Consider the following 144,179-nt stretch of genomic DNA (forward strand, 5'->3'; position numbering starts at 1 on the left):
ATTAAAGCACACTAGGGAACTTTTAGTGCACAACAGCAGGGTCCACACAGATACGTGCTTGGCAGCAGGCTAGCTCAGGGTAGATTTACATCCCAATTTGCCATGAACTAAGTGTTTGGTAGATAAACCCTGAATCTTGTCACATGGTGCCCACCCACAATTGTGGAGGTATTGGGGAAACACATCCTCCAGAAGATTGGGCCTATCATTAGCAGGACATGCTTTGCAACCGTTACATGTTCCATGTCCATTCATCTCCCTGATCACTCCTCATTTGTGAAGGCTCTTGTGCACTTAAGGAATGAAATAGCCATTCTCCCTTAAACAGCCTATATTTCTAACTGTGCTGGGCAGTAGAATCTAATCTGGGGCTTTTGCTAAACTGCACCATTTTGAGGAATTCATTGATTTGCCGCCCCCCCCCCCATCCAGCTGATGCATCTGGAAAACAGAAATGTCATTTTCTTACTACAGCTCAGAAAAACCCTCCCCTCTGGTGTCTGTCTTGTACTCCTGAGTTCCTAGCATACCACATCATTGCAAAGACCATGTTTACTTTATATCAAATGTGCTGGAGTGCTTTCAAGGTTGTAAATCACTTTAGGAGCTGTGCTGGCATCTGAGAGCACCATGGGAGGAGTGTGTCAATGTCAGGGAGAATCCAAGGTGACTTTGTGCCTTCTTGTTATTTCAGGGACCACTATTTATATAGCTAGGGCTAAACTGCATCTTTAAGTCACTACATGCATTAAAGGTAGTGGCTGTACTCAGGCAGCAGCAGCATCCAGGGGAATTTTAGCAGAGGTAGACACAATGCCTCCTGAATGCTGGGACAATGTGCAAAATAATGGCATCTCTTACGCCCTTTAACAGGGTGCGCTGTGTACTTTTCCTGCCCTGACCCAGTTCTGCTGGCCAGTGTGATATGCCCGTGGGACCACGTTTCTGCCTTTTATTCCACCCGCCCCCAACCCGTAAGTGGTTTTTAATGCCACTCTTAGTGCCCACCGGTGGTGTAAGGACCAAGACCGTATCTGGCTTCTGTGGCACTTCTGCACCTGTGCAGAGCTAAACACAATCCAGCTCCCCTAACATGACCTTCAGAGATATTAAACCTGATTCACTTACTTTGAAATATTTCATTCAAAAAAAAGCATTGACTTAGGCCAAGCATTCAGTGTGTGCTCTCTGAGGAAACATGTTCAGTTCCTTAGCTATGGTGTATGTATGACACCCCTTTGCTTTCATGAATTCTTGCTCAGAGAAATCTTTCTCTTGCCCTGATGTTGCCTTGAAAAATGGGAGGAAGCTGAAATTGCTTCAGTATTCTTTTGTTAATGCTGGAGACCTGCTGTGTGAGATCAGTGAAAGGGTATTTCTGATTCCGTATCTTTGTTTGCTTCTTGAGATAACTATAACCTCTACAATGAATCCATTATGTTTGAATTAGTGAGAGGGCAAGATACTGATATTTCCATTACAACTTCTAAAAGTCCTGGCTCAGGCCCTATTTCCATACATCTTTGTAACCTAGGTGTTTTTTATTCTTTGTTTTTAAAGGGGGAACTTAAACACTAAAGATCTTTGTTTCTTCTAGACAAATATAGAATGAGACAACTGAAATGTTTTCAAAGGAGCAATAAACTAGGTTACCAATTAAATGAAAATTGATGTCAGTTTGAAGTCATTTCCTCATAAAAAAAGAAAATATGGACTATGTGAATTGCCTACTGTAGCATGGTGGGCACTCACCACCACAGCACCTCCTGCTGGTCAGTCCAGGAATTAGTTCATCCAGCCTCAGAGTGCCTCCTGCTGGCTGGTGTCTCCCTACCAGTACCTGCTTTTTCCTGATCTCCACCACTGCACTTTACCTTGGAGTGCTGCCCCACAGCAGTGTCCCCACACTCTGGGTCTCCCCTTCCAGGGGAACCCCTGCCCCCTATGCCCACCTTGCCTCTATGGCTACTGCCAGTCATCATCTAGCCCCTTTTCTCTGGGGCAAACTGCATTCTGTATGGCCACTCATCATTGGCAAGGGGGTTGGACCTGCTGCCTTTCTAGCCCCAGCTGTCTCCCTGATTGGGTCCAGTCAAAATTGAAATGTTTCCATTTCATTTTTAACCTTTTTTAGTACAAACTAAGTTAAATTTCAAAATGAAAAGTCGTTTCAAAGAAAAAAAATGAAAACTTTTCATTTTGAAAATGTTCAATTGTCCCATTTTGATAATTTCAAAAGTGGGTTCTCTCCCCACCCCAACATTTTTGCAAGTCAGGAAATTTATCAAACCCAACTGGGATGTTTCTCAGGGCACCCAGGGCTGTGAGTCACCTTGTTTCCACTTGCCTCCAGCATGAGGGAGTGTTGTCTGTGCCAGCTAAGTGTTAGCCCCCCCCCAACACAACTAGCCTGCCAACATGTCCAGGACTCTCCTCTGGGCTATACTAGCCCTGCCTTTGCCATGCAGGTTGACAAAAAACACACCCCAGCCCCTGTGTGGCTTCAAAGTGACCCTCTGTGGTGTCCAGCCTCAATCACTGGATACCCACAGAAATCCCAGCTCCTCTCCCCAAAGAAACAGTGTATCCGTGTCTCTCACACAGCACTTAAAAGGTAATAATTGGATATATACCAATCTCCTAGAACTGGAAGGGACCTTGAAAGGTCATTGAGTCCAGCCCCCCTGCCTTCACTAGCAGGACCAATTTTTGCCCCAGATCCCTAAGTGGCTTCCTCAAGGATTGAGCTCACAACCGTGGGTTTAGCAGGCCAATGCTCAAATCACTGAGCTAGATTATAGGAGAAGAAAATGAAATTTATTTTAAAAAGAACAGAGATCCAACAAGAAACAAGTGGGAGTGATGGAAACAAATGGTTATATATAAAACAAAATTATAACACGCTCGCTAGAGCCTAAACTTAACTCACAAGGTATGCTCCCATCTAAAGAAGTTTATCTTACCCAAAGTTCTTTCCAGCATTTTCAGCCAAGCCTGGCTAAGATCCCTTTTTCATGAAGCAAAATCCACTGTCATTTTATTTCCTCAAGGAGAGATGCTTGGTGTTCAGCTGTACCCCAGATAGAGTTTCCAAAGTTCATTGGCTTTTCTCCTGAAATGAGCCCTGCTGTTTTAGATTTTTTTCTGCAGCCACCGCAATCTGTTGATTAGCATTTTGCTCAGACTGTAAACGGTCAACTATTGTGAACTATACAATACTTAATTTGCACATGACCTGCCAGAGAGAGATAAGTGTCCCTTTCTCCTGCCTGACACCAGTATATGTTTCACCACCTTTTGGTGACCTGCCTTAACTCTCAGATCTGAAGAACATTATATTATATAAATATATATGGACACACACACACACACACACACACAAGAGTCACTCCTTACTCATTATCTTCACATACATTTCACAATGATTGTGATAACCAGTGTGACACAGGCTTTCATTAGAGAGCATACATGACCTTTGGTGAAACTACTCTGTAGATCCCAGACTCGGAGGATCTCTGTAACCTTTATTCACCCCTGTGCCCTCTGCCGGTTGGCACAAAGAGGTCCCTGGGTCACACTGACCCTTTCTCACAAAGTTTCAGTTTTGAAGACTCTGCATTTTTCCATGAAAAAAAAAAAAGTTTAATTGAGAAATTCCCCACCAGCTTTAGCTGCTTTGCTTCCTCTGTGACATTCCATCATTCACCTTGGTGCGATTTCAGTGCTAACATAGAACTCCAGCCCCACCAGACCCTGGCAACCATCTGTTGAGGGATAGGAGAAAGTGGAGAGGTCAGGTCAATGACACTTTTTTGGATCAATATTTGCATTCCTTTATTTAAAGAAGTTAAATAACCCAACAGGATAGTACAAAACAATACTCTACTTCACATAGCATTGTACACGACTAGTACTGCATAACTAACAAAATAAACTCTTGTGTAGGAACATCACAAAACCTAGTAATTCTACTTGTGCTGTAAAACTAAAGCAAGAAGTACAAATCTAGAGAGAAGTATGCCTCACTAAAGATTTGCATAATTATTTCTTTGATCATTGACCTTTCTACTTATGAGTGAAGTGACACTTTCCTGTTAGTACATGGTGTAGTTTTGAAAAGTGGTTGTGCATTAGTTTACATTCTAACTTGCTGCATCATTTGCTATATTGTCTCCTGAATGTTTTGTCACCACAATTAATATTTTTTCTGTCACGTATTTGTGCATTTTGTTCAAAGTGGTGGTGACATCAGATTATTTTGAAATCAAGAAAAAGGGGCAAGATATCCCTCTCTGGATATCTTGAATCCAGCTACCCTGGCAGCATTCATGTACAAGTTATATAGCAGCATCTTTTGAACAAACAATGTCCATTGTACATTCATCATTGTGTCTTTACATGACAGATCCCCGTCTTCAGTCTCTACAAAATGAGGTGGGGCACCATTAAATTGCTGCAGTTGGAATATTAATTGTTGTAGTTGGAGTCTTACAAAGGCATTGCATTGTAAGAGAAGTGCAGATAGTCTGACTTCCTCTGATTAGTATCTAAACCCAGTGGTGAGCTCCAGCCGGTTTGCACCAGTTTGCAAGAACTGGTTGTTAAATTTAGAAGCCTTTTTAGAACCGGTTGTTCCAGGACAACCGGTTCTAAAAAGCTTTTAAATTTAACAAAGGCTTGGGAAGCTATCCACCCGGCCCCCGACCCCAGCTCACCTCCCGCTCTCCCCTGAATGCTCCGCCCTCCTTCTCCTCCCCTTCTCCTGCTTCCTGCGAATCAAATGTTTGTGGGAAGCCTGAAACAAGCAACAGGCAGGTAAGCCGGGCGCGCGCGCGGGCGTGGGACAGCGCGCGCGCGCGGCCCAGTCCAGCTCCACCTGAGCGGCTCCCCCAGTCCTCGGCCGAGCGCCCCAGCCCAGTCCCAGCCAAGCACCCCCGGCTCGGGCTGGTCCTGGCTGAGTGGCTCCGACCTGGCCCAGCTCGGGACCCGCGGCTCTGGCCCCGGTGCCAGCTGAGCGGCTCTGGCCCCGGTGCCAGCTGAGCGGCTCTGGCCCGGCCTCGGGATTCGGGCCCTGCGGCTCCGGCCCCGGTGCCCACCGAGCGGCTCCAGCCCGGCCCGGGGATTCGGGCCCCGCGGCTCCGGTCCGGCCTGGGGATTCGGGCCCTGCGGCTCCGGCCCCGGTGCCGGCCGAGCGGCTCCGGCCCGGCCCAGCCCGGCCCGGGGAGTCGGGCCCCATGGCGCCAGTCGCGGTGCTGGCCCAGCGGGCCCGGTCCCGGCCCCAGGCAGTGTGGTAAGGGGGCAGGGAGCAGGGAGGGGGTGTTCAGTGGGTTGTGGGGGGGGGTGGATAGGGGTCAGGGTGGTCAGAGGGCAGGGAACAGGGGGATTGAATGGGGGCAAGGGTCCCGGGGGGCAATCAGGAAGGAGCAGGGGTTGGATGAGGTGGTGGGGGCAGTCAGGGACAGAGAGAAGGAGGGGTTGGAGGGGGCGGCAAGGGGCAGTCAGGGGACAGGGAAGGGGGGGATGGGTCAGGGGTCCCGGGGGGGGGTGTCAAGGAACATGGGGGGTTGGTGGGGCACGACCCCCCGGGGGGGGGCACAACCCCCTTGTGAGGTGAGGAGGAGGGAACCTGTTGTTAATATTTTGGCAGCTCATCACTGTCTAAACCCAACGAGTAAGTTATTGGTCAAGTTAGCCATACAATCAATTTATTATAAAGAGTTGTTTTTGTACACAGGCAGAAAATGGGAAACTGCTAGATAGCAAGGTAAAGTCTAAGATGATTATAGGAACTCTACAGGGAATTTATTTGAAATATTTTGTTTAAAAAAAGTCCCTAAAGACAAAGGGGTTATACACTGTTGAAAAATGGCAAGGCTACCGAGCCTTGGCCACATCCAACAGGGCCGTTGCTGCAGTGCTACAACATGCAGGGAACCCCTTTATGCCAGGGAGATTTGCTTTTTTCAGTGTTCAGAATCGCGTAAAGGGGCCAGGGCAGAATGGAAAGTTGCCCCCCTCCCGTTTGGTGGACAGAATATTGCACTATGGATAAAATAGTGCTAGAGAGCTAATCAGATGTCTAAAGCAATGAGTTCCAGTACAGTGAAGGATTAGAGTTGGTAGGCCAGGCCGCAGCCTGGAAGATGTGAGCTTTGAGGAGGAAGAAGGTGCTCATTTGGCACATGAGATCAAAGAGGCTGTAAAGAAACAGAATTACATTTATTAAGTATTTTCTTCTGATCAGTTTTCTACTGTCATTGTATCCACTGCTATGGTCGATCTTTTGTGACAACAGGCTCTGATGGCTGTGGAAGGTGGGAAGCAGGGAATGCAGTAAAAGGTTTTCATCAACACACCCAGCTGTGCCCCTTTGGAGGTTCACCCAGATCAGTAAGAGGTCATGTCACCACCTGCTCTGTAACCCTGGGTGCTTCTGTGCTGTGCTGCTTTGGCTCAGAGCTCTGACACCAGCAGTCTGCTACAGTGCAATGGCTTCACCCTGGCATTCACCAGTCTGGTTACTCCTTGCAGGGTGACACCAACAGCCCTTCCAGTCCTGAGTTTCTTCAAAATCATCTCCCCTGCAGTGTCCAGTCCCTCGCACTCTAGCACTCACAACACCATCTCAAGTGGGCTGCTCCTTTAAAGGGACAATACGCATCACCAGCCCATTAGTTTGGCTGAGGATTGTTCTCTTCAGTTTGGAACGCTGCACTGAGATGGGTGTGTAATAAAACAAGGTTAATTTTTTTAACAAAGAGCAGCTATTTAAATGATACCAAGCAGATGGAATTGGGATAGAAATGGTTACACACAAACAAAAGTAACAATATGCTTCTAAGACTGAAACCTAACTTCACACAGTAGGACTTTTTGTTCAGAGTGCTTGTCTCACTACAGTCGTTCTTCCACCAGGGCTCGCCAGGTCCTGACCAGGATCCAACACAGAGCCCAAAGTGCTTGGTTTCTTTTTCTCCTCAGGTGAAGGACTCCGAAGTGACTTCCTCTCTCTGCTTATAACCTCAAAGCGTTCCTTTGTTTTCAAAGTCAGGAAGCCCTCCTGGGAGCTGTCTCCACCAGGGAGCTGATCTCATGCTAGTTTTTGCAGTTTCCTCCCCCATTGTGATAGTTAACTAGCTGTCTCTCCCATTCACTAGTTTGATGGCTTGGTTTATCTTTTATATAAATATACTTCCATTTTCTCTCCTTATATTGGAGAAACATTCAACCAGGTGGAACCACACTCCTTTATCTAGGGAAGGGTGATTTAAGCCTTTGTGCCAAACACATTTTAGCAATATATTTTCAGCACACATTTATACCTTTTCCTATATCATCCATATATACATCACACAATAATATTAGTGACTAGTGTGTTACCAGTTAACATAAGAATGGCCATACTGGGACAGACTAATGGTCTATCTAGCCCAGTTTCATGTCTTCCAACAGTGGCCAGTGCAAGAGGCTTCAGAGGGAATGAACAGAACAGGGCAACTGTTGAATGATCCATCCTCCATCATTCAGTCCCTGCTTCTGACAGCTAGAGATTTAGGACACCTGGAGCATGGGATTGCGTCCCTGATCATCTTGGCTAATAGCCATGGATGGGTCTATCCTCCATGAACTTATCTAATTCTTCTTTGAACCCATTTATACTTTTAGCCTTCATAACATCCCCTGGCAGTGAGTTCCACAGATGGACTGTGTGTCGTGTGAAGTATTTCCTTGTCTTTGTTTTAAACCTGCTGCCTATTCATTTCATTGGGTGACCCCTGGTTCTTGTGTTATGTGAAAAGGTAAATAATACTTCTTTAGTCACTTTCTCAACATCATTCATGACTTTACAGCCGTCTATCATATCCCCCCTTCGCCTTCTCTTTTCTTCAGTCTTGTTAATCTCTCCTTATATGGAAACGGTTCCATACCTGTAATCATTTTTGTTGCCCTTCTCTGAACTTTTCCCCGTTCTAATCAGGGTCATATTTACACCTTATGCACCCCTAGGCACAGCATCTTCAGTGACCCCTTCCCCCCCCACCTACAGCCGACCCCCCACTTCCCTGCCCTACTGGCTGAGACTGGCCCAGGTTCTGCACTTGGGGCTCCAGAAAAGGTGCCAGAAGTGGGAAAAGCAGCTGCCTTTTGCCCCCCTAAAGGGGTGGGGGGAAGGGAAAAGAAAGGGCAGGGGAAAGAAAGTCCACCCCCACTGCCCCTTGCTCCCCACCTGGCAGGGCAGTTTATGTAGGGAAATCTGCAGCTCCCCCCAAGGCAGGCTCCATGGGGAGGTCCGCCAGCTTCAGTCACAGGGAAGGGAGCCCTCCCAGCTCCACCTGGCCCCAGACAAATTACTAGCCACTTTGCTCAAAGTGCTGCTTGCTGAGCCACCCCAGGCTTCACAGTCCTGTCAGCAGGCAGAGCTGGTACCTGGTACGCAGAGCAGGGGCAAGCTGTCCTGCCAAGACTTCGGGTGACGCTGGCTCTCGAGAGTCCAGCTCTGACTCCTGCCGCTGGGACAGAAATTCCCCCAGCCCTGTTCCCTTCCCAGCAGCTGCAAGTGGCATGAGCCAGCAGGTCAGAGCCTGGCAAAACAGAACAGACTGGGGAGACCGCTCCTCCCCCCCCGCCATGCCCCAGGTTTTCCCCCAGGGCCGGCAGACCCAGAGCAGCTCCCGTTCCCAAAGCCCCTTCACAATCCAACTCCTGTCCCCAGCCTGAGAGGCGCTGGGGCAAGTGGGGCTCAGCATCTGACCTTGCAGGGGGCAATGGAAGCTCTGGCTGGGGACCCCCCCAGCTAGGGTGACCAGATGTCCCGATTATATAGAGACAGTCCCGATTTTTGGGGCTTTTTCTTATATAGGCTCCTATTACCCCCACCCCCTGTCCCAATTTTTTACACTTGCTGTCTAGTCACCCTACCCCCCACGCACCCAGCTCTGGGCATTCCCCAGGTGTAAACACATTTGTGATAGATGCATAGACAATATTCCTAACTTCAGATACCAGAATGATACATGCATGCAAGTAGGATAATCATAGTCAGTAAATCATAACCTTTTCAATGATATCTCACATGCCTTAGCTTGTCCAAAATACATCATAATTATGCCATACTCATATCATGATAATATTACTATGAAGAATATGGAGTGTAATGCCACAGTGAGTAGTCCTGACAGGCTACAGCAGCACAGCAGTGTAAAGGACACCCCAGATTGGAAGGCAGGGGTTGCACAGCTACTCACCAGTCTAGATTGTACCCTGGGTATGTCACAATCAGAATTTCTCAGGTGATGGAAATTTCAGATTTTGACGAGCTCTTTTATGTTTATTTATGTATTTACAAGTTTTTATTTCCTACTTCCCTCTTCTCGTTGCTAAGGAATGTAACTGTTATCTGATGGTTTGCACTGTAGGAAAGAGCCAGGAAACTTGAGACACCAAGATAAAAATAGAAAATGTCAACAAAAAGCAGGATAAAATGTACACGGTTTCAAAATAGAAACTAGCAGGATTTCCCGGGCATAGAAATGTAGGGACACCCTGGGGGTAAATTCTGGATGCCATACCCAGAGATTTAACTGCATGTATCCCATTCATTCTAAATGCTGCATGGAAAATTTACCCCTTAAGTTCTGATACCTAGTGAAACCATTCCTTAATGATATATGGTTTGTAACAATAATTAATGGGACCAGATACTCAGCTGCTGGAAATTGGTGTAGCTCCCTTATTAACAGTAATGAGAGAAAAAGAAAACAAATTGCAATTATTTAAACAAAACAGAGCAAGTTAAGAGTGGAATTTCAGCTTAGCTCTGAGTGTATTATCATAAGAATAGACATACTGGGTCAGACATGCATCCGACGAAGTGGGTATTCACCCATGAAAGCTCATGTTCCAATACATCTGTTAGTCTATAAGGTGCCACAGGACTCTTTGCTGCTTTTACAGATCCAGACTAACACGGCTACCCCTCTGATACTTGGGTCAGACCAGTGATCCATCTAGCCCAGTATCCTGTCTTCCAACAGTGGCCAATGCCAGATGCTTCAGAGGGAATGAACAGAACAGGTCATCATCAAGTGATCCATCTCCTGTCATCGGCTCCCAGCTTCTGGGAGTCAGAGGCTAGGGACACCCAGAGCATGGGGTTGCATCCCTGACCATGTTGGTTAATAGCCATTGATGGACCTATCCTCCATGAACTTATCTAACTAATTTTTGAAGCCAGTTATACTTTCGGCCTTCACAACATCCGTTGACAACAAGTTGCACAAGTTGGTTGTGTGTTGTATGAAGAAGTACAGTACTTCCTTTAATTTGTTTTAAACCTGCTGCCTATTTATATCTTTGGGTGACCCCTGGTTCTTAAATTATGTGAAGGAGTAAATAACACTTCCTTGTTCACTGTCCCCACACAATCATGATTTTATAGACCTCTATCATATCCCCCCCAGTTGTCTTTTTTCCAAGCTGAAAAGTGTCAGTCTTTTTAATCTTTCCTCATACAGAATCATTTTTATTTCCCTTCTCTGTATCTTTTCCAATTCTAATATATTTTTTTGAGATGGGGTGACCAGAAAGACAGGCAGTATTCAAGGTGTGGGCATACCATGGATTTATATAATGGCATTATGATATTTTCTGTATTATTATCTATCCCTTTCCTAATGGTTCCTAACATCCTATTGGCTTTTTTGACTGCCACTGCACACTGAGCAGATGTTTCCAGAGAACTATCCACGATTACTTCAAGATCTCTTTCTTGAGATCTTGGTTAACAGCTAACTTAAATCCCACCATTTTGTATGTACAGTTGGGATTATGTTTTCCAGTGTGCATTACTTTGCATTTATCAATATTGAATTTCATCTGCCATTTTGTTGCCCAGTCACCCAGTTTTGTGAGATCCCTTTGTAACTCTTCACAGTCTGCTTTGGATGTAGCTATCCTGAGTAATTTTGTGTCATTTGCAAAGTTTGCCACCTCACTGTTTACCCTTTTTTACAGATCATTTATGAATGTGTCAAACAGCACTGAACCCAGTACAGATTCCTGGAGGACATCACTATTTATTGCTCTCCATTCTGAAAACTGACCATTTATTCCTACCTTTTGTTTCCTATTTTACAACCCATTACTGATCAATGAGAGGTCCTTCCCTCTTACCCAAAAGTGCCTACGTTTCTTGAGAGCCTTTGGTGAGGGACCTTTGCAAAGGCTTTCTGAAAGTCCAAGTAAACTATATGCATTGGACCACCCTGTCCACATATTTGTTGGCCCTCCTCAAAGAATTCTGATAGATTGGGAAGGCGTGATTTCCTTTACAAATGCTGTGTTGACTCTTCCCCAGCAAATCAAGTTCATCTATGTGTCTGATAATTCTGTTTTTTACTATAGTTTCCACCATTTTGTCTGGTACTGAAATTAGGCTTACTGACCTTTCATTGCCAGCATTGCCTCTTTGAAAATAAGCATTACATTAGCTATCCTCCAGTCATTACTCCTGGCGAATTCTATGCCAAAAATTTAAAAATTCTGCACACAATATTTTAAAATTCTGCCTATTTTATTTGTCAAACTAACACAATACAATCATCCTGGTTTCAATTATTTTGGTAATTTATTTAAACTACAATACAATGGATGGAGAATGGGAGTGGGCAGCATTAGAGGAAATCCCCAAACCTCATTTATCAAATAGTAATGTAGGTAAGTTTGACCCTTTATTTCAAGTTATTAATCAACAAATATATGCAGCCATATACTCAGTGTTACATCATAGGCACCTGAAGAGCAAGTGAGGGCTGATGAATCAAACTCACAATTTATATTGGCTACTTACCGTCTCCAGAAAGCTCAGTAGCAAACAGTTCATGGAGCATATTTTCATAGGAAATGTTTTCAGTCCAAACATTTAGACCAGTTCTAATCACTAAAGCACCATAAGCCATACTGTCCTTACAATAAGACTCCTTTACACTACTCTGGCAATGTAAAGGAGCCTTAACATTTTTACACCTGTTTTATATTCCTGGGTAATTCACAAAGAGAATGGGAACAATTCACTAAGAACAATTCACTAAGCAGGCAGGCTGCTACATTCTGCTGTCTGAGGGGACAGAGCCTTCCCCACGCCTACCTGCTCAGAAACCCCCCGAAGCCCTGCCTCTCCATGCCAAGCATGTCACAATAGCATGCGAGAGGGACAGAATGTCTTTCTCTCTCAGATGCATGACTGCCCAGCACCCTACCTCCCCCCCGACGGTGATTTACATCTTTACTGGCTGCTCCAGGCACCCAAACTGACCTGCCTGAGCTGCTGGGGAGGGGCATGTGACCGGTCTTAAGGCTTCCCTTTGCTTCTCTGTCAGAAGTCATTTTTCTGCAGGGAAGCAAAGAAATCTGTGGGGGACATGAATTCTGTGCATGCACAGTGACACAGAATTCCCCCAGGAGTAAGTCATTTGGCACAGAGGCTGATTTAAGCAATAGGTTACATACCACAGTTAGTAGTTCTGCAATTTCATATTTGAGTTCCTTCAGAGCTCTTGGGTGAATACCATCTGGTCCTGGGGACTTATTACTATTTAATTTGTCAATTTGTTCCCAAACTTCCTCTATTGACACCTCAGTTAGGGCCAGTTCCTCAGAATTTCACCTAAAAAGAATGGCTCAGGTGTGGAAACCTTCTTCATATTCTCTGCAGTGAAGACTGATGCAAAGGATTCATTTAGCTTCTCTGCAATGGCCTTATCTTCCTTGAGTGCTCCTTTAACGCCTCAATTGTCTTTCTTTTATTAGTTTATAGAGAGACTTTTAAAACATGAATATACTTTTTTGAAATTTGATGCATTAAATGAGATTTACTGTGTATGAATTCAGTCTGGTAAACATGGCACAGAACCTCTTCCTAGATCTGGGCCCAATAAAATGTCTGTAGGTGTTGAGGGGGCAGAATTTTCCTCTGCCCCCAGTGTGGAGTTTGACTAGCAGATATACATAGTTGCGTACGCATCGGATTCTGCTCCTCATTATACCTACATTAGCCTCCCACTGGATCTTTTGTTAGCTGGGGTAAAGGACATGTCATGAAGAACAGCCCTGTGGCTCACCATATTGAGGACCCTTTTCTGGGCTTCATGAATTTTACCACCACCCACAGTGCATTAGAACTTCACTGTTTCTGTTCAGTTTGAGAGGGAGGGAAAACATTTTCCCCTTTATGATGACGTCAAGCATGTTTTTCTCTGCATATAAGTGGGTCCATTCAAGTCCTGATCATTTTACTCCTGTAGTATCATGGAGGTGCTGCAAACATTTGAGTTCTTGACCTTACCTTGCATGAACTGCTGGAGGGAATCAAAATCTCAGCTTGGATTCTCTAGTGTTTGCCAAAAGCAAATTTCAAATTGCATATTCGGTTATAGAATTCTCAGCTTTGTGTAGAGCTGCTGTGTGTAATTCACACTCTGTGGTTATCTACTGCCAGTTGGGAGAGAAAAGCAATACTGTGTGATTTCTGGAAGCCAGCAATATAGCACAAATTGCTAACATTCATGATGTGTGAATTATCTGCAACCCAAGAGTTATTAGCAGAAATGCAATTAGTGAATTTACTTGAATTACAAGAAAATCACAGTCTGTTTATGTACATTTCACACACACACACACACACACACACACACACACACACACACACACACACACACACACACACACACACACCCACATAAATGACAAAATTTGATGAATTGAAAAAATTATTCATTCCAGATTCTTTGCTCTGCTCTAGTGGGTCATATTAGCCGTGGAAGAAAGTTGGGGATTATCAGCATTTATAGGGGCACAAGTTGCCTTGCCCTTTAAATATTCAGGACTGGGTCCTCAACTGGTGTAAAATATCAATAGATCAATAGACTTTTAGTAATACAATAGATACATTTAAAAATACATGTTCATGTGTCTGTTCCTCTTTCCACACTTACAGACATCCCCAGGAATAACAATGGGAGTTACTGTACTTGCGTATATGAAAAGAAAGGCCCTAATTATGTAGGATACTGTACACAGACAGGGATGAGAGAGGCGGGCTGGTTCTCTTGTTGGTAGATAACCAAGGGGATAGTTGCCCCCATAACTTTAAAATTTTCATTATCTTAATTTAAAAATGCTGGGTTGTGTATAACTGCTGGAGGGCAGGCCCAGGCAGCCGTTGGGTACCCCCGGAGTTCAGGTCACTCTCATCACATAAGAACCTCATATGAATGAATGATGAAAACCAATGCCAGTCCTTTTAGGGTGTGCACACTCAAGGGCAGAATATTTGATTTTCTTGAAGATGGAGGGAAATTTGGGTGTAAAATAAGGGATGATCTCGGTGCTGAGAAATAACACAGAGTCAGTAGAAAGGCATGTGCATCAGTATAGAGCTGCTGTGTGTATTCATGGACACTACCAACAACAAAATCTCTTGGACTGAGAGGACTCTGAATCTAAATAAGTTGGCAGCATCCAGGGGAATTTTAGTCATTTAGAAACTGCTGAAAATTCCATTGGCTTTCTTCCAGCACTTGTGGTTAGGTTATGTATGTAGGTTTGCTGCTGTAATGCTACAGGGGATTATTTACATAATAGAGCTGATAGCTTATAAAAACTACTGGACTAACCTGTGATATGAAATTGGTTGAGTGGTCTGGAAGTCAGTTAAAGCAGGAAGTAGCACTGATACTGAATCCGGGGACAGACGTCGTCTCACAGAAAGGAATTCTTAAGGCTGAGACTGTAAAATCACATTGAGTTACCGTGGTGCCAACATTTTCCAGTTAGCCCTCCCAACCTGATAGCAAACACTTGGTTTTTGCTGGGAGTATGAGGAAAATGAAGCGTGCCTGCTGCCAATTCTTTCGAAGGAGCAAGCTGCAGAGAGCATCTTCTGGTGAAAATACATCAATGCTTCCCAAAGAGGCTCAAAAGGAGAAAGGTGAACAGAAATCAAAGAAGACAGAGAGAGTGAAACATATGGCAAGCAAATTGTTGAAGAATTTGTCCTCTGTGAAGGAGGAAGCTGAAGAGAAGCCTGTGGACAAAGATTCTGGTGGGAGGCAGTATCTCTCAGGTACTCTCTGCTAGTCTGTCCTCCCCACCCGCCTCCTCTGTTTCTTCTCACCATGGAGACTGTTTTCATCAGCTCCTGCCATTTGGAATAGGCTTCCTATCTCTCTCCTCCTCCTGGATTCACCTCTCGTTTCAAATCCTTTCTGAAATGTATATTTCTCCTTGCCTATGTTTTTTGATTTTACTCCCCGTTCTGTTGCTCATTTGTATTTCACTTTGCAACTGTATTATCCATCCCTGCAAAGCGCCTTGGGTTAGTTTGTAAGAAATATGTGATACAAAGCAGAGTTTGGTTGTAAGAGTGTTCATATGGTGGTCTAGTCTTCCAGTAATGTGCAGGGGAGCATGTGTAGGTAACCTATGCCAACATAGCTCCCTCTCCACACTACATCTATTGGCAGGTGCTGGGTCCTTAAATGTCGATAGCAAAGAAATCTGTTGCCACAGGCAATTGATATTTAGTGATTGTTGCAAGAATCAGAGAGTTAAAAGCACACTTTTTAACTAGGAAGCTGGATTCTGGGAAATATTTTCCTATGTGAATCCCCTCCTGCAATGCCCTCCTAGATCCCGACTCTAATGACAAACAGTAAAGTTATAGACACAGTTACAGGACAAGCTGGGCTTTAGACCCCTTTTAAGGTGTGTCTACAATGCCCTCAAGCTCAGGTTTGTGGGACCTGTGCTTGGAGACTCGGTGTTTCCAAACCCATGCTTGCACGTCCACAAACTGCATTGTAAACCTGGGTTTCACAGCCTTGCTAACACGTCCATACTGCACTATGCAGACCTTTTGTCACAGGTCTGCAGCTTTACCTGCGTCCATGCTGCAAAATGACAGGGCTTGGACCTGAGTCACAGCGGGTCTCAGGCTCTGACCCATCCCCAAGCAAGGTCCTAGGATTCTGGTCCTAAGTGATTGCTGACCTGAGTCAGACTGATTTGTGTGTGGATGGAAGGGGGTCTTGGGCTCAAACCTGAGTCAGTGCCCGGGCTTAGTGTGCAGTGTAGACACACCCTTAATCCATCTCGAGTGCACCCCTCAGGTGACAGACCTGGCTGCCTAAACCACTTCCAAGGTTGGAACCATGTGGCTGTACCACCCTTACACTAAATCTCAGGATGCAGCCCTCTGGCTAACCTGACAGACCCAACTGGGTTTGGCACTTGTAGGTCCTTTTCCTCTGGGACCCTGTGACAAAATGGATTTGCAGAGACACAGAAACAGCTTCTTCAAAACAAAGCATTGGTTATTCACCCAAAGGTACAAAGCATGCAGAGCAAAGGTACCCAGCAAAAATGCCTGTGTGCATATTCCCCCTAGCCTACACCTTAAGCTTTCCTTGCAAACTTTGATAAACTCCACTCAACACAGTTAATCCCATCTCTGGTCAGAAGAGTGACACTGCATTCTGCAGCATGCTCTGTGACTCCCTCTCCCAATGTGTGTGTCTGTCCCCATCATGACAACCCACTCAACTCCCTTCTTTCCTAGGCCAACATCTTTAAGGTTTTAGCATCCCCTTTGATCCCGGTTTAGGTCTGGGAAGAGTGCACCTTGCCATAGTAGCTGGATCCAGGTATTGAGTGTTCCCCAATCAATGGCTCCTTGTTTGTCTCCTTAGAGAGCTTTGTATTCTATGGAATGTACCTTATCTTTGCCATTGTTTCATTTCCTGTTGGATTCTGCCTTCACTCTATGTAATCAGGCACAAGCAGGGTCCGCTTTAGGAAGTGCAAGGCCCAGTTCAAACATTTTTGGCGGGGCCCCAGCAGGGATGACTAACAAAAAAAAAAAAGTAAAAAAAAGCCCTTCATTTCTTCCATGTATTATTTACTTTCCATAACTATATAAACAATAACATTATATATCATGTACATTGCATCATATATGCTGTTGATCGATTATTAATGAGCTCCATTTCACATGTGTGGGTCCCCACCACTCCCTGGGGGTGTGCTAGGGTGACCAGATGTCCCGATTTTATAGGGACAGTCCCAATTTTGGGGTCTTTTTCTTATATAGGGTCCTATTACCTCCCACTCCCGTCCCGATTTTTCACACTTGCTGTCTGGTCACCCTAGTGGTGTGCACATGTGTGGGTCCCAGCTGCTCCCTGCCCCCCCTGCTTCTACCGTCCCGGCCCTTTAAATAGCCGCAGGAGCCCTGGCGAAGCGGCTGGGCTCCAGTGGCTATTTAAAGGGCCAGGGTGGTAGAGGCAGGGAGCCCCGGACTTTTTAAATAGCCCCCAGAGACCTGCAGCCCTACCCCCAGGGCTCCAGCAGTGGGGCTCTGGTGGCAATTTAAAGGGCCTGGGGCTCCAGCCCCTTCTGGGACCCCCAGGCCCTTTAAATTGCCCCCTGGGGAAGCCAGGCCACCCCGGTACAGCGCACTGGCTCTTGCCGGTACGCTGTACCAGGGCTTGGGCGTGGGGCCCTCTTAGGTGCAGGGCCCAATTCAGGGGAATTGGTTGAATTGGCCTAAAGCCAGCCCTGCACAAGTATACTGAGGTGCACATGATATGTATAGAAATAATACACAGCTCCCTCATTCTTCACAGATGTATTTGAAATTTGTTTCCAGGGTGTGACCAATCACCAATCACACTAGCCTGTTCAACATTGGCGCCCATGAGAGCCAGGTTCCCTTCCTGGCTCTGCTGTAGCTAGGTTTTGAAGATTAGATTTTTATTGGTAAATGTCAGCAAACGTTGTTTTCCCTGTGTGCACAGTAACTGACAAAAAATATTTCCATCACTAATAATAAAAATTTACAGATAGGCAGAGTAAGAAAACTGCTGCTTGAGAACTTATTAGAGTTTGATTTAAGGCTATTCACTTTGTATATTTTGACTTGTGATGTTGACAATTGTGTTTTAAGGGTTATAAAGCTTTCATAGAATCATAGAATCATAGAATCTCAGGGTTGGAAGGGACCTCAGGAGGTCATCTAGTCCAACCCCCTGCTCAAAGCAGGACCAAACCCAACTAAATCATCCCAGCCAGGGCTTTGTCAAGCCTGACCTTAAAAACCTCTAAGGAAGGAGATTCCACTACCTCCCTAGGTAACCCATTCCAGTTCTTCACCACCCTACTAGTGAAAAAGGTTTTCCTAATATCCAACCTAAACCTCCCCCTCTGCAACTTGAGACCATTACTCCGTGTTCTGTCATCTTCTACCACTGAGAACAGTCTAGATCCATCCTCTTTGGAACCCCCTTTCAGGTAGTTGAAAGCAGCTCTCAAATCCCCCCTCATTCTTCTCTTCTGCAGACTAAACAATCCCAGTTCCCTCAGCCTCTCCTCATAAGTCATGTGCTCCAGCCCCCTAATCATTTTTGTTGCCCTCTGCTGGACTCTCTCCAATTTATCAACATCCTTTTTGTAGTGTGGGGCCCAAAACTGGACACAGTACTCCAAATGAGGCCTCACCAGTGCTGAGTAGAGGGGAATGATCACATCCCTTGATCTGCTGGAAATGCCCCTACTTATACAACCCAAAATGCCATTAGCCTTCTTGGCAACAAGGGCACACTGTTGACTCATATTCAGCTTTTCGTCCACTGTAACCCCTAGGTCCTTTTCTGCAGAACTGCTGCCCAGCCATTCGGTCCCTAGTCTGTAGCAGTGCATGGGATTCTTCCGTCCTAAGTGCAGGACTCTGCACTTGTCCTTGTTGAACCTCATCATATTTCTTTTGGCCCAATCCTCTAATTTGTCTAGGTCCCTCTGTATCCTATCCCTACCCTCCAGTGTATCAACCACTCCTCCCAGTTTAGTGTCATCTGCAAACTTGCTAAGGGTGCAGTCCACACCATCCTCCAGATCGTTAATGAAGATATTGAATAAAACTTTTTGAATTGCAGCATCTACTGCCATTAAATAATTATTGTCTGACTCATTCCATTTCCCAGAACTGAGAAAGTTGAAATCAATAAAAATTTTTTAAAAAGATTAAACCCCATAATTTTGTGCAACTGTGAAAATGTAAATGGATAACAGTGTTGAAAAGTGTTGAAAAAAACCCATCAATACTATTTGTCAAACTTATATATATAAAGATATAATTCTGCCAAGCCTAACTATAGATGACTGTGGGAAACTCACTTAACCGCACCTGGCCTCAGTCTACCCACCTGTAAAATGGGAATGATACCCTACCTCACAAGGCTGTTATGAGAAAACATTCTTATTATCTGTGAGTTGCTCAGTAATTACTATGATGATTGCCATCGAAAAGTCTATAGATAAGTCAATAAACTTCTGGTTATGTTTTTACTGTTTCAGATAAAGCCATTTGTGAATTGATAGATCAAGCAAAATTTCTTGAAGCTTGTAATCACATTTATGATCTGGAACAATCTGAGCATAAGAGTGAAATAAATATTGACTCACTTTACAAAAAAGTAGCAGAAAGAATGTGGTTAGTTGTGCAAGAAGAAATCAGTGGAGATGATAGTATGTTACTGGAGCCACTGAAATCAGTAGGTGCATCACTGAAGTGGGAGAAAGAGAAAGAAAAAGAATGGTTTGACAGTGTCAAAGACATGGAATCTGTTTCAACCTGGAGCCCAAAATACTGGAATAAAGATCTGGAGAAACTGCTAATGGAGTGCATGGCAACACAGATTCCCTCCTTTGTGTCTGCTAGCAACACAGACGAGTCTGCATTAAAAGATCATCTGAGTCAGTTGGAAACCACAATTTTTCCCAACCTGAGATGTAAAAGAGATGTCTTCAAAGAAGCAGGATTGCTCACTACCTATACAAAATGTTGTAATGCCTGTTTGTCTTCTCACCTTTCCACACTTACAGACGGTGATATGAGCTTCAGCAAATGTCTTCTCATTTATGAATGGGGCTTTAATATGTACAGAAGGTATGTTCCGCGTATTTCCTCTTTTTCTTTATACCTTTCAGTTTCCCTCTTAGTTCTGAGCACGGTCCTTCCTGAGCTTCAAGGCAGTGATGCTGAAGGAACATAAAGGGAAAGGTTAGCCAATATTCAGGCCCTTGTGGGTTAGGAGGAGAAATTGATGATAGGTATTTCTTTGGTGCAATCCTGTTTATTTACAAAGAATGGACACAAAGTCCTGTTTCCATAAGCGCAGTAGGAACCAAACAACAGGAGGCATTTTCTTTGCTCACAGTTCCAAGCTCTTTTCCAGTCAGCACACTGCCCCAAAAGCTCTCTCTTCTGGCTTTCTCTCATGGTCTCACTACCAGCACTTCTCTTACTGTCTCCTTGGATTTCTTGCTGCTTTCCGTCTGCTTCTGACTTCTTCTGGCTCACAGGGTATGTCTACGCTACCCGCCGGATCGGTGAGTAGCGATCGATTTATTGGGGATCAATATATCGCGTCTCATCTAGACGTGATATATCAATCTCCGAACGTGCTCCCGTCGACTCCGGAACTCCACCAGGGCGAGCGGCGGTAGCGGAGTCGACGGGGGAGCTGCGGCTGTCCATCCCATGCCGTGAGGACGGGAGGTAATCGAAATAAGATACGTCGACTTCAGCTACACTATTCCCATAGCTGAAGTTGCGTATCTTACATCGCCCCCCGCCGCACAGTGTAGTCCAGGCCACAGACATGCTCAGCTCTACCAGACAATGCCCCACCTCCTTGCATTTGTATTCAGGCCCCAGGAAAAATTCCTTAGACCACATGGCTCAACTCCTACTCCAGCCTTGCCATGCTGGTCTGTTATTTTGGGTGGTGGCTTCTACTCATGAAAGGGGCATTTAACTGCTCCCTCATTTAGCTTAATCTAATGAAAGGCAGCTATCAAGCCTACCAGCACTGCCCATAGGCCAAAGACACACTTCATGGGAGCCACCCAGCTTCCTGCATAACAATGTCTTTTCTATGAGTTTGATTTTGCTTGTTCTTAGTGAATGGATTTCCTTTCCAGACCTAGGCCATGTCTACACTACAGACCTATATCAGAATAACTACGTCGCTCAAGGGTGTGAAAAAATCCACATCCCTGAGCAACGTAGTTATACCGACCTAACCCCCCGTGTAGACAGTGCTATGTCGGCGTAGGAGCATCTTCACTAAAGCGCTACAGCAGCGCAACTGTACATGAAGACAGCTGTATATGAAGACAAGCCCCTAGATACCTACCAATTTATAAGTGGTATCGTGATAGCTGAATCTCTGACCATCTAGGGCTCTGTCTAACTTCACCCAGAACTGACGAGAGAGACAGTCTAAAGAATAGGCATTATGGGGCAGATTGACTTCCCTGTTCTGCTCACTTTGTGCTACATAGATTGGAAATCGCCTGCATCTCACCTAGGAATTCCCCTGGTGTTGGGGAGTTCCCAGTGCTGTTAGGGATAGCACAGTTGACTCCTGCATTAGCCCTGCGGCAGCCCTGGCTCAGAGCACAGGGAAGAGGTGTGGCTGGATTGTATAGTGCTCTATCTGTCTTTAACCAGCAGATGGTACTTTAACCATGTTAGGGAAGAGCCGGACAAAGAATTGGGGTGCTGTAACCAGCCCTCCGGCAGCGGGACAGAAGAGAGGGAATCAGAAAGGGGAGGATGTAATTGGAGAATGGGGCCACAAAATGGGCCCAAAAGAGAAGAATCAAAAAAGGATGGGGCTGGGGAGGATCGAGAAAATATTTTACCTAGTCGCAGTTGTTCCTTAGATGAGAGCTGAATGCTGCTTTATGCATGCAATTAGCCAGGTGAGCTACACGTCACAAATATGGCCATAGCCAAGCACAGACTCTCAGTACTGGGATTGGAAGAGCCACAAAACTACTGGAAAGCTGCCGCTCTTACTGCGATTTTGTTTTCTGTGTGCAATGACAGTGAGAAGCTGCTGATGCCCCACTGGACTCCACAGCAGAGGCTCTTAGCTGATGCATATGTTCTCAAGTGGATTTTTTCAAATGTGGAGGAAAAGCTGCTCACAGTCACCCAGGTAAGAACATGGAGTTTTAGTAAACCTGGTTGTCGCCCCAAATTATTCTCTTTTTAACAGTACATTTCCTTGTTATTTTGGCTCATGCACAGAAAAGGTCAAATATTCCTGCCCAACTGGCTACTCCCCGACTCTCTAGACTGGAAGACTCTATGGTGACTGGAGAACTAGCAACATCAGAATAGCTAAACATGAAAGTTTAGCTACTAAGAGAGAGAAGGATTTTTCATCAGACTGTTTATTTGGTTTTGGTTAAAATGTTTGAACGACTGTGTAATAATGAATTAATACTTTGTTAAAGATTCAGCACTCTCATCCTTTCAATCAAGTTAAGGGCCCAGGTCTGCCCACAAAAACCAGGGATGGCCAGATATTGCATTCTTGATATTTCTAAGCAAAACAAACAAACAAACAAACAAAAAAACTGCCCACAATCTAAAAACATAAAAAATGCTAAACAATGTTAGGTCTTCTCTGTTCATCAAAAGAAGCAAAAAAAGGCACAAGCCCAATTTATATAAAAAAATTCCTTTGCTGTTCACATTTAAGCAATGAACTTTTTCTCTACAGTGTCAGGTTTGTTTTCAGTTTTTGTGTTTATGGTGTATCCAAAAGTCCTTGGCCAGCTTCCCATAGGGCAGCTGCATGATGTCTGCTTGGGTTAAACAGGACTGGACTATGAGCATAACACAAAGGTAGAAGATCTTCAAATGCACAGGTGCAGGGTGAGATAGGGAAGCCTAACAGATTACAAATTGGATCGTATTGTAAATGTTTGTATTTTAACTTTGTTATATTCAGAAGGAAGTGAGAGAAGTGCTCAGACAAGCAGTTACTGCGGGGGAAAAACCCTATACAGACACTACAATCATTCAGGTAAACCACAGCTGATGTTCTTTGTAGCATGCAAGTCATTAAATGCAAGATCCTCAGCATTTGCTAATATGCTCTAATTTTACAGATCTAGGCTCAAGTCTTTTGTATTGCACACCTGCAATCCTATGGACTTCAGCTATAGCTGTGTCACTGAGAGCAGAGGTTTTCCTCTTTTGTATAAAAGAAAAATAATGAACTTTCCCATGTTTCTCTATATCTTCAGCAATAGCCTGCTCCTGCTCCCACTGAAGTCGGTGGGAGTTTTGCCATTAACTTCATTGTGGGCAGGTTCATGCTTGAAGTGCTGCATGCATGTTCGTATGAAACTTTAATATGTCTACAGTGGTGGTGTAGAGGCATTGGTCCAGATTTTCCTAACATGACCAAGGACAGGATAGGCCCATTACTCAATGCAGGGCGGAGGGGGAGAGATAATAACAGAAAACATGGAAATGTCCGAAGTGCTAAATGCCTTTTTTATTTCCGTTTTCACCAAAAAGGTTAGTAGTGATTAGATATCTACCGTAGTGAATGCCAGTGAAAATGAGGTAGGATCTGAGGCTAAAACAGGGAAAGAACAAGTTCAAAATTACTTAGACAAGTTAGTTGTCTTCAAGTCGGCAGGGCCTGATGAAATGCATCCTAGAATATTCAGGGAGCTGACTGAGGAGGTACGGAGCCATTAGTGATTATCTTTGAAAACTCATGAAAGATGGGAGAGATTCCAGAGGACTGGAAAAGAGCAAAGGCAGTGCCAATCTATAAAAAAGGGAAATTAGGAAAACCTGGAGAATTACAGTCCAGTCATCTTAACTTCAGTACCAGGAAAGATAATGGAGCAAATAATCAAGCAATCAATTTGCAAACACCCAGAAGACAATAAGTTGCTAAGTAATAGTCCACATGGATTTGTCAAGAAAAAAATCATGTCAAACCGACCTAGGAATGTGCAAGTGATAGTTTGCAAAAATAGCTAATAAAGGAAATTTGTATGGGCACATACAGAGGCCAAGTTGAGGATCCTTTGAAATTTGGCCCGCCAAGGTTTCCTGTGTGGCCTGCCAATTAAGCTCTGTCTAAGCAGCTGGAGAAGAGTGACTGCTGGCCGGGTGCCCAGCTCTAAAGGCAGCACTGCCATCAGCAGCAGCGCAGAAGTAAGGGTGGCAATATACACCATACCATATCACCCTTACTTCTCCACTGCTGCTGCTGGTGGCTCTGCCTTCAGAGCTGGGTGCCTGTCCAGCAGCTGCCGCTATTCGGCTTCCCAGCCAGTGCTTAATTTGTGCTGGGCTGAGCTCCGGCATCTCTTTCATTACAAATTAAGCACTGCAGGTGGTAATGTTGATTTATAAACCTTGTTAAAAGATAGAAACACTAACACTTATGTTCCAATCAAGGTCTTTATTTATTGGGAGCTGAAGTTTTTTTTCTTTTCTTTTGTCAGTCTTCTGCACAAATGGCCTGCCTCTTGTCATAAAATACTCAAATTGGCCTGCTGGCAGATCTAACTGAGTATAACAGCATTGGAGTTTGGATTTGATGGGACTGAAATGACAAGTTATTGGGCTCAGTGCAGGGGGGTAACTGGGTGAAATGTACTGGCCTGGGATCTACAGACAGTCAGATTAGATGAGCTAATGGTCCCTTCTGGCCTTAAACTCTATGAATCTATGAAATCTCTCAAGGTGTTCTAATGAGATTTCCACCAGCAGGGGCTGCATCCAGAACCAGTCCCAGAGGGGCAGTGAGACAGGGTGAAACATCCAAGAAAGGATTAAGAGCTGCCTGCCTGTCGCATGACTGTGCAGGGGATTTAAGGAGAGGCAGGGGAAACACCTCTGGGGATTGCAGTCTGCTTTGGTCAGGGAAATCACTTTGTTTTGTTAACTTCCTGAGTTTGTGTCTGTGAAAGTGTGCCGTGATCACGGGCGGCGGGTGAAACTTCCCCTCGGGGAGGCTAGCCCTCTGCTCTGCCTCTTCTGGCCAAGGCTGGGTGGGGCCATCCCCTGCTCGCTGCTCTCAGCCCCCCTGCGGCCCCGGGTGGGGGGGGCAGCTGAGAGCTTGGTCGGGTCACGGGGAGGTGGGGTTGGCTTAGAGCTCAGCCCTGGCTGGAGTCGAGCTCTCAACCCCAGCTGGGACCACGGCAGAGCTCTTGGCCCTTGCTGGAGCTCCGAGCCAGGAGCCCGTCCCCTGTTCCGCCCTTTTCGCCCGCAGCCCCATCCATGGCCCCACCCCATTCCGCCCCTTCCCCCGCAGCCCTGCCCATGTTCCTTCCCCACTCGGCCTCTTCCCCTGAGGCCCTGCCCTCTGCTTGCTTGCTCCTTTCACACACACCCCGCTGGGGCCCTGAGATCGGAAAAGCTCTGCAGCTGGGAGAGAGACCCTCTGGGGCCCTGGTGGGGGCAGATTTTTCTGGGCCCCCCAGATTGGCCAAGGCCCCTGGGCATGGCATAATCCTGGTTCTTCCCTGGGCCAGTGAGAAAGCCACCTGCTTATAGGAAGGTTCAGACCCAATTATTCAAATCAACCTTGTCTCCCAAATCTGATTGTGGATTCAGACTGGAGGTTCCAATTCAGGCCCATCTCTACATGAAATAAATATTTAGGCACAAATCTTCAGACGGTGGCCTCAATTTCTCTTCAGGCACAAATTATGTCTGAAATTTGATCAGATGTTTAAGTACTTGCTTTGTGGCTCCATCAGGTATTTAGCCGTCCAAACCAGTGTGGCCACAAATGAATGCACAGGCCTGGTTAAGGCAAGGCGGAAAATGTTGTCTTTAACATGGCACACAGGCATATTAGATTAGCTATCTATATCTATCTATACTGTCTCTAACAGGGGTAGGCAACCTATGGCACACGTGCCGAAGGCGGCACGCGAGCTGATTTTCACGGCGGCACTCACACTGCTCAGGTCCTGGCCACCGGTCCGGGGGGCTCTGCATTTTAATTGAATTTTAAGTGAAGTTTCTTAAACATTTAAAAACCTTGCACTTTACAGACAATAATAGTTTAGTTATATATTATAGACTTATAGAAAAAGACCTTCTAAAAACATTAAAATGTATGACTGGCACGCAAAACCTTAAATTAGAGTGAATAAATGAAGACTCGGCACAGCACTTCTGAAAGGTTGCCGACCCCTAGTCTATAATATCTATACTGGCAAAGCCTCCTAATGAGACACAGCTTATACTGGCCAAAGAGTTATTTTGCTAGTATATTTTATACCAGTTCCCCAAACGAAATAAGCCATACTGGCAAAAGCACTTTTTTTTTTTGCCAGTAGGATTGCATCTGCACTAAGGCTTTTGCCAGCATAGCTATGTCAGCTACAAGTGTGATTTTTTTTCCCATGCTCCTAACTGAAGTAACAATGCCAGCAAAATTTAACTGTAGAGCAGGCCTAAGGCTGCCTTTTGAATGCTGTGTACCACTTTCCCCAAGAGACACTATTGTTCGACTTGATGTCCTGGTCAAGTTCCTGACTCAGGTGGAATGTGATTACCCAGCTACCATTCTGTACATGTCAACTCACTACAGCATTCTTCACTCTCTGTCTTAAACTGATGCATAGGATTGCTGTACCCTGATTAACAACCACTAGATCTGGCTGCATTTCAGTGGTGTATGTAGTTGGTGCTGTTTGGAGAGGCCTTTGGGATGTTTTTTTGTAATGCAAAGTGCTGTATGAATGTAAGATCCTGAAAATATTATTTACTTTCTTTTTGTTCTGTGTTTTGTACAGTGCCTAGCACAACAGGGACCTGATCCTTCACTGGGGCACTTAGGTATATAGATAGGATGATGATGCATAATATTACTATGTAATATTACACATTGTGTAAGATCATGAAAATAGTACTTCTGCAATTCTGTTTTCTTTATGACTAAAGATGAAACCGATCATCAATATTTTCACAATACATGTCTCGTGCTCAGATTAGGGGAGTGTGTTTTCTTCCTTCTTTTTTGCTGAACTGATACATTTATTGTGGCTAGTGCATGGAAAATCCCATTCTCTCTGTGTGTCACCATTTGTCTCTCTGACACTATGCAGATCATGGCCTGAACACAGAATATATTATTCTGACTGTCTCCTTTTTCCATCTGGTCTTTTCCTACCGCAAGGCTCCATTTCAAGACAGTAGCTAGTAGTGTTAAGTTAACACCTGTTCAAGTCAATCTAAACAGAGACTGATTTTCATCCTTCTGGCAGGAAGAAACTAAGTGCTCCGCTTGGCTTACCATTTGAAAGTGTAAGGTGGCGTCAGGGGGAATTAGCATGAGCAAATTGCCAGGACCCTATTTATTATCTTATGCCATGAAACGGAGCCCACCTATTCCTTGCTGCCGTCTGGTAGAATAAGCATCTCACCCCAGGAATACTGTCTTTGTATGTTTTTATATAGGCATCTTTTTATGGTCAAAGATGGCATTTCTCTATATAGTCATATCTATTCAAATACAAAGTCCTGCTAAAGTTATTGGCAAACCCCTCAGAAATGAAGATGGCAAATATTGTATGAATTGGGCCCCGCAGCTGAGTATTACTAGTAATGCCCAAACGTGAGGCCAGATTCTTCCACTCTTATTCGCACTGAGTGGCACCTTACTGCACAGGAAGTCCTACCGACTTCAGCAGAAGCATTTGTGGAGTAAGATACTATTCATGGTGAGTCTCGGTATCCAAATCTAGACCCTAGGGAGTATTTTTATTCACATGAGGATTTTTAAAACGAGGAACTAAATCATTCCCTAAGAAGATGGAGGGACTTTCAAAGGTGAGGGAGGCGTCAGAAATCATGTGCACCTAATGGCATTTGAATAATTTCAGAATGTTCTATCATTACTTAAATCGACAGGTATTAACAGGGAGGGCACAGGCAGTCCAGCATATCAGTGATACCATAAAAGACAAGGTGGAAGCTGTATGTTTGGAAGAACTTCTGCATTTTCTGCATAGGTAAGAAGCCCATCTTTTTCTGCACTGACCCATCGTCAGTAAAAGACAGAAGAAATGGTAGCAGATTAATTGGTGACTTTTTGTTTGTCTGAACCTATTTTTATTTCCCAATTCCCCATTTATTTTCCCATTTTACAGCAAGTTCTCATCAAGCTGCCAGACTCAAGTTTCATCACCTTTCTTGGAGATTTTATTCCTCTGGACTTATTTGGTTTTCTTAAGTACTCGAGTCAACATTTATTCTCGGAAACAATAGAAAAGGACATTTCACACCCTGTTCGTACAGTAACTCCCCCACTTAACGTTGTAGTTTTGGTCCTGAAAAATGCGACTTTAAGTGAAACGATGTTAAGTGAATCCAATTTCCCCATAAGAATTAATGTAAATAAGGGGAGTTAGGTTCCAGGGAAATTTTTTTCACCAGACAAAAACTATATATTATATAGATATACACACAGTATACGTTTTAAACAAACAGTTTCATACTGTTCACAGCTATGCTGATTGTGGAGCTTGGTTGAGGTGGTGAAGTTAGAGGGTGGAAGAGGTAGGGATATTTCTCAGGGAATGCCTTACTGCTAAATGATGAACTAGCACTGAGCTGAGCCCTCAACGGTTAACACATTGTTGTTAATGTAGCCTCTCACGCAAGGCAGCACGAACACGAGGGAGGGGAGACAGCATAGCAGACAGAGACACACACCTTGTGTGTGGGGAAAGAGAGAGAGAGATGCACACTGCCCCTTTAAGTAAGTTGACCCACTCTTAAATGCATTGTCTTTTTAAGTGGATCAGAAAGTTGAGACAGCAGCTGCTGCCCCAAGCTCTCTCTGTCTCTCTCCATTGGTGTCCCCTCTCTGCTCTATATGGAGAAGGGGTAAGCGGGGTGCAGGAGCAGGGGAGAAGGGGACACCCTGAAATTAGCCCCCTCTTCCCCTCCTGCACAGCAAGCAGGAGTCTCTGGGAGCAGCTCCAAGGCAGAGGACAGGAGCAGCACATGGCAGTGAGGAGCGGGACAGCCGAACTGCCGATTGATAGCCTGCAATTGCTAGCCTGCTGGGCGGCTGCAGCACAGGGAACTTAGGGGAGCGGGGAGCTGATACGGGGGCTGCCAGTCCACCCTGGTTACAAGCCCTGACCAGCTAGCTGCAACGGGCTGCTCTTCCTGCAAGCAGTGGACAAAGCAGGGGGCTGCCAAACGACGTTAGAAGGGAGCATTGCGCAACTTTAAACGGGTGTGTTCCCCAATTGATCAGCAACGTAACAACGAAACAACATTAACCAGGACGACTTTAAGTGAGGAGTTACTGTACCAGGTCAGGTGTGCTGTGTGTGTAACAGTAATGTACCAGCACCATGCACATTCTGGGGTCTGAGGGCCTCATCCGGTGACCGCTGAAGTCAATGGAAAGACTCTCATTGATTTTAATGGGTTTGGGATCAGGCCCAGAATAAGGCTCTCACTAAATTACCAGTAAGGTTTTTTTTTTTAAACTCTCTTTCCTAACTGTTCGGAGAGAAGACTCTTTTCCCACTCTTAGTTACTGAAAGCAGAGGACATTACCTCCTCCTAACCCTTACCCACTTGAATAAAGTACTGCACCCTCATGTATGTATGTATGTATGTATGTATGTATGTATGTATGTATCTTTCTTTCTTTCTTTCTTTCTTTCTTTCTTTCTATAGGTCTACAAATCCTTACCATGTAAGTATCAGAGACAACACAATAATCAGTACAACAGTGAGATTTTGTTTAGAGAAACATTCTACATTAATATAATAACCAGGTCTCTCTATTTAACAGGCTTTTACCACACTGCACAGTGACCCTCTTTACACTACCCAGGGTGTGTTGTTTCTGGTGGTTTTATTAAACTGAGTGACACTTCTGATTACACATTTATCAAACAAGACATTTATAACAAATGTTAATATTTCAAAAAATTGGACAGGTGTCTTTTTATGTCTTAGGTGTGCTTTTTTTCCTCTTTCTTTTGCTGGCTAAAGTGCTTTGTCTGAATACTGAATAAATGATAACCAAATATCTAAGTATTTATTGTCCTATGTCTATTTTGCTGGGTATGTAGTTGGTGGGTTAATTTTTCCATAACAACAATCTCCCATATTTCTCTTCTCATTTCTAGCTGCTGAGAGGACAGAGCTCTGGTCCCTCCTCTTGTTTCTTGGAGGAGGATGAGTGCTCTGTCTCTGTATTCCCACCTGCCATTCTCTATAACAGGGATGGGGACTTATCATTTTTTCTGGTGCCTTCCTTCTCTTCTTTTTCCAGTATGGGTCTCTCACTGTATCCCATCCAGCAGAGAGTCCCTCCTGTACTACTAGTTGTAGGCAATATATTTTCTGAAAGGAGTATGATTTTTTTTTCTTTTAAAGTTCACTGTCCCTTTAAATTAACAGAGGGAAGGAATTACGTTCAAGAGTTGCCCGGCAATGCTATAAATCTAAGGCCTTTAGGGACTCAAGCTCTGACCAGATTTCACTGATTACTCATGCGCATTGAGTCTTCTAGAAGCGCACCAGGTTTCGGGCAAGTCCCTTTTGCTTTGTCGCTTACAAGGAGCAAGTATTTTAAAAAATTAGCACACAACCCCCCCAGAACCATTACAATGACGCATGCCTAAGCTGAGTAACTTCGCAGTCTTATTACTTTAACACTTCCCTATCCCTCCCAGCTACTGAGGGCAGGGACAGGATCTTTTCCCTATTCTAGAAAGCATCTAGAAGAGTAAAACTGTGCACGCTAAGAATCAAAGTAATAATGGAATATTTAGTCTGCTTGCTGCCAGGCTACCCGATTCTGTAATGTTGGCAGATCTTGCTATTTAAACATGTCTTTGTTACTTTGTTTTACCTAGCTATAAACATGAAGGAAGAAGCCTTCTCCAACTTGACACCTTTTCTGAGCCCTACAGCAATTTGCAAATACTTGAGACCTGCTGCATTTTCAGGTGAGAAAACAGACCAGCCTGACATGTGAAGTGAAGTGGATTTTCTGCTTTATGGGTCTCATCTAGCTCCCATTGAAGTCAATGAGACTACCTGAGTGCTTAAAGTTAAGCAAGAGCTTAAGTGCTTTGCTGGATCAAGCCCTATGTGAACCCTACATCTTACCTCTTTTTCTTAAAAGGAACAGGAAGCAACAAAGCAGAGAGGAGGTTCTAGACACCAAAATGCTCAATTCAGTAGTGCTTGTGACAGGTGGTTTTTCTGTGCAAGATTACCTGGGGATCTGCTGGAGTCAGCCAAAAACCTTAACCCCCCAAAATAGCCATAGTGTTTACTTTAATTTTGGAGTCAGTCATGCACAAGTAATTTTTTCTTTCATCATATATGCGCTGTAATATGTTGCTTACAGCGAAGGCAAGAGTCCCATGATGTGTTGCTAACACTGTGAATCCTAAACTGAAGATTTATGTTGGCTCCACTGAGTAGAAAATATTTCTATTGTTCTTTTAAAATGTGAAAATAAAAATTACACAGTAATCTTTTCCAGAAAATAAAAATCATGATTTCTGATTTGTGAACACATTAACCTAGGACTTGCATGATTATGTAGATTTGAAGAATGCTCTGATTATATATGTCTGCATTTTTTGCTTGTAAGCGTTGGCCTTTTTAGTGTACAGTGCTATTCAATTTGAATTTGTTATGTGCCAAACGTACAAAGGATTCCTGACCCAGTCTCCATTTATCTGCAAACTGTCTTCCATGTGCAAATCCTGTTTGTGTGCTATTTTTTGTGTTCTCTCATTTGGGAAAATGACAGAATTTGCATTTGCAAAACCCATTGATGTTTGATTTGCATGTACAAGTGGCATTTGTTTGTGTAATATATGCACAAGTGATTGTCCACTTAGGCCCTCATCCAGTGATGCAGTTAAGCATGTAACAACCTTTAACCATTTGAAAAAATCCTGTTGACTCAGGTGGGAGTTGGATCAGGCCTTAAAAGAGACCATGGACTGAAAATATGGCCCTATGTGACGTTTGGTTTTGGTTTTGTATTTTTTTGACAGATCTGCTTGGCATAAGCTAACATACATCTACAGTGCTAGTGCTGACACTGATGCTAAAGTGAAGGAATTTATAGACAGTACAGAAGAACAGAGCAGAGAACTTTTTCTGCAGGCAATTACTTCTAAAGTCAAGGTATCTGAGACCAATGTTAACATTTAATGCTGTTTTCATGCTGTCAGGCAGATGTTCCTATTCTGATTCTGGGGATGATGTATGACTTTGTCTGCAGGACTGATGAATTGATATATTTTAGATCTGTACCTTGGAGCTTCTGTCTATTTAATCATTCAGGATTCTAATACTCCGCTTTTGGAGCCATAATCTTTTCTGCTATTACTAAAGGTGCACCAATGGCTGCCCACCTGTATTCAAATCCCAAGAGCTGAAGCGAAAAATATTAATTTCTGTTGGCTATGAATTTCTCAGTGAACAAAGTTAAATAATGTGATGCCATTTATCTTTGGTGTATTGTTCACTTCTTCACAAAGATGAAGACCACTGCAAACATATCAGATGGCTGTCCAAGCCCGTGTGTGTGTGTGTGTGTGTGTGCGCGCGTGCGCGTGCGCCCTTGGTTAACCTAGGTACAGAGAAGGTAGATCAAGAGCTTCTGTTCTCCATATCTCATAACTCAAGAATGAGGGGACACTTGGTGACACTGAAAGGTGGCAAATTCAAAACTGATAAAAGAAATACTTTTCTACATGGTGCACAATTAGACTGTGGAACTCATTGCCACAGTAAGTCATTAAAGCCAAGAATTTAGCAAGATTCAAAAAGCACTTGGATACTTATCTGGAGATCAAGATATTTCCAGAGTTATAATAGCTAACGGAAACAAAATCTGGGAAGGGATTTTAAACCTCATGCTTCAGGCCTTAAGTCAGTCTCTGACTGTTAGAGATCAGGATGACACTTAATATGGAGGGCAGATTATTTCACATATACCTGCTGCAGGGTTCTTGTACCTTCCTCTGAAGCATCTAGTGCTGACTATTGTTGGAAATAGGATGCTGGACTAGATGAACCACAGGATTGATCCAGTTTGACAGTTCCTGTGATCCTAATCTGTGTGGGCACATTCTGCATAGCCTCACTGATATAGCTATCTCTCCACTAAGAGGCTGTCTGCCTTCCACAGTCTTATAAAGTGTTGTTATAGCCATGCTGGTCCCAGGATATCAGAGAGACAATGTGGATGAGGTAATATCTTTTCTTGGACCAGCTTCTGTTGGTGAGAGACAAAATGTCAAGCTTACACAGAGCTCTTTTTCTGGACTGGGAAACTTTTTCAGGCCAGGTCAACACTACAAACTTACACATAGGCTCTGGAACTAAGGGTGCGTGGCGGTGTGGGGTGGATGCTGCAGCATCCCCTGGCTTGAAGTGGTTTCCCTCATATACAGGGTTTACAGTTTGGTTCAATGGCTCTCAGCACTCCCACTATACAAATTGTTTCATCACCCCTGAACTTACATTGGTATAACTACGTTGCTCAGGTGCAGGGCCGGCTCCAGGCCCCAGCACGCCAAGCGCGTGCTTGGGGCGGCATGCCGCGGGGGGCGCTCTGTCGATCCCCGGGAGGGCGGCAGGTGGCTCCGGCGGACCTCCCGCAGGCGTCCCTGCGGAGGGTCCGCTGGTCCCGCGGGTTCGGTGGTGCATCCGCAGGCATGCCTGCGGGAGGTCCACCGGAGCCACACGACCAGCAACCGGCAGAGCGCCCCCCCGCGGCGTGCCGCCGTGCTTGGGGAGGTGAAATGGCTAGAGCCGCCCCTGCTCAGGTGTGTGAAAAATCTATACTCCAAAGCGACATAGTTATGCTGACCTAACCCCTGTATAGACAGCACCATGCTGACGGGAGAGCTTTTCCAGTTAACATAGCTACTGCTTCTCATGGAGGTGGATTAACTGCGCTGACAGGAGAAGCTGTCCCATCAGTGCAGTAGCATCTTCACTAAAGTGCTACAGCTGCAGTGCTGTACGTGTAGATGAGCCCCCAGAGTGAATGTCACAGCTAAATACAAGATGGAACAGATTGTTTAGTTTAATTGTTAACACATATCTCAAAGGACCATTGAAGGTGAAGGTGGCCCGTTAACACCCCTCCACTCAGAGAGAGGAAAGGAAGCAGCTGGGGGAAGGGGGCATTATTAGTGGTTTACAGATTGGTCTAGTAAGCGATAAATGCAGTGTTTCTGTTCAATCCATGATTTTTAGTGTCTAGTGTCTTATGAATTTAAGATCCCAGACTCGTCTTTTGAAAGTGTTGTGCAGGTTTCCTTTGAGGATGAGGACTGAGAGGTCATAGAATCATAGAAGATTAGGGTTGGAAGAGACCTCAGGAGGTCATCTAGTCCAACCCCCTGCTCAAAGCAGGACCAACACCAACTAAATCATCTCAGCCAGGGCTTTGTCAAGCCGTGCCTTAAAAATCTCTAAGGATGGAAATTCCACCACCTCCCTAGGTAACCCATTCCAGTGCTTGACCACCTGCCTAGTGAAATATCCTAAGATCCAACATAGACCTCCCTCACTGCAACTTGAGACCATTGCTTCTTGTTCTGTCATCTGCCACCACTGAGAACAGCCTAGCTCCATCCACTTTGGAACCCCCCTTCAGGTAGTTGAAGGCTGCTATCAAATCCCTCCTGACTCTTCTCTTCTGCAGACTAAATAAGCCCAGTTCCCTCAGCCTCTCCTCGTAAGTCATGTGCCCCAGCCGCCTAATCATTTTCTGTGCCCTCCACTGGACTCTCTCATTTCATCCACATCCTTTCTGTAGTGCGGGGCCCAAAACTGGATGCAATACTCTAGATGTGGCCTCACCAGTGCCAAAGACAGAGGAATAATCACTTCCCTCGATCTGCTGGTAATGCTCCTACTAATACAGCCCAATATGTCGTTAGCCTTCTTGGCAACAAGGGCACACTGCTGTTTGAAGGCCAGAAGAAGGGGTTCAGGAAAGATTTCTTTCAGGACAGGTCCCCCATTGAGTATAGGTTGTAGTTATTTATTTATACCCCATATGGGTTCCAGTGTGGGGTGGTGGATAATAACTAGGGATATGTGGTTAGAAGGAGTTTTATTTCTGTATTGGAGCAGGTTCTCTTGGGATATTTGGGTGGCCCATTCCATGATGTGATCTGCATGTCTGGTGCAGTGTCCTTGTTTGGTGAAGGTGGTTTTCAGTGTCTGTTAAGATGTATATCCTAGACTCTTTTCTCTGAGTATATTCTGTGGTATCTGAAGCTATGTCTACACTAGCACTTATGTCGGCAAAACTTTTGTCACTCGGGAATGTGAAAAAACACCTCTCTGAGTGACATAAGTTTTGCCGGCATAAGTGCTCATGTTCACAGTGCTATGTCGGTACTATGTGCACAGTGCTACAGCTGCTTGCTGAGCTGGTTTTATTATGTTGATGGGAGAGATCTCTCTCATTGGCATAATATGGCTACACCATTGATCTTACAGCAGTACAGCAGTATTGGTACAGCTGTACAGTTGTAAGCTTGTAAGTGTAGACATGGCCTGAGTGTCTTGCGGTAGATTACAGATTTCTTGGTGTGTATGGGATGATGACTGGATCTATGAAGGTCGGTGTAGTGTTCGGTGTAGTGTTCTAAGGGTTTCTTGTATATAGTTGTCTGTAGGGTTCCATTGTTGAAGCTGATTGTGGTGTGCAGGAAGTTGATGTTGGTGTGGGAGTGTTTCAGAGACAGTTTAACGGACAGGTGGTGGTTGCTGAAGTTGTGATGGAAATCTACGAGGCACGTAGGCAGTGATGAGCTGCCAAAATCTTAACAACCGGTTCCCTATAAAAAGTTCTGATTTAAGGGCGGGGAAGCGGGGGAGGGACCAGGGAGAGATCGTCGTGGGGCCGGAGGCCCCTGCAGGGCCTGGGCCAATTGCCCCACTTGCCCCCTCCCCTCTCCTCTGGCCAGCCCTGGAGCTTGCAGCAGCCCCCCCCACCTTGCTGGGCCATTCAAAAAGTGGCAGCAGGACGACTCCAGAGCTCAGCTGAACTGCCCAGCTGGTGCCAGCGGCTGGCCACGCTGCATCTGGGGGGAAGCGGGGGAAGGGCCGGGGGAGCCTCATTCTCCCCAGCTGGGAATCCTGGGAGCAACAGGATGGTCCGGCCCACGGACTAGAGTTCTTTGCCCACCTCCTGGCCCTTTAACAACCGGTTCTCCACGGAGGTCTAATTTTAGCAACCGGTTCTTGAGAACCTGTGGGAACCTGCTCCAGCTCACCCCTGCACATAGGTCGTCTTTCCAGAGGATGAAAATATCATTGATATATCTCAGGTATATCATTGGTTTCATGGTGCATTTGTCCAGAAATTCTTCTTCAAGGTTGGCTATGAAGTGGTTGACGTATTGGGGACCCATCCTAGTACCCCTGGCTGTTCCCATGGTTTGGACAAAGTGTTTGTTGTTTAATGTAAAATTGTTATGGGTGAGTGTAGCAAGGTGGGGGGGATCCCCCACAGCCCCACGGAGGGACGAGCCTCCCCTAGCACCAATGTGGGCGGAGCCAGCGTGTCCTGAGCCTGCCCCCCAGAGGGCAGAGCGCAGGACAGGAAGTAGAAAAGAGCAGCTGCAGAGCTCACTTGGAAGCCAGCCTCCGGAGAGGCCAGATGCCTGTGGCCTAGCTCCGGGTTGGGACACGCTGACAGGCTGCAGCCGACACGAGGACTGGCCAGGCCAGCCCAGCCTACCCCTGGCCAGCTACCCCGAGGAGCAGCCCAGCCTACCCCTGGCCAGCTACCCTGAGGGGCAGCTGAGCCTACCCCTTGCCCCCTACCTGGAGGAACCAATGGTGCTGGAAACCTCCGAGGACACCGCCCTAACCCAGGTACCCTACGAGAGGGAGTCTGGAAGTAGCCCAGGGGCAGTCGACCCTGGTATGGCTGCAGGCCAGCCCGAACCCAGGTCAGTGTATTGTGATCAGGATCCCCACTGACACAGCAGCAAGTCTCCTGCCGCTGCTAGGGCCCCGGCCTGGGACGCAGTGGAGTGGGTGGGCCTGCGTCCCCCCTGCCACCCCACTCATGGGTGGCAGTCTCTCCCTCGCACCAGACACTCAGAAGCCTGAGCTCCTGACTGTATTTTTGTTGCTCCACATTGACCCAGGGCCTGGGCTCTTATTGAACTATTGCGAGGCGGTGGGATACCCCACAGCCCCATGGAGGGACAAGCCTCGGCCGAGCCCTTCTACAGTGAGAATGGGTGTAATGGATGAATTTGGTGATGTGTGTTGGGGTGGATATCTGAGGGTTGTCCATTGTCTTGTAAATATTTGAGTCAGGCAGCTATGCAATCATTGTGAGGGATGTTGGTGTACAGGGAGGTGAAATCTATGGTGGCAAGAATGGTGTTCTGAGGGAGCTTGTTAATGTTGCGGGGTTTGTGGAGGAAGTCGGTTGTGTCGTGGAGAAAGCTGGCCCTTTGTAAGGTGAGTGGTTTGAGGGTGGTTTCTATGGCCTGGTTTACACTGGGGCAGGGGAGGAATCGATCTAAGTTACTCAACTTCAGCTACATGAATAATATAGCTGAAGTTGACATACTTAGATCTACTTACCGTGGTGTCTTCACTCCAGTGGAGTACCGGAGTTGATGGGAGAGCGCTTGGTGGTTGAGTTATCGCATCTTCACTATACATGATAAATCGACCCCTGCTGGAGCGATTGCTCCGGAGGTAAGTGTAGACATGCCCTATGAGTCCTGATATTTCTTCAGTGCCATGGTCAGATATGATGGGTCTGCCTAGGTTCCCTTGTTTGTGTATCTTGGGATGTATTTAGAAGACCCCTGGGTTGCACTTGTGGGGGATTATAAGCTTTGTAATGATACCTTACAGGAGACCTTTTGCATGAAGCATATTTTAGTTATATTATATTCACACTCATCAGCCTACTTTCATAAAATCATATCGAGTGCAAAGTCACAATTAGATTCTGTGGTGGGGCGGAAGTTTAGACCCTGAAAGAGTACAGATAATTCAGCTCCATTTAGGGGTAGTCTTGATAAATTGATGTTCGGATGTCATGTAGTTTCCATATGGGTTCTAGTGCTTAGGTTTCTCCTGGAGATGGTGATGTTGTGGAGTAGTTGTAGTTGGTTCCACTTTCTGTTTCTGTGTTGGATGGTTGTCATCAGGTTTTATTGATAGTGGTTTTGAATTTCTTGCATGATTTCCAGGTAACTTTCCTTATTTTTTTTAATTTTAGTGTGTGAGTATGTGATGATTTCTTGTTTGAGGTGGTTCCTCCTGGAGCATGTGAGGTGCAGTAAGTGGTTCCTCAGTTTTTCTGAAGTCCATCTGCTGAGCTGTTCAGCATATTTGGAGTGGTATGTAGTGGTCAGAGTGTGTTAGATGATGAGACCACTGGGGATAATGTTTTGTTTCTTGTATTTGCTCAGGAAGTAGATGTTGTGGTAAGTTTTGCTTCCTTTTTCTTTATGTTGTGGAGTTTCCATTTCAGATGGCAAAATTAGGTATCTTCCATTATTGCATGCAATGTTGTTGTAGCCGTGTTGGTCCCAGGATATTAGAGAGACAAGGTGGGTGAGGTAATATCTTTTATTGGACCAACTTCTGTTGATGAGAGAAACAAGCTTTGGCACTTACTCAGAGGTATTCTTCAGCTCCCCACAGACCAGGACACACCAACTTAAAGCAGAACCAGACCCTCTCAGAACAAGAGATACAAAACCTGCAGACATATCTCCACTGCTGTAATGATCAACACACCCTACAACACACCTTTCAGGATCCATGTATCCTACACATGCCTATCACAACAGGTGGTGTACTTCATCCAGTGCACTAAATGCCCCAGTAGCAACTATGTGGGGGAAAACAGACAGTTACTACAGTCTTGCATGCATTCACCCAGGAAAACGATAAAAGACAAAAACAGCCTATCATCTGTCGGTGAACACTTTTCACAAAGCGATTATGCTATATCTGGCCTATCAGTCCTCATCCTCAAAGGAAACCTGCACAACACTTTCAAAAGATGAGTCTGGGAGCTTAAATTCATAACTTTGCTAGACACTAAAAAGCATGGACTGAATAGAGACCTGGATTTATGGCTTATTACAAAAAATCTATAACCATTCACCCCCCCCCACTTCCTCCCCACCCTTTCCTCCCTATGACTGGGAGAGGTGTTAATGGGCCACTTCACCTTAAATGGTCCCTTGAAATATGTGTTAACTATTTACGCTAAACAATCTGTTCCATCTTGTATTTAGCTGTGACATTCTGAGTACATTTCCCAGACCTGAAGAAGAGCTCTGTGTAAGCTCAAAAGCTTGTCGCTCTCACCAACAGAAGTTGGTTCAAGAAAAGATACTATCTCACCCACCTTATCTCTTCCACAGCCTGAGGTCTTCCAGTGTTGGGGCTCAACATGTTAATTTAGTCCATTTTGGGTTTTAATTGTTTCCTGCTTTCATCGTTTTGCTTATCAGTTGAAACAAAGGAATGAAAAGAAGATGCTGCAGCACTTGAATGACTCCACCTCTAACATGCCTCTGTGATGTTTCTAAATGGCCCAGCATTGACCTCAGTTATTTCCTATTCCTCAGGTGGCATTGAAGGATCACTTCAGAAAAGATAATAGTGATTTTGACAAATTTCTAGACTGTTTACGGTCAAGTTTTTCAAGGTTTGAGATGAAAAATACAGAGACCTATGAGGTAAGAAATAAGCAAGATATTACTAAGAAAAACCACCACAAACCACACCATTGGATGTTGGGATTGCTAAGTATTTCAAAGTTAATCCAAACTCCCATTTAGCCCCAAATGGTTTAGAAGAAGACCTGATGGTCTCAGTCCAGTTCCTAACAGACAAGTGTCAACATCACAAAAACCACTATTAAGATCACAACAAGAGTTGTAATCTTAGCAGAGAAGCCAGGAAATGAATGGGCATGGAAATGGGGGGGGAGAGGAGGTTGGACTACCTTAAAAGGTGCCCCACCCAATCATGGCTGTAGCAATCTGTCTAGCTAAGCATTTATAAGGCCCCCATTACCGTAGTATCTGAACCCTCATAATCTTTAATGCATTTATCCTCAGAACATCCCTATGAAGTAGAGACTTGCTATTATCCTTATTTTACTGGTGGACAATGAAGGCCAAGAGAAACTAAATAACTTCCCTAAGGTCTCACAGAAAGTCTGTGGCACAGCAAGGATTTGAATTTGGGTCTCCCATGTAGAAAGCTAGTTCCTTAAACACTGGGCTAGCCTCTCTTTCATTATGGGGGAAGTTTGCATTGCTGCTGCCTATGCTATGTGTGTCCTATGGTTGAAAACAAGACTTCCAATTCCACGTCTGTAAACATGGCACCTTTCACCACCACTAATTTCAGTTCAAAGCTAGAAAATGCATTGCAATATAGAATTTTGGAGCTATTCTGTTTGCTCGTTAGAACTGACTCTGTGTTGCCAAGTTTGTTTGGGGGCAGGGCTAGAGATTTCCTATGTGCTTTGACTGCAGCCTAAAACTGACCTGATTTAAATTGCTAATGAACTGTAGTTTTGTCCAATGAACTGTCTTTTATTGAGGACTAGATCTCTCTCACTCCCTTTAAGTACTTACATGGCCCTCATTACCCATAGTCTCTAAGCAGATTGTGCCAACCTTAGTACATCCATGTGTTAGATTAGACTCTTTAAAAGGGTTCAGAAGGGGAAGATTGGGGCCTGCTTCTGAGTAAAACCAAAGTGGCCAGTGTCTTTCTAGCCAGAATCTGGCCTCTACTCATAGCCACACTCAGCACAAAGAGGCTAAGCTTTGTTTCTTTGTCTGGAACAGCCCCTCATCCAGACTGTCCATCACATCATTGTCACTGAGTATGTTCAGGCTCTCCTAACTGCTTCTGGGAAGTCATCTTCTGCAAAGCGGAGGAAAATTGTCAACAAAATTAAAGTGGATCACCAGGCAATTCGAACACTCTTTGAAGAATGCTTTGTAAGTCTTTAATTTGGCTTTGCAGTGTTACGTTTACTCTTTCCACCACCGAGTACAAGAACCTGGACAATGAGCGGCACATTTCTGAGTGGAACAGGAGCACTTAACAAACTGATACCCAGCTCTCCATACATAAACATCAGTCATGCTTCAAGACATCATGTTGGCAGTTCAAATCTGCTATCAGTGGTGCAAAATATTGTTAGTTTGTAGCTTTGGAATGTAGGGGGACCCCAAGCTTTCTATTCTTTCCCTTGCAACAGGAAACAGTGAGAGACTCAAAATTGGGGGGGGGGGGGTTAATTACACCAGCTAGGCCTGTTGCATTTCATGGGGCAATTGCCTCAGTAGAACAGGTGATGTCCATGCTGCTCTACCATGCGGCTCTTGCCAGTTGGGCAATGCAGAGTCCTATAGAACCTACACTCTACTCAAAGGTCTGCTGTAGTATAGTTTCAGTGGGATACGGTATCCTTCTCACTTCCTGCTGTGACAGGTTGTTGGACGCTTCTGTGTTCCACTACAGAAGTTACTGCATTTCAGGAGTGGGTAAAGGGATTGCTGTATCTCTTTTACTTATCACAGAGGGATCAGGATTAACATGAAGGTTTGTAAAGCACATGTAGAGAGATGGGTGAGGGTCTAGTAATGTATTATAATTAAAAATACTGTAATTCTTGGCTACCTGATACATTTTCCCAATCAAATAGCCTCACTCTTTTGGTGGGCTTGTTTAAAGCCAGCCATAATGCAGTTGCATGTATTGGCCAGTAGGGGTTGCTAATGCAGTTGCATGGTTAGATTCCACTTTATTCCTTCATCGGGGGTGAGAAATACCACACAATCCCTGCAATGCTCATAGCTCTTTCCTGTCCACGGGTAGATGACCCAAGTCTGATCCTGAAGCCAGATCTTCACATTGCACTCTGCTTCCTCTGCCACTCCAGTTGAATGCATATGTTCTTATATCCCTAGGGCCCTAGAACTGCTCCACTGGATGACCCTATTGAAGGTATCCTAGATTTTATTCTTCTTACTGACATTGAAGCAATGAAAATACATCTTGTGCTTCTTCTCCACAACTTTCCAGATATAAGGTAAGGCACGGCATGGATTATAGTTATTCAGGCTGCTTAGCTGATTATTTACAGCCATAAATCCTGTAACAATATCTGCACTCCCTGTGCACCTTTTTGGCTGTGCTTTGGGATTATTATAGTCAAAGCTGGTGCCAACATCTATAATTAAGGCTCCCTGACACTTCCATTATTAGATCCTGTTTTCGGATGCTTATAACTATCAAACGTTGACCATTTGGGTTGAAATGTCCCATTCTGTGCACTGAAGGAGGCAGGGGTCCAGGGAAAAGAAGTTGTCTGTGATCATGTAATTAAAGACGACATCATAATGCACATGCACAGAGGGGTCAAATTAGCATTGCACGAGCAACCTTAATTCAGGCACTTCTTAGCTTTTGAATGTTTAACTTGGCAACCTTAACATTCTGTTAACGTAGCTCTTTTGTGTGTCGTTAATTCTACATCATCCAGCATGCATTCAGCACTTACATTTCACACAGGAGACTGACGTAGGAACTAAAATGGACTTTTAGTTCCTAAAATGAAATGGCAGCTAATCTCAGTTTGTCAAACTGTTCTGGTTTTTTTTCCCTTCAATTCCTTCCATCATTTTTCTGATGTCCTGTTCTAGTCACTGTCTTTTTCCAAGTTAACTTATATGCACAGACAATACTCGGAAAAATACCCATTCTGGTCGTAGTCTCAGTGCCAAAGTTCGAGCTGGTTCAATGTCATTGACTTCAATGGCATCACACCCGCTTACATCACATCTGACTTGGGTTCTGACTTGGGTGATAAGTGACAGTCCCATTCAGCCAAGCAACTACCACACAAGGGAAAAAAAACATCTTCCAGGTGACCAAGAGGTCACCATCTCTTTGCAGAAAGAGTAAAAAAAATGCTCTTAAAAATAAAATGTGGAATCACCATAAAAACCAACCTGCCAAACAATCAAACAGTCCTGTTCTGCTCTTAGCAGAGAACTGGGTCAGGAACAGCTTTGGGTAGGTGAGATCACCATTTTAAATACAGCTAATAACATGCTGGGTGGCCATTGGTGTTAGAAACCCATTTATCAGCTGTTGGAGTTTAACAGTTTCCAAGACTTGGCCCTGTGTAACTGGGTCTTATCAAACAGACATATTTGTCTCCTCTGTTTTACTGATTTGATTCCTGGTACTTTTGTAAAGGAAAGAACTTCTGAATATAATCTTGGTCATCAAGGGATCTCTCAATGGGACAGACAGAAATGCTATGTTGGAGGTGGTTTATGATAATTGTGTGGGAGTTGAAAGAGGACACCATTCGTTTTTTGAAGCGATAGAAATAAAGACTGGAAAATATGGAGTCTGTGGCTGCTGCTTCTGCTGTTAGGAAAGGTGAGTGTGTGTGAGTACATGTGCATATAGGTGTGTGTAAATAGATTTATAGCTAGATAATGTAATAATTGCTGTGACTGTAATGCCACTTTTTTAGATTTCTAATACAAATCTGCATTACTAACTCTTGTATAGCATTTTCCACCTGTAGATTTCTGAGTATCTTTAAGCATCATTTTGCAGATAGAGCAGCTGCAGTACAGAGTGCTTAAGTGACTTGGCCAAGTTACAGCAGGTCAGTGGAAGAGCTGGGAATAGAACCCAGAACTCTTGGCTCCTTGTCTAATTTTCTTTTCCTGTTTGAAGACAGCAGAGTGAATCACAGAGCACAGGGCCTGGTCAGACAGTCCAACCAGCCCTGCTTAGGAGTGACAATCCCTATTCTTTTAAAACAAATACTTAATGTTTTTCCATTTGGTCCCTCCATAAATCTCCCCTAGTCCAATGCATTTCAACAGAGTTCATAGATTCATAGATTGTAAGGCCATTAGGAACCTTTATGGTCATCTAGTCTGACTTCCTCCTTAACACTGGCCAGAGAATTTCACCGTGATTCCTGCATTCAAGGGCATAACTTCTGGGAGAACTAGCGCATATCTTCTAAAAAGATATCCAGTCTTGATGTAAAGACTTCAGGTGATGGCCAATGCCTACTCATTCCAATGGTTGGTTACCCTCACTTGGAATAATTTACATCTTATTTCTAGTCTGAATTTGTCTAGCTTCAGCTTCCCACCATAGGATCTTGTTAAATCTTTGGCTGCTGCTTAGAGCCCTCTCCCCATGTAGGTTTATCTCCTCGCTCTGTACTGAGAGTGCATTCACACACACACACACACACACACACACACACACACACACACACACACACACACACACACACACACACACACACACACACACACACATTGTTTTATTTCAGTTTCACAAACATTTCCTTTCTTTCACTCAGGTCTAATATGGAAAGTCAGAAGCCACCCTTCCTGCCTGTGTCACAAAGGCTCCATCATCATCAGGCAAGATCTAAGATCACAGCTACTTGAAAGTTAGGAGGAATAGCAAACAGTATTTGTCTGCTGAAATAGCCCGTAGGCCATGCGAGAACATGTGCCAGAGTGTTCATGACAAGAAGATCACATAAACCCAAACTGTGGTTCCCTGCACAAAGTCCAACTGAAAGGGGGAATGCACATGGGTAGTGGGGTAGAATCCTCCCTGAAACCTGCAGCTAGATTCTTGCTTAGCTGGGCTATGGCTGGTAGGGAGAGAAGCACTGGACAGAGCCACATCTTGCTTTGGTAGGCGATTGGGTCAGTAAGCCCCTGCCATTTCCCCACTCCTCCCACAATGCTCCTTTCCACAGTCCTGCACCGAAAGCCACTATGTAGCATGTTCTGCGGCATGCAGAGAGCTGCAGAACCCTTCTGGCACATGGTTACCACCTAGCATCCTGCTCAGCCGGAAGGTGGCATTTCCACAGCAGCTGGGGCCTTGTGCGCCCACAGAGGGGAAGCAGGATGTGGCACTTAGCTTTTGTGTCCCATTCAGTTGCTTAAATGGAAAGCCATACTAATAGCACAGAATTTACCTCAATCCCTAGTAGGCCATTGCAGTGGATTGTGGACATAGTGCAATTAGTATCTTTGTTTTTATAACTGGCTTCAGAGCTGAGTTTGGCTTTCCATCCATATAACTCAGTTTACTGAAAATTTCCCCTGCTGTAAAGCTCTAATTTCTTTAACGTGGGAATTTTTGCTGTGGAAATCTCATGTGCAGTGGACAGTTAAAATAGCTGTTTCCGCTAATCCTCTGGGTCGGTGTGAACTGCTTTCAGATGTGACTAGACAAGAAGTACAGTATGGGAAAATAATAGCCCTTCTTTTTGCCCATGTATAGGCTGGTCATAATCTCAGAGCTGGATTTGGTTCAAGGCCTCATTTGCTATTGTGTTAATATAGGTCACTGCCATTCTGGTGCTCTCTGACAAGTGTAAACAAATTAGCCGTGCAGAAAAGAACTGCTATATCAGACACTCTTCAACTCTCGTAGGCAGCCATTCTGCATCAGTGACAGCTTCCTCAAACATGGCCTTTCACCCCTGTTTTGTTGGCAGTTCAGTGTGCTCATGATTCATTAGCAACGGAACAAGAGAAGCAAGTTGGTTGGTTTTTGTGAATATGAAAAACGTGTAATCAAGCTGCCCTGTGAGATGTTTGGGGGAAAGTCCCCTAAATCCAAATGAAATTTTAAAAGGTGTCACGCTACAAAACTATAAACTCTCATCTATGCTCTTTGCTGAGTCTGAAAGCTCATTTCTTCAATAAACTAGCTTTTAAAGGCCAGATTCTGCTTCCTTACTCCTGGTGAATGGTACCTCACTCTACAAGTAGTCCCAATAGACCTGTTCCAAGTAAGGTGACACACAGTTGGCAAATATGTGGTTTTAAAAAAACAAGTCAAACAAGGTTAGAATTACCATGTAATCTGCCTTAAGTGACCTTTCAAGGACCAACAAACCCCAGCTGAGTTACAGAGGTTGTTCATTAACTAGTCTACAGGTGGCACAACACCATACCAAAAAGTTGCTCTCCCTTGTTTGCCATCTCAGCTTGAACTCTTAATTCACCTTTCCCTGTGCAGCTCTGCCCTGGCCTATGCCTTGGATCTGAGCTGTTAACATGGCCCATGTCCTTTCCATGTCAGTCGGCCAATGTGCCCCGCCTCTTCAGGGACACAAAAACATTTCGTGAATTTGTGTCGGTTTGGTCAAATTGGTGAAAAAAACAAACAAAAATCCCTTAAAAAGGACTCAGAGAAAATCAAAATGTTTCCTTTCAAAAAAGATGAAACATTTTGATTTTTCAGCTCAAAATGACTGTTTTGAAAATGTGTAAAATAGTCAGACGTGGTCAGCAGTGAAACAAACATTTTGTTTGACCTGACACTATATTTTTTTCCCAACTTTTTTTGTTTTGCCAAAAATTTTGAACAGTTTCAGTTCAACCCAAGCGGTTTGGTGTTTTTAATTTTCCAGAATGGCCAACGAACCAGAAAATCCATTATTCGCACAGCTCCACTCACAGCCTTCTGAGTTTATTTCTCCAGGCTCATCGCTGCACCTTCCTCCATGGCCAATACAAGGGCAGCTGGCCCTTCCTTTCCCCTTTTAACCTCCTCCTAAAGCCCTGTTCTTCTCTGAGGCCTGTAAAGACCAAATACATTCTGCAGCCCAACATTAAATAATTGGATGAAGAAAAAACAAGCCTTATCTTTCTTTGGGGATTGCAAACAGGTGTCAAGGGCTCACAACCACGGTCCTTCCCATATTGCTAATTGTCGAGGGTAGATGGGAGGGGAACTTTGGTGGAGGTAATTGGTCCTGATCTATGTCTGTGTTTTACGACCCAATCATGCAAATACCTACTACTGGGGTGAGTGGTAAGCACCTCTTTGGGTTGTAAGGTTTTGCAGAATGGTGCCTTTACTTTGTGAGCCTCACAGGGACAGGAAATGGGGGAGGGGGAGTATTAATATAATTTTTGTCTTGTACAATACTGAGCACATCTTTGATTCCCACTGACCAAATGATGTAATCCCCAATAGACTCTTTATTGCTTTGAATGAATTGTGAGAACTTCAAAATCATAAAAGTCAATTTCAGCTATTAAAAGATTAGGAAGAGCGTTCTAACAAAAGTCAATAATCTACTCTTCCAAGACAGCTGACTCCTCTGTTTGCAAACAGAGTTTCTAAAGTGGGTATTCACCCACGAAAGCTCATGCTCCAAAACGTCTGTTAGTCTATAAGGTGCCACAGGACTCTTTGCTGCTTTTATAGAGTTTCTAAAGCTTCAGATGGTCCAGGTATTAGATAAATGTGCAATTTTTAGTCCAGCTAAACATTTAATTGGCTTATAAGCCACTCAGTAAAGCAATTAAAAAAAATTCACTGCCACTTTGCACAGGTTGGAAGACAACACAGTCTGCATGTTGCACCCAGCTCAACCAGCCTCAAACTTCTTGCCACACAAAGAAATATGGACATTTGTCAAAATATACAGGGCTGGGCTCTGAATTGTGCTGGGTATATCAAGCCAGTCACAGTAGTCATCCTGCTGTGCTATGATTTACGGATTTATTTCCAGGGGCGTGGACTACATTATATCTACAATTTCTTGGAGATAGGGTTATAGTGAGGCCATGTTTATTGATATTTAAATCAACAAGCATTACAGAGAAAATAAATAAAAATACACAAAACCCCTTGGACATCCTGATCATAGTTGGTTCAAAAAATACATTCCACAGCACTGGAAAGATTTCTTCCAAATAAATATTGATAATTAGTTGCTTCTACTCTACCTGATAGTCACATTCAGAGAAGGGTTTTATGCTTACTAAATAAATAAATGTAAATTGGAAACCAGCGTGTACTGGAACACAGTGTCATGTAAGTAAGTCCTGTCTGTGTATGTATATACAATGTGTTCTGTAATATATAGCTGTATGTGAAAGATATTTATTTTAAATAATATTTCTTCATTGTAAATTTCTCTTCTTATTTTGCAATGGAGCCATAAAATACTCAAATAAAACTTAAATGGAGAAAAATGCACTCTTAGACTTATTCGCCGCATATTGGACTGCAGAGTTTGGAGGTGAATCTGCCCTGATATGATAAAGACCTCAATCCTATGGACTTTCTAGACATAATCCTGTGACATATTTAAACCCATCTGTGCTGTGCTTCCAGGAGGATAGGGGACAAGGGTGGCTTTAACTCAGGGCCAGCTCCAGAGCCCAGCGGGGCAAGCACCTGCCTGGGGCGGCCCTTTCCCGGGGGGGCGGCAGGCTGGGTCGGCGGACCTGCCGCAGGCATGCCTGCGGGAGGTCCACCGGAGCCCCGGGAGCAGCGGACCTGCCGCAGGCATGACTGCGGAGGGGACGCTCGGCCGGCGACTCCAGTGGACCTCCCGCAGGCATGACTGCGGACGGTTCGCTGGTCCCGCGGCTCGGCTGGACTTCCCGCAGGCATGACTGCGGCAGCTCAACCGGAGCCGCCGGACCTGCGAACCGCCCGCAGCTGCGGGAGGTCCAGCCGAGTCGCGCGACCAGTGGACCCTCTGCAGTCATGCCCGCGGGAGGTCCGCTGCTCCCGCGGCTCGGGGGCGCCTCCCGGGCATGACTGCTTGGGGCGGCCAAAAACCTAGAGCCGCCCCTGCTTTAACTGCCCTGTTTTACCCTTATTTCTGGACTGTGTAGGGGCCAGTGCAAGCAACAAAGGACACTCCACCAGAGAAGCAGATCACATCATGGAATGGGCCACACAAATGACCTGAGAAAACATACTTCAATAGAGATATAACCCCCCCACCCCCGACCATACACCCCTAGTTGTCACCTACCACCCCACAATGGAACCCATACAGGGTATCATTAAAAAATTACAACCCATACTTGATGGGGACCCTATCCTGAAAGAAATCTTTCCTGAACTCCCTCTTCTGGCCTTCAAACAACACCCCCTCAACTTCTCCAAGCTCATCATCAGACGCAAGCTCCCCATACATCAGGACACACCGACTGAAAGTGGCACCAGACCCTGCCACAACAACAGATGCAAAACCTGCAGACATATCTCTGTTTCTACAATGATCAACACTCTCCACAATGCACCTTTCAAGATCCCTGGGTCCTATACCTATCATAAGATGTGATGTACCTCATCCAGTGCACTAAATGCCCCAATAGCAACTAAGTGGCTGAATTGAGATACTCGCTACGCGCTCAGATGAACTCGCACAGAAAAATGATAAAAGACAAAAACACCCTATCATCTGTGGGTGAAAACTGTTCACAAAGTGATCACTCTGTATCTGACCTCCCAGTCCTCATCCTCAAAGGAAACCTGCACAACACCTTCAAATGATGAGCCTGGGAGCTTATATTCATAACTTTGCTAGACACTTAAAATTATGGACTGAATAGTAGAGACACCGGATTTATGGCTTATTACAATTTACAATCCACTAAACGAGCCCCTTCAGCTGCCCTTCCCCGCTTCCCTTCCTATGATTGGAGAGGTATTAACAGGCCATTTCACTTTGAATGGCCCCTTGCAATATGTATTAACTGACTGTGCTAAACAACTTGTTCCCTCTTGTGCTTAGCTGTGACACTCTGAGTTAGTTTCCCAGATCTGAAGAAGGTCCCATAAAAAGATATTACCTTCCCCATCTTGTCTTGCTGATAAATTTTAAAGCAGCCAGGACCTCCTGTACCTTAGAGCTAAATTAGAGCAGCTCAGAGCTGCCAGTGGGCTGCTGCACGGTCTATAGCAGCACAGAATCTCTGTAGCTCTCAGCACTCCAGACTCCCCCGACAATGAACCGCCTCCACTCCCTGATACACTGGCTGCGGGGCTTATGATGCTCGCGTGGCATATAGGTGCTGCAGTGGATGAGGAATTCCTCCCCTCAATTCGCACCAGTCAATGGGAACAGAGGATGTTCAGCCCCTCCCTGCATCAGGCGCAGGGGTTCTGCTCCCATTAAAGTCACCCCATGAGACCACTGGCACCAGGACTTTAAAAGGGAGATAACATCGGTTCCTAGGATTTAAACAGGTTTAAATATCTCAGCTTTTCTGAGAGATCCTTTCTTCTCATTTCCTCTTGTGACTTGCACGGAATAGAATCACTGATTGCTAGAAGACGATGCCTCGTGTGTGTTCCATGGCTGCTGTTTGGCTGGAGGCGGAGCCCCTCACGTTCTGCTGTGACAGACTTTTTGGAACCATCTCGGTAATTCATGGTTCTGGAACTAGAGCACAGCATTGGGACTGGAGTTTTTTGGTGAGGGGCATGTAGGGGGGGATTTTTACAGTAAACCAGGGTCGTGTTTGCCAAAGCAATTGCACGGACTAAGAATAACTCAGCTTCCTGCACTGCTTGTGTGACAAACAAACCCTGGCAGGAGGCCCCAAAGGCGGGGAACCTATGCCCCCTGTGTACCATGGAGCACTGCCACAACATCTTTCTATGGCAGCGGGGAGGGGCTCTGGGACAGGGGACAGGCTGGGGGTGGGAAAGGGCACTGGCAGTGAACTGTGCTGATCAGCTGGTTCCCATCCCAGTGAAGGTGGTGTCCATTGCAGACACAGCCCAGCTGTGCATCTTCTCTGGTCACTACTTAAAGGGCTAGAGGGCCTCAAACGCCTGTAGGTCACCTGTACATGTCACACATACTTAAGCTCTGTGTGGGTGAGCACAATTCCACCCCATATCACTCACTGAGAGACAAATCCCGTGGGATGCTGAGGGAGCGTCTATTAAGAACTGCTGAGGAAAGCATGTGAAACAGCCCAGTGACAGGCTGACAGTGTTAATCTGAAACCACTCGCCCAGCTAACAGGTTTGGGTCCTCAGTGAAGGGAAAGGGTTAGTGAGTTTTGCTGACTCACTGTTACCAGTTGTCTGCCTTCCCCACCTGGGAGGGGCTTTCTACAGACACAGCCTGCAAGCTCATATAGGGCGGCTGGGAGCTGGATCTGAATGTTGTGCCTTGAGACCAGCTCTAGTTTCGTCTGTTCCCAGAATAGCTTGGCAGGTAACCCTCTTACAGCTACTGTAGGGGCTCCGTTTAATTATCAGTGGGGTCTCTGAACAGCGACGTAGTGTAATTATGAATCACATTGTGTTTCCAAGAGACTTCTGACCCCCCAGGTTAGTCAGATGAGCTACAGTGACCACCTTAAAGGATTTATCTTTGGCTCACAAGAGAGTTGAGACTAACTCCCCTGAATTGCACTGCAAGCACTAGTGCACCTTCTAGATGTAAGTTAGAGGCAGAGGCTCTCAATAGAGGCTTAGTGAAATGCTCAGAGCCATGTGCACATCATGGCTTTATTCAATAGCTTTGCCAAGGCAGTATGATGTATGGGGAAGGAGGATATTGTGCTTAAGGCAAGTGTGTGTCAGCCTTTCAGTTTCATCAGCCATATAACATCCTCTGGGGGAAGAAAAAAAGTCCCACAGCAGGTGTACCTTTTTAGGAACAATTCCCTTGGCCAGGGCTGCCCAAGGATTCAGGGGGCCTGGGGCAAAGCAATTTTGGGGGCCCTTTCCATAAAAAAAAGTTGCAATACTATAGAATACTATATTATCGTGGGACCCCCTGTGGGGCCCAGGGCCTGGGGCAAATTGCCCCACTTGCCCCTCCCTGGGGCAGCCCTGCCCTTGGTAGTGTGGCCTTGTGGATAGGAAACTGGCCTGCGTGCAGGACAGCTGGGGTCTATTGCTGCTGGGTGACCTTAGAAAGTCACCTGTGCTCTCTGTGCCTCAGTTTTTCCATCTGTAAAATAGGGGTAATGATACTGACCTCCTTTATAAAGTGCTTTAAGATTTTCTGTTGACAAGGACTCTATAAGAGGTAGGTATTGTTACAATATTAATTTGTGATTCCCCCCACCCCCCATCCCAAAAAGGAGAAGCCAGGGAGCTAGTGAATCAAACATCATGACACATGTCTGTCACCACATTGGCCAGAATAACGTGTGTGGAAATTTCTTTCCGATTTTGTCTTTAGCTGTGACTTTGCAGATCAGGTTACAGCTGAGATCAGGAACCCCCAGCCCAGTCATCAGTCTCCTGACAGGGAAGAATTGTAAACACCCAGGACAGACAAGACAGTGAAAGGCCAGATTGGATGATACACTCACATCTTAACAACACTTAAGAGTATGATAAAGCCAACTAACCTTTATTACAACAAACATCCCTAGAAGTTAGTCATGTTAAACACTCTACAAAACACTTGATTAATATGAAAGAGACAAGGTGGGTGAGGTAATATCTGCCATTGGACCAGCTTCTGCTGGTGAGAGAGACAAGCTTTCATGCTACATGGAGCTCTTCAGGTCTGGGAAGGGTCCCCAGAGTGTCCCAGCTTGATTAATGTGGTCAAAGGAGGAGGAACTGGAAATAGTGGGGAGCTGTGGCCCCAGGACATCATCGTAGGGTAGATTCCAGAAGCAGCAGAGTATAAGAGCGAGCCCTTTGATTAGAAATTGTGATAAAGACAATTATTTACCAGGAGGGGAAGGGCACTCTACAGCCCAAAAGACAGCTTAAAGGCTGCCTTAAAGCTTAGTGCAGGGGTCGGCAACCTTTCAGAAGTGCTGTGTCGAGTCTTCATTTATTCACTCTCATTTAAGGCTTCACATGCCAGTAATATATATTATAGACTTATAGAAATATTAAAATGTAACAAAACTCTTGTATGTAAAGTAAATAAGGTTTAAAAAATGTTTAAGAAGCTTCATTTAAAATTAAAATAAAATGCAGAGCCCCCCGGACCAGTGGCCAGGACCCGGGCAGTGTGAGTGCCACTGAAAATCAGCACACGTGCCGCCTTTGGCACGTGTGCCATAGGTTGCCTACTCCTGGCTTAGTGTGTGTTTTACAAAAGTACAATGGGAGCAATAAAACGAAGTGGAAAAGATACACAATTGCTGCCATCTAGTGGAGCTGGGGAGGGTAGGCGAGAGGACTAGCAGGTTGTGATTCCTTTTATTACAGCTCCCAGTCTCCAAAGGGTGCATGCTTTGGGCTGACTAGATACTAGAATTTGCTATAATAATAAAGAGGCAATAAGGAAACAGCAGATGATGTGATAGCCTGAAAGTGACCTTGCTAAAAACAGGGGTTCGGACTGTCTCTTGTTTCTGTGAGTGGCCGCTTCCAGCAGCTGCAATCCCTGAAGTCTGCGAGTTGAGCTTCAGGGAAGTCCTATGGCCTGTGTTATACAGTAGGTCAGACTGGGAGCTCACAGTGGCCCCTGCTGGCATTATCCTCTTTGAATCTATTAACGTAACCTCAGTGCTGAGCAGAGATTGGTCAAAAGTGCCAAAAAAGTCACTCTGTCAAATTGGTGACTCTGTCCCCTCCCTGCCCCTATTCTGACTCCTTCCCCAAATCCCCAGCCCGGCCCCAGCTCTTCCCTGCCTCCTCCCCTGAGCGCGCCACATTCTCGTTCCTCTCCCTCCCTCCCAGAGCTTGCTATGCCGCAAACAGCTGTTTGGCGGCAGCAAGCGCTGAGAGGTAGGCAGAGGAGTGGGGACGCAGCGCGCTCAGAGGAGGAGGCGGAGGGGAGGGGGGCGGGGAGCTTGGCTGCCGGTGGGTGCAGAGCACCCACTAATTTTTCCCCATGGGTGCTCCAGCCCCGGAACACCCACAGAGTCAGCACCTATGACATGAAGTGTACAGGAAAAGAAGCAATTCTGGAAATCACATGGTCTCTGTCTGTCTTGTAAACTTTCCTTTCTCAATCATGATACAAGACAAAACCCGCTGCGTAGTTTGGAAAGTGCAGGTGCAGACATGCCAGCAGCAGCAACAGCAGAAGTGTGGGGGAAGTGATGAGTCACAGAGCTGGGAAAGCTCAGCTTCTCCAAGAGAAGCACATTTACATTTGCATGACAACAGTCCCTTCCGAGACCCCATTTGATCCCACCCAGATATGTGATGGGAGAACAAAGCTCATGTTACCTCTCAAATATTCTGATTGAGAAAAATTTAAGTCTCTTCCCCCAGAGGGCAGCCCAGAAAGAATATGCATTTCACTGTTTGGGTTCGCTCCTGTCCGTAACCTGCTCACGGCATGCACGTCTGGCCTATCAGTGAATTACAGAGAGCCCCTGGAGCAGATTATAATGCTGGCTTCAACTGGGTGCCATCTGCTGTTCTGTTTCCACTTATAAATGGATGTTTATTGTTCCTTCAGGCCCTCTTCACTGTGTTCGGCCTGGTCTACTCTACAAAGTTAGGCATCAACCTAATTGTGCATGTGTCTTCACTTACATTTGGCTCTTGCTGACATATGTGTCCTGTTATGTCGATTTAACACCACCTCCTCGAGTGGCATAGAGCCAAGGTTGATGTACTTAGGCTGATGCAGTGTAGACACTGCTTTACTTACATCAGCCCTTGCTGTCCTCCAGCAGCTGTCCCACAGTGCTCCAAACTGACAAATCTGGTCACCATTGTGAACTCTGCTGCCCAGGGAATCCCGCCCCCCCTTTAAAGCCTGGTGAATTTTTGAAATCCCTTTTCCTGGCTTGGTGAGCACGCCTAGTAGCCATCCATTGTTCAGTGCAACTGTCCAGGTGACCGTATGCTGCAGATCTGCTCCTGCCTGGAGTAGACAGGAGATGTTGGATCTCCTGGGCTTGTGTGGAGAAGAGGCTCTACTGACAAAGCTCCAATCCAGCTGTAGAAACGTGGACAACTACAAGCGGATTGCTCAGGGATGCAGGAGAAGGGCTATGACAGGGACCAGCAGCAGTGCCACGAGAAAGCCAAGGAGCTGCAGCAGGCAAACCAGAAGGCCAGAGAAGCTAATAATCAATCCGGAGCAGAGCTTCAGACCTGCTGCTTTTACAAAGATCTGTATGCCGTCCTCGGCAGAGACCCCAACACCTCTGACAGCACCATGGATACCTCACAGGGCTCTGCTGTGAACAGTGAGGAGGAAGAGGTGGACAAGGAAGAGGAGGAGGCATATGGGGGACAGGTGACCAGGGGATCCAGCTGCACAATGAGCCAGGGCCTGTTTTTGACTCCAATGCAGGTCCAGCCAGTTGAGCACGAGCAAGCCCGCTGCGGGGGAAGGAATCTTGATTCTCGGGTAAGTGTGTAGTTTAATTTTCAGTATCAGGGATGGCCCCTGACAGTAGCAAGAGACATCTTTGGACTTATTAATTTACTTGTGTTAGAAGAGGTAGTGGTACAACCAGGGGAGGTAGAGTTGCTATCTGCTGTTCACTCCCCTCTTGAGTAGGCGGGGCACAAGGAGCAGATTGTTTATGTGCAGCAGGATATCCCGTGAAGCCTCTGGGGAGATCTTGATGAAACTTTCAAGGAGGTGCTCTGCTGAAGGTTTCTGGGGAGAGCTACCTTTTTTCTTCTGCTGTGGTAGGACATTTTCCCACACCCTCAGCGATAACTTCAGCAGGAACCATTGCATTACACAGGCTACCAGCATATGGAGCCGGGCAACTTTGGGACACCAGCAGCAGCTCTGCCTCTGTTGTTCTCAGGTGTGAGATATCAGCCAAAATCACCACCGCCTGTGGAAAATGGTGCCAGTGTTCAGTGACATTGCATGATTCTAGTAGTATAGGGCACCTGAGCAATTCCCTCCTATTTTCCCCAACTCAGAGAGCCATACTCACCATGGCTGGTGCTGTGACTGGCCCTGAGAACAAGCAATCCCGAGCAGAAGTGGGAATGTAGTGCCTCAAACTTTCGGGGCGCAAGGGGAGTGAGTTCAGCATCTTAAGTTTTGCTTTCCATGACAAATTTCCCTCTCATTTTTTCCATCCAGGTGCAGAATGAATTTTGTTATGTGCAGCACCAATATCAAGGTGATGTGCGGATGTGCGCCACCAATAGAAACAAAAAACAGAGGCGTAATTAATGCAGATCCCGCCTCTCTCCCCGCCACAGCCCCGGGGCTAAGGGGAGTCCTCTCTTCCCACCCACAGTATGGCCGTTCTTCCTTCAGCCATCACAGAGTCCCTCTGAAGTCAGCGGGACTCCAGCACAGCCCATCTCTAGCTTGTAGGATCAGAGCCTTAGATTGCACATGTTCTTTGGGGGCAAGGACTGACTATTATTTTATGTTTGTACAACATGCAGCACAATGGGGCCTGCATCTTGACTGGGGCCTCTAGGTACTACTGTAATATAAAGAATTAATAATAACTTTGATGCCTACAATATCCCAAGTGGAGCATCCCTTCTGTGGGTACCACATTTGAGTCCTATCTTCGGTCTATTACAAGAGACACTACAGAACCCACACACTGGCTGGGTCTCCCAGGATCACTTGGCATTTCAACATTGCCAATTATAATCCGCTGGTCAGGAAAGAAAGTCTCTGCTTGCAGCTTTCTGAACAGTCCTGTGTTCTTAAAGATGTGTGTGTCATGCACCTTCTCTGACCAGCCAACACTGATGTTGGTGAAGTGTCCCCACTGATCCACCAATGCTTGTATAACCATGGAATAGCAGCCCTTTCGGCCGATATATTCTGCAGCAAGGTGCTCTGGTGCCAAAATAGGGACATACATGCCATCTATCGCTCCATCGCAGTTCAGGAACCCATAGCTGCAAAGCCATCCACTCCGTCCTGCACATTGCCAAGAGTCACAGTGCTGCATAGCAGGAGGTGATTAATGGCCCTGCCTGCACACTTATATGACAACTGACCCCATGGTAGATTTCCTGACTCCAAATTGATTCCCAATTGACAGGAAGCAATCTGGCATTGCAGGTTTCCACAGTGCAATTGCCACTCGCTTCTCCGCTGTCAGTGCAGCTCTCATTTTGGTGTGGGCGGGGGCGAGTTCGGTACACAGACCCAGGAATATGGCCTTGCACATCCAAAAGTTCTGCACCCACTGCTCATTATTCCACACCTGCTGGGGCCGTTATACTAAGGCTTATCATCTGCACCAGCAGAAATTGACACAATGGAGGACTGCATGTTGGTTTGCTCAGAGCAAAGTTCTGGTCAGCTGGGCTCCAGGTGGTGGGGAGAATTCCTATGCACCAGGCAGAGAAATGTTGTATGTGGAGATGATGCATTTCAGGTGTATTGGGGTCCAAATTTCCCAAGTGGAAACAAGGCTCTATTAAAATCAGTGGAAATTTAGGCTGGGAAATGAATGCACGATTGGTACATAATATTACTTTACATTTTAATCCGTAAGGCGTACTGGAAACCTACCCAGTCTATTGGTGCCATCCATATGATAATACAGCTTCGATATTGATGTGAAATTGCAAACCATCCACTAGATGGAGCTACAGAACACAATAAACTGCCTCAAAATAAGGCAGCCTTCTCTTCCAACACTGTATGACTGTTCCCTGGCTTTAATACTCCACTTTCCCCCTGAGCAATGAAGGGAGGAACAAATGATCTTTTTCATTTAAAAATGCATCACTATAGCCACTCTGCACAATATGTATTTAATATTCCAGGTCAGTGTGGCATTCTGGGAACAGAACTTGCTTATAGTGAACTCTGATTCACCAGAGTTGGTTTAAAATAAAGTAGAAAGAAAGTCTCACCTAGATTTAATATGCTGCAACTTGAAAATCGTAATTGTGGATATAGAGAACAGCAGAACATGATCAAATTATTCTGTGGGGAGCAACTCATTGTTCGCAGATATGGTCCTGGGACAAGGTAGAACCCAGACCCTGCTTATACATTGACCGGAGAAATGTCAGCTGCTCATTTTCAAAAAGCATTTCTTACTATAGATAAACTTCTGCCCTAGAACACAGCTGTATCGACATTCACAGATTTCATCGTTTCCAAGGGCAGAAGGAACCCCTGTGATCATCTACTTTGCTCTTCTGGATAACACAGGCCACAAATCTTCCCAAAATAATGTTAGAAAAACATCCAATCTAGATGTAAAAATTGTCAGTGATGGAGAATCCACCACAGCCCTTGGGAAATTGTTCCAAAGGTTAATGACTCTCACTATTAAAAATGTACGCCGTATTTCCAGTCTGAATTTATCTAGCTTCAACTTCCAGCCATTGGATTGTATTATACCTTTCTCTGGTAGACTGAAGAGCCCATTAGTAAATATTTGTTCCCCATGTAGGCACTTACAAACTATAATCAAGTCCCCACTTAAACTTCCCTTTGTTACGCTAAATAGTTTGAGCTCCTTGAGTCTATCACTATATAAGGCGTGTTTTCTAATCCTTTAATTATTCTCATGGTTCTTCTCTGAATTCTCTCCAATTTGTCAGCATCCTTCTTGTATTGCAGGCACCAGAACTGGACACAGCAACAGTCACACCAGTGCCAAATACAGAGGTAAAGTAACCTCTCTACTTCTACTTGAGATTCTCCGGTTTATGCATCCCAATTTCACATTCGCTCTTTGACCACACTGGGAGCTCATGTTCAGCTGGTTAGCCAATGTTTTCAGAGTCACTGCTTCCCAGGATAGAGTCCCCATTCTGTAAGTATGGCTTACATTCTTTGTTCCTAGATGTATACATGTACATTTAGCTGTACCAAAATGCATACTGTTTGCTTGAGCCCAGCTTACCAAGAGATTCAGATCGCTCTGTATCAGTGACCTGTCCTCTTGATATTTAGTACTCTCCTAATTTATGGGTCTTCTGAAAACTTACTGTGGTGATTTTTTTTCCAGATTGTTAATGTAAGCAGAGTCAGGATGAGCTCTACCCTGACATCTGGTGGTGAATTATGGCGAGTGTGGAAAAGAATTTCAGGGGCTGATCTTGTTTGCATAGGCACACCCACCCTGCCTAGCATAGGCCACGGCAGTCTAAAATGGTCACTTTGACAGCTGTGGGATCCCCAATTTCTCTGTTATTGGGGCAGGAGGAATAAAGTGTTCTTACCCTGATTATGTGAATGAGGGACTATGAACAGGTTTTATGACAGAGGGTCTCACCATCAACTAAGTAGCACTTGCTAGATAAGGGACATGGGTTCCAAAACCCAGTGAATTGAGAGAGGCTGGGAACTGGTATGTGTATCTGATGGTATGGGCCCCTTTTGAGGGTCTGGAACAGCAATTGCACCTCCTCTTTTCTCCACTGTTGAATAGCAGAGCTAATTTTGATTTTATTAGAAATCTAGCTAAAAGCTGCTGAGCTGAATTCACTTTGGGCCAATAGTGCACCAGCACTGGGGCTTCCCTACTAAGAGCTGAAATCACTAAAAGAGCTAAACTTACTGAGCTGAGATCACTGAGTGCAGTGTAAACTAGTGGGGGAGCCTTAAGATATATCGCTAAGCAACTGGCAGAGCGGAGCAGTTTGCAGGACAGTTGGAGCAGCTCACAGAACGCGGAGCAGAGCAGAGCTGAGCAGTTTGCAGGACGGTTGGACCGGCCCATGGAACAGTGATCGAGCAGAGTGAGCAGAGCAGTTTGCGGGGATGGCTGGAGCGGCTCACAGGTCAGCTGGTGGAGTGGAGCTGTTCGTGGTGAAGGCGGCAGCAGAACTCCATAGAGAGGTGGGGTAGTCAGCCTTGGACCACGTAAGGTGCCCATTAACACCCTGTGCAACCCCCCACCCCGTTTCCACCCAGGCTGGGGGTGGGGGTAAAACGCTGCAGATAAACTTTTGAACTCTGGGGCGGCACTGACCAGGGACAGAGACTTTTGGGTTGTTGAACTTTGGGGTGATTGGACTTAAGACCCTAAGGGGAAAAGGACATTGCCAAAACTTACTTGGTGGGTCTTTTGCTCATGGTTTATGTTCTGAATTCTGTTTGTGGTCTTTCCCCAATATGATGCCACATTGTTTTCCTCCTTTATTAAAAGGATTTTGCTACACTCAGGGTAGGTTTACACTTATCAGCCGGGTCGACGCGGTGAGTTCGACTTCTCGGAGTTCAAACTATCGCGTCTGATCTAGACGCGATAGTTTGAACTCCGGAAGCGCTGCGGTCGACTCCGGTACTCCACCACGGCAAACGGCGGTGGCGGAGTCGACGGGGGAGCCGCGGAGTTCAACCCCGCCGCGTCTGGACGGGTGAGTAGTTCGAACTAGGGTACTTCGAATTCAGCTACGCTATTCACGTAGATGAATTTGCGTACCCTAATTCGAACCCCCTTTTTAGTGTAGACCAGGCCTCAGACTCTGTGCTTGCGAGAGGGGAAGTATTGCCTCCTAGAGGCGCCCAGGGGGGTGGTAGGTAATTGTCCCAGGTCACTGGGTGGGGGCTCGAGCCGGTTTTGCATTGCGTTATTGAAACGGAACCCCTGGACACTGAACCCGGCCCTTGTTGCTGCCAACTCAGAGGGGCAGAAGGGTTACATTAATAAAAATGTTAAATAGCGTAAGGCCAAGAACCTAACCCTGTGGTACCCCACTAGAAACACACCTGTTCAAGGATGATCCCCTGTTTACAATTACATTTTGAGACTATCAGCCAGCTTTTAATCCATTTAATGTGTGTCACGTTAATTGTATATCTTTCTAGTTTTTTTAATCAAAGTGTCATGTGGTACCAAGTCAAATACCTTATAGAAGTCTCAGTATGTTAGGTCAACACTATTACTTGTAACAATCAAAATTGTTATCTCGTACAAAAAAGATGTCAAGTTAGTTTGATAGGATCTATTTTCCATAAATCCATGTTGATTAGCATTAATTAAATTACCCTCCTTTAATTCTTTATTAATCAAGTCCCATATCAGCAACTCCATTATCTTTCCTGATATCTATGTCAGACTGACAGGCCTATAATTAACCAGGTCATGCCATTTACTCTTTTTAAATATTGGCACAACATTAGCTTTCTTCCAGTTTTCTGGAACTTTCCCAAGACTTATTGAAAAATCAACATTAACAATCCAGTGAGCTCCTCAGTCAACTCTTAAGCTTCTTGGATGCAAATTATTTGGACCTGCTGATTTAAAAATGTCTGACTTTAGTAGCTGCTGTTTAACATCCTGAGATACTAGTGGAATAGAAAGAACATTATCATATGATATGACTACATCATCTGTTTGTTCCTCCCAAATACAGAACAGACTATTTATTGAACGCTTCTGCTTTTTCTGCATTATTATTGATAATTCTACCATTTCCATCTAGTAATGGACCAATACTATTGTTAGGATTCTTTTTGTTCCTAACATACTTTAAAAAAACTCTTTATTGTTGTTCTTCACTTGGCTGGCCATAGAGTTCTCCTTGTGTCCCTTTGCTTCCCTTATCCATTTTTTACATTACATAGAATTATTATTTACTGAGTACCAATTGTGTCCTTGTTGCCTGTAACAGTGTGGCCTGCTTCTTTAAGGTAAGGGGACCTGGGGCTAACCAGCCCTGTTCAACCATCCCTGTCTGTGTCCTAATTAGCTGCCTCCCAGCCTACGGGGGGGAGAACTAATTGGAGTCAAGTACACCGGGACCTCATAAAAGGACTGAGAGAACTCGGGAAGAAGGGAGCAAGTTGGGCTCTTGTCGAAGGCCCTGAAGTAGGGTCTGGAAAAAAACAGGGGACTATCCCAGAGCCAGGAAGGCTGAAAGATAGCCCAGTGGGGTTGAGACTGTGAGAGGGATTCTATGGAAGACCCCTGCTAGCAGTGCCAGCCTCTTCCCAGTGGGGGGAGGACATGAGGTGGGGCTTAGCACCCTCCCTCACCACGGGCCCTTCCCCCAATCATCCTCTCCCTGAGGCTTCTAAGAGCCACCTAGAGAGCTTGGGCTGCTGTGGGGAGCCCCCGACGCTCCACCTGCCCTGGAGGGGTGGGGGAAGGGGGAACACAGACCAGGGGCTGCTCTCGGGCCTCCAGACCTCCCCATTCAGGGCAGGTGGAGGGTCTGGGGCAGCTCTTACCTTGGCCTGTCTCTGGCTTCTAGCCTAGCCAGGGGGTGGGGCCCCAGGGAAAGACAAGGTGTAGGGGCATGGCCACAGTTCCAGCGCTGGTGGCCTTCCCTCTTCTACCCAGCTTGCAGCATTCCTGGGGCACCTAAATTGGGCCTGTGCATTAATCTGCCATTGGCTGAGCCACATGAATCCCCATGAGAAAGAAAGCCTTGGTGAGGGGAAACTGAGGCAGGGAGTTGCAAAGCCACACTTAGCCAGCGGGGCTGCTATGGCACAGCCATGTCAGTGACACAGTCATGCAGGCACCCCTCTGTATGTGCCTGAACTAGATTACTCATGCCCATGGACAGTACAGCCAGCTAATGCTCACTTCAGGTTTTGTCCCAGTTCCAGTTCCCAGAAGAAAGTCCCTGGAACACTCAGAATGTTTATCCTGGAAAATATTTGCTATACTGGATCCTCAAATCAGAACATTCATATTTGTTACACACACTAGCGGAGTCACTTTTTTCTTATGGCCTGTCACCAAACTGTAGATACAAATACCGGACACAGTTACCAGAGCATGCCAGGAAGCACATTAACTTTCTCCCAAAAGAAGGTAACTCTACTTAGTGCAATGGTTTTAGAATACTACCCTATGTGCAGTTGGGTATTACATTTATTGCTTGTTTGTAAAGCTCTGATAATGCACATAGTGCTCACAAGGGGGTGCATCTGTCCCGTTGCCCCCCAAGTGCAAGCTATGGGGAAGAACTGGACCTATTCCAGATCAAAAAGATCAATAACATCATCAACTTGACTTCACTCCTGTGCTGTTCTGAGTTTTCCATCTCCCTGGGCTGCTTTAGATTTCTCTGCCTTCGATTGTTGCACTGGGGCTTTCCTTTGGTCATATTTTTTGTGAGTCAATCCAAGAGTCATGCCAGACAGACAACTGAGGCTATACAGAGCCTGATAGGATAATGAAAAATAGGACTTACAATAGTTTAGGAAAAGGATCCTCCTCGTATTCTGGGGTGAGTTATTCCAAAATGACCAGCTGCTAAGTTTGTTCCTGGAAGGGTGGTGTCCATCATGGGACTAGGTTTGGTGGGACAGCGTCAGGGGCCAGAGAACTGCAGCTGACTCATATCCAGAATAGCTCTGTTCTGAGTAATAGAGTGCTTACTACCAAAAGCACTGTGGTATCTTGGTCCTGAGGAGATGCCGTGCTGCAGACAGGGCTGCCCTGCACTTGTGGAAATGCAATGGCCACTGAACGAAACTCTGCAGGCCTGTCCTGGGGTGCTCTACTCACCACTAGGTGGTGCTGCCTCCTGGCTATTCTGGGGATTAGCTCACTTTCAGGTCTGACACTTCCCCTTGCAGTCTCTCCCCACCCATTGTCCTCTTTTCCCTCTGCAGCAGCACCTCTCACACCAGGAACTGCAGCTTCCTCTTCATGACCCAGCCCACCGGACACTGTGTGCTTCCCCTTCCAGGGTATAGGGATGCACTGGACCAGCTGTCCAGGCTATGCCGCTCCAGCTGCGGCTGGTAGGGAACCCAGGCCTGCCCACTACTCTGGGTTCCAGCCCAGGGACCCTACAACACGCAGCCAAGGTCTGCTCAGTCTTCGGCCTTGCTGCCCTTTCCCTGGGATGCTTCCTACTCGCCTCCCACCAGTTTTCTTCTCCAACCTTCTCTTTTCTGAGTATGCCCTTCCCTCAGGGCCAAGCTCCCAGGAGGGTGGCTGCAGACTCCCTCACTGCTACCATTTCTTTATACTAGCCAGGCCACCTGCTCAGCTGAGCTTCATCCTCCCATCAGAGGGTGCTTCTTCAATCTAAGCCATTGGTTCCCAAACTTTAACAGCCCACAAACTCCTTTCACTAAATTGTGAAATCTCGTGAACCCCCCTCCTAAACGTGAATATTTCCAGGGATTTAAGTTTACATTTCCTCAGGGTGATGGATGTGCTTGTTTTGCTCAGCATAGCTCTTGGAAGTCTGGAACCACTGGAGAAAGATAAAGTCTCAGGTCTAGTTTGGCATCAAGTCTGTTTCTGTATTTGGTTTTCAGATGCGTATATGAGGAAAACGCTTTCTCGCATAAGTACGTTGTTGAAAATGGTAACAAAACTGTAGTAGCTTTTTCTGCCAGAAGGGGGTACTTGTTTCTTAACCTCAGCCAAAAGTTGATCAGTGACAGATTTCTGAAACTCCTTTTCAGTTTGTAATCATAGGAGATCTCAATCAATTTATCTTTTTCCTGTGTTCAATATCTGGGTTGAGAAAGTGGTATCATCAAAGGGGTTGCATATCCAGTCATTATTGCCTGACATAGCTGGAAAGTTGTGCAAAGTCCTTTTATGTGTGCAGTTATATTGGCTTTAGTGCACTGATCTAACTGAAGTTTATGTTCTGCCAGGAAGTCATGAAGATTACTGAAACACTCAGTTTGGTGGTTTTCCAAACAACCTTCCGAGAACTGCAACTTTTTTATCATGGATTCAACTCGCTCTTGCACATTGAAAACTGTTATATTGAGGCTTTGAAGAGATAAATGTAGGTCATTAATTCTTGAGAAAATATCTGCTAAATAAGCTGGGCTCTGGAGTCAAACATTACTGAGCCAGGTGGAAAGGGTGGTTGTTGAAAAAAACCTAGGATTTCCGTTCTAAGCTCAAACAAGTGCACAAGGATTTTGCCCCATGAGATCCATCTAACTTCAGTATGGGTCAACAGACAATTGTATGTGAAATATTCTGGAATTTGTTGGCCGTGATTTTATGAAATTCACCGTTTTCACTGCATTGTCCAGCACTTCCTTTAGTCTCTCAGACATGTGTTTTGTTGCGAGGGTTTGTCTATGGATACTGCAATGAGTCCAAGAGACTTTTGATGCAACCTTTTTTGTTCAAGCTACAAATCCAGTATACTTCTCCATCATTGATGTGGCCTCATCAGTGAAAATGCCTAGGCAACGAGACCAATCTATTTCCTTTTCTTGAAAATATGCATTAGTCATATTGAAGCTATCTTTTCCAGTTGTACATTCTTCCAATGGTCGGCAAAACAACAAGTCTTCTTCAACCATACCTTCATTCGCATAAAGTACAAACAGTAGCAAAATAGCTAGATTAGCTACATCAGTTGATTCATCTAACTATGGCATAATATGAAATATTTTTCACTCTATGTACAATTGTAGTCTCTACATTATTTGACATGTCATCAATTCTTCGTGACAATCTATTATTGGACAAAGGTACCATGTCACGCCTTTTTGCAGCCTTTTCTTCGAGCCTGCAACAAACTACGGCTTTTATATATTGGCCAATCAAGCTCTCTGCTATAGTATGGGCTTCTGATGCTTTTGCTACTTGGTAGCTCACGTGGTATGACACTTCAAGTGCATTTTCATTATCAGTACTTGCTTTGGATATAAAATTGGTAATGCCACTTTTCCTCTCAGCTAATTTTCACTTGAAAAAACAATAGGCTTGTCGAGTTGTGCAGGATGCCTAGTTTCTAAATGGCACCAAAGTAGAGAAGGTTTGAGGCTGCTGTTTGCTAGAACATCACCACAAATTACACACAGTGGTTTTGGACATTCTTCATCACCAATGCATGTAAAGCCATGTTTTATATAATCATCATCATATTTTCTTTTCTTTGTAAGTGACTTTCCAGGACCATCATGATCATTAGACTTAGATTTTCCACAGTGTGGATTTGAGGAAACATTAGCTGATTCTTGTGTCTTTACACTTTCCTTTTTCAGCCACTTATCCATTGAACTTGTGCACAAAAGTTCTAATAAAAACAACACAGAGAAAATGCTAACAACCAACAAACTAGAAAATGAGATGATTCACTCACGTCTCACTGAAGCAAAACAGCACTAATTACTGAGGCACCTTAATGCTGCTACACTGGCTACATCGTGGTTCCGGCTGGTTTGGCGTGCAAATACCTTTTCTTCTGCCACCAGGGCTGCACCTAGGGGGGTGCCCCATGAGGGACAAATTAGACACGCTGACCACTGGGGCTTGGGCTCCCACCGACTGGGGCGCAGCTGTGTGCTCCGCAGGGCTCATGCTGCTAGCCCCAACTGCCCAGCCCCGCTCTCCATGGAGCTCGGTCTGCCAACCCCCACACTGACCGGGGCTCGGCTGCCTGCTCAGCGCTCCATGGGGGTCGGGCTATCTGCCCTGCAGCTGGGTCCCACCTGCTGCCTCCCATGCCCAGTGTCCTCCGGCCGCCATTAGGGAATTTTTTCTGGCAACCCCCCTGTAACGTTGTGTGAACCCTGGTTTGGGAGCCACTGGTCTAAGCCCTTCATGTGGGATCTATCTCATTAATTGACCTGTTCTGAGCAGCCTTACCCCTTTCAGGGCTGGTGTGGGGTGAACACCCCTTCAGAGGCCCCAGTTTTCTCCCTGTTTCCCCTGTGCTATAGGAAAGAGGTGGGGGTAGTAATTTAGTGCTGGTCTACACCAGTAGTAAGTTACTGCCATCTCTGGCTGGCATATTAGGGGCAAGAACTAAAGTGCCACCAATTTCCCACCCTTGTTCACCTGACCCAGCTTCTGGCCCAAGCTCTGAAATGGGACACTCTCTTTTTGCGTTAGTGGAAGTTTACTGTGGGCCATAGGGCTAGTTTAGCCTTTATTAGACTCAGCTGTAACTCAAGGCACCTACATGAGCTTAAGGAAGTTAGCATAAGTATAGTAGGCCTGTGCCTAGATAAATGGCCTGACAGTTACTCTTAGATTTTGGGGAACTAGTAATAGCTTGGTTAGCAGTAAGTGTTAGAACCTAACGGTACCCACAACCGCAGGAACATCAAAGTGCTACTGGGCTGGGATATTTTAGGACAGAATAGTTGGTAGATGTCTAACCACAATTTTGCTTAAGTGATAGGTGACATATATGATGATGATGAGTTTAATGGTGTTAATATATTAACCTATAGGATAAGTGCACCCCAATATTATGAGGGTGAGGAAGTTAGATTTGGACATGGAAGGCTGAGCGTTAGAATAAATATTCATGGTAATGCTCAGGCCCTATAATAAGACAAACCACCATGTGGGCTGGGTTAGCTTTCCATCATTTGACCCTTCAGCTCTACTGTTCTCTACAGTCTATTTTGAGCACTGAGGAACTTGGACCTTTTGGACTCATTCAGCCTGCCAGAGACAGGACTGGCCTGCTGTCTCTTACCACCAGGTCCTCAAGGCAGGGGCGACTCTAGGAATTCCGCCGCCCCAAGCAGGGCGGCATGCCGCGGGGCGCGTTCTGGCGGTCGCCGGTCCCGCGGCTCCAGGGGACCTCTTGCAGACGTGCCTGCGGAGGGTCCGCTGGTCCCGCGGCTCTGGTGGACCTCCCCAGGCACGCCTGCGGATGCTCCCCCGGAGCCACGGAACCAGCAGACCCTCCGCAGGCATTTCTGCGGGAGGTCCACCGGGGCTGCGGGACCAGCGGACCCTCTGCAGTCATGCCTGCGGGAGGTCCGCCGGAGCCGCCTGCCGCCCTCCTGGCAAAATGCCGCCCCAAGCGCACGCTTGGTGCGCTGGGGTCTGGAGCCGGCCCTGCCTCAAGGAAGGGGGTAAGTATGTAAATCTAGGACCACATGCAAAGAATGATACCACAGATATCCTAACACTGTATTATTCCTATCAGTTTATATGGTTTGGAGCTTTTCTGGCTTTATTACTGATCTTAATAAAAATCTCTAAGGTTTTGCTTTGCCCTCAGTGAATGTCTTTGCTATTCACCTTGATATTGAACTCATTGGTTTTAGTTCTGTGTAGTCGGATTTTTTTGGGATAAGAATCCTATTATCCTCCACTCATTAGTCAGATCAATTGGCAATCAATATACATATTACCCATTAAAAGGGTTCAGGCAACAAAGGGGACTGTACTGTCTTCCCCTAATGCCCCTTAATAGTCCTGCCCCCATCTCGGCCTCTGTTTACTCCTCTGGAGAAATTAGCTCAGCTGCCAGTTGTTCAGACTTCTTGTCGGCTGATAAGACTGGCCCTTGCAGTCTATCAAACTCTCTGGTTGGTCAATATTTGGGGCCTTGCAGGATTGTCTCCATTAGGAGGAAAAATTGATAATCGAGTCAGGTATTTCTTTGGTGCAATCCTTTTTATTTACCAAGCTTGTGCAAAAAGTCCTGTTCTTCTGAATACACTAGAAGCAAACAGCAGCAGGCAGTTTCCTTGCTCACAGTTTCCAAGTCTGCCCCTTCAGTCAGTTCTGTGTCACAAGGAGCTGCGTCTCTCCTCTTCCTCTCAATTTAAAGCACACATGTGAGCACACGTGTGCACAAACACATATTGAAGAACAGTTTTATTTCAAATTGACCAAAATGTTTTAGGATGACTGTAAATTAATTGTTTTAATTTTTCTGTTTTGACTCAAGCATTTTCATGGGTTTTCTACCCATCTTTGGTTGTTTTTTTTTCACCCATCTCTGGGTTTTTTGTTTTTTTTAATTGGACAAATTGAAAATGAAATGCTGTTTTGAAATGAAAAAAATAGAACTGAAATACTGACAACCTTGATTTTTTTCAGGTTTTGTCTTTTTTGCCCTTAACTATTTATTTGAATTTGACCCCAATTTGCAAATAGTTCCAGGCCCTGAAAATTTGGCTTTTGAGGGAACTTTCTATTCCCTGAAGAACAATTCCCCAGCTCTACTTGTGAGTTTTTGAAGATAAGTAGCTGAGGTGATTGGAATAAGAATCCTTTATCATAATTAGCATGCCCTACAGCACAATGCCTTAACGACATTACCTGTCTAATAGTCCTGGGAAATGGCTAATCAGCAGTGTGCCCATTTCACAGAGGGGGTAGGAAGCTCCGTGGTTATATGACTGACTTTAGGTCACAGAACAGGACCTTGACAAAGCTGGGAGTAATGTTCAGGAGCTCTCAGACTTACATTGATGAACTGTACTAGACACAACATGCGGCTTTTTTCAGCAGCTCCTTCCCCCAAAACCCATTCTGGTGAGCGCTGAGTATGTGTTTCCAGTCCTCAAAACCTACACACCAGAAATGTAACCGTATTAATGAATCCGAAGTTTCACCAGACAGCAGAAAAAACCATGCACACAAGGCTATTGAAAGCACAAATGCTGAGCCGAAGCTGCATATACTGTTCTCACAGTCATAGCCGTTTAACCACAAAGCGGCTGGGACAAGGCTAATGGAGAGGAAGTGTGCGTGAGAAGAATTGAATTACACAATTTTGGTTCCCATGCGTGCACAGCACTGTACAGTATTTGGGAGCATTTCCGCTTTTGGCAGTGTCACTCAAGTGCAGGGCGCACCTGGGAGCTCTGCAGTGAAAAATAGTCAGTGAGACCCGCTGCTGCAACCCTGTCATTTCCAGATCCAGGACATGTGGGGCCCCTGGAATAAATGGTTTACAAATAGGTTCATATTGTTGATATCTAGTAATCATTTGAGATATTTGTTTGTATTTGGTATTTTTGTTAGTAGCTGGATACATTCTAATAAGAGAAATGGGAGCAGCCCCATTAGGAATAGGGTGGGGAGGCTTGGAGGGCATTCTTGCAGGGGTGAGCAGCACCGTGTATATTGCTGCTGCAGGAGGAAGCTGGATTTAGCAGGGTACTGGGGATGTCTCAGCCTTAAAGAAGCTCCTAAAGCAAACGTTTACACCAAGAATACACCAAGTTCTCCTTTTTAAAAGCAAAAATCCTGTGGCTGAGGGTGTGACACACACAGCATGAGGAGTGCTTCAGATTGCAGAGACACTAAGGTTCAGGTCCTCAAAGATATTTGGGCTCCTAATTTCCTCTGAAACCCAAGACAGTTAGAAGCCTAAATCCTGACTTGAACCTTCCTGGAACAAAGTGTTTTCCCCCTATTTAAGGGCAGTGGGAACCCAGGGCCAGCCAACCCTGTTCAAAGGCCTGTCCCCTATCAGAGAAGGTGTTCAGTAAGGATCAGCAGACCAAGCTGGGAATGTGGGCCAGGTGCCACTGTCAAGTGATTACCTCCTGACAGTGATGAGCTGCCAAAATCTTAACAACCGGCTCCCTATAAAAAGTTCTAATTTAAGGGGGGGGGCAGGGAGAGATCCTCGTGGGGCCGGAGGCCCCTGCAGAGCCTGGGCCAATTGCCCCACTTGCCCCCTCCCCTCCCCTCTGGCCAGCCCTGGAGCTTGCAGCAGCCCCCCGCACACACATACCTTGCTGGGCCATTCAAAAAGCGGCAGCAGGACAACTCCAAAGCTCAGCTGAGCTGCCCAACTGGTGCCGGCGGCTGGCCACACTGCAGCTGGGGGGAAGCGGGGGAAGGGCTGGGGGAGCCTCAGCCTCCCCAGCTGGGAATCCTGGGAACAACAAGATGGTCCGGCAGGCGGACCAGAGTTCTTTGCCCACCCCCTGGCCCTTTAACAACCGGTTCTCCACGGAGGTCTAATTTTAGCAACCGGTTCTTGAGAACCTGTGGGAACCGGCTCCAACCCACCACTGCTTCCTGAGCATTATAAAGGCTGCTTTCAGCTCAGTCAGGATGGAGAGGGTTATATGGAGGTAAAATTTCAGTGGGCTAAGGAATGCTGCCCAGGTTAAAGCACACCCCAGGAAGGCTGTAGAAGGTCTGTTCTAAGGGGGAAGAAGTTTTGGGCCAAGAACTGGGGTTAGAAAAGCCTCATAGGGTGAAAAAAACTCTGCAAACTGGCATGTAGAAAGAGGCGTGGGGAAGAAAAGCTAGCCAAGTAATCTAGGGTTGGGAACCCATAGTAAGGCTGGGTGCTACCCTGGTCAAGGGGTCCAACAAACCCTGCTATTAAGGGGAGGGAAAAGGGACCGACTGGAGCCCAGGAGGGTGGGAATTGGAGCCCAGAAAGAGGCTGGAGACTGTTGTGTGTAACTGAAGTGACCCTTAGAGGAATGGCTGCCTGGTGTGAGCTGGGGGCAGAAGGCTGATGCTGGTGTTCTCCTGTGCACTCTGATTATCCCAAAAAGGGGTGAACTTTTGTGCCTTGGCCAGAGGGCTAAGTCACCTTAGCAACTGAGCTGTGCTGAAGGCTCAGGGAACTGTTGGAGACCAGGGGAAACTGAGGCAGGGTGACTGCAGTGCCACTGTGCACCATGAGGGGGTATGTGCTAGGAAAAACTTTCAATTAGCAATAATCAAGCCTCCATGTAACCTCCTGGGTTACAATACTGCTACTGCGCACCCTGCTACACCCCCAGCTTTGCGCTTGCTTGTTATCGCTGAAAGAGCATTTCTTATTCCAGCCTCGTTACCTTCCACACTGTCTGCTGGTGCTGGGATGCTGAGTTCAAGGTTCACGGCTAAGGGTTAGAGGAAGGATGGGATTATTTTGGCCAAGGTTTGGCACTGCTAAAACTCACTGACATGAAGTTTACAGGAAAAGAGGCAATTCTGGAAATCATGGTCTTTGTCTGTCTTGTAACTTTTCTTTCTCGACTATGACACAAGCCAAACCTGCTGCATAGTTTGGAGAGTGCATGTGCAGACAAGCCAGCAGCAGCGGAAGAGTGGGGGGGAAGTGATGAGTCACAGAGCTGGGAAAGTTTGGCTTCTCCAAGAGAAGCACATTTATATTTGCAGCATGACAACTGTCCCTTGTGTGACCCTGTCTGATCCCACGCAGATATGTCATGGGAGAACACAGCTCATGTGTCCTCTCTAAAACAGAGGTTCTCAAATGGTGATCCATGCAGTGGTTTCCCCAGGAATTGAAATTAGGGGGGGTGTTCGAATTTACAGGGGGGGTGTCAGGACCAATGAGATATATAAAAGAGACATGAATAAAGTAAATGTTTTGTTAGGATTATGCAAATTTAACATAAGAATAATGCAAGTTACACCAAAACACATAACAGGTCTAGATTTCTAAAAAATTATACATTTAAAAAAAAGTATTTAATTTAAATTGACTTTTGAAAAGTAAGTCATCATGGAGTAAGAGGAAAGTCCTCTCATGGATCAGTAACTGGTTAAAAGATGGGAAACAAAGGGTAGAAATAAATTATCAATTTTCAGAATGGAGAGAGATAAATAGTGGTATCCCTGAGGGGTCGGTACTGGGACCAGCGCTGTTCAATATATTCATAAATGATCTGGAAAAATGGGTAAACAGTGAGGTGGCAAAATTTGCAGATGATACAAAACTATTCAAGATAGTTAAGTCCCAGGCAGACTGCGAAGAATTACAGAGGGATCTCATAAAACTGGGTGACTGGGCAACAAAAATAGCAGATGAAATTTAATGTTGATAAATGCAAAGTAATTTACATTGGAAAACAATCTCAACTATACATATAAAATCATGGGGTCTGAATTAGCTGTTAACACTCAAGAAAGATCTTGCAGTCATTGTGGATAGTTCTCTGAAAACATCCACTCAGTGTGCAGCGGCAGTCAGTGATTCCCAACATTCTGTTTGCTTTTTAAAAAAGAACAGGAGTACTTGTGGCACCTTAGAAACTAACAAATTTATTTGAGCATAAGCTTTCGTGGGCTACAGTCCACTTCATCGGATGTAGCCCACGAAAGCTTATGTTCTTTTTGCAATACAGACTAACACGGCTGCTACTCTGAAACCTTTGCTTTTTTAAGAAACTGGGTGACTGGGCAACAAAATGGCAAATTAAATTCAATGTTGATAAATGCAAAGTAATGCACATTGGAAAACAATCTCAACTATACATACAAAATGATGGCATCTGAATTAGCTGTTAACACTCAAGGAAGAGATCTTGGAGTCATTGTGGATAGATCTCTGAAAACATCCACTCCATGTGCAGCAACAGTCACAAAAGCAAACAATTGTCGTGGAAAAATTGACCACACCGTTGATTTTGGGCCAAACACACTGAGGCACCTTTAGTAGAATACAATACAGTTATGCATAAGGGGAAGGTCGGCGTGTCCCCATGCAAGGGGGGCTGCCGCCTTGTCTTTAACAGATTTTCACCAAGCTTATAAAGGCTAAAACCACAAAGCATAATTACACATCACACACATTATACTTTATTAACTCCTTATTTGGCATACTTTCTTACTTTTAGCGAGCCTGTTACCATCTAGGGTTTTTCCTGTTATTGTCCCAAATGTGGTTTTCGTTGGTAGTCTGCCTGCCTGTAAGACCCCTCCTTTGCGGTTGCATTGGATAAGGCTCTTGTCGCATTCTAGCTGAGCTTCCCTCAGTTCCCCTTTCTCTGGTTTCTTCATCACCCCCCCCCCCCTCGTGCCCCTGATATAGACAAAGAAGAAGTTTGCAGAAGTTAACCTTTGTCCTATATAGCAATTGGGTTTTGCTAACAGGCCTGGGCCTGAAAGGCAGGGGTTAGGATGCAGTTTGCTTCTGACCCTATGGGTGGGGGTCTGGCAAATTCCCTATCACATTACAAATTTCAATTGTCAACAACGCCTTACCTGGTATAATCCTTGCCATCAGCAAGCCAATCAGAGCCCCTTACCACCCAGGAGCCCCCCCTGTCACTGTCCCAGACACTCCCCGCCCTTGCCACACACCCAATGCCACCATTTCCAACAATGCTGCACAATAAGCCCTTTCCTAACTACTTGTGTGCCCACCTACATGCAGTCACATTGTCTGCTATACTAAGGCCATATTGCACAATCAGTTGATTTTGGTTCCCCTTTCTCCTGTTGGCCCCTTGATTATACCACCCAAACTATTACAAATTTTCCTATGCCTTAATGTCAAGCTGGCCTACAATGGCCTGCAAAAACTTGTGCGTAGCAAGCATTGTCTAGGGCAGGGGTCTCAAACATGCGGCCCGTGGAGCTCTTCCCTGCGGCCCTAGAGCACCGAGTCTCCGTCCGAGCGCCTGAGCCCCGCCCCGATCCGAGCCGCGTGGGGAGGGGGCGGGGCTGGGAGCTCTGGGCTGAGCGCTGCGCTCGGCGTGGAGCTCACAGCCCCGCCCCCTCACCACGCGGCTCTGAGCGGGACGGAGCTCAGGCCTCGCCGGAGACACGCTCGGGTAAGGGGGGGGGAAAGCGGGACCCGCCGGGGCTGGGCCCGGGCCGGGCCCGGGCCGGGGGGTGGGGGAGGGAAGCGGGACCCGCCGGGGCCGGGGCCGGGGCCGGGCCGGGGGAAGGGAAGCGGGACGGCCCGGGCCCGGGCCGTGGGGGGGGGAAGGGAAGCGAGACCCGCCGGGCCGGGCCGGGGGGTGGGGGAGGGAAGCGGGACCCGCCGGGCCGGGGGGTGGGGGAGGGAAGCGGGACCCGCCGGGGCCGGGCCGGGGGAAGGGAAGCGGGACCCGCCGGGGCCGGGCTGGGGGGGGGGGAAGGGAAGCGAGACCCGCCGGGGCTGGGCCGGGCCGGGGGGCATGGGCGGCAGGTTATATACTTGTGTGGGGCCCGGGCCCCAGCAATATTCAGGGCTGGGCGCCCTGCTCCAGCAATAGTTGGAGCTGGGTCTCTTCCCGCCCCCCCCCCCCCCCGGTCCTGCCTGGATCGGCCCCGGCCACCGCAGGTCTCCCCCCGCCGCCGCGACCCTGCCTGGAGCAGGTCCCAGCCCCCGCCTGCCACCCCCCCTCCGCGTGTTCCCCCCCCCCTCCGCCGCGTTGTGTTGCGTCCCTGCCTGACAGAACGCAGCGCGCCTCTCCCCTGCCTGCTGCCTGGAGGGCTCCCAGCAGATTTGCTGTCTGCTGCCGCAGGGTCCTAGTGCCTGCCCTCCACCAGTACTGGCAAGGCAGGCTGCCCTTACCCTGAGCCTCTCCAACCCCAAACCCTCAGCCCCAGCCAGAGCCCTCATTCCCCCTGCACCCTAATCCTCTGCCCCAGCCCTGAGCGCCCCCACATCATGAACCCCTCATCCACAGCCCTCACCCCACACTCCAAACCTCTTCCCTAGCCCTGAGCCCCCTCGCATCATGAACCCCTCATCCACAGCCCTCACCCCACAGCCCAACCCTCTTCCCTAGCCCTGAGCCCCCTCCTGCATCATGTACCCCTCACCCTCAGCCCCACAGCCCTCACCCCTGCACTCCCTCCTATCCCCAAACTCCGTCCCAAAGCCTGCACCCCCACCCCCTGCCGCAGCCTGGAGCCTGCATCGAGCACAGAGCCTGCATCCAGACCCCCTCCCCCACCCAAACTCCCTCCCAGAGCCTTAGGCAGTAAATCTAAGTGCGTGTTTTGTCCTTTGAGTGAGGTGCATTACTGAGTGTATATATTTATTAAAACTGCGCGCGCTTAGGGGAGGAGGTGGAGAAGAGACAGGGCAGGGGCGGGGCCTCATGGAAGGGGTGGATTGGGGGTGGGGCCAGGGGCAGCAAGGGGGCGTGTCAGTGATGCGGCCCTCGGGCCAATGCACTAGTCCTCATGCGGCCCTCGGGGTCATTTGAGTTTGAGACCCCTGGTCTAGGGTAAGCGGGACCCTGTAAAATCCCCATCAGTTGGGAATCATTAAGAAAGGGATAGATAATAAGACAGAAAATATCATATTGCCTCTATATAAATCCATGGTACGTGCACAGCTTGAATAGCGTGTGTAGATCTGGTCACCCATCCTAAAAATATATATATTGGAATTAGAAAAGGTACAGAGATGGGCAACTAAAATGATGAGGAGTATGATATAGGAGGAGAGATTAAAGTGACTGGGAATTTTCAGCTTAGAAAAGAGATGACTAATGGGGATATGATAGAGGTCTACAAAATCTTGACTGGTGCGAAGAAAGTGAATAAGGAAATTTTATTTAATCCTTCACATAACACAAGAACTAGCAGTCACCCAATGAAATTAATAGGCAGCAGGTTTTAAAAAAACAAAAGGAAGTATTTCTTCACACAATACAAAGTCAACCCAGGGAACTCTTTGCCAGGGGATGCTGTGAAGACCAAAACTATAACAGGATTTTAAAAAGAACCAGATAAATTCCTGGAGAATAGGTCCATCAGTGGCTATTAGCCAGGATGAGAGGGATGCAACACCATGCTCTGAGTGTCCCTAGCCTGTTTGCCAGAAGCTGGGAATGGGCAACAGGGGATGGATCACTTGATGATTCCCTGTTCTGTTCACTCCCTCTGAAGCACCTGGCCTTGACCACTGTTGTAAGGCAGGGTACTGGGCTATATGGACCATGGGTCTGACCCAGTATGACCATTCTTATGTAAAAAATTAATTATAATAAAAATGTTTAGTACAGAAACTCCCCAACATAATGACCTCCCAAGATAGCAACAATGTGAGGTAACAACCTTGGCAAATACTGCATTTTAAAAATCTTGGCCTACTAGGAAACATATTTATATACGTTTCCATTCCCAGTCACACATCTAGCATTCTGGAGCAAAGTGACTAAAATATAGTCCAACAAACAAATGTTTATTTAACATGCTCCTCACTTTTCCCTCCACCGCACTCCACTCACCGGTGTTGCCCTTGGTCAGTGGAGACTCAGAGTTCAGAGGTGCCTTCACGTGAGTACATCTTCCAGGTATGGGACAAAAAGGCACAGTTCACTCTGGCCACGGCTGTTCGTTGTGCCACCGTTCACTCCACCGCTCTGTTGCCAATGGCCCTGCACAGTCACCTCCTGCTGTCACCTACCACTGTGACCTCTGCGAGTTGGTCTCTTGAGGTTCCCCCAGCTCTCAGTGATTTCAGCTGAGCTCTCAGTGCGGGAACGTCGCTGCTAGTGCAGTCTGGGCTGTCTCTTACACAAAAACACTGTACCCACAGGAACACTGTCCCCACAACAGGACTAAGCACTTAGACCTGATTGTCAGTGATTTCAGCTGCAGTGGTCACTTAACAGAACAAAAGACTATCTATGGAGCCTAATCAGCTCTGTCTTTAAACAGTGGAGAGGGACAGGTCCCCACCCTCTCTCTTGATGCCTTCAAATCATCACAGGCTAAGTACAGTTCTACTGCCCTTTACTCATACAATAAGAACAACATTTCATCTCCCCTTCCCCCGACATTCAAGTGGTTTGTAACCTAACCCCAGCCAAAATCTATCACTTGGACAACACAGCTGTTTGCTGGATCCCTAGGTAGATTAGGTATGAATGTAAATATAATCTGGCCCTGAAGCCTTAGCCCCCAGCTCATCACTAGCTGTCAGGGAGAGCTCATTTAGACTTTGCTTACAAATCATCATTTGAAATTATTAGGTTGGCCAACATCACCGAAATGAATGCACTGACATAATAAAAAACAGCTTTATAAGGAAGCAAGGAAGCTAGTCTATGTTCATACTTTTCAAATCTATTATACTTTTTCAAATACACGTATTTTATCATACACTGTATAAGCTTTTAAAGTGTGTATTAATGTTTCAGTTTAAAGTCAGATTTCCAAACAGTCACTACATTGGTATGTAACTAGCTCACAAAACTGGGGAGGGTGTTGGGAAAATTCAGGGGGGGTGTAGGGAAATCACTGGCTCCAGGGACCCCCATTCAGCTGGTCTGTGGATAGTTCCCGCTAAGGTGCGTGTGTGGGCAGTCCCACATGAGAGCATGAAGGGCTACCCCCCTAATTAGTGGAGCTGTGGCAGTATGGCTCCACTAATTAGGTGCCTGGACCTTAGAGAAGATGCACATGTAAGGTGAGGTGGTGGCCTTGTGGGGAATAGAGGGTAGGTGAGAGGGGGCAGTGGGGTGAGAAGAGAAGGTGGGAGGAATTTGGGATGTGTAGGGCTGCAGTGGCCAGAGAAAGAGATGACTTTCCCTAGCTCCAGCGTTGTGGCTGCTGTGACGGGGGAGAGATCCCCCTCCTTCCCTGCCTCAACTCTGTGGCTGCCATGGTGAGGAAGAGAGCGAGAAATCCCCCTCCTTCCCAGCCCCAGCTTGGAGGCTGCCGCAGCAGGGGAGAGAGGGGGATCCATCCATCGCAAAGATAAGACTGCTGATATTAAAATATGAGTTGTGGGCTTTTATTGTAGAACAAAAAAGTCAATTATTAAGGGTTTTTTTATGCAGCACTTTCATCCAAAGTGCTTTACAATAATTAGCTAACGGTACAAACAACATTTGGAAAGATCATTAAGTGGTCCGCTGAGACCCTCAGCAATTTTCAAGTCGTCTGTAGAAAAAAAACGTTTGAGAACTACTGCTCTAGAACATTCTGATTGAAAAAAATTGTCTCTTTCCCCAGAGGGCAGCCCAGAAAAAACATGCACTTTATCTTCTCCATTTGGATTCAGTCCCTGTCTATAACCTGCTCAAGGTATGCTTGTCTGGCCTACAAGTGAATTAGAGAGAACTCCTTGGGCAAATTATAATTCTGTCTTCAACTGGGTGCCATCTGCTGTTCCGTTTCCACTTATAAACGGATGTTTATCATCCCTTTCGACCCTCTTCACTGTGTTAGAGACACTGTTGAAGATTGACCGGTGAAGTTTCCTTTTAGGCTAAGGTCTTAGCTACATGAGGAAATTGACCAGACTAGCTCCATGTGTGGACACTATTCTAGAATAAAAGTCACTTCTGTTCTGCAAGAATTACTCTGCTTTGGAAGTGCACCAATTATTCCGGAATAAGTGTCCACACCAGGGAGCCATTCTGCAATAGCTGTTCCGGTCAAATTCCCTATGTAGACAAGGCCTAAAAAGGAGCTTTTCATTATCTCTCACTTGTCCATACTTAGGGGGAAAAAAACAACCTATGAGTCAGTTCTTCAGCCGCTGTGAAGTAGCACAGCCCCTTTGAAGTCAACAGAGTAGCTGAGGGTCTAGCCTTCAGGGTATTTGTCACATTGGAGCAAATTTGAAATAAAAGGAAATGTGTATATAGAAGGGATTCTGCTTGCCCACTCCTCTTCCATACTGCTCTTTCAGTTATTCGCATTTGAATAAAAACTCTCGGTCTTACATGGATTCTTCAATGAGGTTCTTATCTGTCTGACTTAGGGTTTTATAGGGTGGTATCTGAGTGCCCTTAATAGCAATAGCAAAGCCCCTAATGATCTTAATGGAGCCTCTGGCCCAGTGGCTCTCAAACTTTTTTACTGGTGACCCCTTTCACATAGCAAGCCTCTGAGTGCGACCCTCCCTTATAAATTAAAAACACTTTTTTATATATTTAACACCATTTTAAATGCTGGAGGCAAAGTGGGGTTTGGGGTGGAGGCTGACAGCTCGCGACCCCCCCATGTAATAACCTTGCAACCCCCTGAGGGGTCCCGACCCCCAGTTTGAGAACCCCTGCTGTGGCCCATCTCCCTTTTCAGGGCAAAAACTCTGCTGGGGGTTCGGTGACTATTTCTGACTTGCAAACAATGGATTTTTTTGGTTTGGCAGCTGAACCGAAAAGACATTGTGTTTGGTTCCAACCAAAACCAATTTTTAATTTTTGTCTGTCATTGAAAATTTTCTTTTTATTTTTGAATCAACCAAAATGTTTTGGTTAACTCAAAACATTTTTTTTTTAATTTTCCTTTGATTCAGCTATTTTCAGGTGTTCTTCACCCTTATGTGTTTTTTTTTCTTCTAAAATGTGGCCACAGTTGATAAAATGCTATTTCCAAATGAAAAGTTGAAATGAAACTCTTCACCTTATTTGAAAATATTTTTGCAAATAATTCGGAGCCCCCACAATGAATTTTTTCATTGAAATTTCTATTTGCTAAAAAAATGTGCTCTATTTGTGACATTACTCTATCTTACAAAGGAGTAGGATAGACTTAGAGTAAAGTTAGCATCTGCATTTCCAAGTATTTTCCTGTTAGCAAAAAGATTCACTGAAAATCAGTGGGGAGGGGGAGGGTTCCACTTAACTCCATTAGCTTCCTCTGAAAGACTGTACTCACAATAATCTTAAATGCACAACTGTTAGCTTCGCTAATCCAGCAGCCATGCTCTTGGAGCCCTAGATTTGTTGTGTTCCTCACCCAGCCCCTCCTTCAGCTCCCTGTGCTAGCTCTACATGCCAGCGTGCTGTGCAGATGAAGAGATCGGGTATGATCTGAAACAAAATCAATATTCAACTTTGGAAACGTAACAGCATTCACTGGAAGGGTTAATAAAGCAGGCCCTGGTGTAGGATTTCTCATCCACAGTGTCAGGAGATTTGTCCAAATGGTGAAAACAGCTGTTACCAGGAAGGTCCGAAGGCTCAGAGGTAAGACAGTGACCCAGACCCAGGAGCAGTGATCAGTCACTCCCCAGACCCAGGGAGCTCACCAGCCAGTGGGATACAGCAGTTCAGTCCCCTAGACTAGACCAGTGATACTCAGACTTAGGCTTGCAAATCGCAAGTGGCTCTTCAATGTGGCTTTTTGCAGCACATGATATTAAAACGCTATGTAGCTTAGTTATTAACCCAGCAGGCTGCTTTTACTATGTTAACCCATTGTACTTGATAAAATAAGAATACGTGGTTAGCCATTTTGCTGTGAGAATAATATATATAAAAACTAAATATTCCCCCGTCATACTGTTTAGATATTGAATATATAGGACTATAGTAAATGAAACAATGAAGTCACACTACTGTGGCTCTTTTGGATAATGTTGATTGATAATTTGGCTCCTGAGTCACTGAGCTCGGAGTGTCACTGGACTAAACTGATACCTATTCAGAGAGCAGGGCTGGACCAGGCTGTGGCAGATCTCTTAAACACGTGTGCCTCATTAGGCAGCACAGCAACGACCATGGGTGGTGGGTAGCATAGGCTGGCGAAGGCTGTGACTCCCCAAACAGCCGAATGTGGCCCAGCCCACACTTTGCCCCCAGGCCTCCTCCTGCCTTCTTCCAGTTCCCTTCCCTCTCTTCCGTGGTGGAGAGGCTGGGGCAGGCTGGAGCCGGTGCTCCCAAGGCTGGGGGCACTGGGAGTGCAGGTGGGAGTGCTCCAGTCGCTCTCCCTGCCCAGTGCTCTTGGGCTGGGGCAGGGGGTGCTCCGGCCCTGGGAGTGTGGGTGCTCTGTCCGTGGTGCGCTGGGACTAGGGTACTCCAGGGTTTCGGGCATGTGGGGGCTGGTGGCCATGGGGGGGTACTCTGGGCTCTGGTGGGGAATGGGAGGGGTGGAACCTTGGGCAGAGTGGGAGGGGCTGGGGGCGAGCCTCTCGCAACAGCTCATTCACCTGCCACCCATGGCAACAACCAACAAACCAGAATGCAGGATGGCTTCAAAAGGACTACAGAATTTGGCTTGAGAGCCAAATGTTCCCCATTTGATGTCTCTGGGCACCAAAGACTTGCATATCTCATATCACTTTCTGAAAATCCAGACCTCGGCAGTGACCTGAAACCCTATTGTAAAAGTGGAGGCAGGCCAGAGGAGAGGTGCACATTTGCCTCTTCAAAGGGCAGACTGGGACAGGTTGCCTCGCTTTAAGATGCCACCTGATGTGCTGAGTTACCACGGAGCCCGCCTGTTTTGCCAGCCTGGGCACCACTTTTACTTGTCTTGCTGAGCCAGGCTATTAAGGCGCCTCCAGCACACACATAGGCAAGGCCACACCCAACTGCAGAATAACACAGACACTGAGATAAGCTCTGGGAAGACTCAGTTTAAGGGACTTGTCCCAGCACTCAGGTGTCCACCTCCCTGGGAGTGCAGACCCAAAGATATATTATGAAATTCGCCTCCTCCCTCAATGTGGAGGAAGGTATGCACAGCCTCTTACCCCTCCCCCACAATTATGAATTGTACAAATGAGGTTATATTATAAACAAGAAATAAGTTTATTAACTACAAAAGGTGCATTTTAAGTGGTTAAAGAGATAGCAAACAGAACAAAGCAGATTACTAAGCAAATAAAACCAAACACACAAACTAAGTGTTATGTTCTAGGGAGGCCTTGGCTCTGCAAGAACGAGGCCGACACACACACTCTGTGAGTAATTGGCTTTACTGAAGGTAACGTGACAAACCCGCAACGGGGACTCCAAGCGTTGCTGTCATAGAGGCGGAGAACCCAGCGCCCTGGAGCTCAGCCTGGTACGGAGTCCAAAAGCCACTACAAAACATGCTTCTATTTATATATGCAGCAACAAGCCAGCTCATACATAATGCAGCAGGGGCTTTCCACCCTCTGGGACCGCCCGGGGCTGCCCCCCATGGCCCGGGGCCAGGGACTTTCCACACAGCGGCTACAAACGGTTATGGCCGGTTAACGCAGGCACAGCGTGCCCTACAGTAACCGGGCGCTAAGAAAGCGGAGCTGCCTAACTAGGCCGTAACAATATCTTCCGCAATGCCCTGCCTCTCTACACTAAGCTTGTTTCACTAAAGAAATTGGTTACAAATAGTCATTTCTCACCCTAGATATTGTTACAGGCAGATTGCAGAAAGTCTTGAAAGGCAGCTGCACTGGTCTGCAGCTTGAGACCTCAGGTATTATTACACCCAAGCTAGATGCCCTTCCAGCTTGGGCTCAACCCTTCTCCTCCCCAGTTCACTTCTTGCTTCCAGGTGTTTTTCAATGTGTCTCTTTGGGTAGGGAGGCAGAGGAGAAGCACAATGATGTCACTCCCCTGCCTTATATAGCTCTTGTGTAAGGTGGGAACCCCTTGTCTTCCAGTGGAAAAACATTGGCAATTCAAAAGGGGAGGAGGGGTGTCCAGTACCACGTGACTGGGACCCATGTCTCTGCAGGGCTGTGGCAGCCATTACTCATAGGCTGTCTCGAGTACGAGTACCATAGGAAGACTAAGCTCTTTCACAATCCATTGTCTTTGCTAATGGGACATTAGCACTGTCTGGCTTTCTCATTGTTGTACGTGAAAGGCTAGTTGGGGGTGACACCCAAAGTAGCCCATTTGAAATAGGTTTCAGAGTGGTAGCCATGTTAGTCTGTATCAACAAAAACAACGAGGAGTCCTTGTGGCACCTTAGAGACTAACACATTTATTTGGGCATAAGCTTTCGTGGGCTATAACCCACCTCATCAGATGCATGGAGTGAAAAATACAGTAGACAGGTATAAATATACACCACATGAAAAGATGGGAGTTGCCTTACCAAGTAGGGGGTCAGTGCTAATGAGGCCAATTCAATCAGGGTGGATGTGGCCCATTCCCAACAGTTGACAAGAAGGTGTGAGTATCAACAGAGGGAAAATTACTTTTTGTAGTGACCCAGTCACTTCCAGTCTTTATTCAGGCCTAATTTGATGATGTCAAGTTTGCAAATTAATTTCAGTTCTGCAGTTTCTCGATGAAGCCTGTTTTTGAAGTTTTTTTGTTGAAGAATGGCCACTTTTAAGTCTGTTATTGAGTGTTCAGGGAGATTGAAGTGCTCTCCTACTGTTACAATTCTTGATGTCTGATGTGTGTCCATTTATTCTTTTACATAGAGACCGTCTGGTTTGCTCCATGTACCTGGGGGGTGACCATGAGCAGGTTTTGGGTGTCAGCCAAGTAGGGCCAGCGTTAGACATACTGGGGTCTGGGGAGAAAGCTGAAGCCCCACCACATGGGGCTGTAGCCTGGGGCCCCAAGCCCACCATCTGGGACTGAAGCCAAAGCCTGAGCAACTTAGCTTTGGGGGGACCCAGCCAATTGCCCTGCTTGCTACCCCCTAATGAAGGCTTTTATATGCAAAAAAACAAGTCATTGTGGCACAGCTGGGCCATGGAGTTTTTATAGCATGTTGGGAGGGAGGGCTCAGAAAGAAAAAGGTTGAGAACCTCTGCCTCAGTGAGCCAGATGACTGCGAAATGCACCAGCCACTGCTTTTAAAGTTTCAGAGTGGTAGCTGTGTTAGTCTGTATCAGCAAAAACAATGAGGAGTCGTTGTGGCACCTTAGAGACTAACACATTTATTTTGGCATAAGCTTTCGTGGGCTAAAACCCACTTCATCAGATGCATGGAGCGGAACATTGTTTGTTAGTCTCTAAGGTGCCACAAGGACTCCTCGTTGTTTTTGCTTTTAAAGTGTCACTCTGAAACCATCATCCTCCAGCTCTATTAAATGAATCCCCACTGTCCTTTAGACTCCCCAGCTATGGCTGCCTTGGCAGGTGCATCACAAGCCCCTGTAAATCCATGTGCAGCTATAAAAATGGTGGTAAATTTATGTGACAGGATGATTAAAATGCCAGATGTAAACCCACAAGGTGGTTATTTCTCATAACAGGACACTGTGGGATGTATCCCATTGGTATGAACTTTGGCATCCCAAAGATGCTGCCGAACTGAGACAATCTGAGGTGTCATCTAGAAATGAAATGCAAATCAGGCTTACCGCCCACTCCCATTTATCATCTGCACCTCTCCAGTGCAACTGCACCTCAGCTCGGAGAGGGGAAACACAGATCGATTAATAATGTCTGACCCTGCAGTGTCACAGCATAAACAATCTCCCACTCCCCCACCCCCCGCAGAATGCATTTGTCTCTTGTACCAACAATTATTCTCCAGACTCGCACAGCACTTGGCTGTGCTCCCCCGGTTATAACCCTTTCCATAAGTCGTGATGAAACATAACCCTGCTACAGTATTTCATTCCTCCCAAATGGCACTGAGGCCCTGGCGCCTGCTCCTATTGTAGTGAACTGGGAAGCTCCCCATTGAATTAATTAGAACTGGATGGCTTAGGACCTAATCCAAACCCCACTGAGGTCAATGGGAGTCTCTTCAATAGAAGCAGGAGCAGGCCCATAACCCTTTCATCCTGGGATGATATTAATTAGTTCTGAAGCAGTTATTCTTAGGATAAAAATGAATAAGGGACTTCAATCCTCCTGCTTCAGGGCATAAGACAACCACTTACTGTCTGGAGTTAGAAACTTTCCATAGGGGTGAGTTTGTCCATAATTGTCCTCAGGGGATTTCTTGGGCCTTCTCATGGCACAGCTGGTATTGTCCATTGTCAGAAAGAGGACACTGGCCTAGATGGATTATTACTTTGATCGTATGTCAATGCCTGTGTTACTACACCATGGCCGGAGACTGTAAATTGTTCACTGCAAAAAACATAATGTCTTGTGAAGCATGGAGTCTTTTCCTCAGATACACCAGGCCTTTTGACTGTCCTTAGGGGGTTCAGTGATCACTCCCAGTGGAAGCTCGGAGTCTAAGTACCTTTGAGGAATTGGATCTGTTGCTATGCATAACCTGAGCTTCACCGTGTCCTGCCCAGACCCTGTGTGAGAAGCTCAGCCCTTGAAGGCACAGCTTCCAATAGCACAGCACTAGCCTCCCACAGTAACAGCTCATCCGATTTATCTCTGTGTGTATAATGCACCCTGGCAGGTGTGTTGCCACCTACCCTGTACCTTTGTGAAGGATGTAGCTGCTTTGTAATGAGAGATGTGCAGAATACCCAAGGAGGGGTGGCACAACTCAAAATGCGAGTTATCCTATGTGTTATTGTTTGTTTGACAGCAGCACTCAGAGGCCCCATTCAGGCTCCTTTGTGCTAGGTGCTGTACAAACACTCACAAAGACATGTCCCCACCCAGGAGCATTTACCGTCTAAACTAATACAGGATGCGACAAGTGGGCGCAACAACCAATCCAAGGGAATGAGGGTGGGAGGAGGAGGGCAACAGTGATAAGAAAGGAACTCAGAAAGAAGAGAGATGTGCATATTTTATGCGGTGTTTCTCACCTTATGGAGAACTAACACAGGAAGAATCACCCCCCCGCCCCGCCCTGATGGCTGCCAAGGATTACTGACTCGCCAATGTCTCTTATTCACCTTACCACCCTCTATGCAACAAGGGTGCTGGGCACATGAACAGCGTGGCCAGGGCATCGGCCTCCAAGTGGGGCCCTTGTAAGCAGGAGGCTTTCTGTGTGGAAAGAGCCAACCGCTGCCAGCAGCAGTGGGGCCTTGCTGTGGGGAGACAAAAAGAGTTCCCACCTAGTCTGCACATGGACAGTCCTGAGACCCAAAGAGCTGTCAGGAAAGGTGAGGATCCCGAGGGCGGGGACTGCGTGTGGGTAACTCTTGTGTGGAGTTATGCACGAAGAGTGCATACGTTTACCAAGTTCCTGTGCAAAGCCTGTGTGTTCCTTACTTGAACAGTCACGTGGTCCTTGAAGGGTGTAATTAGAGCTCACCCAGCCAGGCGGACACTGATGGGAACAGGTCTAAGCAACTGGGGGCTCGGGAGGACTGAGACACTAGTTCAAGGCAGTTAGGCAGCTTTACTACAGGGACTAGAAGGGTGTCAAACATGGGATCTGCATCTGGCAAGTGCATCTGAGTGACCCAGAGCCAGGAGCAGTGATCAGTAACTACCCAGCCCTAGGGAGCTCAACAGCCAGTGGGATACACGGTTCAGTCCCCTTAGACTAGACTGATGCCCATTCAGAGAGCAGGGCTGGACCAGGCTGTGGCAGATCTCTCAAATGCCTCATTAGGCAGCACTGCACCAACCAACAAACCAGGAAGTGGGACGGCTTCGAAAGGACTACAGAATTTGGCATGGCAGCCAAACCTTCCCAATTTGATGTCTCTGGGCATCAAAGACTTTCACATCTCGTATCACTTCCTTAAAATCCAGACCTCAGCTGTGATCAGAAACCCTGTGGTAAAAGTGGAATTTCCCACAGACTGGTAGTCTCAAGGGACCGAAGCAAGGCATCCTTTTGTTATGGTGTTTGGAATGTCTGAAACATAAATACTTATTTTCCTTGTAAACATGTTCAGCCTCAGAAATGTGAGGAATAGTTCCAGTTGTACACATGGCCAGAACTTCTTTGAATGAGAGGAAGGTTCAGGATTCTCTGCTGCCCAAAATGGGCACGGCCAATTGTATTTTATAAATATATGTCCTCCTCCAAATTAAGGTCTTTCATATTTTTTCCCTAATGGCAACATGAAAAAGCAGGAGAGACAGATTTTAGAAGGGACAATGATGAAAGTGACTGTTGCTTTATTTTCCAGTTCATTTCCTAACCTCAGGAATCAGTGTGACTGATAGAGCTTTTGCGGGACCTGAGAGTGACCCCTGACAATTTCCAGTGCTCATGTAATAACAGCTGTTGGGTAACTCTCTGGCTCTGGGCTAGTTTAGCCGCCTGACTCCTTTCCATTGCTGGCATTATGCATAATGGGCGTTATTCACCTTCACAAGACTCCCAGTGTGGCAGGTTTCCCCATTTCCCAGATGTGGAAAATGAGATGGGGGTTAAGTAATTTGTCCAGGGCTATAGAGGGAACCATTGTCAGAGTTGGGAGTAGAATCCAGGCGTTCCTATCTCCAGGGCTCAGAGCACTACAGCAACCTTCCTCTGTAGTAACTTTACAGTCAAAAATGTGGACAATGTGGATGTGCTGGCGTGTGCCACTGTCTTTGTATTTTGTAGATGTGCTGGGTGTTGTTCTGAAAGCTGAATTTAGGAACCACGGAGATTTTATCCACTAGCTCACTCAGAAAAGTGAGCAGGCAGCACTGTACACCTGCACCCTAGGGAAATCTGAAGCAATGTAAAGAGGTCTTAGTGTGAATGAGAAACAGGCCCTGGAACCTTCATGAGAGGATAGATCCACATGTGTCATTCTTTATACGGTAACTAATCTTGGTGTTTAGTTATTTGAAATGCAATGGAATTTACGGGGCTAGCTGTTTCTTTAGCCAGTTAGAGGGAGTGGACCTTGTACCATGCGCCACGCACTGCCTCAAACACCAGACTAATTGTTCCATCCAAATTCAAAAGCCAGAGTATGCTGGAGTTGCCTGTTACACACACAGAGTCCAGGTGAGGCGTGGAGCTGGTTCAGTGTTTTAGGAAGAAATGATAGCTATGTTTGAAAGCTATCCCTGCAGAATGGGGCTGGAACCAGCCAGATTGGATACCTTCAGCAGCTGGAAGAGATTATAATGTTTCTGTTTAACATCTTTTGTTATCTTTCCTTCTCTTCCTTGGACCTGGAGGAGCCACAATGACCTTTGTGAGCAACCTTCTCGCTTTCCTAACCAAGTAACAGGGCCATTCCTGGTCCAGAATACGGGTAAGGCCTTCTTCCTTCTGGTATCATGCCCGTACCGGTCTCTGGACTCCCAGGACGCTCCACTGTCTTGCCAGTCTCTTTCCCCTCTTTGCTGTTGTTGGCCTGTTCATGCAGATCCATCATGCAGTCATCACTCAAGCACTGAATGATGTGAACCTTAGCTCTGATGTGGACTTGGGTCTGCAGTTAGGGCACATGGTGCCAAGAGGAAACGCACCTGCTTTTCCTTTCTCCACTTCCTACTCAGGGCTTCCTTTTTCTTACTGGGTGGCTAATTTCATCAAACCCCTACACTTCAGCAGCCAAATTTTCCCTGTTCTGCTTTAGACCAGAGCTGTGAAACACTCAAGCGTGGTGAGCGTAGGCGGCAGCTAAACATGCCCTGGAGGAGGCTAGCCCCCCAGCCCCTCCCCCTCTGCCTGAGGCCCCGCTCCTCCCCTTCCGCCCTCTCCCCCATCAGAGCCCGGAGAGCACACACCCTCTGGGGGTGGCCAGTGCCCCCAGCTCCAGAGTGCCCCCACCCCCAGCACTCCCAGCGCTGGACGGAGAGGCGGCGTGGTGTGGCCCCAGCCCCTGGCTTTGTGCGCACTGGCCCCAGCCTGCCTGCCCCAGCTTCTCGGCCACAGAAGAGTGGGTACTGGGGGTGGAAAGGGAACTGGAAGCAGGCAGAAAGGGGTCTGGGTGCGGAGCGTGGGCAGGGCCACGCCGGGCTGTTCGGGGAGGCACAGCCTTCCCCTGCCTATGCTACCCACTGCCCATGATGGTGAGTAAATAGAGGAAGAGGGGACCGGTCAGCAAAGGAGCATGTGCAGGAGAGAGAGCGGATCAGAACGGGTGGGAAGGGGAGATGAAACGAAGAGCAAAAGTAGAGGGCCACTAATTGTTTTCAGAGAGGACAATGCAGAGATGCTATTGATGACAGCTGCAAATATATGAAATGCTTTCCCGATGTTACTTTTCTATATTGGTTGCTGTTTTAGTTGCCACAGGAACATAATGCAATTGTGAATGGGAGGCAGCCTGCCTATGTGTGAGTGGGGTTCATGCAGCAATCATTCTATTAAGACGTTGGCTACACTATGAATTAGTTTGAGTGCCCTTGTTTTAGGTCCTGGTCTGTTCAAAAGTTGGTAGTTTAATAATTGTACAGGGATGCATACAAATTTGCGGGGGGATTTGGGGCTGCTTGTGTTGTGTCCCCTGACTTCAATGTTCACTTTTGGATTCAGATGGATCCCCAAATTTAAAACTGAACTTAAGCAGCTGAGTTTTCTGGTTTGGAGTCCGTGAGAATTCAGCACGCGGAGCAGCAGCAAGACCAGGCACAAAGCTTGCATCTCAAACAGTTTTGTCTCTTAATTGTAACTGTTTCCCAGCTAGCCTTTGATAAGTTTTCCCCTCTCAGCGAGACTCTGCAGTTAGTCACTGTGCTTGGAATTTCCACTGGCTTCTCAGGGTGTTTTTGCCGTTTGTAATTTGCATGTTCTAGTCTGGAAAAGATCGTTTACATCCAAACCAAGCCAAAGTTCATCATTGTAACAATGGCTCAGACTGCCGTTTGTACAAAGCCCCTCAACAAATACTGGAACAAAGATTAAGGTGTTCCAGGAAGGAGATTGTTCTATAAAGTAAAGCAGCTCAGTGTAATTAGACTTTCAGTAGCAGAAAGGCATTTCCCAGGAATTAATGGTCTTAAGTTGCTCAAGCCCCTTCGCAATGTAAACAGCCAGAGATGTGCAATGCCCAGGCTCTTTGGCCTATCGTACCATTTTTGTTGCTGTTGCAACTTCAACAACTGCAGCTGCCGACATGCTTTTGAAAAATCTCATCAGGCGCCTATCTACATCTTCAGGTTTTACGTCTTTTAAACATCTGGTTCTTTAAAAGACTGTGCCTGGGTCTCTGTGCGAATTGTACCACAGACCGGGGGACTGGCTGAAAGGACGAGAGGAAGTGGCACCAAAACCTGAAAACTCACTGGCAAGCTTCAGAAGGCTGATTTACGGGCCTCAGGAAAGGGCAGAGCCACTCCAACGAAAGGAACTGAGTAAAGGGAAACGAATGAGAGGGCAGAGGAAGGCACTGGGAAATGCTCCAACATTAACCCAACACCAGTGACATTTAAAAATAGACACACTCACGTTGGTATCACTATGACAACCAAACATGAGATACGTTTTACGCTCTGTCCAAATTATACTTCAGCCATTTCAGTTGTCGCTGAAAAGCAGCCAGTTCTAGAAAGCAAGGGGGCAGCTCTTTAACAGCCTACAGGAGCATTACGCAGCCACGTCGGGCAGTACGTGAAGAACAGCACTGTATCTAATTTGTGCTGCTGGGGAAATTTTAGGTAGGCCAAATGTAATTAATGACTTGGAATACGGCTGAACACTAGGGCTAACAGATCATCTCTTATACAAAATGCCATGAGAACTTTAATGATAGGAAATCAGGTCTTAAAATCAAAACTCATCCTAGACATGGCACCTCAAACAGCACAGTGTTGTAGCTATTCAAAACCTGGGGGGGTGGGGGGAGGAGACTGTTCCATCCAGCCATTTGAAAACTTCCTATTTCAGCATAATTGAAAAGGAAGGATGATCTAGTGGTTAAGGTACTAGCCTAGGACTCGGGTAGACCTTGGTTCAGTTCTCTGTTTTACTGCAGACCCCCTGTGTGATCTTGGGCAAGTCAGGGGGGATTATGTCTACACTGCAAGTAAACACCCAGGGCTGGCCTGTGCCAGCTGCTTGGTTTTGTAAGGCTGTTTAATTACAGTGTGGACGTTCAGGTTCACGCTAAAGTCTGAGCTCTGGACCCCATGAAGAGGGACGGTCCCAGAGCATGGGGTCCGCCGAAGCCCGAATGTCTACACTTCAATTAAACAACCCTGCAGCCGGAGCCCCATGAGGCTGAGTCAGCTGACCCAGGCCAGCCACGGGTGTTTAACTGCAGTGTAGACGTACCATCAATCTCTCTGTGCCTGGTTCTTCATCTGTACAGTTATAGCTCTGCTTGACCTCAGAGAGATGTGTGGTAATAAATACATTAGAAACAGTGAAATGCACTGTACTGAGGCAAAAGGGTCATCTAAATAGAGAGTTGTTTTGGAAAAATTAAATAAAGCCAAACAAATCTTGCAAAACTATGTTTCCAATTCACCACTGATATAATTTCATTGACTTCTGCAGGTTTACTCCAAGGATGAATCTGGCCTGCTAGGACTATGGTATGTGCTTCATAAACAACTGTAGGGCACAATTTGGCCCCCTCTGCACTACAGGACTGAATTGTGTTTTAATAGCAATTTGGCTACCATGTTGTTTATAGTTCCTAAATACACAGGAATTTATATTGTGTTGCAAGATTTTTGGCCCCAGTTCTGCACAGACTTACGAAAGTAGAACCTCAGAGTTACAAACACTTAGGGAATGGAGGTTGTTCATACCTCTGAAATGTTCGTAACTCTAAACAACACATTATGTTTGTTCTTTCAAAAGTTTACAACTGAACATTGACTTAATAAAGCTTTGAAACTTTACTATGAAGAAGAAAAATGCGGTTTTTCCTTTATTTTTTTTTAGTAGTTTACACAGCACTGTACTGTATTTGCCTTTTTTTTTTGGTCTCTGCTCCTGCTTGATTGTGTACTTCCAGTTCCAAATGAGGTGTGTTGTTGACTGGTCAGTTTGTAACTCTGTTGAGCGTAACTCTGAGATTCTACTATATATGCTTAACTCTACACAGGGGAATAGTCCTGTTGATGTCAATGGGACTACTTGTGTAGAAAGTCAAGTACGCAGACAAGTTGTAGGATAAGTATAAAATTAAAGTTAGTTTAAGTTTGGTTAAGGAAAAGTGTTGTAACTAAAGGCCCTGTCTAGCCAGTAGAAGGAAGGCCTTGAAAATAATGAGTTATAAGGCCAGAAGTCAGGAGGATATGTGGTTCAAAGAATAACTAATGAGACAAAGGGAATTTCTAAAAAGAAGACTGATATGGGTGACCGCAGATGGCTTTAAATAAAACAAAAAGAGCCTGTCATAAAATGAGCCAACACTGCCCTTCCCCACCCCACATACCAGTGTTATCTCCCATGTGAACCCAGGTCCAATGACAAAGCTGTTGTGCTGGTCAGCAAGAAGAAAGGGAAGTGATAAAGAGGAAAGGAAGTTGCAAATCTTAGAATCATAGAAGATTAGGGTTGCAAGAGACCTCGGGGGGTCATCTAGTCCAACCCCCTCCTCAAAGCAGGACCAACACCAACTAAATCATACTAGCCAGGGCTTTGTCAAACCAGGCCTTAAAAACTTCTAAGGCTGGAGATTCCACCACCTCCCTAGGTAACCCATTCTAGTGCTTCAGCACCCTCCTAGTGAAATAGTGTTTCTTAATGTCCAACCTAGACCTCCCCCTCTGCAACTTGAGACCATTGCTCCTTGTTCTGTCATCTGCCACCACTGAGAACAGCCAAGCTTCATCCTCTTTGGAACCCCCCTTCAGGTAGTTGAAGGCTGTTATCAAATCCCCCCTCACTCTTCTCTTCTGCAGACTAAACAAGCCCAGTTCCCTCAGCCTCTCCTCATAAATCATGTGCCCCAGCCACCTGATCATTTTCATTGCCCTCCGCTGGACTCTCTCCAATTTGTCCACATCCTTTCTGAAGTGGGGGCCCCAAAACTGGTCGCAATACTCCAGATGTGGCCTCACCAATGCTGAATATAGGGGAATAATCACTTCCCTCGATCTGTTGGCAATGCTCCTACTAATGCAGCCCAATATGTCGTTAGCCTTCTTGGCAACAAGGGTACATTGCTGATGCATATCCAGCTTCTCATCCACTGTAATCCCCAGGTCCTTTTCTGCAGAACTGCTGCTTAGCCAGTTGGTCCCCAGCCTGTAGTGGTGCATGGGATTCTTTCATCCTAAGTGCAGGACTCTGCGCTTGTCCTTGTTGAACCTCATCAGATTTCTTTTTGCCCAAACCTCCAATTTGTCTAGGTCACTCTGTACCTTATCCCTACCCTCCAGCCTATCTACCTCTCCCTCCAGCTTAGTGTCATCTGCAAACTTGCTGAGGGTGCAATCCATCCCATCATCCTTTCTTTTGTGAGGATCCTGAACTCAACCATCTCATGGTCACTGCTGCCCAGGTTTCCACACACTTCTACTTCCCCTACCAATTCTTCCCTGTTTCTGAGCAGCAGGTCATCTTGTATGGATGAAGATTGGAAATAAGGGTGAATTGTCTCAAGTTGTTTTTTAGCTGAAATCAGTAATTGGCAATGATATCGCTTGTCTGTTAAAGGGTATAAAAAGTAAACTTTTAAAGGGGTTCATTGCTAATACCTGCCTGACCACATTGGACTCAGCCAATATGGGTCTAAGCACCCCTGGGTTTGGTCTATTTGCAAGTATCTTGTTCAAATGCTTATAATATTTTGTTACTGTTTAGGTGTAGTAAATTTTTTATTAGTTAGGCTATTTAGGCATGTCTAGAGTAATTGTATAAATACCATTTGGCCTTTGGATTTAATAAAGGAATTTATGGTTAAATTAGTGTGTGGTGGTTCCCCATATTAATACATTCAAATAGTGTTAATAATTCCAACACAAGGGTGAGGTCATGTTAGCTCAGCTCATGAATTGTTGTGCTGGGTTGTGTAGGATGTTCAGGTTTCCACTTCCTGGCCAGAATTCTCCTGACTATTGTTAGTATAATCAGAATTAATCAGTGCTAAAAGTGTCAGTATTTCCTGCTAATGAGATAAAAAGCAAATAAAACACTGCACATTGGCTGAGCACTTCCACTCTGGAGGGTTTCCAAAACAAACAAAGCCCGTGTCCTCTAATCTTTCCTCTGCACATACGCATATACCTGAAGGAACAAGTTGCTACTTTGAATGCCTGCAGCTGAAATACCCTATGATAAAATCTGGCAGTGTAATACTGCAATGCCACAAGTTACATTCTCCCACTCTTGTTATTTAGCATTTATATTGCAGAAACACCTACAAACCAGGTGGTGCTAGGTGATCTACAAACATAATAAGTGATAAACTCTTTGGGGCAGGGCTTAACAGACACATCATAACCAGGGCCGGCTCCAGACCCCAGTGTGCCAAGTGCTCGCTTGGGGCGGCGTCCCGTGGGAGGGCGGCAGGCGGCTCCGGTGGACCTCCCACAGACGTGCCTGCGGAGGGTTCGCTGGTCCCACGACTTCGGTGGAGCATCTGCAGGCATGCCTGCGGGAGGTCCACCGGAGCAGCGGGACCAGCAGACCCTCCGCAGGCACGTCTGTGGGAGGTCCACCGGAGCCGCGGGACCAGCGACCGCCAGAGCGCCCCCCGCGGCATGCCGCCCTGCTTGGGGCGGCGCAAATCCTAGAGCCGCCCCTGGTCATAAGAGACAAACAGGTGGGCAAGTGAGACAGGATAACACACCCAATAGAATGTGCAGCACAGTTTTAGCCAATCAGCAGCAGTGATGAGAACTTGCCACATGACTAGCAGGACCGTTACCTGGTCCTGATTTTCTGCATGTATTGTAGCAGAGGTGATTGTAACATCTGACAGAAAGAACCAATTTCCTGTCAAATTTTGTTTATTCCCTTAGGAACAACAGGTCAGAGTCAGCCCTGATGTGAGTGCAGCTCCGCACCCGCTTGTATAATGCTTGAATTTGGACCCTCTTAAGTTTTTTGACAATAGTGAACTTTAACCTGTTTTGGTTATTAGCTCATTCCATTACAGCTTTCCACAGTGGAGGAGCCATCAATTATAGCTAAGGCCCTACTTGAATCATGATCTTTAAATAATTGAGGCTGAGTTGCAGACAAGACAAGGAAAAAAATCACAGAAAAATAATAGACCTTTATTCATAGCAGTCATTTGGAAAAGTCTGAGTATTTGTTTAAGAAAAATTTGCTGGAATGATATAAATACTCAAGTATTATGTTATGCCTGATAATTGTTTTGATAACCAGACATTTTGCTGCAACTATATTACATTTAAAAAAAAAAAGTGGCCAGTACAATGTAAATTCAGAAGACTAAAGTCTTAAACAACTGCTGAAGAATCGAGTCCAGTCACTTTAGCGTTTTACATTTCACAGGCATAGATTGTTAGCGCCGTGCACCCCACCTTCACGCCCCATCTTTGCTTTGTGAAGACTTGTCCATATCAAGATACGAATTAAAATCAAAATTGTGGTGGAAGCCTAATACTGCAGGATTGGCAATTTCTGCAATATCACAAATGAAGTAAGGCCTTAATTATCGATTAAATAAAATACCCACAGCCTAAACAACTAAAGAACTGCTGGTTTGAAGGAGAAACAGAACTTGTGCAGCTGCATATTTCTCCTGAACAATCCCACCTAGGGATTCCCATCATCCTGTTCTCATTATTTGACAGTGACTAATTATCTATAATAAACTGTTTCTCAGGGGGGGAAGATACAGACACACCCACTCTCTGGGTTTGTTAAATATAGGCACACTCTCCTCTACAGCCAATAGGCCAAATCAATTTTTTTTAAAGTTCATCTGCTGCATCCTAAATAACCTTTCCCACCCCTATCAATAGGCAAGAAAGACCAATCTGCTTTCCAAACCAGGCAGCATCTCCATAACAGCACATCTCATCGGAGACCCACATTCAGTGTTCCTCTCGACCTGATCTTTTATAAGTTCACTGTGGGAATTAGCAGCTGGACCATGCCTTCTGACTGGAACGATGCCTTTAGCTCTGCCTCAGACATCACCTTCTGTAAGTGGAATTTCAAGCTCCTGTGGCACGGTGGACTTGCCCCTACCTACTTTCTAGCCCCACAAATTGCTCAAAGACCTTCTTCTGGTAAAACATCTTGTACCATTTATTTAGTGGGTCCTTTCCCACCTACAGACTATACCACCTCCTCCCAACAGTAACATGAAGCCATCAGTTCCTTAGACTAGATGAAGGGAGATCTCTAGCTGACTCCCTTCCTGTGCCTTTTGCACCATCTGGACTAATGAGTTAATTTGCCTTTCAGCCTCCTCTAGCCCATCCTAATTTATCAACTGGGAGCAGTTCCCATAGTCAGGTGTGCTCTGGGGCAACTCATTGGAGTTGCACTATCTGAGTGTGGGCTCAGGTGAAGGTGCTGAGTATTCTATCCCTTCCCCCCTGCAGGGTCTGTTACCCAGAATGCTTGGGAGGAGTTACTCTCATCTCTGTCCTGCCTTAGTTAGAACACCAGGACTCTTGGCTGAGGTAAGAAAAGATGACTTCATAAGCCTAGACTGTTAGGCCTCATGATCCAACACATAGTTAACATAGTATTAGTGTAGCACATTAATAGTGTGTTTAGTATAATCCATAGGTACTTCATCCCCCTGGATTCTAGCCCTACATCAGTAGAGTGCTGTGTATGTGAAAGCTGTTTTGCTTTGCAGTTACAGTTTGGATTAATTTCTTGACTCCTCTTGTTTTCTACTTTTCTCTCCATTGATTGACATTTATCTCTGCATTGGGGAGAGAATAACTGGGGCCTACTGACTTCTACTGTGGACTCACCTGACTTCAACCTGATGGGAAGCAGTTGGTGATAGGGCTAATATGGGTTGAGCAGCTCCTGTCCCTGTCTCTCAGAAAATGTCTTTTTCTGGAAAGAGAATAGCCAATGCGGGTAAGAGAAAAAGAGCTATGACTGATTAGCCCTGAAAGGGCCTTTTTTTTTTTTCTGGACACATGTAGCTGGATGTTGGTCTGGGCTCAAGGTAAAGTCTTGTTCTTCATGGCACTGGGGTCTATATAGTGTGTTTGAGATGAACCTGTAAATCTGCAGTTGGGGTTCCCAAAACTTGTGCCGTGACAGCTTAATGGCAGAAGATGCCCAGCCTCTGCTCTCTGCTGTTGCTGCAGAGTTAAACTGACTCTATCATTTTGAACTGCAGCTTGTTTGGACTGTGCCGGTGTCTGCTACTATTTAAAGATTTGACCGCAGCCTGGCCTCCGTTTAGAAGACAGATGTGGTGCCCAGTCGGTATTTTGTGTACAGGATGAGTTGTCAGATGCCTGAACGGAGTGTGGAAGAATATCAGCTAGAAACCTTGCATCTTTCTACCTCCAAACTGTCGGCAGATGCTGATCTGACCCAGATTGGGATTTTGTGGCTCAGCTTCCCTCCTCTAGTGGATAAATACCCCAATAACTTTTTCTGGGAGCTAGGGATGGGTTTGGCATCTATGCTCACATATGAATTTTGCAGCTCAGGCCCATGTTTAATAGTGATGCAGGCCTCATGCATCCACATCCAGGTTTCTGAGCATGCCAGATTAGACTCTTGAAAATGTGGGCCTTTGGGACCATGCAAATAAGCATTATGAAATTTAAATTGGTGAGTGAGTGTGCTGTGGCTTGTAAAGCACTACCCAGAGATTATTTATGGTCTATGACTAAGGCTATATTTTAGTCACAGGTATTTTTAGTAAAAGTCATGGACTGGTCAGGAAACAAAAATTCATGGACCGTGACCTGTCCATGACTTTTACTACCGGTATATACCCCTAACTAAAACCTGGGGGGGTGGTCTGCGGGCAAGGGGCTGGGGGGGTGGTCTGGGGGTGCTGTGGGTGCTGGAGGAGGTGGCCTGGGATCCCCACTGGTGTTGCGGGGGGGAAGCTGGGCAGCAGCACGCCACCTGGGACCCCCGCTGGTGCTGGGGCAGGGGAGGGTTGGTGCGGATGGCAGGCTCTGTACCTGGCTACACGTATCCCTGCAGCTCCTAGGCGGTGGAAGGGCCAGGGGGCTCTGTGCATTGCTTCTGCCACAAGCACTATCTACACAGCTCCCATTGGCCAGGAACCACAGCCAATGTGACCTGCAGGGGCGGGACCTGCAGACAGCATGCAGAGTACCCCTGTCCCCTCTGCCATCTAGGAGCTGCAGGGCCATGCTAGTGGGAGCTGGGAAGCCCCCCACCTGAGGTAAGCGCTGCCCCACACCCCAACCCTTCGCCCCTAGCCCTGAGCCCCCTCCCACACACCTAAACTGCTGCTGCTGGCCCAGGGGCTGCCTGAGCCAGGCGGCCCCTGTGCCAGCACCAGCTGCTGCAGAAGTCCCGGAGGTCACAGAAAATCACAGACTCTGTGACCTCTGTGACAGACTCTCAGCTTTATCTGTGACTAAGCCTTGGACTTAAAATATGTTTCACATACTACATGCTAGGTAATAACATGAGAGGATTCCATATTTCTAAAACTAATCTGAAAACTGTGTATAAAGATGTTGGAACTGCAGCTAACATTCTAGCCATGTAAACACAGAAGACTGCCTTCCTGGTGTCTCCTTCAAACTCCTCTCTCCTGCAACCTGTGATCCTCCCTCCAAACTCCAGGCAGGTTGCTACATCCATCTTTCCTTTTAGCAATTTTTGCTATGTTCTTTGTGACAAGTTTTACTGACTTGGGACCAGAGATGGTTAGTGTATGGCCTTTACCACCAGCCCATTGCAGCCTGCTAAGCTTTATAGGCTTCAAACCACTATCCCACTTGTTTGTGTTATTACTGTTATTGCAGGATATTGGATATGTACCTCCATTTCTTTTACCTCTCCTACATCAGGCTACCTGCTAGCTGAGGCTCTCTAGGTCTGTATTTTCTATTAGAATGCTGGACAGGACCCACAGTGACTGTTCTCCCTCCTCTCTCAAACTGGGGATATTCTGGTGCTGTATGCAACTAAATCCATGGTTTGCACTGCCTAGCTATGAGAGATACTGCTATGCGTCAGCTACTATAACTCCCAGAGATAATCTCTTGCTTTGTGGGTTTCTTATCAGCAGTGTGTATTTGCCCACTGGCCTCAGAATGGTTTTATTGTACGTCACGAGCACTTGGTCATGTTTCTGCAGTATAATATTGCTGTTTATCAGCGTTGCTGGGATTACTCTGCAGCTGGCTCAGCAATCCATCTGGGATTGAATTACTTGTTGTTCTAATAGCATAGCTGTAAATATGGCAATTAAATGACTGGCAGCCTTCTTCTGTAGTGCGTGTACATTAGCAGATCCCAAAGAGTCTCCAAGTCACACTGCAGATATTCTCCTCTTCATTAGAAGTCTCTACATCCCCAATCACTGCACATTCTGCTGCTTTTTCCCCTTCTTCCTGGGGTAGCTTCAGCATTGGAACAGACAGTGGTTCTGTTTTCCACTCCCTTTACCCCATTGTCCATAAACTGGGCATTTTTCTTTTTTGTGTTGCTTTCCACAGTATATACACTGGACTATGATGTTCACATTTTCAGTCACTCCATCTTTGTCCTGCTTCCTGAGTTCCTGTGTACCTGTTCTGCACTAGTAGCTATCGCTGTTTTGATCCTTTCCCCGGGCAGTTCATCTGCCCTTACTATTTGGAAGCATTTTTCTGGGGTTAGATCTGATCCACTCGTGGAAGCTGGAATCAAGTGTCCCACAAATTATCCTGTCTCCTAATCAGGGAATCTTTTATGTCTCCAAAGTTACACATGGACAACAGAGTTCTCAGCCTTGCAGTGTAATTATTATCTGTTCTCTCTGTTTGTTGGTTTCAGGTTTTAAAAAAAACAAACCAGTATCTCTCCACAGTTTCATTTTGTCTGGTGTCACAGTACTCCTCAAACACTTCTACCAGCTGTTCCAGCATTATGGGCATTATTCCTGGCAATGGTTCTCACGTCTTGTCCTGTTTTCCTATAGAGAGAGTTTAAAAAAGCTTTACCTCATTTTTTCATCTCTATCCCTAAGGATTAGATTTTTATCGTAAATGTTGAGGAAAAATATTTCCATTGATAATAAAAGAAATGTACAGATAGGCAGAGTAAGAAAAATCTTGTTTGAGAACTTATTCGAGTTAGATTTGGAGATATTTACTGTGTATATTTTTACGTGTGATGTTTACCCTTCCTCCCCCCATAATTTCTCACAATTGAACATTTTAAAACAATACAAATTGGAAAAAAATGCTTAAAAATAAACATTGATATTTTCTATCAAAATTATTTTAAAAAAATTAAAATTTAATTTTCCCAAGTCTTTTTATCCCCCATGGTCAGCTCTGCATACAGAGTCAATTATTGCTTCCCCTGCTTCCATGCTTGTCCAAAGTATTTTGTCTGCAAATTCAGCAATCCCTGTGTTTGGAGTCCCTCCATGCTGCCTGTTTGCTCTGTTTCTAGGTGTTGCTTTGTTTGCTTGTTAATCACAGTAGGGACACCACTCATCCGATTTTTGAACTGGGCAGCCCTCTTTTTGGGCAGTTTGTTCCCCATCTGGTACTGAAACAAAACTGGACATAGTTTTGTCCAGTATTGGATGGGAGATGCCATTTTGAATCATGTGCTGCTCCATTCCTGCCAGCTTGAACTCTCATGCATCATGTGTGTAAGGTCATGCCGGCAGGGATGAAGCAGTGTGCTCTTCAAAATGGTTTCCCTGTGTGATATGATGGTGTGTGTGAGGTCATGCAGGCAGGGGAAGGCCCACACCATTCCCAGAAATACCAGAATGTCCTAAATCACAGTCTTCCTTGGTGTGGGCCTCACTAGAGTGCCTGGTGCTGCCATGTTTTTTTGTACCATGTGTTGGGTAGTAACATGAAGACTCCATGTTTCTAAAACTTAACACTGTTTGTTAAGAGAACTATTTACAGAGGTGCTGTAACTGCAGCTAGCATTCCAGCCACTTGCACACAGACTGGCTTCTTGGTGCCTCCTTCAAACTCTTCCCTCCTGCAACCTGTGCTCCGCCCTCAAGGTTTCCTGCAGGTTGCTGAAAGAGGACCTTTTAATTGTCTGCCTGTCTGGGTTTGGGAATGTCTAAACTTGGTCCTGTTGTGCTTTGCAACTGTGCAAGCTGAATCTGCTGGTTGGTGTTGAGGTAATAATATCATTGAGGTGATACGCACAGTATGAGAACCTGCATAGAATATAATAGGTCTGTAGTGGCTGGTTCACGTGCAGTGCTGGGTGTAGTCTGGGTGGAGATACTTCACAACGAGGCATAACGTCTTGGCCCTGGGGGGGCGGGGGCAAAGTCTCTTTTCAGAACCCCCATTTCTGTGTCCTGATTCTCTCTGTGGGGAGTTGTGCACTTCATTGGCCATTCCAAAAAATCAAACACACACACAAAATCTACAATGTTTGGTTAGGCTTAAAGGTGTCAGGATCCCAACACAGGCAGTCAAGACCAAGGGTTGGAGCAGGAGCAACCCTGAGGCATGGAGTAAAGTGTAATCAGGTTCCAGGCCAGGGTCGATATTAAGGGTCAGTGTCTGAGTCAGAAGGCAAATTCCAAATCAAGCTGAGGTCGAAGCCAGGAATTAAGGAGCAAGGAATGGTCATGACAGCTACAGGAAATTCACACTGTTGCCTGGACGCTTTCTGGAATGCCCTTAGGTTTATATAGGGTGGGGAGTCAATCAGCAGCCATGAGGTTGCTCCCTGTCAGACCCCTTGTGGCGGAACTTCCCATGGTCTGTGTCTGCAGAGGGTCGTGGGCCATGTGCGTGAGCTGGTTACAGCTCTTGCTAGGTGGCAGTATGGAGCTGCCACCTGCCTGTAGCATTTTGGGCCTGATTTCTAGACCTGTGGGGCCTTACCAAAGGGAAGCCTTGCCTTTTCAAACAAAAAGAGGCACAGTCCGTTTCTGATTGACAATGGCATAGCCACTTGACTCCCATCGTACTGGTCCTTCAGCATGTAACATGTGTGAACAGACTGTGTGCCTCCATCACCTATACTTATATTCTAGCAGTATTCCAGAAGGTACCCAAGGGGTGCACTGCTGCCTAGCATACTCAGAGTTTGCAGCTAGTATTGCGCTGCATGTGCTATGCTATCTACTAGATGTATTCTTTACTTCCCAGGCTCCACCACCATGCTAGTATACTGGCAAATTCCCTTTGAAAAACAGACGCTTCATACAATTTGCTTCAGTCTGATTTAGAAAGGAGGATTTAATAAGAGTGAAGCTTTGCTCCTTCACTGGTTAATATACAGCATATAAATACATGCTTTCCCATTTGTGCACTGACAACAGAGAGTGCACATTGATAAGAATTTGTATCATCTCAAGCTCTGCTGGGCGTTTACTCCATTATCAGCTAGGTGCACATTGTAGTCATAGAAACGATAAATAATTTTTTGGCAGGAATAGAATTTGAAATGGTTTAGCCTACATTAGCAACGGGGAAGCACTCTAGACCATTCATCTGTCCCAGGTATCCAGACAAGCTCTTCAAGGGGATGAGTGTCAGAAAAGATCTATCCAATTCTGTTCTTTAATACATAAATGGATCGTCATTGTTGAATCATGTAGCCAGCAAATGTCTCCGGCCTTTCTGCAGGCCGTAGCAGGCATAGCCAGCATAAGAGGGTCATGGTGGAACTGAGAACCGGGGCCAACATCTTTAATTACAGTACTTTCCCAGGCTGGCTTTCTAGTTGGAACCATGAGCTTCAGCTTCTAGAACAAGAACCAGTTTGCTGTGGGTTTCTCCTTAACCAATTTCCTGTGGGTTTCATGCTGTACGTGCTCATCTGGAGAAGCGTTTCCTGCATAAAAGCAATTTGAGCTCCTTGGGAGTGTTTTTAATAAGGAGATCAAATCAAACAAAATGGGAATGTATGGTTTATACATTCCACAATATCACTTTAGCCCTTGTGATATTTTAATAGATTAGTAGGGGATCCTGAGTTGGTTTTTGAGGCTTTTGAGCATAGCTATAAACACTGCGAGCGCTTTGACGGCTGCACTTCCTTTGATGCATTCTCTGTTTATGTAGCCATATTTCTCTAGGGCAACTCCTCAGTTTTTCATACTGCCTTATGGCTAAGGCTGTCTTTGTGCTTGCTGCTAGTGCCGTACAGGGTTTTGCTAACTTCTAGTTTACTCCTGTTCCCAGTGAAGCCTAGGAAAGTCACTGGGATGGGGGGTCTGCTTCCCCTGTTTACGAACTGCCCAGAGTAGACACTGCCAGGGGATGGTTTAGCCCTCTCAGTGGCTTCTAAGGTTACCCTAATTTGCACCCCTGAGACAATGGTTCCTATTGCCAGGTTGTAGAACCACAGGGATGCAGATCCACCCTGGCCATGTCCCTATCCGCTAATAATCTCTCCCTTCCACTTTCTGGCCCTCCCTGAATGCCCTGTGAACCAAGGGCTCCTTTGGAAGTGGTGCAGAGGTTCCCTATGCTGGGGATATTCCTCAGGGGTGTGTGTGTGTGGGAGGAGGGGGGGGTGCACCATGCCTGTTTACAGCCCTTTTATGCAAGGGGACCCACAGGACAATGATGAACTGGGCTCCATTAGAGCAGTACCAGCAGCCCCCAGCTTGAACCAGACAGGGAAGGAGCTAGAAAAGGGGTAGAGAGAAAATATTGAAAACTTTGGAAATGATTGATTGGGTCAAAAACAGTGACAGCCCTTTAATTAGGTGCAGCCTTTGAAGACAGCTGCTCCCAGCATGCCTCACTCCTAACTGGAAACTATAGCCCACACGTGCTGGAGGATGGACTTGCTCTAATAATGTCTGTGATCTGGATCCAAGACAGACTGTGTCTCCAAGATGGAGCATTTGCATGAAACAGAATAGGTTGAAGCTGCCATCTCTGTGGGCTGCAGATCGGTATTTAAATTAAGGGCAATTTCAACCTATTCTGCTTCATGCAAGTTTGGAGCTTCCTTCAGGCTGCTGACATGTTGCCAACGTGGCCATCAGTTTGGTAAAGTTTGGATGTCCGAATATACAGCAAATAATAACCCTGCTTGCTGGGGATGAAATGTCAAAGCTGGGCTGGAATTCCGATGCCAGAGAGAGGCACAGAAAGGGGCAGCATTAGGGCTAGGCCTCCACTTTCACTTCCTCTTGTTCACCTCCCACATTTCAGTTCCCTCCCTTTTGAGCTTTGTAAACAATCATAAAATTACAGAAGTGGGGATTAGACGAATATGCTCAGAGTGGGCCAGAAGCTTTAAAAAGCACTTGAGACTTAACTGAGGCTGACGAGGATTGCAAGTTATGTACTCTCATTATATGTATTCATTGATCACAGGATGTCTGAGCTGCCAATTAAATACAGCTGTGAAAAAAGTAAATGCGATCCTAGGATGTATCAGGTGAGGTATTTCCAATAGATGTAGAAAAGTAATAATGCCATTCTGCAAGGCACTGGTAAGACCTCATCTGGAATACTGTGTGTAATTGTGATCATCCCATGTACCTGGAACTGGTGCAGAGCCGGGCTACTAGGATGAGCAGAGCAATGGAGGAGACTAAAAGAGCTTGGCTTGGTTAGCCTAGCAAAACGGAGGCTGAGGGGGATCTGCTTGCTCTATATAAATTCATTGGGAGTCAAACATCAGGGAGGGAAGAGCTATTTAAGCTGGTACAGTAACAAATGGGTATAAACTGGCTAGGAGTAAATTTAGACTGGAAATTAGGTTTTTAACCATCGCAGCAGCGACATTGTGGAACAGCCTTCCAATAGGAGTGGGGGGAGGGGCAAACAATCTAACCAATTCTAAGATGGAGCTTGCTACATTTATGAATGGGCTGTGACAGGTTTGCCTGTGATAGCAGGGGACTGGATTCAATGACTCAGAAGGTCCCTTCCCATCCTATGCCTTATGTTCCTATGTATTACAGTAACGCCTAGAAATCTCAGCCAAGGATGAGGACCCTACTGTGCTTAGCATAGTTCAGAAAAATAATGAAGGTATGTGAGTAGGTAGGATCATGACAGAACCGAGTGAGCAGAATCCAGCAGAAATAGGTCCCTATTAAATAGGACATTGAAGCTGCCTTTACAAAATCACTTTTATTCTTGCACTTGGCTGAGCTGTCAGGCTTCAATATTCTCATCTGTGGGGTTTATGGGTTGGGTGGGTGCCTGTGGGATAGGATCTGGCAACTCTGAGAGACTCCAGGACCAATATTTTTTTCTATCAGATGGTTTGAGTTACAATATCTCCTCCCTTTCCCAGTTAATCTCCTTCCCTCACAGGCATTCCAACCTTAATGAGTACTTGGAGAATTCAGCTTTTTTTGCTCAAAGTTCACTCTTTTTACTTGTCGAAGATTGAATAACATGTCCATCTCCAGCAGGAGTTATTCTTGTCTGAATGCTCTGTCCTAGTTAAATATTATTGGAGCTTGTGGCTCATTCCTTCTCCTAAAGCAGATGGCATATTAGGACAGCGTTTACTGCATGCTCTGCTGCATTACGTACATGGGCTGAATGGGGGAATGGTTCAAGAGTGCACTGGGAAGGTCAGAGGGAATGCATGGGGTAAGAACTACAGAACTACCAGTGAATGCTAAGAGGGGATTCAAAAAGCATCCAGGGGGAGACAAAGGCCAGAATTGCTGCTATGGGTAGGCACTAGAAACAATTAAAAGATTCAGAGGGAATCACAAGAAGATAAAGAAAGGGCAAAGAGTGCCAAGGAGAACTAGAGCTATTGAGCAGAGAGACTTGACTGAAAACATCAGCTACTCCCCGTGCTGAAAGGGTGGCAGATAACTGAGAACGAGGGAAAGTGTTGGAGAGCTTGCCATGTGAGACAAAAGAGTGGGTGGTATTGGAGTGCCAGAGCAGCAGCAGGGGCAGGGACCACACTGCTCGGGACCAAGAGCAGAGAAGAGGGGTTTGGAGAGATGGATGATAAGCACGAAGGGTCTGGCTGAAGACAGAGAAGCAGAGCAACACAGGATTGAGAAAAAGAGCAGAGTAGTGACTAGTGAGAGGAGAGGCACTGAAGGAACTGGAGAGCTTCAAAAGTCAAAGTACAGGAGTCTACAGTGCGTAGGGCCTACTGTAATACATAGGAACGTGGAGGGTGGAGGAGGAGCTGACAGGTCATAAGAACAATGAGGAGATCTCCAGGCTGATCAAAAAAATGAAGGACTTTTTATTGTTACAGTCTCCCTGGGCTTTAGAAATTGGTAACACACAAGCAACAATGTTCACATTTCTAGAGCTCATCTGCTTAAACAGTGTAATTACCCAGCCTTCAAATCAACCTCCCAGATGACACGTGATCAGACTGGCATTTGTATTTGTTCTAACATATTTCAACAGGTGCATACTCATCTCCATAGCAATGTGGCTGGCGAGACTCAGAGCTTTTCTTAGTCTTGTGGAATCACTGCTTCACTTGGTGGGGGCAATGTTCTTTGTTCAAAAAGCTGCAGTGCTAAATTATTCACAAAGGCAATGGATTAAGCTGCCGCCTATTTTGACATTTCTCTTACAGCTAACTTCCCAAGATATAGTCAATATTTTAAAAGTGCCATAATAGTGGGTGTGGGCATATCCTCTCTACAAGCCATGTATGTAGTCATCACGCCAAAGCCTCTGTCTAAAGTGTTCCGAGGCACCACTTTGATCAGATGTTATAAGTGAGACTAATGCATGCAGCAATTTACAAACATTCAATACAATCTAAACTCTAAACACATTTTTATAACTCTAATACCTATTTTGACAGTACTAACACACAAGTGAACCAGACTGATTCCAGCTATGTGTTATTCAGTATGCAAGGGAAACGTGGGGAGCTTGGCATGAGCGGGCACCTTGTTTGCCAGTGTCACACTCATTTTTTTAATTTTAGAACATAAGAAAGGCCATAGTAGATGGACCATTGGTCTGACCCAGCCCAGGATCCTGTCTTCTGACAGTGGCTGGTTCTAGATGCTTCAGAGGGAATGAACAGAACAGAGCAATTATTGAGTGATCCATCCCCTGTCGTCCACTCCCAGCTCTTGGCAGTCAGAAGCTAGGGAAACCCAGAGCATGGGGTTGCATCCCTGATCATCTTAGCTAATAGCCATTGATGGACCAACCTTCCATGAACTTATCTAGTTCTTTTTTGAACCGAGTAATACTTTTGGCCTTCACAACATCCCTTGGCAACAAGTTCCACAGATTGACTGCGTGTTGCATGAAGAAGTACTTCCTCTTGTTTGTTTTGATCCTGCTGCCTATTAATTTCATCCGGTGACCTCTGGTTCTTGCGGTATGTTAAAGGGAAAATAGCACTTCCTTAGTCACTTTCTCCCCACCATTCATGATTTATAGACTGTCAGAGCTCCCCCTTAGTCAACTCTTTTTCAAGCTGAAAAGTCCCAGTCTTTTTACTCTCTCCTCATATGGAAGCAGTTCTATACCCTTAATAATTTTTCTTGTCCTTTTCTGTACCTTTTCCAATTCTAATATATCTTTTTTTGAGATGGGGTGAACAGAAAAGCATGCAGTATTCAACGTGTGGGCACACCACAGATTTATATAGCAGCATTATGATATTTTCTGTCTTCTTATCTATCCCTTTCCTAATGGTTCCTGACATTCTGTTAGCTTTTATGACTGCTCCTTTTCAGAGAACTATCCACTGTGACTCCAAGATCTTTGAGTGGTAACAGTTGATTTAGACCCCAACAGTATATATGTCTAGTTGGGATTATGTTTTCCGGTGTGCATTATTTTGCACTTATCCACATTAAATTTCATCTACCATTTTGTTGCCCAGTGACCCAGTTTTGTGAGGTCCCTTTATATGTCTTTGTAGTCAGCTTTGAGTAATTTAGCTAGTCTGCAAACTTTGTCACCTCACTGTTTGTCCCTTTCCCAGGTCATTTATAAACATGTTGAACAGCGCTGGTCCCAGTGCAGATCAGTGTGGGACTCCCCCCACTATTTAACCTCTCCCCATTCTGAAAAATGACCATTTATTTCTATCCTTTGTTTCCTAGCTTTTAACCAGTTACTGATCCATGAGAAGACCTTCCCTTTTATCTCATGACTGCTTACTTTGCTTAGGAGCCTTTGGTGAAGGACCTTGTGGAAGGCTTCCTGAAAAGTCCAAATACATGATATCAGCTGGGTCACTCCTGGCCACTGCTTGTTGACACCTTCAAAGAATTATAGTAGATTGGTAAGGCATGATTTCCCTTTACAAAAGCCGTGTTGACGCTTCTCCAACATATCATGTTTATCTAGGTATCTGGTGATTCTGTTGTTCACTAAGTTTCAACCAATTTGCCTGGTAGTAAACTTAGGGTTATATCTGAACAGATCATATAGACTTAAATCTAGCAAGAGAGAATCCTACCAAATCATAAGGAAGCTTGGCAAAGCAGTCCAGTCTGGTGATGGAAGAATTCAAATGTTCTGGCTTCTCACCCTTATTTCTATGCTCCAGAGCCCATTAGTCCCTTGACTGGATCTGACAAAGCATTCTTTATTTTTTATGCCTTCTCATCAGAAACATGCTTTAACAACCCATTCCTCAGCTGCCCAGAAATCTCAAACACACAATCTTTAATTTAATCATAAACTTCTTAAATTTGGCAGCAGCTCCAGAGACTTTGCTGACTTTCCTTGGCACTGGAGAGACCTTCTAAGAGTCAGGAACCAGTTGGGGCCAGAGTCTATGATCTTTATTTAAGCAGAACTCCCATTGCTTTTAATGTGAGCATTGTTTGATAGAGGTGTGTTGAATTGAGGAGTTGTATTTTTTTAAAATGTTTCTGCATGTCCCATGTTCAGTAGGATCTAATGAGGAATGTATTAGACTCTGGATGAAGGTTGGTATTTAGATCTCACTACTTAGCAGCTCCAGAGAACAGGCAGTGCTGCCCTCCTCATATATGATTTATGCTTTTTAACAAGAAATCATTAACAGTATCATTTACAATGTAAAATAATAAAACTGGCATTTAATCTGCTCCAAGTTTCTTTTTCCTTGGGTATTTCCAAGTGCCTGCCCCTACTTCCACAAAGGTTGAGTTCTCCCCAGCCCACTCCTTCTTAAGCATGGTTTTTCATTTCTTCCCTCTAGCAGAATCTGTGGCATGGGAATACAATGCCATGAGTCAAGGACCAGACTTCCCCCACCCGCGTCAGTTTTTCAGAAGAGAAATGCTATTTTATCTGATCTTAATGATCAACTGATATGTCCAAGTGTGAGAAGATGCCAATATAAATAGACGGCCTATGGTAACTAAACAAGCCACGTTACTGACGACAGAAGTTGATTTTATTTATCTTATAGGAGCACGGGTTTATTTGTGTTAATATCTAATCAAGCCATTCGTGCATCCTCGTAAGTGTGCCTTGAAAATGTGTATGAAGTATGCTACATATAAATAATGCCATTATAAGTGTCAGGTCAGACAATAAGATTAAAAGACTTTTTTGTTCCTGGGCTCACTGAAGCTGAAAATGAAGATTTAATAAAGGGGTCTCATAGAAGGCAATTGCTCATGCCATATGAAATGTGTGTGAGATCATTTGTTCCTTCCCCTCAGATATTTAGATTTGCTATTTTCCTTCAAGCATTTATTTAAGTGGAATATTTACTTTTAAGGCCAACATAACAATTTACACGATGTTTCTCTAGTTACTAAGAGAGCTCTAAATCAAAACTTGGACAGCATCAAGCACTGCAAAAAATTGTTTACATCAAGTAAAACATTATTTGGCTAAGTAGGGTATAAACTTTCATATGATGGCTAATAGATGCTATGAGCATTCATGCTTGAATGTTAAAAAGTCAGTACTGCATCCAGTTTTTGATTTGTAAGTATGTAAAGAGATGTAGCTACACTGAGTTGCAATCAACTCTCACCTCAGACCTGATAAACTCATTACGCCAAATACAATTTACAGGATATTTTATGCATAAAGAGTAATATGCAGGGTATCTACAGAAAGCTCATAACTTGTCAAGATTTGTAATCGTGAACATATGTACAGGTAATATTTAAGGAATAATGTATTTTATATTGAAAGTATGCTTTATGCACTTGGAGTAAAAACAGTCACCAGGGATAATGTGTCTCCATGATGGTCAATTCCAACAGGATTGGAATTATCACCCTGGGTTGGTTGGTGATGCGGTGCAAGGCTCAACGTTTCGCCTTGCACAGTACTAGGACTTTCAATGGGAGACCATCAGAGGCAAATGCAAACAACCAAAACCACCTGAAGCTAAAAAAGGAACTTTACAGTAAGACAAGGGTCACCCTGTCTGTGAATAGAAACAAAAGGCTGTTTTCAGTATAACGCAGGGGTGGGCGAAGCACTCTTCACTGAGAAACCCCCTTGTGGAGGGGTGGTGTTTCATGAATATGTGGATCCTGCTTCTTGGGAAACCAGCCAACTTTGCAACAGCCTGAACTTTGGGGGAGGAGGGAAACACCCTACTTTGAGGTAAGAAAGGGAACTATTGATAAGTGTAGATCCAGATTCACATTCTGTAACTTTCATCTTGTATTGTAACCATTTGTTTCCATGGCTTCCTCTCAATTCTAGTTCAATCTTTATGCTGTCTGAAATAAACCTACTTTGGTTTTATTATAAGTGCTGTGTGGTTTACAGGAGTGGTGGTTTAAGAGAAAACTGTAAACTGGGGTAAACTGCACCTTTGGGTGTGGAGGAGCTGGTATTTCTGTGAGTAGCCAGTGTCAGGGGCTGGAGTTCACAGGGGAATGATTCAAAGGGACTCAGGGATGGGGGGGCATCTATTGTTACCCTGCAAGGTAAAGACAGGGATGGCATAGCCCAGAGGAGAGAGCTTGAGTAGCTGACACCCAGTCAGGCCCAGCCAAGACTCCCTCACACTGGAGGCAGGGGGTGACAGTCCTGGCTGCCCCCAAAACTCACAGCATTTGAAATTTTTTATGGTGTTGCTTCTTCAGCCATGTCAACAACATTCAGCACTGGTTGGTCGTGCTCTCTGGGACCTGATGCTTGTTGTTAAAATGGGTATAATTCCCATTGGTTTCAATTGGAATTGTCTGTAGCTGAGAGCCTGACTGACTCATGGTGTTTAGTCCTTTAGGATCAATCAGGCATGTGACTGCCATCTCTAGGGAGGGGGATGTTGTAAATTGTGGCAGTGAAATGGTGGCTGATCCCTCTGGCCAACTTCTCATCTTTGTGGCAGTAACTAGGGAGTTAGAGACTGCTTCCATGGAAGTTTAGCAACCTCAGCATGGAGGTTGGGCCTAGGAGCACAAATGACAATATGTGGTGAACTGTACTTTCAGCCACACAAATATACAAACTGGAAACAAGGGTCTGCATGAATAACAAGAATTAAGTGGTGTGATGTTTCACTCCATATTCTTTTTGAAAATATGCTTATGATATGACAACTGTAATGTACTTTATGCAAGATGGGTTTGCAAGGTATCATTGGAAAGGTTATAATTTACTGAATGTAATTGTCCAATTTGTATGTCTGTATCATTTCTGTATCTGAAGATAGGAATATTGATTATGTATCTGTAGTTCAACTATGCTACTTTGGGTGACACCCACTGCTAACACTTCAGATACAACAAGGGAAAAGGCAGACAGGGCTCATGGGCCATTAGCAGAGACAATGGTCTGTGAAAGAGCTTAGTCTTCCTGTAGACACTGGAGACTGCCTACAAGCAATGGCTGCCACAGCCATGCAGAGACCGGGGTCCGAGTCACTTGGTCCTGGAAACCCCTCCTCCCCTTTTGGAATGCCAGTGGTTTTCCACCAGAAGACAAAGGGATCCCACCTTACACAAGAGCTATATAAGGCAGAGGAGTGACATCATCATGGTTCTCCTCTGCCTCCCCACCCAAAGAGACACTGAAAAAGACCTGGAAGCAAAAACTGAACTGAGGGGAGAAGGGTTGAACCCAAGCTAGAAGGGAGCCTAGCTTGTGGGTAATAATACCTGAGGTCTCAAAAGGGAGACTTTCAAGACTTTCTGTAATCTGCCTGCAACAATATCTAGGGTGAAAAATATTATTTGTAACCAGTTTTCTTTAGTGAAACTAGTTTAGTTTGTACGTTTGGTTTCATTTGCTTAGTAATCTGCTTTGTTCTGTTTGCTACCCCTTTTACCACTTAAAATCTGCCTTTTATAGTTAATAAAATTGGTTTTGTTTACTATTAAACCCATTTTCTGTAATGTCTAAGCGGGGCGGGGATGCGGGGTGAGAAGTTGTGCATACCTTCCTCCACATTGAGGGAGGAGGCGGATTTCATAATATATCTTTGGGTTTGCACTCCCAGGGAGGTGGACACCTGAGTGCTGGGGCAAGTTCCTTAAGATGAGCCTTCCCAGAACTGTTTATCTGTTTCATTCTGCAGTTGGGTGTGGCCCTGCTTGTGTTTGCTGGAGGAGGTTTAACAGCCTAGGTCAGCAAGATAGGTAAAAAGGGTGCCCAAGCTGGTATAAGAGGCAGGCTCAGTGGTATCTCGGCACATCCGGTGGCATCCTAAGGGAGTCCGGTCCAACCTGTCACAAGTGTATCCTTAAAAAAATATACTGATCTGTCTTTATTATTCAATGTTTATAGTTCAGTTACACCTAGGCTGGGCACCACGGTGCTAGATGCTACACAAACACACAGGAAATGACAATCCCTGCTCCCAAGACCACAGGAAGCCAGGCTACAGTATCAAGTGAATAAGGTAGAGTATGCACTAACAATACAGACACACAGCATGTGGCCCTGCAGTACTAGCTTCTCTTTATTTGTATTCCAGTAGTACCCTCAGTGTACGAGGCACTGGACCCTAACATAGGGTTGCCAGGCGTCCGGAATATCCGCTCAAAAAGGAATGCTGGCAACTCCAGTCAGCACAGCTGACAGGGCTGCTAAGAGTCTGGTTGGCCATCCTGAGTGGAGCAGGCAGGCTCTGTGCCCAGCTCCGCATGGCTCCCAGGAAGTGGCCAGCATGTCCCTCCGGCTCCTAGGCAGAGGGGTGGTGAGGGGGGCTCTGTGCGCTGCCCCTGCCCTGCCCTGACTGCCAGCTCCACAGCTCCCCTTGGCCAGGAACACCATGGCCAATGGGAGCTGTGAAGCCAGTGCTTGGGGTGGTGCCTGGGGGCGGGGGCAGCGCACAGAGCCTCCCTTGCTGCTGCCCATCTGTCTAGGAGCTGGAGCAACATGCCACCGCTTCTCGGAAGCCACGTGTACTTTCTCCATCCCTGGGAAATGCTTGGGCCGCTGAGGTCAGTGCTGCCCAGAACCCGCACCCCACACTCCCTCCCATGCCCCGAGCCCCCTCCTGCACTCCAAATCCCTCTTCCCTGGCCCCACCCCACAGCCTGCACCCCCAGCCAGAGCCCACACCCCTGACCCAGCCTGGTGAAAATGAGTGAGTGAAGGTGGGGGAGAGTGAGCAACAGAGGAAGCAGGGATTGAGTAAGTGGGGGGCAGGGTCTCTGAGAAGGGGCAGGATTTTCTGCAATTAGAAAACTGGCAATCCTACCCTAACATTCGTCAGGGTGCAAGTACTAAGGGAATAATCTCTGAAGGAATACCATAGGGTTACCCATGCATATGGTATATACAGTCCATACACACAACCAGAGGTGAGGTCACCTACATTTCCAGCATAATTTTAATACTGTTTAAATATAAATATTGCATACAACGATAATTAGAGAAAATAAAATTGGATTCTAAAATACACCGATGACCTACAAGTACCTGTGGAAATATAACCTCAGGGTTAGAAAGCAGAAGCTTACATGCAGTATATACAAGATGTGGTCACATTTAAAATGGTTTTATAGTGACGTTAATGCCCATAGGCTTTGTCTGCAACTACCATTTCACAGTTTCCATAGTCATTATTCATCCTCCTGTTAGGATGACGAGACAGCAAGTGTGAAAAACCGGGACGGGGTGGGGGTAATAGGAGCCTATATAAGAGACCCCAAAATCAGGACTGTCCCTATAAAATCAGGACATCTGGTCACCCTACTCCTTGCAGATGAGCTTTCTACAGTTTGATACAGAGGGTAAAGGTCTTGGATTCAACAAATTGGATATTTTGATAATCTTTTAGCCAGAGAATTAATCAGGTCTTGAAAACAAAAACTTGCTTTCAAAACATACCAAAGATTAGTATTTCCAGCCCTATTCTAGACCCACAACAGCAGGATAGAGGGCAACTGACAGGGAGGGAGGGAGAGAGACTTTATACAAAAAGAGAACACAAAATGTGTGTTGCAGTTAGGCTCCCAAACACTTAAAGCACGTGTTCAAATCCCATTGAAAGCAATAGAACTGAAACACATGCTTTGCTGAATGTTATGGATGTAAGCAAGGTAAGTACTTTGCTGAATTGGGGCCTTAGGCTACAACAGCTAGTGCAATGTATAATTAGCTATAGAAACCCTTAATCTATAGCACTGGGAACTACTGAACATAAACAGGAGGAAGTCAGAAATGTGAGTACTTAAAATCCCAATCCTACCTGGAACTCTGATGGGAGCTCTGTGTGCAGAGCACTTGCAGGACTGGATCCTAATTTGCCACGCAGGCATAGAAATTCACACCTCATGGAGGTGAATGGGGTATAGGAGTGGTAAATTCCCACCTCTGGCTGACTGCTGTGGTGTGGCTAGGGAGTGCTTTCCGCAAGGCTTGCGTAGCTGGGCAGCAGCCCATCAGTTTACACTGTGCTGGCTGTAGCCTCACAAAAGGAAGGTGCCAAAACTTAGATTTTTAAAAAATTAAAATTTGGATTTTACAAAATGCCGAAAGCTCCCGAAGTTCCAAGATCGGCAGCTTTCTATGCTGTGACTTTTCTCTTGTCCATGATGAGGCACTTTCACTTTTTGAAATGCATGCAGTCACAACCTTCAATGAGACCCTTTAAACCTTTCCTTATCCAAACTGTTCCTGCAAGCCAGCCTGAGGGCCGGCTTTGTTCCTTCCTGACCCCTTCGCCACATCTTATTGATCTAATAGAAAATGCAGCTTCTTAGCCTCTGATTAAAAAGAAAACCTAGCAGATGTCTACTGAGCATGCTCTGAAAATTTTTTTCCCCAATCACTTTACATTTAATTTCCCCCGCTCCCCCCCCCCAAAAAAGTTAGCAAAGAGCCTCTTCCTCCATAGAGGACAAGCCATGCTTTATAGAGCTTAGCTAAATAGTTAGTTAGCTAGGTAATACTTGCAACGCCCCGGGAAGTAACTGGAGTATTATTGTACCTAGGGGGGAAACTGAGGCATAGTGGGATTGTCTGAGACCTCAGAGGGAGTCGGTGTCTGATTTGAGAGCTCTGTTTGCTGTTCAGAGAACTAGAACACAACCCCTCCATCAGATTTCATCCCTTCGTAGCTAAGCACAGAGCAAATCTCTTCCCCCAGGGGAGTCAATCTTACAATGACAAAAAAAAGGACTTCAGTAGAGAAATGCTGCTGCACCGGTTAGCTACACAGCCCATGCGTGAGGCTTGCTGAACCTGGCCCCATGCTGTGACTTTTACTAGATTAGCAAATAGTTGCATACAGTATGAGTGCTGGGTCCAGGGATCAAGCCTAGGAAACCTTTATAGCTGAGAACAGAGATTCACAGGAAGTGGTGAACTTTGTGCTGACATCCAGGATGCTCAGGATGCTTCTCACTTCACTGTTCGGCAAGTTTCCCTTGATGTACAAGATGGCAGCAACGTGCTTTTTGCTAGCGAACAGAAAAGATCCAATGTTAGTGCCACTCTGTGTATGTATCTAAGGTTCTTATATGGCCCCATCATCTGACCACCTAAGGGTCTTTAATGTCCTTATCCTCACAACACCCGTGTGTGGTAGGGGAAGTGCTTTTTGTTCTGTGTTTATACAGCACCTAGCGGAATGCGGTTCTGCTCCAGGAGTGAGACTTCTAAGCACTACGGTAATACAAATAATTCAATCTCAATTCCGTTGATTGCAACTGAGACATGGAGAGGCTAAGTGATTTGTCCAAGGTTACACAGGAAGTCTGTGGCACAGCAGGGAATATAATCCTAAATCCCAGGCTAGTATCCTGACCACTGCACCATCCCCTGCCTTCAGTTGACATGAAAGAGGAGAAACCTGGCTCAGAATCAACAAGGAGTCTGGTGGTACCTTAAAGACTAACAGATTTATTTGGGCATAAGATTTTGTGGGTAAAAAACCCACTTCAGATATGCCCGAATAAATCCATTAGTCTTTAAGGTGCCACCGGACTCCTTGTTGTTTTTGTGGATACAGACTAACATGGCTACCCCCGATACCTGGCTCAGAATGTTGTAGATTCTATATGGTGTCTTGCTTAAGACAACTTATTTTAGCTGATGGGTCACCAGCCAAACGGTCACAAAAAATTACATGTTGGGGGGTGGAGTGGAGGACACCTAATCTAAACTATAAAATCCGTGGTGGCACAGCTGAATTATGGAACTTGGATCTGTATGTACTTTGGAAAAGAGGTCAGGAACAAAAATATACCTCCTATCAAGATCTCTGAACTGTACCTTGCTAAAAGGGGAGTTGTTACCCACCATGCAGCAGTGCTCCTAGGCACTTGGCATGGATGATGAGCTCTCTGCTCTCTGTGTAGCAGGACTTGAAGTGCTTCAACCTGATCTAGAAAAGCTGATGCTCAAACTAGCTACTTTTCATCTAATACTCAAGTATCTTCATGGAACTACTGTGGACGTTCCTATTAATGTTCACAAGTATTTTTCAGTACCTCTTACCTGATATCTGGGTATGTATTAGCAAGCGTCGCAACTTCTATTTTAATGCCATTTGAATCCTGAAGTCTGATTATTTCAGCCAGTTTTGGGAGTGCAGAATCCAACCACGTGGCCTTGGACCCCTATCAGAAAATAGTGGGCAGAGTAAACAGTCTACTACAGGTCCACTGGGATTACAAAACCCTGTCTGCATGGGGTGGAGACATAACCAAGGAACGCTGTTTAAATAGGATTCCAGCTAAGCCAGTTTGACACAATTGGGTTTGGCACAAAGGAAGGAACCAAACAGCAATTAGAAATGATGCCCTATAGTTTTCCAGAGACTTTATTCTAAACTGGATTTAGCCTTGCCCAGACTGAGCATAACAGGAAAGGAACCAATTGCAAGTAATCAGGAGGAAGTGGGAAATCAGCATCGTACTTGGCAGCTCATTTGCTGCTACTAGAGTGTTAGACTTGTAAACTTCAGTCTCTGGGCATATATTCCAACTTTAACTGCCCCTAACCTCAGAAAACTCCCCTTCTGTGTAACATCCACTTGTAAAAACTAAATAGCATTTGAAGAATTAATGCTAGAGGCTGAAGAAAGTCCTATGAACTTCTGAAAGGAGTTAAGTTCTAAGGTGGACATGGTGAGCCATCACTAACCTTCTCTTTGCAGAAGCTTTGCAAGTGGGAGGCGTGAGCTGAAATGAGATTTGACAAGTTTTGCTGTAGTTCTGGGGTTTTCAAACTGACTTTCTTCTTAATTAGCCTCACAATGTATTCTCTCACCAAGTGACCATGAATCTTCTCCATAATGCCCTGTTTGGGGTGGGAGGGGAGGGAAAAAAGAGAGAATGGAAGTTAATTCAGTAGGATCGTATGCATGGAACCCACTGGGAGGGCTACAGATTATGCCAGATGTCTGGCATAGAGTTGCCACTTATCTCAATGGCACTTATGTACAGGGCTCCATAGCCCCCTCCTACTGTGTATCCTAGTCCAGTGGTGGTGAGGGGTGGGGACACAGGGGTTGAGCCCTGCAATTGGGGAAGAAGTGGAGTTACAATGAGGCTCCAAGCACTCGCCTTTGACCAGGGCCGGCTCCAGAGCCCAGCGGGGCAAGCACCCGCCTGGGGCGGCCCTTTCCCGGGGGGGCGGCAGGCTGGGCCGGCGGACCTGCCGCAGTCATGCCTGCAGGAGGTCCACCGGAGCCCCGGGAGCAGCGGACCTGCCGCAGGCATGACTGCGGAGGGGACGCTCGGCCGGCGGCTCCAGTGGACCTCCCGCAGGCATGACTGCGGACGGTTCGCTCGTCCCACGGCTCGGCTGGACCTCCCGCAGGCATGACTGCGGCAGCTCAACCGGAGCCGCCGGACCAGCGAACCGCCCGCAGCTGCGGGAGGTCCAGCCGAGCCGCGCGACCAGCGGACCCTCCGCAGTCATGCCCGCGGGAGGTCCGCTGCTCCCGCGGCTCGGGGGCGCCTCCCGGGCATGACTGCTTGGGGCGGCCAAATTTGTAGAGCCGCCCCTGCCTTTGACTTGACAGGAGGCACGGGCAGGGAATGGGCAGAGCCTCAGACGGTTCCAAAGAGTAGCAACAGAGGGACAATCCTCCCCCACCTCTAACAGACTTGCTCCCACTGCTGTCATGGAGGGGACAACCTTGGGCAATTTCTTTTCAGTTGCGCCCAGCCCCAAGTTCCATAGTTGCCCCTGGTGGAGCTGATGCAGGAGGTGAATACCTGGAGAAGGTAACAGCTCCTGCCCACTCACCAGAGGACTCACAGATGTGCAGCCTCTTTCCAAGGCCAGCCATCAAGGAACATAGCAAGAGCAGTCTTGGAGCTGGGTGAGTTAGGGGAGGAAAGAGGGAATGGAGGGGACATTCACCAGGGGACGGGAGGATGGCCTGGGCTAGCATAGGTGAGCTCAGGGAAAGGGTGGGGGTCTGTTTCAAATTTTTGTTTGGGACACCTTTAAATAGCATTAAGCCCCTGTTTGTACATGTGGATCAATGGCAATATGGTCCCAATGCTAAAACACGGTGTGCCAAATTCCTGCCCTCAGTTACACCTGGACAGCCATGCTGGATTCTCATTAGTTCTGAAGTACTCGCTCATCTCCTTATTACTGGCTGATCTGGAGTCCTGTTCTACCCAGTGCACAAAGCCTCCCAGCCCCTCGTAAGCAAAGCACATGATGTCTGGGAATTGGCTCTTTCCCAGAATGGGGAGTTCCTACTGGGAACGAGTGATGCACGAGAGATAGAAATATCACAGGGAAACAGGAATCTGCCTCAGCTCCTCCTGGTCCCCTATTTGATTACATATATTACTGAATTTGTTCAGATTATTAGAGAGACGAAAGCAGGAAACAGAATTCTTACATGGGGACTTTACATTGTCTATTTGAGACTTGCTGTATAACCACAAGAAATATGGACATGGACATTTAAAATCGCCTTGGATGTGGCTGAGGATAGAAGCTTGCACTGCAAATCACAACATCTAGATGTGGCCTGTTCTTGGGATTGGCACCCGTTGCAACCACCCCTGCAAATACTTAGGATTATCAAAGCCACCATAAACTAATTTGCACATGTGCAGCCATGCTGGGGCTGGAGGACCAACAGCCCAGATCCTTGATGTAGATAAAGCCTTATTCTGAAAAGCTGCCTGAACATTAGAAAGGCTTCAATGTGTTTGGCCATCATGCTGAAGAAACCAGGGTCAGAAGGAGGTATGTGAATCTGGCTTTGATGGATAGGAGTTGATGTTGGCCATTGGGATGATTTAGGTAATCTGCACAGTAATGGAAACCCCTCCTTGGGAATGGGATTTGCAAGTGTGAAAACTCACCAGTTTAAATGGGGTTAAGCTGGCACTTGCCAACATGCACACCCAGTCCCCTTGCCAAACTGAGGTGGGTCCATATAGCTGAGCATCAGAATGGTCCCTAGCCGACAAGCCAAGCTTGGATTCCCTAGAATTCTTTCAATGTCTCCCTTTGACCTTACCTGATAAAAGGGGTCGTGGAGAGTCTTGAATTCTGAAAGGTGGTTGCTGGTGGCCTGAATGATTTCATTCATCGTTTCACTGCACGAAAGCCATTTACTTTGGGTGAACTTTCTAAAAATAGGCTGAGGAAAGAACATGCTGTTCAGCTTCTACAAAGCAAAGTCTAAATGCAAATATGTACATTTTATACAACAGGTGTGCATGGTGCTGTACAAAGAAATTAAAGATGGCCTGCTAAAGGAGAAGGGGTGAATGGAGGATAGGGTGACCAGACAGCAAGTGTGAAAAATCGGGACAGAGGGTGGGGGATAATAGGAGCCTATATAAGAAAAAGACCCAAAGATTGGGACTGTCCCTATAAAAATCGGGACATCTGGTCACCCTAATTGAGGAATAAAACAATGGGAACCAATTGAGTTTTAAATAATGAAGGTTGGGGCTGAGACTTAAAGTTCAGATCTGGCTCTGATCTTTTCCCAAGTTTGGGTGTGACAGATTGTGGGATTTGGCTTGGGGCCCCTCTCTAATAGATGAGAAAAGATCAGATTTTTCTTTAGACTGTAAACTTCCCATTCAGTTAAATCAATCTACCTGAAGTGTATATTCATTGCTTTGATAAAGACAGCATGATGATGACCTCAGCGAAGAAACGTGATCAGATACTACGATGTGCAGTATAAACCCTGGAACATTGGGTTGCTATGTGTTTAACCCCCCTTACCCCCCAAAAGAAGAATTCTGGGAAAATTATGTGGAACCTACTTTTTTGTCCCAAATCAGTAACATTAGACTTTTCCTCTACAGGAATATTTCATATGATACAATTACATCCCTATATGCTTGGTATTTATTCATGTAATACACACAGGTTACCTTTAACTCCAGAAACAAATCTTGAAGCAGTACATCATAGCCAATGTTCTCTATTTCACTAAGTGCACCAAGTATTTTTAATCTCGTGCTGTCTTGTGCTGATGGTGTGGTTTTCTCCGTGTGGTCTCTGAAACAAGATGCAGGGATAGATTTGTTACACAAAATAGGAACGCTAGTGGGAGACACATTTTAATAGGTCAGAAAATGGAACCTAGCACCAGGACATCAAGTTTTGGTCACTACCCAAAAAGCAAACTAGAATTCTGAGTGGCTTCTATGTCTAAGAGTAGAAGTGATGGTCAGTGTTAGTGGGAGGGATACTGATTACATGACGATGACATTTTAATTTGTCTGTCTGGCAATTGTTCTGTTATTGGAGGTGCATGTAAATTGCCATTCACATATGCAGTGATAAAAGGGCAGATCCAAATAGCCCTGCCATTGCCCCGGTAAAGGCCAAACTGCAGTGGAAAGAACATCCCCTGCTACATCCCCAGGCGCTGCAGGAACTCCATACCCCCTTGCCAGCTTGATGGCAGTTCTTGGCACAGGAGTGCAGGAATGAAGTTTTGGGTGAGCTGAGCTGTAGCAGGTTCACAGGGCACACAGTGCAGATACATGGACTCAAACCCTCATGAAATGAGTGGCAACAGGCAATATCTGATGCTCCTTCCTATGGCCCTGGTGGACACTGGCTACTACAGGCTGGGCTGTAGGATTCAGTTCCTCAGCCTTGTGCATAGGCGCTGACTCCGTGGGTGCTCTGGGGCTGAAGCACCCATGGGAAAAAAATGGGGAGGGCTTTGCACCCCCTGGCAGCCCCCCCATCAACACCTCTCCCTCCCCCCGTGTCTCCTGTCCACCTGCAGCTCCACGGATCACTGCCTCCCCATCGCTCCCAGCACCTCCCGCCTGCCAGAGATCAGCTGTTTCGCGGCATCAGAAGATGCTGGGGGGGGGAGGGGAGAGGAGCGAGGGTGCAGTGCGCTTGGGGAGGGGGTGGAACTGGGCGGGAAGAAGGGCAGGGGCGGAGCAGGGGTGGTAAGAAGCAGGGTGGGGGTGGGGCATTGGTGGAAGGGGTGGAGTAGGGGAAGGCCTGGGCGGAGCCAGGGGCGGCATCCCCCAGCAGAATAGAAACTCTGTGCCTATGGCCTTGTGCCTTTTGAACAGTTGGACTCAGGCTCTGACCTCTCACGCAGGATTCAGTCTATTGTTTTTCCATTATTTCATGAAAATAATAGATAATATCTCCCCTCTATTAGGACAGCCAGAGGGTACCTTAGTTTTGTAGCAAAATTATTTAATGATGCACAGCTTGGATAAAAGGAAAAATGCAGTTGTGGAAACTGTCCTAATGGAATGAAACTGCTTGTTCCTAAATAATCAAATGGCACTTTTCTTTTACCCCAAGTGCATATCTGTTCTACAGATGGGCACTTGGAGACTAGGTGACTTGTCCATGATCAATCAGTGTAGGAACAAAGAATGAAACCCTGGTATCCTGATTCCATGACCCCTATGTTGCCAGAACTTGCACTCAAGAGGAACAGTTGAAATCTGGAATAATAGGATTGTCATAGTAGCTGAAAATCTTTGGGTGGGGTTCTCAGCTGCTCTAAAATGACATATGAATAACTTCCCTGGAGCTATGCTGATTTACACTAGCTAAATAATAAGAGTGACAAGTATATAATGTAAATATTTGATTAAGCTTTCTGGATATTAGATACTGGAAGTTACACTGTAGCTTCTCTCTTTAAATCAGTATGTAAATATTAAATACAATTAAAGATTTCCGTGCGTTTGCTGCTGTAATGCTCTTTACCACCACAAGCTAATGTCACCCGGATTGATTACAAAACAATAAGTTAAGCATGTTCATTGTGACGCTTACCTAAAATTCATGCAGTTGTTAATATTTGCAATTATTGTAGCCTTGAAATAGCTGTGCTGCTTGTTTTTCTCTTTAAATTCTTCTAAGGCCTTCTGGTAGCTAAAGAGAGAGATTGAAAGAAGAAATCAGGATCAGTAACTTTGCAACTGGATGTCAACGTTGCACGTAGGAAGCTGTTTCCTGCAACAGATTGTTACTCTACCTTTTCAAAAATGTTGACAGCTCCACCAACAGTACAATGGACAGTTGTTTGCCCAGTTCAGGTGTAATTTCTGCAGCTCGCTTTTGTCCTCCATGAATAGTCTAAGACATAAAATTGAACAACTGTCAACTTCAAATTTCTACAACAACCCTCCCCTGCAAAAAAAACCCACAGGAGAGTTGCTAAGATGGCTGATGCTGATTTCTTATTAGTCATTGGTGTTAGAAGAGTAGTGATCAATGTGCTAGGCACTGTACAAACACAAAGCAAGAGCCAATGGCAACTGCCTGTGTTGGCTGCCTATAACTAAAGAATGTGGAGAAGTGTCGTGACTTGTCCAAAGTCACACAACAGAGCATGGAACAGAATGCTGGTCTCTCCAGAGTCCCAGCACAGGGTCCTAGCTGCTGGACAACACTGTCTGTCCTGGGAATAAGCAATGGAACTGTATTTATTTTGGACACTAGTGCAATATTTCCACCCTCTGATTTCAATCAGGAACATAAATGAAGGAGAAACTAAACAGGAATTCAGAGGAAGAAAAAGTGTGAACATAGTGTCAAATGATTTTATATATATAAAAATACACACACACTTTTTGAAAAATGTCTTCTAATCTCTGGGCAGGGAGAAAGAGTCCTACCCAAGAAAAGATGAAGGAAAAGAACTGATTTGTCTAACACAACCTGAAACTCAGCCAAGTTCCTCAACAAATAACTGCCATTTTGTTCATTTGTGTACAAGAGGTCCTACTGGTTCAGTTTTGGTTACACACATGCATTCCCCTTTTGTCAGGTCAAACAAGGGCAGGATTTTCCCCCTTAACATGTTTGAGGTGTGGGGAAGGGGAGTTTCCCAGGACTGCAGAACAGAGGGACCTGCTAGTCCCTAATGAATAACCACCCATGCAATCAGCCCATACACTCTGACTGAGGCAGGCCTAGCGGATAAGACATTGGCCTGCGCTGTGGGAGAACTGGGTTCAATTCCCTGCTCTGGTATAGCCTGCCTCTGTGACCTAGGCCAACTCACTTAGTTTCCCTGTACCTCCATTCCCCATCAGTCAAATGGGGATAACAGCACTGGCCTACCTCACAGGGGTGTTGAGGATAAAATCCATTGATAGTTAGGAAGTGCACAGTTACTATGGCGATGTCAAATACCTAGAGAGATTTTTCCATACCATTACACCGTCTTCCCTTTATGTGGATATCTAGAGCTTCTTGAATGGATTGTACTTGGTTTCAAATCCTAATACTTGCACGACAGTTATTTATTTTTCAATATATCCTAGGTCAAGTAAAACAAGGCACTTCAGTGTATTTGTTACCTGGATGACATCTATGGCTAATTCACTATGAAAATGTCCATCCAGTTCTTCCGGTTCTTTCTCTTCTGTCCACCTCTTTACTTCCATTTCTAAACTCTTGGCCAGCCAGTTCTTGATAGAAGCCTTGACAGAATGAAGGAAAAGAAACAACATTTACCACAGCCCATGTACATGGTTTTTAGTGCTCACGGTTTGTGGACTACATTTTACTGCTCAGTCATGTAACTTGTCTAGCCTAACGGAATTTTACATCAATCCCTGCTAGGAACTTGAAACTCTGCTCTCTGCCAGTTACAAGCTACCGTCTGAGAGATGCGTGTAAAAACCCTATACCCATAGGGCCCAGTCTTTATTCATGACCATATTGTACCCTCCTGTGCTTAGCTCAGGGGAGGGCATCCAGAGTTCTTGTAACCTGAGGCTCATTTCAGTGTTCCCAATTAACGTTTCCTCAGGGAGAGGCTTGGAAGGTGTACAGGATATTGCCCCCAATTCCCAGGAGAATGGGAAATGGAAGCTCCAGTGCTTTGGGTGCTGTTCAATCTCCCTTGTGGCTCCTCTACCAGCCAGAGCACAGAAGATAATGCTTCAAAAAGCAGCACGGTCTTCTGGGCACATCTCCACCTGACTAGCTGCCAGGTTGGGAGGAGAAGCATGCTGCATATAGTGGCTGCTTCTCAGCGCTGACCCTTCCTGCTCCTGACATGGATAACTGCAGAGCCGCACAGCACATACGGTAATTAACACCGAGAGACTACTGCTGCGTTCTGTTTGCTCAACAACTTGCCTGTCCCAGCTCACATCTGGAAGGGATTATAGACTGAACTTCCTCTCTACTTACAAGTCTCCAAGAATTCTAGCCTGATCACAAGGTTCTAAGTACTGATTACTAGAATGGTCACCACTTGTGGGCTTTTTTGGGGGGGAAAGAGGGAGAGCAACCCAAGACTAACAGCCTCTCTGCCATTTCTGCCAAGATTCTTCGGTACAGTTAAGGGCTAGATTTTCAAAAAGCAGGCCTGCACAGTTGCACCCCTTTGCATGCACCCAACCTGCTTTCACAAAAGCTTTGGGTATGAGTCTCCTCTGACAACAGCATGTAAGTCAGGAGTAATGCCACTAGAGCTACACTGGACATACCTAGCTAGGAGAGGAGAACTGAGCCCTCTCTGCATGCTTTACTTAAAACTGGGTCCAAAAAAATCTTTGACTGTTTAGTCCCTCTTAGGGTAAGGCTTCCAGGGATAGAATAATTGTTTTTCTTGTGTAAACAGCCATGCAGCCCGCAAGGCTAGTAGGCTGGGCTGAGCATGAAGACAACAGCATTTTGTTATGTAGATCATTGTGCAAGAGAGAACATGATTCATTTCCTTCCCGCTTAGCAAGGTTGAGCTGACATGTCTGATCTTGAAGGGTATGTAAAATGATGCAAGGAGCAGAGCAATGCACAGTAACTGTGCCCTGGACAAAATAAAGCTTCACTAAGGCATGTCACAGAAATAAAGGTAAGAAAGGAATGAACAGATTCTCACCGCTTCATTAAACAGGTATTTAACTTCAAGCTGTTTGATCATTTTGGGTGGCAACAGGCTCCCCAGTTTGGCTTCATCCAACTCTTTCACTAAAATGGAATTTTTTCTTATGTCACTGGAATGAAAAAGCCAAGCAATCACATTTCGTAGAGTCAGTGTAATTGAAGACAGTTGGTTTACATAAATCTAACATTGCTAAAGAAATTAGTGAAAACCAGATGTAAAAATGGGTGTTGCCCTTAAACCCAGGCAGGCCTTGGAGGAAAGGAGACAGCACCCAGGCTTTGTAGCCCAAGTCTCCAGTTATAGTTTGTTCGTGCCACTAAACAATAATGGACACTGCACAGCTTGCTGTGGGAATTTAAACAGTGCAGAAGTGTTCTAGCCTAACAGGAACCAGGAGTTGAGTTTTGTACCCGCAGCTGAGTTCTGGTGGGAAAGGAAGAATTCAAAACAATGAAAATAAAGGAAACCCTTCCTCCTTCAATAGCTGAATTATCTGATGGGACACTGGGTTGTAGTGACTAAAGGAACTTTGGACAAGCAGTTGTTTTTAGAATTTCAATGTCTCGTATCCTCCTGCTGTTCTTTCTGTGAAATGCCTATTGAAGGGAGGACTGATGGCTTGACATGGGGACAGAAATCAACTGCTACCCTGCTGTCAATGTGGAATCACTCCATCAGCCTCAAAGGAGACTTACACTGAGGGCAGGTTTTGCACTGCAATGAGCAATGTTAGTGATTACCCAACATCCACATTTATAGATGAACCATCACTTCACAAATATCACATTGTACTACTAGCAACAATACATGGGCTGCTTTTCTACAACTTCAGAAACTTGTTGCCAGATCTTTAGCAGCAGTAGTGCTGTGCCAGGCCCAGTTTAGTGGGGGAAGATGGCCAAGGAGCGGAATCTGCATTTTTTTTGTTGAAAAAAGTTCAGTCAAAAACATTCACTCAGCTCTACTGGTTATCCTTCACAGGGTATTTGTGTAAGAAAATAGCCAGGGTTCTAGATAATCCTACCCTAATCTACTGGGCTGGAGCATTGAAACAACATTTGCTGATTCGCCCCTCCCAAATTACTCCTGAAACCACCCAATCGGTTTTCAAAACAAAGCCACACGTTTTGGCTTATGCTAGAACTTTTCTGAATGCAATACGCTGAGGGAGGCTTGCATGGTATGTGTATCTATGTCATTGTTCTTTCCTCCCCTGTGCGCTGTGCCTTTAAATGTCTAGGGATCAGAGCTGTGCTGCTTCCCTGGTGCAAAGTGGCCGTAAAACTTGTATAGCCAGCTGCAGGAGGATTCACCCAGTGCAAGGGAAACCTGAGGCAACATGAATCACTGCTGTACCTCCTATTGCCTGCTGCAGGAGGCCTGGCCAAGGATTCTCTCCACTCTGCTGTTCCCTGACAGGTGAAGTGGCCCCTTGGGGCCACAGGCAACTAACTTAAACCTGTTTTGTGAGGGGAGCAACCAGTGCCCAGAATCATGGGTGATAGGGGAGGCACAATGACGACTTTAAGGCCAACTGTGTACACCTTCCTTCTGCTCAGCTGCTCTGAGCACTCCTTAGAATGAGCTCAGGCTCTGGGCCAGAAGCCTGCCCTCTGCTAGAGGTGACCGCTACGTTTCACTCAGGCTGTTAGATGAGAAGCATGGTTTGCGGAGAATCTTTCACAGAGGAAATCTCCATATATTCAAATAAAGTCACTCAGTGATAGGACACTGAGGTTTTTGTGTATGGAAAAACGGACTTGCTTTTAGAATTTCAACCTACTGGGGTAAATTCATCCCTGGTGTACATGTCCTGTGGTCTCCTATGAAATGCCCAGCGACATCACGTATCCTCATTTACCAGTGGCAGGTGCGTGCCTTGTGCATGTACCCTCCCCCACTGCACAGTGCGTGTTTAACATAGGAAGTAGGTTAGTCTGGGTATGAAACACTGACAGTCTCTGCAGTCTAAGGGAAGGTCTCTGCAAACTCTCACATCCATATTTAGCAATACCAATTTCATCACGTGTTGCTCCTTATGAAAAGTAGTTAAAACATGACTAGCCGATCAATGTTTCTACCCCGAGTGCAGCAGCGCTTTTGAAGAAATTCTAAAATCAACCTCAAGTCAATCCATCTTACAGCAAAGCAGCACTTAGGAAAAAAAAATACTTCAGGGTTTTAAAATAAAGTAACACAGCTTTTGTATTTACAGTTTGTGATAAGAAACACGACTTCTTCACAAAACGTATCTAACAGCAGAGCAACTGGTTTGTCTAGTACTTCGGAGGAGTTCAGTTTTACAAAACATGTGGCAGTTTAGCCCAGTAACAGTCCTTTGGCTAATGCTCTGCTGGATTTGGGTTCCATTCCTTGCTCTCCTAACTCAGGGGGTGTCTACTAAGCAGCTGCATGATGTGATTTCCAGTGTGGGTAGACATACACACACAAGCTGTGTTCAAGCTAGCATGCTAAAAATAGCACCGGGGCCAGGGTGGCACGGGCTAGCTGCCTGAGCAGTACCCCCAGGGCCAGGGGGGATTGTACTCAGGCAGCTAATCCGAGCCTCCGCCCACACTGCTGCGGCCTCACTGCTACTTTTGGGTGCTAGTTCGAGCAGAGCTAGACCATGTGTGTCTACCCGAGCTGGGCATTACTCCCAGCTGCAGTGTACACACACCCTCTGAGGTACACAGGGATTGCGGGTAATGCCTAAGAAACGTACTCCGCCCTCCCAGATGACTTCACATCATGTTTCTCAGGAGCACAGACCTGCAGTTGAATGAGGGGCCACAAGGGAAAACGGTCCTTCACTTCCCCAGCAGGAGGTGCCTGGGGTGGAGAAGGAGCATCTGGAAGAGTTCAGTCACACAGCTGGAGGGGTGATCGGGACAGGGAGCTGTGAGCTATTTGATTAAAGAGGGGCAGCAATGGACTGGACTCCCTTCCAGCTCCACTGGGCTGAAGGATTGCTGTTGTGGCACTCCGAGGGGAAGTGAAAAATCCTCCCCAGAGGATTAGCATAAACTGCAGGTGTTGATTTCAGGCCAGGTCCTCAAGCTGGGGTAAATCAGCATAGCACCATTGATTCCAAAAATCAGCCATGTACTTGACACCAGTGGAGCAAAGCCAACTTGCACATAAATACGTGGGCATCTTTGGAGCCAGTGGAGCAATGCAGATTTACATTAGTGGAGCGTCAGGCCCAAGGACCACACAATACAAGACCTGGCAAATACCATCCTATGTATTTAAGCCACAGGGACAGGTGAGGGGACTCCCTGACTACTTAGACGCCCGCTCAATTGGCTGAAGAGCAATGGAGTGTAATTGGCATGACTCGGTGCACGGGAGCATGATGATAAAGTGTAACTGTACATGGTGGCAAATGATCCCCTACAGAGCATAGACAGAGAGGCATCTTCTGCCACCTGCAAGCCGTTGAGTTACAAGGTATAACCTGGCACGGCTATCAAGACACCCAAGAGGTGTTTGAGTTTCAAAATTACTGTCTGAATTGGATACTGTAAAAATCGTACTTGATGCTGTACATTACTAATCACCGTAGACAGACTCCGGCCCTGGGCCGTGTGGGTGTGACTGGTGGGGGCATGTGAGAGTGCACTCCCCCCCCCCCATGTGGCAGCACTTGCCACAAGGTACTGGGAAAGGGACCTGACTGCCCACCTGCCAGTTCTCACCAGCCTGCAGAGCGGTATGGTCTGCTAGCATGGGGTGTGATGTGACCCCTAGGTACCTTGTACACATGCTGCAACATGGAGCCTGCTCTAGAGGTGGGTGAACCCTGCTCCTTTCTGGGACCAGCAGTAAATTATACTGTAGAGTGTCTCCCAGCTGTCATTGCCCATCCTGCACTGGCAGGATGGCTCATACATCTTCAGATGGGTTCCAAACACATACCCACTTCCCAGTGTGCCTGCTTACAGCAAAGGAAGGATGTTGCCATAAATATCCCCTATACTATGGCTATGTCCACACCATGCGGCTTGTGTCAGCACAGCCCTCTCATGTACACCCAGCCTACACCGACTAAAGGCCTTTTTCTGTTGGTATAGGAATACCACCTCCCTGATCAATGCTAGCTGCCTCGACAGAAGCCGTCTTCTGTCATCATAGCTCAATCTACACAGGGCAGGGCCGACTCCAGGTTTTCCACCACCCCACGCGGTGCGGGGGAAAAAAAAAAGCTGATCGGCAGCACTTCAGCGGCAACTCAATTGCACCACTCCACTCTTCAGCGGCAGTTTGGCGGCGGATCCTTCACTCCCTCCCTTCCTCTTCGGCGGCCGCCCCAATAGCGGACGGAGTGCTACCCTAAGCACCTGCTACCTTAGCTGGTGCCTGGAGCCGGCCTTGACACAGGGGTTTTATCAGCATAGCTACGTTGGTGAGGAGTGTGGTTTTTTCTCACCCGTGTCAGATTCAGCTATGTTGACATAACTTTTAAATGTAGATCAAGCCTAAGTGTTCTCTTATTAGGATACACTTTGCTCAGACACCATCTCTAAACGTTCAGAGAGAGAAATCACCTTTACTGATTGTTTCTGGAATCTACTATCCAAAATCTGGCATTGGCAAAACCAAAGATAACCAACTAAGTGATGATAGGCCCTGTGCATGTATGGCACGGGAATACACGAATGCAGATCAGTCAACTCTAGTGAGAAACATGCAGATATAATCACCACTTACTTTGGATAAAAGTTCTGCACCCAGATGAGGAGGAGATATACGTCCTTATCTCCCAGTTCAAACTCAGCAATCAGCTGCAGCTGAGAAGAGAAATAGCTATGGTAACATTCTGCATACGTGTTGCATATGTTAAACTGCGCATGGTAATGTTGTTTAATGCATTCCACCACTGTTATCATATCCTCTTTCATTGTTCTTCCCATATGCAGAAAGCAATGAGCAGTTGTAGACAGGTTCTCAGCAGAGCTAGTGCGCTGGACGTCTTTCATACGATCAGCTACAGACTGCTTCACTGTGTCCATCCAAACCTCCTTCCATTTTCTGGGTCTGTAACTCACGATCTTGTCAGGTGGCTTCTCTGACTTGTATCTCTCATCCTCCACCTCCTGCTCTTCTATTGCGTACACGGCATGCCGTAGTAATTTTGGATTAGATGGCGCTAGGATTATCGAATTCTTTATGATGCTGAAGACTTTACTCTTCAGTAGTTCATAGAGCGATTCCACGGTGCTTTGCTCCCTTGACAATTCCTCTTCACTCTTGCCACCTAAGTTGTTATAAAGGGCCCACTCCAGAGCAATCAGATGTTGAGTGGCATCGAAGAATTGATCACTTTCAAGATGCTCTCTGATTTGTTCAACTGTCAAAACAACAACAATTTTTGTACCCAACTGCTTTATGACCAAGGCTCCCATCTCAACAAAAATGGCCCCACGATACTACAGTGCATTCAGTTATATAGCCCTTTTAATGCAGATTCTTAGACTTCACGGCAAAGTGTCATTGGGGTGACTTTTAGAGATCTCTGAATATTCCTGCCATCTCTCTCACTAGAGATGACTGTGACTCAGGTTGTGCCAAGGTATTACCAAGCCAGGGGCTGGATGTGCTGCCAACTATTTTATGCTAAAATACTAGAGGTTCTACTCAGGGCTTATAGATAGATAGATAGATAGTTTCAAAACTCAAGTGGGATATCTATATCTGTTTTTACCCTCTGCCATCCATCTAGCAGTAGAAAAGATCCAGGCTACTAAACTGAGTGGTACCTGCATCTTTATAGCAGGAACACTGAAGATTACGGGAAAGTGCACACATTCACACCAAAAGCTCCGCCAGTTGTGCTTTTTAGTGTAAGTGTGTGTAAGTGACGGGAAGGAGTGGAAATTAGATGATACATCCTCAGGTCTCACCCGTGTCCGCTTGCTCCTCAAAGATCACACTGGAGGGAACAGATGTCAAAACCTTAGTCACCAGAAAGACTACAAATCATTCAAAGGCCATTAATAGTGCCACTGACCAACAGTGAAGGCAATCTGCTCATTCCAGTCATGTCACGCCCAATGACACCACTGGGAATTCGACACATGAATCACGGGTATGCTAAGACATTGAAGAATGAGCATAAGCAAACAGAATACAACAGTAACTAAAAAACCTGGCACATGGAGTCCCAATATTGTTGCTCCTGAATTTAGATTTCTGCTAGGACTGTGGAACAGAATGATAGAAACGGTTGGCAAGTACTCAGAATCCAGAATCTATTGTCCAGCTCTTGGTACTTGCTGTTGTACCAAGAGCTGGGCACCAGAACAAAAAACCTCAGGGAAAACTGATTTGTCATCCTATGCCATGCCTGAGGGCTTATCTACAAGAACAGGTTTCCGAGTAGCAGCCATGTTAGGCTGTATCCGCAAAAAGGAGTACTTGTGGCACCTTAGAAACTAACAAATTTATTTGAGCATAAGCTTTCGTGGGCTACAGCCCACTTCATCGGATGCATGCAGTGGAAAATACAGTAGGAAGATTATACACACACACACACACAACCATGAAACAATGGGTGTTACCGTGTGTGTATGTGTGTGTGTGTGTGTGTGTATATAATCTTCCTACTGTATTTTCCACTGCATGCATCCGATGAAGTGGGCTGTAGCCCACGAAAGCTTATGCTCAAATAAATTTGTTAGTCTCTAAGGTGCCACAAGTACTCCTTTCTACAAGAACCAGTGAGCGTGCAGCAAGCTGAGGTAAAAATCTCTCCTGCACTAGCCTGCCACACGCTATGTGTCCATGTGAGCCCTGCTGCCGCACACTAAAAATTCCAGGATGTGCTTTAATTGACACTCGTTTCAAAGCAGGGTAAGTCAAAATGCATGCGCATTAAGGAATTTATAGCGCACACTAGCAAGGTCCACACAGACAGATACTTCGTGCATGGCAGGCTAGTGTGGGGCAGATTTACACCTCAGCTCGCCACAAACTAAGTGTTCATATAGACAAACCCTGAGAGGTTGGCCGGAATACAAATACTTGGTGCTAGTAGGTAAGCATCAAAGTGTCCAATCCTCCTTCAGGCACTATCCTCTGGACCGGAGGGGCTGCTATGTTAGAATACCCCTCCCAGTAAAGGTCAATTATCGTTGTCCACATCTACATCATCCATTACAGAGGCCTGGCTTTGGGGATGGTGTGGTTTCCAGCTAGCCTCGAGGCTGCATGGATGCTGGAATGGCCGGCAAACCTGCTTGGCCTCCAGACATATATCCTAGTGGTCAGATACGCACACATTTTGCCAAGCTTGTTTGTTATCTGTATCAGGGTTGGACCTTTACATTGGACATAGACTACACAACATTAATTGCTTAGAAGGAGGAAGGGATAGTCTAGTGGACTTGGAAGACCTTGGTCCAATTCCTGCCTCAGCCACAGACTTCACAGGAAATCTAGTGGAAGTCACTTAATCTGCCCTGTGCCTCCATTCCTCACCTGTAAAATGAGGATAATACTTCCCCACCCAAAGGGGCACAGTGGGGATAAAATACACTAATGTTTGTGGGATGGCCATAAATGTAGATAGATAGAACTGGCGCATACTGTACCTGTCAGTGGCTTCTTGTCTGTCACTGCTCCATCCTTTTCTGTTGGATTCACTATCTTCTGAACAGGCCGAAAATTGAAAAAGGCATCTTTTAGTTTTCCCTTTATTCCCTTCTTTTTGGGATTATATCTGTACTCAGATGAAGGAGGACAGCTCCCATTGGCCTCAGTGGAAGGTGCATGTGAGTCTCCGAGAGCAGAATCTTGTCCTCGGCTTTCAGTTTTCACCTGATCTTTTGGCTGGGTCTCTTCCACAGCTGATTCAATAGACACAGTATCTGGCTCGGATTCTGATGATGTAGAAGGTTTTCCAGGCGGCTTTACTCCAGTGACGCAGTCCTTAGAAATCTTACCCATCCCAAAAGGACTGTTGTTGAAAAAGGGCATCATTTTTATCATCTTTTTTTTTTTTAAGCCTGTAAATTAGAGTAAGGAGTTGTCAGGTCCAAATGCTTGCATTAAAAGAAAAACAAAACCACATGCCAGTGGCACAAAGTTGAAGGCCTATTCCTGTAAATGAAAATTGCTACGGTAATCTGCTGTTAAACATGTGTGGGCTGCCCTGAGCGACTTAGAGCACACGGCCCAAGAGTGTGTCAGTCAGAGAGAGCATTTGAAGCAGGCGATCTGCAGAACATTAGACAGGGCCTAAGACAACACCCTTGTTGACATTAACACCGTGGTGGGTGGATGTACTCCTGTGGAACCTGAAAGCGATGATTCAGAACTGTCTTTACTGGAAATTTTCAGGAGTCTGTATAAATACATAAGTACATGTATTTCCACCTGAGTGTGGTGGAAACAAGGAACTCAGCGAGGTTAGTACACACAGTCTGTAATATAGGCACACCTGGGGCCCAGTCCTGCACCTAATCTGGGCCTGCTTCTAATCTCTATGAGCACAGAAATGCATACACATCTGCACTTGATGGTACACGGCAGTTGCCGCTGGCAGCTTGCACATGCAGTTACCGGATTTGTAAGCACAATCGTAAAACTCAGACAAGCTAAGTGTGCAAATGCATTTGTTGGGGGAAGTCTGGGATGGGTTAACTATGCTCCCAGTGAAGTCACTAGTAAAACTCTCTCACTTCAGCCAATGTTGAGAGCTTTCTGAAAATCCCATTTATAATGTTTAGGAGAATCAGGCACGTACTGGGAAAAAAAATCTTATTGAGCAATATTAATGTCTGCAGGGAGTGAATTCTCCTGCATTAGCATAATATTTATTACTAGTCTCACTGAAACACCAAAGACCCCGGTCAGAGTCAGGGTCCTTTTGTACTCCAGGCTGTCCAAACAAAGCAGGATACATCCTTGCAATGACTGATGCACTGCAGACTATTTTGGTCCTTTTTCAATGTATTCTGGAATGTAAGACCCTCCATTCCAGAAAGCCTCTTGGTGCAGCTACAGTATCTAAAAAGATACAGCTCGGCTGCTGTCAAATTCCCACACAAATAAACCAAATCTCTAGCTCCCACCCCCTCAGAAGAGATGGGCCTTACATAGCACAAATGCTGACCTCCAGGCACTAGCTTGAAATAGCATGGGAAGCAAATTCAACTCAAAGTTTCTACAGTGAGAGCATCCTCCTATGGCAGGGAAGGTGTGTGTGTGTGGGGGAGTTTCTTGAGACAGGCAGATCCCTAACCATATAGGAATTTCCAGTGGTACTGGAATCATCACTGCAAATGTCTGGTACTGTAAAATATCCAGTACTTAAAAAATCCACTCCCTACCAGTGAGTAGGAAGCATTCTCTGGTGAATGAGGGACCAAAGCCATCAGCTCTTTGTACAGCACCTAGCACAATAGGGTCCTTGTCCCTGACTGGGGCTCCTAGACACTTCTGTAATACAAATAATAATAAAACAAAACAAAAAAACCCAACAACCTCCCCCATGCTAAGTTTCTAGCCCTTGCTGCCAATACCACTCTTCGGCTCTCATGCAAGTCACATCTAATGCATTGCTATATGCAGACTGGCCACCCTTCCACATCTGCTGTGAAACTGTAGCATCAGAACAGTGGGCAGCTGCATGGTTAGAAGTGGGGGAAGAATTTGGCTATGACCACACCCCTAACAAATGAACTTATAATATCAAGCCCTCCAAATGCTCTTCTTCAGTTTATACTGTAAGATTTAGGGCCATGTACTAGGAAATATGCTTGATCACCCCCGTACATGCAGCTTCCATTGATACAAGCACTGACGTGTAGGGACGTCAATTGGAAGACTATGGCTCTTTGTTTTGAGTCTGATTACTGACACTGGCATCATCCAAAAACAACTACTCTAGAATGTCAAGCTGACAGTATGACACAAGCTTATGACTCACAGGCACTTGGGAAAGGGCAGCATTCGGTTTTACATAGGAGTATTCCTTCCCTGCTTTGACCTATGGGGTGAGATCCAGGATTTGGAAGAAATAATGCAGGTTGCTTTTAGAGAATGCGAGAAACATGATCATTTTATTAATAAAAAAAAAAACCGGTTGGCTATATTCAGTGCCACTGCCAGTCTACACACGCAGAAATCAACACAAGATAATTGGCTTATGAAAATTACCAGGCACACCTCATTTAACAGGTTCGCTCATTTGCAAGCGATCACAAAGGTTTGCTAAAAGTTAAAACCTGGGGAGTAGCATTCCAAATGAATAGGAATAAGGGATGACTGGGAAATCCTAGGGGTAGATGTGCTAACATTTCTGCCAGCAGGAATGTCATCACAATGGCCAGAAACAGAGGGCTAGAACCGGAGTTCTTTCAAACCAGTCTTCATGGCAGCTGTGGCATCACTCACACAGGAAGAGAAAATGGGAGGTCTGATGCTCAGGCTCTTAAGGATGTTGTCATTATCGCTAATGTAATACTAATTATGACTTTAAACAAGGGATACAATTTCCCCTTCTGGAATCTTACAAAAGAAATATGGGGATTTTTGTTTGGGTAATTAGCCATTGCAATTCACTATAGCTACACTCAATAAGGTACATCAACTCCAATTTTATGGTTCTTATGATGTAAAACATCTTCCCCTTTTATTTGTCATTTATTTCAAAGGATGCCATTGTAATAGAGGATCTATACAGATGCCCAGTGGTTATATATCACAAGGCTATTGTCCTAATCTCTGTTTTCCAGAACAAAGACTTCTTTGTATCTAGATCTGCTGGGCCAAATTAATACCTCCTATGAGATCAGGAAAAAATACACACACCCTCACACATTTTTCTGTTTGTTCAACTGCAGAATTAGTTAGGAGTAACCTCACTCCCATCTGGCACTCCAAGCAAGCTGTCCTCATGTTCTAAATGTATAAAGACATTTCTCCATTTGCTGTCCTCAAAGGTGACATGCAAATTAAAAAATTGGGCTTATGCTTTTATTGTTTTGATGAAGACTTGAAAGGTAGGTTTTGAAGAGAATTGTACCTGTTTTGACAACAATAAACCTTGCTCATCTGCCTCGGAAAACTCCGAGGACTGGAGGACTAGCAAAATGACACTATAAGGCTAGAGAGGGAAACGTGAGAGGGGGTTGTAGTGAGAATGACTAAAGCTTTGTTTGTATAACATATTTAAAGTCAATGACAAATCAGCATTTTGGATAAAAGATGGGCTTGTGAAAACATTTAGCACATCTCCACTCCTTCAATTAAAGGGCTTGGTCTAACATGTTTATTGTCAGGTCATTCAGCAAGTCCTCCAGAGAGATTAGACTTGACGTTCCTGATATTTCTAAGGTTTAAAAAAAAAAAGAAGCAAAAATTAAAAACCCCAATCGACAAATAATAAACATAAAAGGGCACAAGCACAAGTTAAAAACCAAAACAATGGAAAGGCTCCAGCCTTCTATCCCAGAGGGCTGCATTTCAGTGGTGGGTGACAATCCCTGTATTTATATGGTTTATTCTGTAAAGACTGTAAAAGGCTAAATAATTATTGCAAAAGTAATTAAATATCAGGAACTAGGTTTACCCTAAACCTGTAAATACTGCTTAGTGCTAGGGGGCACAGTCAATTTCACTCTTTCACTAGTCCCAGTAGTTATCTACATGCAAAGCTCTTAGTGGTTTTGCATTCATTTATGCTGCCAGAATCCCCAGGGTATCTCAGCCACCTGTGCTAACTTGGAATGCAGGCGACTCTACTCTCCCCTACCCCAGGCTAAACAGACAAGCCAAGAGCCTCTGAACTCTTCACCTGCGTCTCCGCTGTAGTTTGGTTTTCCCTGCTCAGTAAATACAGCACCACAGCTACACTTCACCTGACTTCACTTTCCCAAAGTGAAGCTGTGTAAATTAATGGCTATATCACCCGACTAGGCATTAGGAGACTTGGGTTCTGTTCCTGGCTCTGCCACTGGTTTGCTGGGAACTTGGGGAAAGTCAGTTCTCCTTCCTGTATCTCAGTTTCCCTCTTTAGCAAAGCAGTTAGCGGTCCACTGCTGAAAAGCATTGTATAACAGCTAGGTGGCATTTGATATTATTAAAGCTTCTCCTGGCTAAAGCCAGCCAACTGCAGAAGTTCTGCAGTACTTAATAATTTCCCAGAAATGAAGCAAACTCCTCTCCCAGCCCAGGAATCAGCAACTGATGCCACTTCCCCTAGAAGCATGCAATCTAGATAGAATCCACTTCATTAGTAACAGAGATCTCCAAGTGGCACCATTTCAAAAGGTGCCCCACTGATGTGTAGAAACATCCATGGGCACAATTATTTCTGACTTAGTCCATCAGAGCCAGAATCACAGCCGGGAGCATACATGGAGCCCTCTGCCATTCCAAATTAAGTAACAATAAGGTTAGGATCAATATTGCTATTGACTGGTGTTAGTGGTTGGATTCTCTGGATTGTGCAAATAGCTTTGTGTTCCTCAGAATTCCCAACTCCTGAAAAGTTGCAACATTGAGGTTTTTGGGAGTGGGAGAGGTGTGGTGTGGTGTGGAGGGCAGGGGAAATGCTTGAAATAGATCTCGGATGACAGACTCTGAAGATCTGGACACCACACGGAAAGGGCTCTTACCACTTATCTTGCCAAAAAACAGACACCCAAACAAACAAACAAACAGAACCTTCAGAGAACTAGTACAGGCAAGTCAAGTCCTATCTTACACGGGGTACCATTCTGCGGTTAGCGCGTAAAGCGAAAACCGCGTATACTCAAAATTACATCCCCAAGCCCTTTAAATGCCGGCCCTGGCCCGGCTGCCAAAGCTGCGGGCGGGATTTAAAGGGCCCCACCGGGCTTCCCGCCGCAGTGGGGAGCCCGGAGGAGCCCTTTAAATCCCACAGCTGGGCTGGGGCTGGCATTTAAAGGGCCTGGAGCTCCATAGTGGCTGGAGCCTCAGGCCCTTTCTTTCGCCCCAGGGGCTACCAGCCACCTCTGCAGCTGGGAGCCCCCTGGGTGGTTTAAAGGCCCTGGGACTCCCAGCCACAGCTGGTGCTCCAGGACCTTTAAATCTTGAGGCCACGCCTCTTCCGCTTGAGGCCACGCCCCCAGACTCCGGCCCTACAGCGTAAAGCTGAAATCGCACATGTTAAATGAACGTAAGTTGCGACAGACCTGTAATCTGTCTCCTGCCAGATGGATATTTTAAACACATTTATTTAGGCAAACCAGAAAATGGGCTGGGCTTAGTAAGCAGGAAAATAAGGCTGCTAGATTTGTTTTCTTATAAGATTCTTTGCTGGCTTTCTCCCCTTCTTGAGGATACAGCCTATTGAGGATACAGGCTTGATGAGATTTATGGCCTCTCTGTTGTTTAAGGAATTCTATTTACCTCTATTCTACAGAGAGTTCAGAAACCCAAGATAAGTTACTCAACAGAGTTTGCTGTTGTATCTACATTTTCCTTTACAGTCATGACTTCCATGAATTCATGTCAAGGGCTGGTGCAAAAACTGAATATTGACCAATGTAACTAAATCAGTAGAAAATCAGTTACAGTTAAATCAGTGCAGTCCCCTAGTGTGGGTGAAGTTACTAGTATAAGACTGTTTATACAAGAGTATAAGACTGTTTCCCTTCAAACCAGCTTAGGGCTTGTCTACATGAGAAAGTTGCACTAGTTTAACTATATTAAGCCCTCTCTTGTGGGTTGGCCTGGGCATTAATTTCCCAGTGCCTCTAACCTTACCATATTTATCAAATCCATATTGCTACACTCTGGGCTTTAAAAGAGACATCAGCAGCCTTAGCATCCTTCTGTCTGAAATGTGTCTGAGACAAGATAGTTAAGGTAATATCTTTTATTGGCCCAACAAGATTTATTACCTCTTACCTTGTCTCTCTCATATCCTGGGACCAACACGTCTACAACAACACTGCAGACAACTCTGACATGTTTCTCATACAAGTGCCACATGACACTTGCAGAAGAATTCAGCATGTTGGGTGCTGAGCTCTTTTGAAAAGCTGCCTACCAACTTTCCGTTCCATTGCAACAAAGGTTGGATTTTCAAAAAGACTCAACATTGGCCTGACTCTGCTGAACTCAAAATCAGTTTTGCTGTGAATTCTAGTGGGAGCAGAGTCAAACTAATGCTGAGCATTTCTGAAAATCCCATCCAATGTGTCCATTTCCTTTTGTGTGTATGGCATCACTTTGTGTATAGTCAGTTTCACTTTCCCCCTAATCTCTGTTTTCCAGAACAAAGACGTCTGCTAGGCCAAATTAATACCTCTTATGAGATCAGGAACAAATATGGTGTGTGTTCATTTTCCCTATAATGACTTAGGTCATTGTCTACACTGCAGCTGGAAGTGAGCCTCTCAGCCCCAGTAGACAGATGGGCACTAGTGGGGTTTGAGCTAGTGTAACACTGACAGGCTCTGGTCATCGGTGGGCAGGATCGAACTGGGGACCTCTGGACCTTAGCGCATGAGCCTCTACCACATGAGCTAACAGCCACCTGGCACTTAGTGAAGGCTATAGAGCAAAGTCATTTAACTCTCTCTAAGTGGTCTTGGTGCCACTAGATGGGACAGAACACCACACCCAGAAAGTGTGTGGGTTACGCTAGCACACTCGAAACAGCAGAGTGCATGTTGTGCTTCTGGCACAGACTCACGCTTGCCACCCACACTCAGAGCCAGGGGCTTGGGTGGGCTTGAGAGCCCATGCTGCTGCCTAAACAGCAATAGCCACACAGTTACTTTAAGCATGCTAGCTTAAGTCCTGCTAGTGTGCATCTGTCTACCTGTGCTGGGAGGTTCGCTGACTGCTGCAGTGTAGACAGGTCCCGATCTCACAAACATTTACACATGCAAGTTTTAGCATGCAAGTATTCCTATCGACTTTCAGTCAGACTCCATAGAGGGACAGGGGTCTGTTTGCCTCTGTGTAACCCCCGCAGAGTGTGTTACAGGTCCCCAAATCTGCTGATCCACAGAGGATGTGAGTACAGCTGGGTGACATTTTTTTTCTAGTGACTAATACATTTACTGAAAGATGCAGTTTTGTGGCAACCCAAACTCTTTGCAAATTCAGATCAAACTCAGCAAATAGTTTCAACAGAAGCGACATTTGGGAATGACCGTTTGCTTAGAAACAGAAAAACTGAAACATCCAGTTTTGATATGAAATAAACCTAATCTTTTTTTCCCCCCATAATTTTTTGGTTCCACAATCAAGCCAAAAATCACTTATCTGCTCAGCTCCAGTTAGGAATCTTTAGCTCGGGAAGTCCCCAAATCATTTCCTGATGTGTCAGCCAAAATGGCAGCTGTCACATACCCACATCTCACTGCAGGATTGGAGCTTGTGGGTAAAGTTCTCAAAATGCTTAAGTCCTATTTTCAAAAGCGACTCAGGCACTTAGGAGAGTGAGTCCCTATGATTTGAGCTCCTAAATCACCTCTGAAAATAGAACTTAAACGCTTTTGAAAATTTTCCCCTATATGACTAAGGCATCTAAGTCACTTTCTCTTATTAATGAGGATTTTTCAAAAAGCATTGGGGAGAAAAATTACAAAAAAAAAAAAATCATAAAACCTACCAGGGGACTCGGGAAAGTGTAGTAGCTGAAATTTCTTCTACCTCCCTTTGAAACTAGGTTTCAAGTTGGTTCAAATTTAAACAATTCTCTCTCTTGCTATCACAGCCAGAGAAATTAGCATCTTGAGAATCTAGGACTCCATTTCGACACAGTCTTCCAAGGGCCAAATTGTGCTTTCAGACCTGAACACAAATCCATGGACATTAGTGGGAGTGGCACATTTATATCGGTGAGCTTAATCTGGCCCCAGGATATTAGACAACTGGCTAGCTGTTTAAAAACTGGTTTCTGTAATTAATTTACTTTGTGTGCCTGCCAAAACTCTCATTACTATATATAAATAAATACTAGTGCATGTGCAGAAGGTAAATTATTCATTGTATTTTTCCTCACACAACTTCCTTATTGTATTTGCATGACATTCCTTCAGTACTGTAGTTAGAAACATTGTCTACACTTATTAAAAGATGTTAAAAAAAAAAAAAGAATGGGAGAAGGATACAGGCAACTTCTACTGTAGACACAGAGTTCTAATAATACTTTGTACTTACACAGCATCTTCTTTGCCAGGATGGCTCAGCCTGTTGCAAAAATACTTAGCTCTGAGAAGCAGCTATTATCCCTGTTTTACCGATGAGGAAAGTGAAGCACTGAAATTAAGGGGCAGATTTTCAAAAGAGCTGGACTCCCAGTTGGTCAATTACATGAAGAGGCCAGACTTTCAAAAGAGCTGAGCTCTTGATTGAGAATCCCAGAGGAGCTGCAGGGTGATGAGTATTTCTTAACATCTGACCATAAAATGTGTGCCCCATTTCTCCATGGGCATGATGGAAACAGAACCAGATGTGACTTGCTTTAATAACAGCCCTGTCTGCAACAGCATCAAGGAGAAGCCCTCTATACAAATGTTAAGAAGATAGTTCACTCTGGAGTTGAAAACATCATCCAATTAACCGTCCTCATAGCCATTGCAGGGTATGAAGGGATCACATCCTAGGTATATGGTGAGATTCCACAAGGTAGGAGATGTTCTAGGGTGAGGTGGGCTCTCCAAGTAGAGTGATTCCAGGATGGGAATTACCTTTGCACCTTCAAAAGGGGGCTAAAACATCAGGGGGTGAGTTCAAAGTGTTGCTGTATGTCCAGCAGTATACAGCAATACCGTACTGGCCATTGTGGTTAAAAAGTGGCCGAATCCAGGCACCAGATGTCTTTCCAATGTTATTGGGCTGGGATGCGTCAGGGCAGGACCAGTCCGGATTTTTGCAGTGAAGTAGGAGGAACTGTTTTCTGCCTAGCATGATTTGGGAGTTGGGACACAAACTGCTAAATTCTATCCGAAGCCCCATGTTGGATCCCATGTTTATGCAGCACTTTTCACTGGAATTTTTGGTGCTGGAGGAGCAGCTCCAGGTGTACTCCATGACATGGAATTTAGGGGAGTGAATACCAAAAATAAGATGGATCTAGGAAGACAGAACTGGGTTTGTGTGGTGCTGCTGCAGTGGGATCCTGGGGGTCGATGATTTTTCAGTGCCCCAGGAGTTTAAGCTTTACAATTTGGGAGCTTGGGGCCAAAATCCGATAGGGTCCACCAGACTGCAGGGGCCCGATCCAGGATTCATGCTGCGTGGGCTAGGATTTTGTGATGCAGTGGGAGCAGTTAGGTCCGGTGTCTATTTCAAGGGGACAAAACCTGGCAGGTCCCAGGGAGATCCAGGGTTTAGCGTTTGCCTGCAGTGGATTCCCTACTCCCGTCACGAGCCCTTCAGCAGGGACAGGCGGGGGCGGGGGGAGAGCAGGAGAGTGGGGCCCGGGGGGAGAAGGCACCGACCCCACTAGTGGGCGTGGGGGGGAGGTCAGCTGGAAAGCACAAGGAGGGCTGGGGTGACTTACTCTGTCCTGCCGTCCCAGACTGGCTCGCGTGGCTCTGGCGCTCGCTCCTGCCGCAGGTGACTCAGCTCCGCTGCTGCTGCAGGAGGAGCTCGGTGCCGCGGCTATATAGCGAGCAGCCCATGGGGGGCGGAGGGCGGACCGGGCCCCGGGGGAACTCCGCCGCGGCTGGGCCCGGCAGGGGGCTGCGGGAAGGGGGAGCCCGGAATTCCCCCCGCGCCGCGCCGCGGGGGCTCGCGGGGCACAGGCCAGGAGGTGGGTGGGGTTACAGCCCAGCTGCTGCCCCCATGGCAGGAGCAGGGCTGGGCTGCCCGAAGCGCTCAGCAATGGGAGGCGCCCGAGCATAATGCCCAGGAGGGCACCTGGCAAAACGGATTGGGCGAGAGTCCCCGTGACGTCACAGCCGCAGATTGTCCAAAGCGGAATTCTGATTGACCGGCTGGGCAATTGATTGTGATGTCATAGGCACAAGGCTGTCAGCGCGCGGTGTAAATTCCCACCCAAGACCCAGTCGAAGATGGCCCGAGCCCATGTTGCCAGGCTCCTTCATCCCTGCCTTGCTGGGTACCCGCTAGGAGCATGTCCTTGATCTGCTATATCCCTTCGGAAAGAGTCCATCGCCTCCCAGCACTGGCCTCCCTTCTCCATGCTCCCTCCCCAAGTACTTACACAGCAACTTAAAGGAAAAGAACCCTCTCCCCGCAAAAGGAAATACATGGTCCACACCCACAGGCTGGTCTCATGCCCTTCTGTGCTTTCTCCTGGGAAATGCTGAGTCCGCTTAATCACCAGGGTTCACAGTAAGTGGTTCCCGGTGCCCCCAGCTGCCTGCCATTGCCACCAAGGTAGCCAGTGGAAAATTTTCAAAACATTCAATGGCATTTTTTGTTCATCCTGTTCCAGGTAAAATATCACATTAAAGGTTTCAGAAATAAGAAATGTTCCCTGGGATGAAAATCCCAGTGCTGCACCAGGCTAAAACTAACCCATCTATGTAGGAAACAATGATTTGGGGTCATCCCCACCCCCAGTGTAAATGACTCTCCACTGCCTCAGCCTCAGGATTCTGCATTGTTGGGATAAATAAGCTTCAATAGGTGGCACCACATTTGTACAGAAGAACATAAGAATGAGTCAGACCAATGATCCATCTAGCCCACTATCCTGTCACCCAACAGTGGCCAATGCCAGATGCTTCAGAGGGAATGAACAGAACAGGGCAATTATCAAGAGATCCATCCCCTATTGTCTAGTCCCAGTTTCTGGCAATCAGAGGCTAGGGACACCCAGAGCATGGGGTTGCATCCCTGACCATCTTAGCTAATAGTCATTCATGGACCTATCCTCCAGATGTAGGTGAGCACGTTCCTTGTGTGCAATGTTGGTTACTTTAGGACTCAAGGAGTTACAGCTGAGAGGTGGCTGAAGGTATATTAAGCTCCACAGGAGCAACAAGGGGGGAAAGGCAGATGGGTGCTCAAGGGGATTACTACAGCCAAGCACTGAGGTACAACCGTATCTGCTCTAACCCTGCAGACAAAGACCAACACCTAGAAAATCTCCACCAAGCATTCTCAAGACTACAGTACCCACACGAGGAAATAAGGAA

General features: G+C 45.8%; 2 protein-coding genes across 2 annotated transcripts; one reads left to right on the forward strand and one right to left on the reverse strand.

The window, feature by feature from the left end:
• The first annotated feature begins 14,874 nt into the window (after window positions 1-14,874).
• LOC123369890 lies at window positions 14,875-47,894 on the forward strand. The gene is made up of 12 exons (XM_045015934.1): window positions 14,875-15,121; window positions 19,408-19,999; window positions 21,950-22,061; window positions 22,863-22,937; window positions 27,809-27,909; window positions 30,787-30,879; window positions 31,948-32,080; window positions 39,547-39,657; window positions 40,783-40,938; window positions 41,914-42,035; window positions 43,208-43,396; window positions 44,349-47,894. Exons 1-11 carry the CDS (start codon window positions 14,875-14,877, stop codon window positions 43,389-43,391), a joined length of 1,926 nt encoding a protein of 641 aa, XP_044871869.1. The 3' UTR covers window positions 43,392-43,396; window positions 44,349-47,894.
• Window positions 47,895-112,873: 64,979 nt separating this feature from the next.
• On the reverse strand, window positions 112,874-142,697 carry TNFAIP2 (TNF alpha induced protein 2). The gene is made up of 12 exons (XM_045016961.1): window positions 142,574-142,697; window positions 132,672-133,085; window positions 129,790-130,429; window positions 125,071-125,185; window positions 123,539-123,661; window positions 122,209-122,309; window positions 122,007-122,105; window positions 120,113-120,239; window positions 119,239-119,361; window positions 116,886-117,041; window positions 116,238-116,359; window positions 112,874-115,198 (listed from the first exon to the last, which is right to left on the reverse strand). The coding sequence occupies exons 2-12, from the start codon at window positions 133,066-133,068 to the stop codon at window positions 115,057-115,059; spliced, it is 2,145 nt and encodes a 714-aa protein (XP_044872896.1). The 5' UTR covers window positions 133,069-133,085; window positions 142,574-142,697; the 3' UTR covers window positions 112,874-115,056.
• Between the last annotated feature and the right edge of the window lie 1,482 nt (window positions 142,698-144,179).

Source organism: Mauremys mutica, chromosome 4, assembly GCF_020497125.1.
Source record: "Mauremys mutica isolate MM-2020 ecotype Southern chromosome 4, ASM2049712v1, whole genome shotgun sequence".
Classification (NCBI taxonomy): domain Eukaryota; kingdom Metazoa; phylum Chordata; order Testudines; family Geoemydidae; genus Mauremys; species Mauremys mutica.

Coding starts and splice junctions, on each gene's coding strand:
- LOC123369890 (XM_045015934.1), top strand. CDS start 14,875: ATGAGGAAAATGAAGCGTGCCTGCTGCCAATTCTTTCGAAGGAGCAAG. Junction 39,658..40,782: donor AAAATACAGAGACCTATGAG/GTAAGAAATAAG, acceptor TGTCTGGAACAG/CCCCTCATCCAGACTGTCCA. Junction 40,939..41,913: donor CACTCTTTGAAGAATGCTTT/GTAAGTCTTTAA, acceptor TTATATCCCTAG/GGCCCTAGAACTGCTCCACT.
- TNFAIP2 (XM_045016961.1), bottom strand. CDS start 133,068: ATGATAAAAATGATGCCCTTTTTCAACAACAGTCCTTTTGGGATGGGT. Junction 122,106..122,208: donor CTGTCAACATTTTTGAAAAG/GTAGAGTAACAA, acceptor CTCTCTCTTTAG/CTACCAGAAGGCCTTAGAAG. Junction 117,042..119,238: donor TCCACGACCCCTTTTATCAG/GTAAGGTCAAAG, acceptor CACCCCAAACAG/GGCATTATGGAGAAGATTCA.